The 105,236-nt window shown below is 41.7% G+C and overlaps 1 protein-coding gene across 3 annotated transcripts; it reads right to left on the bottom strand.

The window, feature by feature from the left end:
• Positions 1-2,012: 2,012 nt before the first annotated feature.
• On the bottom strand, positions 2,013-64,615 carry LOC146658756 (nuclear factor of activated T-cells, cytoplasmic 1-like). 3 transcript variants are annotated; one of them, XM_085422483.1, is made up of 10 exons: positions 63,999-64,613; positions 59,126-60,224; positions 56,994-57,153; positions 46,356-46,558; positions 41,843-42,015; positions 40,749-40,889; positions 31,708-31,763; positions 29,568-29,700; positions 20,750-21,403; positions 2,013-3,454 (listed from the first exon to the last, which is right to left on the bottom strand). In XM_085422483.1, the coding sequence occupies exons 1-10, from the start codon at positions 64,117-64,119 to the stop codon at positions 3,399-3,401; spliced, it is 2,796 nt and encodes a 931-aa protein (XP_085278609.1). In that variant the 5' UTR covers positions 64,120-64,613; the 3' UTR covers positions 2,013-3,398. The 3 variants fall into 3 exon arrangements, with proteins under 3 accessions (XP_085278609.1, XP_085278610.1, XP_085278612.1); XM_085422484.1 differs by lacking the exon at positions 63,999-64,613 and adding an exon at positions 62,016-62,171; XM_085422486.1 differs by lacking the exon at positions 20,750-21,403 and having other exon boundaries at positions 63,999-64,615.
• Positions 64,616-105,236: the final 40,621 nt, after the last annotated feature.

The following is a 105,236-nucleotide window of genomic DNA, read 5'->3' as shown; positions in this document are numbered from 1 at the left end:
CACACATATACAGATTTGCAATAGATGGAAATGGAATTGCAATTTTTGCAGATTATTCACTGTATGATCACAACCTTAATTCGATTTCTAATTGATGACAGAGTGATAGCACATTCTGTTTTATTGCCCTTTTATTGTTGTGTTAACCCAAAAAAGACTCTTGTGCTTTAAGACTACTGACTGCGAGTGGTGGCAGACTTGGTTTTGAAGCAACCATTTCAAAATCAACCAAGTTTGTAATGAATTTGTTCATGCCACAGCCTCCAACCACTCTTTTCCATAGTGTGACTGTCGCATAAAACTCTGACCTTTGAGGTCAGCGAATGGACATGAATGCACATGAATCCTTTATGTGTCTGGCAGGAGAGATAGCAGCTTCTTGCAAGAAATCAGATCAGAGGAAATCAGATCATAAGCTAAACCCAAGGAAGCCTTTTAACTACCTACAAAAGTGTCTACCAGCTCTTCTAAGAGTGATGAGCAAACACATTGTGAAATAAACTGTGTTCAACACATACACTCTCTTTCCCCACGACATTTATCAATTACACATGCTGGCAAATTAGATTTGGTTGCCCTTGGGCTGATTGCGTCTCCTTGCTTCTGGGCTTTTTGCTAAGCTATGCCATGCTTATATGTACAGTGTTTATTAAAAACGAAACAACTTTTGAGTAAATGTTTAATTTAATTAGGTGCTTATTTCGGCTGTAAATTCTTTATGCTGTGAATTGTTGATTTCCACATCATACATTCAAAGCTTTTCGTGTTTCTATACTTCTAAACAAAAATTTAACCGATAAGAAAAGATTCTAAAGCTGGGTTTGTCCATTGATATTTCACTTTTATGGACCACTGCTTCGGCTTTGGAAACCATAGCCCGGAGTCATTGCGCCACTGTGTCAAAGGGTATGGCGCTGCGAGAGGAAGACTAAGGTAAGAAGGACAGGGTGCCAGGAAAAAGGGGCGTGACTGTATCTGTAAATAGTGGCTCTATTTTGGGCTTACCTCGGTCAAACAGGGGAGCACCGCCTAGGCCTGCCTTCTGTTACTATGGGGATGGGCGCTTCATAACTTTGCTGAACGGAAAAAGTCTGGAGGACTGGCAGGTGGTACACAGGAGCGTGGCACAGATCCCATGACGAGGAGCTGGTTCGCTTCTAACTACCCACCGCTAACAATACTCACTGGAAAACACGCATGTCTCTGCTTGTACTTGGCATATCAGCAGCTTGTTGCATTTTATCCTGCAGTGTTGTACTGTGCAGTGTAGCTGGCAAAGAGAAAACTTGCAAGATCTGAATTTCAAAATCAGTGTTAGAATGCACAGTTTTTCCTCTCACGGACGTCCAGTGATTTAATTGCTGGGCTGGTGCTTTGCTAGTCTTACAAAATTTAGAAAGAAATTTTTAAAAGAAAATCATTTTTGAATGTTTTAATTACTTCTTTATTCAATTCAAACAGGTTAAAGGAAATAGGGACGCTACTACTCAACACAATGCTTTTCTTTTTTTTTTTTTTTACTTTATTATCAAATATTTGTTAACTTTTTTTTTTTCAACAATCAACTTACTCACTTACAAATATAACACTGGGACATTTGTTACTTATGGTCACCAATATGCCATTTATTAGGTCATTTTTGAGAACACATTAAATGTACTTAAAACACATTTCATTTTTTTTCATAAATATTTAATATTAAAGAGAAATATATTTCACCTTGTGCCTACACAGAAAAGCATTAGAGAGTTGCAACAATTTTGTAGCCAAGAAAGGTAGTAAGGCACAAAATACAAACCTTATTGATAGAGTTTAGTCATGCTATTATAATATATGTTGAAAAATGTATTAGGAAAGCTATCCTGGAAGCTACTATCAGCTAAATGATCCCCAACATCAGTACAGTGTACATGCTCCAAAAGACAGACGACATGGAAAAGACTGCGTTTATGTGAAGAGTTGACAGAAGCGCGTTTATGACACTACAGTGGAAATCAGTCTACAATATTTGGTCTGGAGGCAAGAAAATCGGCTCTGTGTTTACGGTAAAGTGCATGTCTTTTTTTTTCGTATGATGGAACCATCCTATGCTAAAGTCTCAGTCAGAGAAAAAAAAAAAACTTTGACAATAATTTCACCAAAGATAAAATCCTTTGGTCTACTCAGATCAATTATTGCCAGCTGTAAGTAACAGTCCTGTTAGCTCCTCAGTGAAATCACCTAGATGATGAGGAAAACTGAGCCCGTGGTATAGATTATCCCTGTGCCTATTTACATGCAAACCTGCAGAGCAACAAGTAACAGACAAATCTATAAAAGTATTCCCCTTTAAATCCAGCAGGTACATTTACCTTTGTTCAACAATCTCTCAGCTGGGAAAGAATAAAACTGATACCTGCCTTATTAAGCTCCTGTAAACCAGGAATTTTGATAGGATATGTACTTTAAAAAAATCCTCTGATTGTCCTTGCATCATTATGTCATGATCTGGGTGGAAAACTGGAAGACCAGGAAAGGATGATGAGGAAATAGGCACCAAGGTGAAAAAGTAAAGGTGAAGGGTAGCAGAAATGCTACAAAATCATATCAGGGAAAGACAGGGGAGGGGGCGGGGGGATAACAAACTGCATGATATGAGCATAAGGCATACATATTTTCAAATACATGTTTATACAAAAGAATATCATACATAAAATTCCGTATAAATGAACAAAGATAATAAGGAAGCAGGCAAAACAAAATTCGAATCAGTTGACATGCTTCCTATAGATGTTCCAGCCTTTTTGTTTCCCTGTAAACAAATAATTGAAATAATACAAAAAAAAGTCATAGAAAACTTCAGTCGGGTTTTTACACTGAACCGTTTGCATTTGCCTGACTGCTGCTGCTGCTTGCTGTCAATAGCACTGCTGTAAGGCACCGAGTTGGTTGATGCGGACTGACTGTGCAGACAAATGAACCAAAGTGATGAAGCTTGACACTTATTGTCCCATTAGCTTGTCCATGCATTAACGTACAGATCACACTCGAAATGAAGATTGTCATTTGTTAACGACAGAAAATAACTCAGTCTCTTTGAGTTGTTTGGTCCACTAAACATCAGCTGCGAATTAAGGCAAGTGTAATCGTATACTTTGCCCCTGATATATCACTTCCCTTTTTTCGTTTCTGTAAATATAACATTCACCTGTTTATTCAAATGGAGCTTGCCAGTGATTGTCAATGTGAGCCTGCAGAGAGTCTGAGACTGAAGAGGAGCGGGTGGCATCGTTAGTTAGGTGGGAGATCCTGGTCAAACTTTTATTCTTTATAATCTGGATCTCTGGCTGTTTTTGTCCTCGTTTGTTGATGCTGCTTTTGGACGTGTATGTGCTGCTGCTGCAGGAGACTCAAATGGTCTATGCGTGAGTGTGCACCGAGATGCTGGAGAGGTCGTTCCTGATGATCTCATTAACTGTGGAAACAAAAGAGAAAGAGGAGATCTTTATTAACTGCTGCCATTTAATGACACGCTAAAGCATTATTACATTTCATGAAAATACTGGCCTTGAAGGGTTGTTTGTTTGAACACTGACAAAGGTTGGAGTCAGAGCCCCAGAACCTCAGGGGACCAGATGCTCCAGTCAGATTTCAAGTAATATTCAAGAGCTATACTTACTTTTCATGGTTAATACATATCTTTTTAAATGTCTCATATATCTTTGATGGGGCTTTCTGAAGGTAAATCCCTGAAGAAATCACCTAGGCTAAATAAATAGGTTTATTTTCTAGGGCATGACTCATTTTATAGAGTGAAGATCAGGGGATATTGGCTTTTGCGGCTTTTGAAGTCTCCAAGTGCAGTAGTTGATCACTTTTGTTTTTATTCATTTCTGCCACAAAAAAGAAAAAAGACCCAACAACAACAACTACTACAAAGCTCAATTACAAGACAGTGACCCACTCGGGTTGTATCACCTAATCTCGACAGATCCTAGCGCCATAAACAGTTTTGAGATCTTTATTATTTCAATTCTGTGCTTGTATATCAAACATTTCCAAATTATTATGTTAAGTCAAAGTACCATGGTTAGGAACAAGTAATGTCTAAATGTATAAAGAAAAAAAACATACATTTCACAGAAAATATGGGAGTTCATACTTTCATATTTTTTAAGGTTAGCCTGGTATATAATCTGCTAACGTCTGATTTCAGTATCACTTCATGACTCAGCTGCATCCTGCATACAATTCCCGCTGTTTGCCCTGCAAGCCACTTTGCAACGCCCTCCGCCCCAAATCTGTGACCTGTCTGTTGCCTTGGATACCTGCTCTGTTATGATGGAAGGACAGAGCCATAGTGTCAAATATAAATTACACGTGTTGGCAAATCCTCTTTTGGCTGAAGTCTTCCTAGCTACTCTAATGTTTTCTTATTAGCGAACTCTTTAAACTTTAAACATGACAACATCTCAGACAGCAACACTACACTGCATACTTGACATCAGGACATCATGGACATCAGAAGCCACAGTCCAAACATATCAATGTCATTAACAACTCATTTCGGCTCCATGCGAATATCCCTGTTTTTAGTCATCGTCTTGTGTTTCCTGCACCAGTTCCTGTGCCCGCGCTTTTCCCACAGTCGGGCAGACAGAGATCAGTCCCCTGCCTTTATCTTCTCTGTGTTCTTTGGCAAAACAGAGGGAAGTGACTGAGAAGATGGCGAGGACCCTGAGACCTGTTGCTCGACAAAAACAAGAAGCCTCATAGTCACAGAGCTCGCCTTGATAAGACAGGCCGATGCAGTCTGAGTCTGCTGGAACCACCATCGGAGCCGAGACAGGAAGTCCACCCACTTTGAAGTTCAGAGTGGGCCCGCGTTTGTTATCACTGCATACTGTTTGGTGAATTATGAAGCATCAGCATAGATCAAGATAAAAACAAAACTGAGAAAAACTTATTTGGAGCTCCTTTTGTACTATATCATTTAACTGCTGCTTGATTTCAGTTAAGTGTGATGTTGATGGCTGAGGTGCTAATAAAAAAATGTTTTGCTGAACTGATCCATGCAGAACAAATGGCAGAACCACCAAGGAAAGAAGGCTGAAGACATAAATAATGTTTGATTTAAAAGACACACAAGCTCTACAATAATAGCTGTCCTTGTTTTATGTATGCAAACGCCCACCTTTTCACACACACAAACAAGCATGCACACACACACACACACACACACACACACACACACACACACACACACACACACACACACACACACACACACACACACACACACACACACACACACAAGTTGGTTGGGACTCCCCTCCCTGAACAGGAGGAACTCCCATTGGAAAAACTCAACCTGTGCCAACAGTGTTGGCTGTTTTCAACCCTGTTCCGCTCCGGGCTAAACAAGCATTTACATGCTGTGGTTATTTTTAGATCCACCATTGCAGGACACGAAGGAAGTGCAAGCACATGTATGCACAACGAAATGATCACAGAGAGGTGAGAAAACATCGCCAGCTAGTTCTTAAGAAGAGGTGGGAAAACCCGACGGTTCAGCAGCAGAAATATATCATTCATATTTCTGAGATTAAAAGTGGTGGCTTCTTTTTCTTGATTTCAGTCACTGTTCAAAAAAAGAAAAAGAAAAAAATCGTGACGTCTCTTCCTCCCACATATTAACTGCAGTGTTATTTTGATGCCCTTTATCAACTAATACTTTCCATTGGCAAGCACAAAGATGTTCCATTCTGAAGAAATAGTGACAGAGAAAAGAAAGGTAAAACACTGGCCCATGTGTTTCATTTATGTACTCTGTCAGCAACGTGAGAATTTTAGAAGCAGGATGTGGCCAACTGTTGCACCACAAGACAACACCAAGATGCTATTTATAGCATCTTAATACTCATGTCACTATTTAGTTGTGACAAGTTCTGGGAAACAAAGACCTTTTAAAGAAAACTCACAGGTAATGTTTTTGAGAGAACCAAAGGTCTCGCATGTCACGCATCTTTTAAAAAAACAAAATTAGTTGAAATGATCCAGTTTTAGCTAAAGACTTTTATTTTTACTTTTCTGTCCTGAGCTTATGTATCTTTTTTTTTTTGAGAAAAAATGAACCAGAAAGAATTATCTCTCTGTTTTTCCTTTAATACATTTTTGACTCTGTCTTACCGTCCTTGAGGTGACTAGATAACCACAAATATGCAGCAGTGGGGAAGCTCGTCAAGCATTCGGAGGAACATTTAGTTCTAAATGAAATTTGGCTTAAAAAAATCTTCTGTTGCACAACGTGGGCTGGCAAGTGTGGATTATAAGATTTCTTCAGCAAACCTTGTAAATCTAAGTGTAACCTTTGAAAAAGATTGCCAGAGGGCTATTTTTCCACTTTCGTGATCGCTATATGCTATTGTTAAAAAGAAGATTCCATGTAATGTTACAATAACGAAAGCAAAGTGGCCTGGCTTCCCTCTCAACAGCACTGGAAACTTTTTTTTTTTCTTTTTTTCAGTTGCCCAGGTTAATAATGGAAAGCTGGGAGGATACCCTCTCGTGAATAAACAAAAACAGTGGAAAACTGAGCTCCAAATATTCCCCTGCTGAAAAAAAAGAACGAGGGAAACAAAAAACACGTGCCCTGCTAGGCTTAGTTAAACAGAGTGGCATCCTTTATTAAGCTTCCCTGCCAACGCAATCGGCAAACCGCAGCCTGGACCTGTCAGGACCTATACTCCAGACTGGGTGGCTGGGAGATCTATTTCAGGCAGGTGTGAGAGTGACACAAAAATATGACTGCACTTTACTGTGATGCCAGCCAAGGTGAACAGCTCTATGGACAATTCACCTTTGTGAGGGCCTGCCAGTGTGTCTTGGCAGGGAAAGTGGCTAATTGCTAAATCCCTGCCTCCATTGGGTGTGACTCCGGGCTGAATAAACGTTGACCTCGCTAAAATAACCAGTCTGTATCAACTGTTGTGGAAGATGTTTTTCAACCTGCTAGAAGGCGGTAATGGAGGCAGCTCTAGTATACATCCTGAATATACCGGCGTATGCAAATTTAACATGACTGCTGTCGGTACTTGCAGCTTTTAGAATAACAAATTGACCACGCCTTAAATCACACAAAGGTTCTCTAACTAGGCGTATTATTTCCAAAATTAACATTATATTGTATTAAATTAGACTTAATTTGTGTAATTTGTGATTAAGACCGTAAACTCATCAGGAGAGTGTTTGCTGGACTTCTTTTTGCAACCAGAAAGGTCATTAGAATGAATACAAGTTTAGGTCACACTGATTTGCTTTACTTTTCAGAACAGAGGCTACATGTACTATTTTATCTACATATAAAGACACAATAAATGAAGAAAAAGTAAAGCTGGTCTGTAGTTATGTTTTACTTTCATCTTTAAAGAATCCAATCCAATGGCTTAGGTAGCAAAAACATCATATTCACTCTGCTGCTGATGTAATTTGGAGGGTACAGTATATACAAGCACTGATATAGCGACAGCATAGTTGCTATACCTCACTGTTACTTACTTACAAATTGGCTTCTTTTTATCCAGTAATACAAGCACGCCTGATATGACTTCATTTGGCTTTTCTAAGAGTTCAGTGTGAACCTGAACTGCACTGGGGATTTAGTTAGCATTGTTATGGGATAGTGCTGTGCACTGGGGTTCGATAACAGCCGGGCTTCCTTAGAGAACAGAGGATGCCCTGTGGTCTGGAGAGATGCGGAGCCTCGAGGCCTGAGAGCCTCTTGGAGGTTCCTGCTGTCGAAACACGATCCCCTGTAGTCAAATCAGGCCTGACTGGCAAACACCTGACAGCGAGAGAGAGCAAGAGACTTCACCTCACCCCGGCCTCCGTACGTGACCTCCGTACTTAAGGTTGCAACAACAGGTTCCTGGCAGTGACTTCTGCTCTGCCGCTCGAAGTCTCTTGATACTGAAGAAGTGGAGGGCACCTTCCTGAACTCCCCTTACTTTCACGACACGTGCTAGCTGCATCTGTGTTAGGGTCAAGGACCTTCACACTGTAGCGAAGGTGATTGTTTCCTGTGCTTGCTCGTACCTCCTGTAGTACCACATCGGGTTTTGTGAGAGAGAAGAGGAAGTTTCCTTCTATTGTGGCCCCGAGACTCTCGGCAGCACGTGAGGAAGTTTGCCTGAGTCACACAAGTTCTTTCATGTAAACACACAAAAATCGAATCGCCACCCAATCTGTACACTACCTCGGAGTGAGTAAAAGGAGACTAGCTGCGAGGAGGACTCACAGTTAAACCTCATCTGACCTTGTACTTTCATGTGAAATTGATTTGGTGGGGAAGCCGAACTAAAGCTCAAACTTGCCGGAGAGAGACAATTGAATTTCCTGGTACATATTACTTTTGTTTCCCCACTATATCAAATCTTCTCTCGGCCTCAGCAGAAACACTTAATGGACAATTTGCTGCCTCCCACACACAGCTCGAGCGGCTGGACGGAGAGGCACTGACACAGCGTCACTTATCTTGTGCTAATCACCAGCAGTGTCAAAAATAGGGAGGAGGGGGGGGTGAAAGGTCGGAGCGCACACGCGCATAAAATGACACAGACAGAGAATTCAGCATGGAGTAAGTGAAAGAGAGCGAGCGAAACCGAGGGAGACGCGATCCTTATTCCCACAGATAAACACAAATAGAAAGAGACAAAGCGTTCCGCTCATGCTTCATCGTGATAAAGTGCTTCATAAATTCATCTGAGCCTTGCAGGTAGACAGCTTCTAATCCATTGCAGGGATCCCTTTGGGCCTAATGATGTGATGATATGTACAGACAGTATATTTCATCCCCACAGTTAGGCTGATCTGTGAAGCCCCAGGCTTTCCCATGTGGAATCGCTCAGTCTCCTCAGCTGACAGAGGAGTTGGAGAGAAGAATAAAAAGGGGGTGGGGGGGGTGGGGGGTGTTTAAGACAGAGCCGAGTTTACCCTGAGAACTGAGGTTTTTTTACAGCTGCCCTGCAACAGCTGCAGAGCACCGATGTGTGGTGATCTCCTCACACTGCTGAGGTGAACAGCGATCCCACGAAATTCACTTCATTGATTTTGGACGTGGAGTCATGGCTAGAGATAATCATGAGAGAAATAATAGATGAGGAGCGTAATGGTAGGTGACACATGCCTAACCCTAAAAGTCTTATTTCTGTCTCTCCCACTTTACTATTTTTAGTTTGATTTAATTTTCTCCCCCCCCCCCCAACAAGATTGCTGCGCTATTCAGCTGCCAAAGAGTGGATTAAGAGTAAGCAAGCTATAGACAGGCATTTCTGACCAACAGTTCACCTCTCAGTCTGCGTGTGAGTGCTGCCAGCAGACACGAGGAGCCTTGATGATGTAAAAATAGTGCAAAAGGTCTGTGTCAATTCTTTTGCTGTTAAAAAGCACTATTATCTTATTACGTTGTCAGTGTGTTCCCATTTAGAGAAAAGCTACTCTGTTGTTTAGGGATCAGGTCTCTGCGGTGCATGTTTTTCTGAGACTACAATACATTTAAATAGACAGATTTACCAATTTTGTCATAGTGTGTTGTATGCTTAAATCATTTCAATACAAAAGTATTAAATCTTGTGCTGTTTTTTGTTTGTTTCAGTTTACCCCCTGGCTTCATGTGCACCCACTTCCACATTGTCCCATCCCTGAATGAATCTACTGAATCACTACTGATGAGATTGAATTAGAAGGAGTAAATTAGCTTTCAATTTTTTTAAAATTTTTTTAGTGCCACAAAAAAAAAAGAAATAAAGTATAGAGTGTAAACAGTAAGTGCTCTGATGTCACTGAACAGATTTCCAATCAATATGTCTGCTGCTGTTTTTAGACAAGGACTCCTGGCTCAGTTGGATGAGAGAGCTGGAGCAGCCTTGAGAAATAATGATGACATACTCTCTGCACCTCATGTGGAGAGACAAAGTGGAGCTGGGCTCTAATCTCCACCTGAGTCTCCGATGCGCCTCTCCCTTCAGAGCGCATGCTTTATGGCTCTCTGTAGTCAGACGAATCGGAAGAGTTCAGGGTTGCCTGCCTCAGCCCACAGTCACCGAAAAGTATCCAAAATTTACTAGAGAGGCTGGAGAACAATGAAACAGCAGCATACCAAATTAGAACCCTAAAGACAACAACTTTTACTGAAAGCCCCACCACTGATATGCTTATTTTGGCCGCCGCGGCGCAGAACCTTTGTCTTTGATCTTGCTTGGTGTGCTCTGCCGCTCTCTATCTCACCTCACTCTGTCTCTCTCTTTGTGAGCCTTTCACTTCCCTCCTCCTCCTCTCATTTCCTCCCAGGCCCAGGAGGCCCTGGGTGTACTCGCTTGAGGTCGCTCTCTGGGGAGGATGAGGGGGAGGTGTTTACATGGTTGGAGCTACTCTCTGGTGCCCTCATCACTGACTTCTCTGAATTTGGCGTGTGAGGCGTTACGAGTGCGTCACGAGGAATAACAGTCTTTGTCCGGCGTTATAGTTCACGAGCATTTTACACTTTTTAAGAAGGATAAAAAAGGATGCTGCAGTACGAGCCGCACTAGTCGATTGACAGGTGATGTCGCCGAGTGCGGCGCAGATGCTCGAATGTTTAGCACAAAAAGTGCTTTCTGTTATTTTGATTGCACGGGTCCGCTTGATTGCGTTAAATTGCCTTTAAAAAAAAGTTACCGTGGAAGAATACCACAACAAAACACAGCAATCAAAGTGTTTATCAAACAAAAGCAAACATAAAAGCAACACGCTAAAGAGCTTCTGTGTGTACAGATCATGTGAAATCAAAAGCTCTGTTTCACGCAACTAGCAGAGCATGAATGCATAAAGCAAACACCAAAGCCTGAAAAAAATAGCACCAAACCGAGCAAAACTCGCACATCTCAGCAGCTGAGATATGAAAGGAGACAGATTAAAACCCTTTGCATGGCTCATTACCAATGGGTTTATGGTAAAATAACTCGGCCATCTGATAAACTCGCCGTGATTGATTTGGAATTAGAAACGTATGCTCCCGCCGCAGACGGCTCGGGATTTCACCGCTTTCTTTCTTTTTTTTTTGAATTATGGAACGGAGTCTAAAAATATGAGCATATTGAAACAATCATACTTCAAGTAGGCTGCAGTCGTTTGGGTGAGAATTTGGCAGTGCACCTACATATATTACAATTTACAACTGCATTTGTAGTGGGCTTCTTTAAATCACCTGTTGCCTGTCAGCTGAAATGTGGGATTTCAGACTTGTTTTCTTCTGTTTATATATAAATTATATTCTCTGTGTCCAAAAAGGCTTACCTCACTGCGAGCTTTATTGTTTGCTATTCATCATAGATGGATGGCTGGTTTTGGTGTAGCAGCAAGTCATGGTCTTAAGTTAACCTGTCTCTTTAGACATCCATGAAAACGCATTAGCTTTTGGCATGCTAAAGTTGGACATTTGTTGTCAACCCCAGCGTCTTATTGTTTGTTTTGGCTTGAACGCTCTGATGAAAACAACATTTGCACTTATCTAGGATCTTGCTGAGCTGGATGGCAGGTTTGCGTAGAGAGATAAGGCACTGAAAAGTATACTAAGCTAACTAAATCTTAAAAAGCTTCTGCTGCTCACGGGAACATGGCCTCTCTCTTTCAGCATCCCCGTGGCGCTCTAGTGATCTCTACTGAAGCTGAGAGTTATCTGATTAACACCCTGTCTGTTCACCCCAACTATTGCCCCTGTAGCTTTAAAGCCTATACTCAAGAGGACACAGAGGGCGAGGCCCTCCTTGGGGCACATCATGGATTTATTCGCTGGAAGGTAGAGAGAGCCAATTGTGGCCAAATATTCTCTTATCTCCTTTCCAACACCCTTGACCTCGCTTTGATTTTCATAGACAAGCGTACATCCATCTGGAGACTGTATAGCTGTCAAGAAACCCAGACTGTCTCAGAGCTGAAGGTGAAGACAGCTACACTTTCGCAGACAGTGGGTGAAACGGAAACATTGTTGGCCACCTGTAAATCACAGACGCACATCTTCACCTGCTTCTGTTCGCGGTGTTTAATATCTTACAAACTCAACAGTTGGTGGTGAGAGAACCTTCCACTTGAATAACTTAAAAGAAACGAGAGCCTGCGCTGCTACTCCATCCTACAGTAAATCTAACTGATCTAATTAAAGTGTACGTGATGTTTTCATTCACATAGAGCTTAGACACAGAGCTTTCCAAGTCCAGCTCCCCGCAGATTCGTCATGGCTGATTTACTACATGAGCAGAAAGAATTAGTTTGTCCTCTAGTAGTAGGAACTGTGGGGTCTATCAGAAAAGTATGTTTGCAGTTTTTAGGGCTGAAAAATAATAGCATCGCTCTCTAGCAGGAGACTCTTTGTAAAGTATTGTAGATAATGGCTTTAATAGTGGTTAATAAAAAATTTACCAATGCCAATTTACCAGTTTTTTTTTCTTCCGCACACCCCAAAAGTTAAAGATTAATAGCTTATAACCTACAAGACATTAGTAAATGACCTATAAATAATTAATGAAGTCATTAGTTACACACTGTATGAAGGGTAAATTATTAAAAAGTCTCACTAATACATTTCTATAGTAACGCTTCATTGAAACTTTCTCTCTTCACCATCACTAACGAGCAGATTACGTTTTCAGAGCCCAAAGTGTAACTGTAGGCAGAATTTTCTTTTCTTTGAATCTTGAAAGAATCTTGAATCTTGAATTTCTTCGAAGTGAAATGAAGAATTTGCACGGCTGACAACCAGTGTTGGGGTTAATGTTTTCCAAGCATTACTGAAAACTTTACGTTTTTCAGTAACGCAGCAATATAATGCACAAAAGACATAAAGGAACTTTCTTTTTTTTCTTCTTGCACTCTAAAATCAGCTGATTTCAATTCATTTGCAGTAGGAGGAAAATGTTGGATTGGTTTGCAACCTTTTAGGACTGGCAATATGGGCATTATTTTTAATGCCCGAAACGGTAAAATACAAACTGTATCTATGACAGAAACAACTGCATTATACTGCTAACACAACTTTGGCTTGTTGCAAGCACCTGCACAGACACCATTGTGCTAACACAAAGCTAGCAAAGAATCCAGAGGGACGATAAAGAACTTAATTTCTGTGTCTTTACAGTAGTAATTGTCTTTTGTTATATAATCTTTCAATACCACAAAGCTTAATAAAATGCTTCACTAAAATCCACAGTAAAGGGTTTTCTTACGCTTTTGGAAATAAGTAATCAAAGGATTTTTCTTTACGTTACCATGTTGCTTTGGGCTCAGCTGAGTACAATCTGAGAATTGGGGGGCCAGTTGAGGTGTAAAACCTCCATGGGTCATATGTCAATAGCAGGACACTCACAGTTCAGCGGTTACGATCATCTCCTCCAATGAAAGAAACCCATTCACCCACTGCTCTCTGCAAGTGGTCGCTGCTGGGGCAGGAAGAAAATGTGATCTTTCACTTTGGTTGTGTTTTTCTTTCTTTGACTTTCAGTGTCTTGGTTATAACAGCTTTAGCTGTGAAAAGAGCTCATAGTGTCCATCTGTTTGCGTGTGTGTGTGTAAAGAACAGGGGCGATGGAAGCCAGGGAAAATCACCAAGATTACATGCTACTTTCTTCCACCTCAGATTTTCCCCTCTTTCTCCATCTCTGTCTGTGTCTCTGTCTACTTTATTTCTATGGTTGACCTGCTTCTCCACATGCTCGCTGAATATTCCTGGATGTGAGGGGATGATGAGCATCTCCTGGCCTAAAAAATCTGAAACTTCTGATAAACTCCTCATGAGTACAGGAGCGCGCTAAGAAAAAAAGAAGAAAAAAGAAGAAGAATGAAATTATGTGCGTCTGTTCCTCTCGGTTAAGTGATACGAACATTCTGAAAAGGCTTTCACTTATTTAAGGGTTCATTATGTTCACTGTTACATTTTACACAAGCCTGCCTATATTTACAGTGATTTGTCATTAAACTTAGTAAAAGGGAAGGATATGCTCATTTGGCTTATATTCTTTTATGTGTTACTGCTCTCTCCTTTCAAAGTTTAAATCTTTATCTCCCACCCTCTTATAAATTCTGTCTTGATGCTCCTTCTCCGTCCTCGTGTTTTGTCTTTTTGACTATCTCCCCCACGTTCTGCTTTCTGAAGCATTTGTGCATAGAGGAGACAGTGTACTCTGCCAACTGTTGCAAAACCCAACGGCTTTCCCCATCCCACCCGCCTGGAACAAACCTCTCTGTTGACATCCGTCGCTAAAGGATACAATTTCACTGACATAACAAATTTCAGATGGGAAGCTGTTATTAAGTGGTCTGGGAAGGAGACCTGCTCCTGTTTACTGATGCCGCAGGTATTTATATCCCCTAAATACATATGCTAGGAGCAAGCATCTCACTGTGGTTACTACTCTACGTTCAAATTTAAGATCCTCGGGCAAGACCCTCTCTAAGCTCCTGGACAGCAGCCCAGGAGTTGTTCCTGACCCCTGACCTCCCTGTTAAAAGACTAAAACAAACAAAAAAAAGCTTGCTTTTAAATCAGTTGTGCTTCTTGGGTGTTTGTATGGACTGTATGAGTTTTCCATGTGCTCATATTATTTAATGCCAGGAGGAAATATCCAAGATTCAGGGCAAATTTATGGTTTCTGTGACTGCGCAGCATTTGTGGTGTTCAGAGTAAGACTCACTATCTCCACAGAGGAACAGTGTTTTAAGGTTGGTGATGAATTATTGTGGACTGGACAAAATGTTTATGTCATAAAAAAACAAAATACCAGTCGACTCACCGAGATCACTGAGGAGGCTTGAGTTGTGCAACTGGCATGAACCCGCCTTTCCCCACGGATGATGTATACTGAAACAGCCTTGAGTGTCATAAAATGTCAGCTAGAAAATGAACAGATAAAAGCTTGGACGCAGCTGAATTCACAGCTTAAATGCAGCCTTCAGAGCTTTATGGAGGAAGGAGACTTGCTCGGAAATCATCCAGTCAGAGCCGTCAACCACACTGACATTTGTCATGTTACGATTCAGTAATGAGAGTGTCTGGCATGAGGTGGTAGCTCTATGATCACAGATATACACAGGAAGATCCCAAGCCAAGCCACAGGCCCTGTCTCAGTCCTGACCTGCTGTGATCCGTGTGGCTCGGTGGCTTTTCAGCACGTGTTTCCTAAACCTCAGAATGTGAGCCACATAAACCGAGCCTCTAAACGGCTGTGTCAGGAGAAACTATAAGAAATACATGACATACGGTGAACTGGAATAATATAGCCTTAATGAACAGACTCAGATGAGTCTGGAGAAGGATGCATCTAGTGCGCCATGTGGCTTTACTCTGCTATATTTGATTGCATGCTTCGCCGAAGTCCGTTTTCCTATTGATGCCAGGTAATATGCTTCCACAGAAGGCCACACAGTGCGCGACGAAGAAAAAATAAGACACCGTTCTTTACGGTAGCAGTTCTGCGTCACGCACTTCTGATATTTGGCAAAAGAAACGCGAAACCCATTCAAAACCAGAATCAAAGTCTTTCATCTAAATGTGTCCGTGTGTAGATCCCAGACACAAAAGAAACCCAATTTGTTTAGATAATTTAGCTGCACATTTTCAGCAGACGCATTCTTTCTCGGTGACTGTGGATATTATGACGGAGCGACTGAAACCAGACCAGATCCTCTGGCTCAGCTGCAAGGGTTTGGGGTGCACACACACACACACACACACACACACACACACACACACACACACACACACACACATTAAAGCCAACCTGTTGCGGTAATAAATGGATCGAATTCGTACAGATTCGTCTTGCTGCATCTATCAGAACTATAATAATATTCCCAATGGATTTACAAAGAGCTTAAAATCAAAGCACAAATAAGGTAACCCCATTGCCACTGTCATATGTAACCACTTGGATCCAATCATTTGCTAAACTGCGAGCAATCTTGGGCAATAGGGTCTGTAATTGAGTGGGTTTCAAAATGTGTTACAAAAAATCTATTATGATCACAACCAGGAATCTACATGCTCTTATGTTCAGCCAGCGGGACAGACATAAAAGAGATGTAAAAGGAAACAGAGCTAAGGTAATCTAGAGGACTTCCACTCAAGTGCAAATGTATTTTTCTTCAGCAAGGACACCACTGAATTCCCTGGGTCCCATTAATGTACCTCCATTTTAACTCCTACACATCAGATTGTAAATCAGCATGTTTAACCACACTGTTATGTGCTTTATGAGAATTACTTCATGTATCCAGCTGTGTGCTGCGACAGGGTCTAAAGATTATTATTATTAGTAGTATTATTACTATTGTTTTTTATTTTTTATCACCAGCATGCTATCATCTTTTCCAGTGCTACTAAAATAACTACAATTAACAAGCTCATGGGATCAAGCAAAGCATTTACTTACACTTACACAGCTCATACCACAAGTTGATCTTCATATTTACCGAACAGCATATTCTCTAAAGTGCTTAGTAAGGCCTGTAGTATCTGATAATGGGCAATAAGAGCCAAAGCTGCTCAATTCACAGAGTAAAAATAATGGTTTTTAATCTTAATGAGAAGAAATTGAAGCTAATCTATTGCTGATCCCAGATGTGTAGTTGTTGATCCATAGCTTTGATGGTCTTAAAGGCCAAGCCAAGAGTGCACCCACCTATTAATTTTTCCCATGACTGTAAAACTTCTGCAGCAAGCCCAAACTTTTACTTATACTTCACCACGTCAAGGGCTGCCAGGAAAACGGGATTCCTAATATGAGAAGGCAGCAATAACAATAACAGTAAAATATCCACATCCTCTTTGTGGCCATAAATAATAAAAAAGCCATCACGCGTTTTCTTGTACCCGTCAATATCACTATGTGTAGAAGGAGACTATGTTCTAGGCATTGCACTTAACCACAAGACAGCCTTTCTTTCTGTATACTATTAGCTGAAGCTTGACCTGCTCCCAAAAGGCCAGCGGGTCAGAGGTGGAGTGGTGTGAAAGCACACGATGTCACTTACAGTGCTTCCACATCTAAGCCGAGTCGACCAACTAATAGCGAAAAAACACGCACGCACGTATACTATACTAATGCTGTCTAAACATACAGGAGTAGCCCTGCTTTAGTGAGTCCCATTAGGCACTTCAACCCCCAAATCTTGCAGTCTTCTGCCCCCCCCACCCCAATGAAGCCTTGCGGCACACTCCAATGTTAGCGACTCAGCATGTTTTCAGCGCAGTGAGGACGCACGCTCAATCATCATTAGGGGTTTTGCGGAGTCCTGGGGTCTGGGCACCTTGCCAGGATGTGTAAAAGTTTCCATGAAGAATGCTTTGAGTTGCCTTCAGAAGCACTGGTGGTGGACAGAGATCCTCGGGAAGGCTAGAATTCCGCTTTTGTTGCTGGGGGTTGGGAGTTGGGCAGCGAAGGAAGGAGGAAAGAAGGATCAACAACAATTCTGTTTTCAGTTAGTAAAAAGCACACTAGCTTTGAATTGAGGAGGAAGCAATCGCAATCCCCCCCCCCAACGCTCCCATCTAAAAAACTACCTTGCAACACAAGGAAACCAGAGCACATATGTCAAATGTCAGAAATCAGCAGAGGCTGGTTTGCACTCTGTGTTTTTCTTATTTTAGGGAATAAGGGCCCTCTGTTTCCCAGAGAGGCAGGTGGTAGAAATCTGGCTCTCTGATTAACAGTAGTTCCTTTGCTGCGTGCTGCATTCAGTTACATTTCATGATATCACCCATCACAGCAGCAGCTAATGAGACAGGACACACGGCAGCAGCCTCATAGGCCCTGAATGCCTCACACTGCCAACACATCGCCTCTGCTCTACTCTACTCTACTCGCAACCACAGCAAAATACCTATAAACAGCAGGAACAGGTTTCCAAGGCAAGAAAAATAAGTCTCAGAATAGTAGCTTAGGTTTGTGTAACCCGTGTTTTTCATATGTAGACCAAGATATGTCACAGGAAGCGGTGTCACCAGAAGTGCGCCTTAAAATATATGACAAAAACATGCTGTCATTAAAGCTTTTTTTCTTTTTTTCTTTTTTGGCTTAATTAGTTCAGCTAACAAGACAAACGTAATCCTTCAGACCGAGTTATTCATAAAATTCTATTTGTGTACCCACTGATCTCATTTGACTGCCATTTTTCTAGCTCATAAAGTACAGATAGCGGGCTGCGAGTAAGTACGAAATGTCTGAAATCTTTGCTTTTACAAGAGCCCCACTATGAGTTGTTTACCACAGTGAGTCAACAATGCAACAAGGCGTAGTCGCCTAGCAGAAGGGTGTTTCAGCCTCTTCTCGCCTCCATTCCCTAAACCACGCTGATATTTGGCCTTAATTCCAGGTAGGAGAAGTGAGGCTGTAAGCGGGTGAGAGCCAACATGCCACTGAGTGAAAATGGGAGCTCCAACGGTGATCTGACTGCCAACTGGAGTCTTCCCATAAAACCTCATTGCAGAAAAAACAAAAAAGAACCATCATATCATGGCTCACACTGAAGTTAGTAAAGCTTCTATCGCAGCAGAGGGAAGAGTTCAGCACTTTACAATGGAGACTGTGTCTACGGCAGTTAGGGGTGTTTACATCTCAGACCCCCTCCCTGCTAACCCAGCTCCTTACGGTACAGTAGCTCACCGTTGATAAGTTGAGTGATTTCTCAGGGGCTGTGTAAAACCTGGGCCCAGCCAGAGAGACACATTTCCTCTGGCTGATGAGAGTCGGGAGGCCTCAGTGTTAGGGCGTGGGAGGTGCACTGCTCTTGGGGAAGATCAAGTGTGCTCCTGCCGACTCCAAATCACGGCCTCCCCAACTGCTTGGGAGGAACGCTTTTTCTTCATGGCCGGTGTTAAATCACCGCTGCCGCGGTGAGGTCATCTGCTAGTCTTCTTTCTTTAATTGAGCTTGCTAACACACGGCTGTAATGCGTACAGACGGGGGAGTGAGACGCCGGGTTGAGCTGCCTTCCGATCCTATTTATTTTAGCTCAGGGCTCATTTGAGGGGTTTTGGATAGGGTCGGGCCTTGGAGCAGCAGATGCCTTGGCAGTATGCTGTTACCACCGCACACTTACCAGGACTCCAAGAGTTTACCACAGATGCTTGCACAGACGTTAGGTGATGTAAACGGCAGCACGCTGAGGTTTTCAAGGGGCTGCCTCACTGTCTTTGGTCAATCAATACACATTCCTGTGCGTCCCTAATGTAGCTATAATCGCAGGCTGAATACATTTGGCCACCGGGTCGGAGGAAGACTGAGCTTGCTAAAGTGACAGAGGATGGAGTAGCGGGGAAGAGAAACAAGGTTACTTGGATGAGCACTGCCACGTCGGTTGGTGTAAAAGGACCCGTTTGGCAACCGTAGTAGAAAACTCAAAATAAAGCTATCGTTTTACATTATTCAATTAATGCCCACGTGAACGCTTCTGCTGCCGTAATTATTGAAAGCAACAAGAAAGGATTCAGCTTACATCTCCAGACAGTCCAGATTTGTATGAATTCAAAGAGGAAAAAGTCTAAAAGATTTATTTACTTTTGTTGTTTTTTTTAGAGGAAAGAGAAAGTTTCAAATCAGTTTATAGAGCTGATAAGGGGCAGACATCCCTCCTGTGTCTGTATTGTCTGTTTATGAGATAATGACTAACGGGACTCATCAAGACTGACAGATATGCTGACAACTGCTTTTCAACTCAATTACAGTTCCACAGCAAAACTCCCCAGGTCCCCTCATGCCTATCACCCCTGTACTCCCAGAGCTGTTGAGTGAATGCGTATGAGCTCATACACACACATGCAACAACATTAGTTTACTGAACAAAAGGTGCACAGGAAGGGTGATATTCCTGAGTTCAATGCGGTGGCGCCTCCCTCCCCTCTCCACCACCTCTAGTAGTTTGCAGGCAGATTTTAACAGGTCAAGCTGGCTGGATGCCAGGGATGTGCTCTATGGATATATATCATAACAGCAAGTGGAGCTTCTGCTAACACAGATAACAGGTTGCTGCCCTTAGAGACACAATGTGCAATGGACACAGGAGGCAATAAACCCAACCATATGGTCTCTTGGGTGTGACTGGTTTCATTGCTAGAGGGAGACTGGTGACCCCACAGTCTCCCCTGATGACGACAGCTGCATGGTGTGGACTCCGTGGGGAAATGACGGGAAAACAAAGCCTCTGCCTCCTGCGTCCCAGCATCCCTCCCAGATATTTGGGGGTGGCGATGAGGAGGGGGTGGGCCGGCTCAGGAAACCCCTACCCATTGTTTTGCTTCCTTCATTAGTCGTTGTGTCAACAGTTTGGATCGCTACGCGTGTGCCACTGTTTTTGTTCGGCTGCACCCCGGCTGACCCCAGTGCTGTGATGTTTTGACAGATTGTTTCAAAATCCCATCAAGGCAATTTACCCTTTGAAAGTCAAGCGGCCATTCGGACAACATAAGCTGGCCGGCACATTAAAACCAAAAGCAAATAAATCCGCTGGGCCTAAAATTAAACAAATCTGACGTAAATATGCTGCCAGAATTTTTTTCAGGAAATACTCTGAGGTGCAATAGGGTGCGGCCGTGCGTGAGGGCTTGCAGATAAGAAAAAGCTGTTAAATAAATGTGATGTGTTGCCCAAACAGCCAATTTTGGCACGGACAGTGATCTCATAAAGAGAAACGTATAACTTTATTTAGTTATTATTCTGGATAATGTGCATACACTGCAGGAACTCACCGTCATCTAGGTACATCTGGTCCAGTTCCTGGGGCTCCTGCTTGACGGTGATGGCCATCGAAGGTGGGCTGGCATCCTCAGGTAGCAAGCTTGGTGACCTCCCTCCAGCTTGGGCTGAGCCAACTGGGCTGTAGGCCTGAACGAATGGGCTCTCCGCAGGCCCAACTGGAGTGGAAGGGTGGGACGCTGGGGAAGATGAGGGGCTGCTGTTGGTATAGATAGGGTGGTAGTTATGGCGTCCTGGGCTGTTGAGGTGGTTGGGGCTACCCTGGGAGTGGAGCAACCCTAGAGAAGAGTTGTTATCTGGCGAAGATGGGTGGGCGAGATTAGGGTGGCCAGGGTTGTCCTGAATAGGGGGCGCTACCATGGGTCCCGGTGGTGCTGCTGCGTGGGTGGGGCTGTTGGGGAGGCACTTGCTGAATGCCACAGGAGACAGGTCATGAAGGGTGGGGCTTGAACTGGGGGGTGACGATGGCATGGCAGCATGGCGAGGTGGGCACGAAGGGTAGCCCCCAACCAGGCAGGCTTCAGGGTCAGCCACAGGCATGATGGGAGTGAGTCTTGGCTGGCTGTAGTAAGGAGTGGAATGCATGGAGAGCCCCACGGTACCCAGAGAATCATATTCATCGTGGGGTTCTGTCTTTATGATCGGCACTGATGGGGGAAAGTAGAAAGAAAGAAAGAAAGAAAGGAGAGGTTATAAAACGTGCAGGGAATCCACGTGGCGCAGTGAGCGTATGACTGAGGCTGAGTAAAGCATCGAGCAGGCAGAACTGCGCCTGTGATACCCTTTATAATCCAAACAAACAACCACCAGTGGATCTGGGCTCAGCGTCAACTTGGCAGAGTCCTCTAACAGAGAAATCCTTACGCCTCCTCTTTTGCCACCCATCTTTACCACACCGTGAAAAAAAGCAAAAGAATAGGGAGGAAAGAAAAATGGATGAGTCATCAGTGTGGAAAGCCACAGCTGGCTCTAATAATGAATAGGACCTATTTTCTTTGGACTCTCCTCCAGCTCTGATATCCAATAAAAGTACTTTAAAGCAGTGGAGTGCTGCTGCTGTTGCTGCTGCTCTGGACCCCCAGGTTTCCTCCACACTCCAGAAGTAATTGTTTCTCTCAGGACCAAAAGGATAGTGGTGGTGGTGGGGTGGGGGAGGGGAGGGGAGGGGGGGGGGGGGTGAAAAAAAGGAGATGATTTGATTTTGATTAGGCTGCCTGAGCTGCTTAAGAGGTTGCAGAGCTGTGCCTGTGGTTTCAGGAGCTTCAGACCTCAGCTAATGCAGAGAGTGCAGTGACCCCATTTGATCATCCTGCCTGCTCCCATCTAACTTGTTATCCAGTGCAGACTGTCTGCGTTGTTTCCTGATTACTTCTGACTGACAGGTATCACATACTTCCTCTTCACTGTCAAGAAAGGTTTTCTATTAATTGAAAATTTCAATCACAATCCGAAGCCTTCATAAACAGCGGCGTGTTTATGGACCGGGTTGAGTGACGGAGAGGGATCCATATTAACAAGCTCACTGCTGAGTTATTATATAAGTACACATGCACAGGCTGTGCCAGCACAAAAGTAATAGGCCCGTGTTAAGATACCCAAATGCACAGCAAAGGCTTCTGAGTCACAATGGACATACTGTTTATTCCTAGCAATTGTTAAAATGTGTTAATGGGTGTGGTGACTGTTTGGTGCCAGCCATTAAAAGTTTTTGGCTAAATGTACTTCGTAGTGACATTTACTTGAAGCTGTCAATATGAATAAGATGTCTGTGTGTATGATTTTTGTACATAATAGAACCTTTCTCTGACAGAAAAAAAGGCAAATTGTCCCTTACTGTGTCAAAAAAAAAGACATCTAGGTATGTGAGAGTTTGGTCTGAAAAGGCACCAAACGCGTCTGTAGCCTCCGGGGTGCCGAGCTACAGAGCAGCGATAACGTGGCAGGGAACACATTTACGTCAGCCTTGTCTGCTTTCAGAGCCCAGAGACCAGGCTTGGTGTCTGGGGCAGCACGGTGAGGCGAGTCCCATGATGCACAGGCCTCCTCTCCATGGCCTGGGGAATAACAAGTGAGTCACATGCTCACACAACATCCACAGTTACTTCCCTCCAGATTGCCTTTGTCTCCTGTGCCTTTTTCTCTGGTGTGAATGGACAGAAGTGTGCCAAGGAGCTGAGGGTGTGATATCAGAGTGGAAATGTCATAAAATGAGACCATTTTCATATTTTAGCTTGGGGTCCCGATCTGCATTGCTGCCTCTAATTTGAAACACATTTAACCTTCTGCCTTATGAAATCAGTCAAAAAAACAAAAGTCCTGTTAAATATTTAAAGAACATCGCGCTTAACGGATCCTGAAAACTGATATCTTGTTTCAAATGTCTCCTTGCAAAAGTTAAATGAAAAAAATAAAATAATTACAATATATGAAAGTTGCATACGTCCAGAGTAATTTATTGCATGTACAGATGCCTTTCACCAAAGATTGCTGTCATTATTTAAGTATCTGAGCACATGTGACATATACAGCAATTGCAACCTCGCTGTCTTCTATTCTTGGATTATGACATTGACCAGCTGCCAGAAAGAGTGTTTTTACAGCTTTATCTTTTCATCCTATTAGACATTTTTACGAAATTGTGTCATAATTAGTGTATAAAGTCTGGCGTTATAGCCCAACATGTGTTTTGTAAGCTCACCGTGACCTTGACCTTTTAAAACCAAGTTCTAATCAAGTTGTCCTTGAATCCACATTTGGGCCTGGTGCAACGCCATTCCTCATTTCGCATTCAGCATAATGGGACGGCTGTTTGACATGTTTGACTTATGTAGGAAAAGGCTGTTCATTAAGAGTAAAGGAAATTCTAAGCATTGTTTTTTACATTAAGCAAAACCTCCACCTGCCTGTTCTCCAAAGTTGCAAACATTTTCTCCAAAATTCATACTCCTCCCTCCTCGATTTATAAACAGACGTGTTTCCTCCAGCTTGGTCCATCTCTATGTCTCATTTCAACTTTATATGAGAACTGAGAAAACAGATTCACTGGGACCAGTGCAACTTCAGCTGGCTTCTATTTCCTCCCAACCTGTGGGTTATGGCCCACAGACTGTTGATGCTCCGCACATGGTTTTCTCTCCATTTCTGGCAGTTTTCCCTTCTGTCTGCTTGTATTGAACTGATCAGGAATGATCTAGGTATTTTACTGAGCACTTGTTTCCTCTGATGGGAATAGGGACAGTGATGTGTGTCTGTATCTGTTTATTTCATTAAAAAAAGCAAGCAAGGCTTATGTGAGCTTTATAAAACACTTTCTAAAGAAGAGCATCTGTACTTCTGGACGAATTCAAGAGGTATTTTAGGTTCTAACACTCTTTTCAACTGGTAAAATATGATACTATTATGCCACTGTGAAAAACATTTTAAGAAATTCTGGACACACCTCATACTATCGGCATGAATCTCCCGTGACATTTAACATGGAGCAGGTGGTAGTTCATTAACTCAAAGGTACCTCATGCACCATGTCCCACTGTGTAGGCAATCTGGACACACAGCATACCGTGGGCTTTGGTATACTGTAGGTTAGTGTAAAAACACCCAAAGCTGCAGACCTGACAGAAACAGTTCAGTCATTGTCCAGATTTTTTTTTCTTTAGAAAAACATGACTGTGCAAATATTTACAACAAAAGATCAACGTGTGGCTCATTAACTTTTCCTGTATGTGTCACAGAACATGTTTCTGGCTCTACCCTCTCCAGCTCCAACCACAGACTGATGCAGTGATGGTGGGAGAGAGTAGGCAGCCATTTGCGTTAAGAATAGAACTTGATATTACAGAGGAATCTCCAAACGGCCTGTAAAAATAAAGGGGTTCCGAGAAGTTCTTCGCCCGAGCTTTGGTCACTGCCAGCATTTTTTTAGCATTTGTTGTTTAATGTGGTTGGTGAAAACTGTTTCTTGTTTCAAGAGCAACACGTCACATCTCTACACACGCAAGAATTATTGGACGGGAGCTCGGAAAAGGGAAGCTCATTCTGGGAACCAGACGACAGTTGTTCTGCATGTACATCTCATCATCACAGACAGGCACTTAGGCTTCAACCGCAAATGCTGCTGATGGTATATTTAAACAATAGCAGTCTTCTCGACTCATCGGCTAAATGCACCTATACCTCATAATCAGTTCATCCCAATGGAGAAACATTTTTTCCATAACTGGTATAACTCTTTTTTTTCTAAAGATTCTAAAAAATAATCTTTATTTTGTTCTGTAAAGGGAAAGGTCAAGTTCTTGTATTCACTTGGACACAGGCGGGGGTTGCTTTGTGTATATCATAGACTGCATATAAAATATAGCTATCTGGTCTTTAAGTCTAACGTCATTAGCTATGTCTGGGCCCAAACACTGCTGCAGGTCTCCAAGTCAAACGATCACTGCAGCATTACTGAGAGTTGAAAAACTGTCTAAATTCTTTCATCTGTAATAAAATGATCAGTGTGGCTGCTCTACCAGGTGTAACAATTAAGTTTAACATCCAGGCATCCATGAAGAAGTTTAACGGAGTTAGAAGTTAGCAGGGAGTTAGCTCGCTAGCTTCCATCTAAATATAATATACCATGTTCAGACTGAGGGATTTCTGAAACAAATTAAGACGTACAGCTCTGCTATCACTTCCAACATAAATGAAGACAGAAAACTAAACAGCAGTGAGTTTTGTAGGGTTACTGAAGTTGGGCTAGCTGGTATATAATGATGTGCTACGTGATCGCTAGCAACACATCTATGTTAGCATAATATAAACAGTAAAGCTGGAGGATGAACGCTAACAAACGGAGGACTTTTTTCCACTCAATAAAAGTTTAGGTGAGGGTTCCCGATGGTTAGGTGCAAATACAATCTCATGGCAGGATGCTGTAAACGGATCAAACTTCAGTCAGGAAAACAACTTAGATAATCCATCCACAATACGAGGTTAGTCATTAATATACTGCTGCATGGGCTGAGCTGTAATTACATTGTAAGGTTTAAAAAACTCAGCTTTAAATTGAAGAGTGGTAACAAAAACCGAGAGAGGCCGACAGTGATCACTGACTGTTTTTAGGGGCTTGTTGAGATTAAATAGAACAAGATACAAAGCATTAAAACATGATAAAAGCACAACAGCCTTATTAAACGCAGAGTAGTTTGGGCCCGGAAGCAGGATTCATCACGTCATCACTTAAAGACCGGATAGCCTTTTGATGTAAAACATGACTATATTTGGACTAGTAGTTTGGTTGTTGAATTATCAACTAATACTATGAAGTTTGGTTATCAAGGGTGTCTCCTGAGATAACTTCTAACTGCAAGCATATAAATAATATACTGAAATTTTACTCACCAAAACTGGAACGCAGACTTCTTAGATATGCCGTTGATGCAATTGTGTGCACAGAAAGTCATATGAGCGACACCACAATCAGGACAGAGAAGTCCAGTTTAGCCTAGCAGACAGCTAAGAGTCCAGCTAGCAGCAGCCAAATGTCAGTCACAGTTGTCCCAAATAATGAAACTTTAAGCCTTAACATAATGTGATACATAAATTTTATATAATAATAACAGATTTGATTTATATAGCGTTTTTCAAGGCACCCAAAGCGCTTTACAATACCATTCACTCTCGCATTCACACACTGGTGGAGGCAAGCTACAGTTGTAGCCACAGCTGCCCTGGGGCAGACTGACAGAAGCGAGGCTGCCATATCGCGCCTTCGGCCCCTGTGGCCAACACCAGTAGGCGGGAGGGTAAAGTGTCTTGCCCAAGGACACAACGACCAGGAGCCACGTTTGCCCGTATAGTCAGAAATGAGGAATTAGACATACAGACCAAAACAGTTTTTGCACTATTTCTGCTAAAATTTAAGTCTATTGGTATTACCGACCCATCAGGTTGCGGCAGACAGCCGCCCCTCCCTGAGCCTGGTTCTGCTGGAGGTTTCTTCCTGTTAAAAGTGAGTTTTTCCTTTCCACTGTCACCAAAGTGCTTGCTCATAGGGGGTCATATGATTGCTGGGTTTCTCTCTGTATGTATTATTGTAGGGCCTATCTTACAATATAAAGCACCTTGAGGCAACTGTTGTGACTATGACTGTGTTGTGTTGTGATTTGGCGCTGTATAACTATATTGAATTGAATTGAACTGAATTATTACCTTCCTTAGCAGCCAGCCTAAAGGAACTGCAGTATTTGGCACTTCCTCTAACAGTTTCCTGCTTTGTATACACAATTTACCTCTTCCTCACTTACATAGAGCATGTCCATTTTTTTGCACTATATTAGCATGGCAATGTCTCAAAATTCCACAGCATCCATCTATTGCTATCTTTCCACTGCATCTGACGGGCCTAATATAAACTTCTTAATTAACAACAGAGGCAGTGAACATACAGATCTGCTGAAATAATGATGCCTGTTGAAATAATATGTCTGGTGTACTTGCGGGGCAAAATATAGCAAACAGTTTGTTTGTTTTATTATCCCCCCCCTCCAGATGTGTTTTGTTCTTCAAATGCAGGTATCAATGTTTAGCCGCAGTATTGCCAACCACATATGCATTAGTGTCAAAGAATAACAAGATGGTCACATGACCTGAATGGAAAATAAAGGTGGTTTTCACTAGCATCTGGGTCCCAGAGAGTGTTTGCTTCATCCTTCCGCTGTTTTAAACAAGTTGGGCTATTTTAAGGTTTTGGTTTGCTTTTTATAGATGAACAGACAGCAGAGTGTGAAAGAAATGTTCTTTCTAAACAACGTCAGAGACCACAACTGTGCTTGAAGTGGGACATAGGGCCGGAAGAGTCTTTTCATACGAGCGAGCAAAAAAAAGAAGTAGTAAAAAAAGTGTCGACAGCAATGTGTGTCTATGCGTGTGTGTGGGTGTTCTCCTCCGCAGCCCACCCCGAGTACATGGCCGCAGTGTTGGTTGTTTCACTCACTGTTGACACACACACACTGAAACCCTCAAAAGCAAACAGCTTCACTAGGGTTTCCTCATTCTCTGCTGCAGTATTGAAACTGTGAAACTATTGCAGTCATCATCACTGTGCACAGTCTGTGATAATTAGAACAATTTTAACATTGTGGTCAAAAAAATAAAACCAAAGTTTTTACCAGGTAGATCACAACTATGGAACTCAAGCTCTGTGTTCTGCTTCACCTGCTATCTCCCAACAGAGTCTCTGTTTTTCATATGATCAGCTGTACTTTTTTAATGCGTATGCTGTATCTGAAAATAGAACTCAAAACCCTTGTCGTGGTCGCTTTGGCTGTAACACTTGTAAGTTAATTAAACTTCTTTGACAAGACATGGGCCCCGCTTGTGTGGTCCACGCTGTACTTGTGGTTTATTTGGCAGCAAAGGAAAGAACACAACAAGCCATCTTTTAATTAGAGCTGCGTGCACGCTCAGAGAACTGACTTTGAGATGCGCCGTGGATGTTGAAAAGCCTTTGCATCTCCTTTTCTCTCTGTCTCTTTCTATATGAAACGGATGAGCAGCTATATATGGCCACAGTTTGTCTTGTCCCACACTTGTCCGGTTACCCACAATGCACTTGTTCATCATATTATCAGGCATCTCCAAATAGGGCTGTGCTCTATTTGTTCTCAGAGCCTCATCCAAAATCCTGATCACTTATCTCCCGAGGCCATAAATGCATCTGCTGATAATCTAAATGTCACATCTTATTAACAGCTCTGGTCTTTAAACACATTGCTTGCCTGCTATCCCAGAAGCATTAGACCCATTAGGCTCTGATCAATGAAAACAAGATACCACTGTTTTGATCTAATGGATTTCGCTGGTTATCACAAGGGGAATGCGTGCCTTGTAAAAGCACGGTTACTGGTTAGAATTCCAAAACCGACTCGAGCAAATGAGCTGCAGCATTTGCTAAGTCTGCCTTCAGCAACTACTGTTTAAAGAGGCAGAAGAGTTCTCCGGTGTCTTGAAAAGCTCTTAACTGCGTCGGTGCCGCTTCTCAGCAGACCAACAAGCAAAGGACTTACTATGGCACCATATTTGGAAAGCTGCGGCTTGAAAGAGCAAACCGGCGCAATAAAATAATGCTATTCTCGTGGGATGCTTGAAAGCGATACTGAAGATGATATTTCACCTGTGCCTACTGTGAAGAGCAAATAGCTCGCAATGTAATTTCGAGGCTGAACTTTTTAACTCTTAACAATACATTCTTCAAATTCCAACGTGAAAGCCATCTATAAACACTGAGGCTTGTGATAAACACACACACACACACACACAGACAGAGGTATTTCTGGGTTTTCAGGTTGCTACATGAATGATATGGCAAAGCAATGGCTGGCTGTGTGTGTGTGTGTGTGCGTGGATGTTTTTTTGTCAATTCATAAGTGTGCTGGAAGAGAATGTGTGGGGCCGGGTGTGAAAGTCAGGTCGCTGGGAGATTGACTCCTCTACATCAACAGTGCTCGGAGGCTCTGTCACTCAGTAGGTGCACCTCATGGCTGGGGAACGTGCTGTCACTGCAGAATAAACACACTTCACACCTCCTGCACTCGCTCAGAGGCTTCAGCCAAGTGCTGCCACTTACAACGTCAAAAACATTCACAAAAAAAAGGGGGGGCTACAAATTTCACGTAGCACTTTAACGGCTGAGGTAAAATAGGACGAATGGCTGTCAAGATGTGAAAAGGCACACAGTTGCAATAAAGAACGCAAAGCGTGCAGCTTGTGCAAAGCATAGGAGTGTTGCAGTGTCACTGGTAATAGAAAGGGTGGGTGGATGATTATTACCATTTGGAGGAAGGTAGGTAAAGCGCTGGGACTGGCTCCTCTTCCTCTTGCCGTTGCAGACGTAGAAGTTAACCTGCACCGAGCTGGATATTCTCTGGTTTCTATATGGCGGGATCTCCACAACAAGAGCGTTCTAAAACAGAAATATGATATGATAATAAAAACTCAGGTGTGAGACGTCATTTTGATTTTCACACTTCCTCTTAAATAACCAACTTCTTTTTAGTACTTTGTGGTTTGTAGTTTAAACTTTTTATTTCTTGCTTTGTCTCAAATTTAGGCTGAGGCGTTTTTGCATCTTTGGAAAGCTTGGGATCACCATGATATTTTCAAAGGAAGTTCTGCAAATTCAAAAGACTGGAAAGACTACACAGCATGGGTTTATAATGACTGTACACCTGTGGGAATTAAGAGGTTAATCAACAGCTATGTTTGTTTTGCAGTTGGCCAGTATTCAGGATACTGTTTCCAAGAGGCTGGACTGGGAGCAGGTCTAAATGAGCACGTCTGGACTGTGTAGATGCAGCACGAGAGCTCAAGAGGTTGGTCCAGTGCCTGTGTTTGTCTCTGAGGAAAACCCAGGAGCTTTAGCATCGTCCCTGTACTGCACGAGAGGAGGGAGGCAGCCAGCTTATTTGTTTGTACAGCCGTGCCTTTGCTGGCTTGCCTGCTCGCCTCCTCTGCATCGATACACCACAGCAAGTCTGTATGGATATGAACTTGCAAATATATTGAGAACATTGCAAAAAAAAATGATCCCGGGGCAGCTGTGACTCTCCTCTAGATCTAAACAGGCTCAGAGTGAGGCACACTTGAAGGAAGGTGGGAGGGACGGGTTGGTGGGGGGAAGTCGGAGGTGAGCTCAGCACCAGTCTACCCTCCAGATAATGATAAAGAAAAACATGCAGGTGGCAGACTTTAGGGTGTTAAGTGCGTGCGCGCCGCTTTCCCTCGCTTCCCAACCCCGTGAAAGTTAGCACACTCTCGATGGCAATAAAAACACAGTCGAGCAGGCAGTCAGACTGGAGCACTTTAGAGTAGTCTAGTCGCAGCTGGCATAAGAAGAGGGCCTGTTCTCGCTCGCTGTCTCTAAGTAATTGTTTATTAGATTTACAAACACACTGTAAGATTTGTGTTTTATCAATGCTGACTGCTAATTTTCCAGCATCCGGGACTCTAGCCATCACGCATCAGCCGGCCCTGCGGAGCAATTAGACACCACACTCCATATTTGTCCTACTGATGCAACCGAGTCATTTACCCAAGCGAAACAGCAGCGGCAAGCCAACGACAAACATCCCGACTTGCAGACTTTAGTTGGGGATAGTTAACTATGTGCGAGTGTAAATCACCTCAGTTAGTTTACAGTGGGTTGACACAGTTGATGAAAAGAATCGTCATTTCAAAACATACTGTCATCCTGCACACGCAAACAGGTTCTGTTCTTGACTCTGTCCACAGTAAAAAGCAGGCCTAATGAACCTTGATGAAATCTTAATTAAGTCCAGAGCTCAGGCAGCTCCCTGTGACACATAGAAAAACATTTGCCTCATTCCCTCTGTTGACGATTCCCTTTTCGCTTGCTTCTACATTAACAGTCCGACTGAGCGTCAGTTAAACGAGTACACTGGTTTATTTTCTCATTACCACCCTCATGAAAGGCAGCAGGTAGGGTGCGATTTGCACTTGGCTGCACGGTCTCAACGTAGATGAAGTGTTTGAGCCCAATTCAGCAAACCTCACAGTGAACTAAACGTCTGGCTATGCTAGGAGGATTGTGTGTGTGTGTGTGTGTGTGTGTGTGTGTGTGTGTGTGTGTGTGTGTGTGTGTGTGTGTGTGTGTGTGTGTGTAACCCATACATGTGTATCTTCATGGATTAGATGCAAAAACAACATGACAGCCTGCGTCTAATTACTTCCAAGAGGATAAGGAGATTTTGTGAAAATTCCATTCAGGATTGCATCGGCTAAACATCATTGTCTATGTTGCAATTTGTAATAACTTAGCAAAGGTTACATCATTACAGGGGACAGATGAGGAAAAGACAGAGAGAGGAAAAGGAGAAAAAGTCTCACGGGAAGGTGGGACTGGAGACGGCACGAGCATTTCAAATAAATCATGCTGGTAAGGTGCACTCACTGATTTGATGGAGTCCTTGTCAACTTTGGCTTCCGTCTCCCAAAGATGATGCCCATCTGTTTTGCAAAAAGACAAATGCATTATTTAGCGGAGGCCCTTACAAACTGCATCAACATATAGATGAGATGGACCTCATTTGGAGTGTGGCTACAGACTTTTGGATTTGGGGAAAAAAAACATCACGGTTTCGACAGAAATTGAATAAAGAAATTCTGTTCTCTCAAGTTCTTGTTGATATGTGCTGTTTTGGATCTTTTTATTTCATCAGTTTCATTTTCACACTGCCAAAGTCATCTCATTCAAACGTTTTTGTCACTATTCTTTCCTATAATAGACCTGCTCCTGTTCTCTCTAGTGTTTTTTCACTCCCCCTTTCAGGCTGTCTGTCACGCACCCTCCTCTTTGACATCTCTAAAATTAGAAACATCCTGTGTCACAGTGATGCTGAAAAGCTAGTTTATGCATGCATCACTTCTAGGCTGGACTATTCTAATTCATTATTATCAGGCTGTCCTAAAAGCTCCCAGAATAGCCTTCAGTTGATCCAGAACTCTGACTGGGACTAAAAAAGAGTTCTGGATCACATATTTCTCCCATGTTGGCTCCCCGTTAAGCCCAGAATTGAATTTAAAATTCAATGACATGCAAGGTCTTGAATAATAAGGGAACATAAACAGAGCACTTGATTGTTGTGTTGGGGTTTCTTTCTAATACTGTAGAGTCTTTACGGTATAATAAAAAGCATCGTGAGACAATTGAAACTCGACCTGATCCAGGTTGTTCAGGACATCAACTCCAAAATCTCCATCGATCACCTGCTTATTCTACTCTAGCTACACCAGTTTCAATGCACTTTGACTCTATTAAGTTGCTTCTAGTCGAATTTTTCAGATTTTATTATTTAATTATGAACTAAATATTTCCCTCTTCTTTCAGATGAGCTCCTTAGTGAATTGACAATTTATTAACTTTCATTTCTTAAAAACAATTTCAACAATTTTTGCAGCTCCAATGTAAGAATGTGTTGCTTATCTAAGTCTGAAGTGAAGACTTTAAGGTTTTGGACCAAAGCACAAAAAAAGGGGAAGCCGCTTTGGTATAGCCACGAGCCGGGTTGTGTTTGTTCTCTAACGTTCGACAAGGAATGCATCCTCTCTTTTCTTCATCTGTCTCTGTAAAGTTCTGCACTATTTCTGTCCCTTGATTAGATTTTTTTTCTTTTTCTATTTTGCTCCCCCTACTTCTTTTCCTCTCTTCCCCGCCCTTCTTCTCTTCTTGTTGTGGTGAGGTTTCCCCTCGCTGCCTCGCAATAAAAGGCCTGTGTGCCGCTGCAGCTGTTGGGAGCCTGCAGAAGCTCAGTTCACATTCTTTGCGTCCTCTTTGTGATTTCACGCCGCACCTTTGTGAACAGACGCTCTGGGCTCTGTTACGGCAATCAACACCAACCACACTGCAATTTTTCGCCTTCTTTTTTCAGCAGAAACCATGAGTCATTACTGCTGTCATGAATGACAGTGACACAGAACAGCTTTTGTTTCAGTGGCACACCAGGTGACTCAACTGTATGGATGGGTAGTGTGGCAGTGCTACTATATGTTAACAGGCGCAAGTAGGAGTTTGCAGATTAAACAGAGAACTAGAGTTGCAGCGTCAGGCGCAGGAAGCTATCAGATAAGATAATCAGAGACAGTTTCCACATAAACGACAGCAAAAGCCCAGCAGCTCTGGAAGATGTAAAACCCTTGTTTTTTCCCCCAAAGCATTATGTTTTTCACATCATGCACAGAGCGAGAGAATAAAGGATTCCAGTCACGGCTGGCTTATTATTGGTGAGATGTGGTAGTGGGGGCGGGTGGTCAGCTTTATTATTCAGAGAGTGAACATCAGTAGATATATCTTTCCAAAATGGCCATATTAAAACATGGGGGGAAGAGAAAAACAGACGGTGGAGAGATCAGATAAGGGTTTTTTTGTATTTGAAATGGGTGGAAATAAAAGTTGCATATGGAGAAATGTACCTCACTGCAATGGAGATGAAGTGCATGACTTGGGGAATAGCAGTAGCCAGGGGGCACAGTGTGTGATCCTGTGCATGTGGCAGATGATTGAGGTACATGAAAGAATGAGGCAAAGGTAATGCAGTGTAGTTGTTCAGAGTATGGAAGGGCGATTAGAGCAAGCACAGGCTCAGGGAAGGTCAGAGAAAAGGGGAGAGACAGAGGCAGACAGAGATGAGCGTTCCTCATGTTACGTCTAGGGGAACCAAGAGGGAATCTCACCCGCCTCCGCTCTGGGAGACACTCCAAGAGGGAAACCTTAGACTCCGACGTCAACCCCAGCCTCCACTAGTAAACATGTTTTTCAAACTTTTCTCTCTGCCTCCCTCTTGATCTTTTTTTTGTCTCACCTTTGGTAGCTCTAAATCAGTTTGTTCTGTCAAACTTTTTTCAAATCACACTGCATCGTATGAAGCAAAGCTAAGAGTTTGATGGAATTGGGATGGGGCCACCTGTGGCATGCTGTTTGGGTGATAACCACAGGACTTTCCATTCTCTCCATCTTCCCTGCAACATCTGCAAAACGCTTCTGTTCCTGACAACACCTCCTCTTTCAAGCAAAGTCCACCCACGCGTAATGCACGCACACCGATGCACACATATGCACACATGCAACCACAGCATCCTTTACCTTTGTTCTGGCCTTCAACTTGAATTATAACAGGGGAAGCACAAAAACAATAAGTGGCATATAAGAGCTGTGTCTGGAGAGCTCTAGGTACGGCATAATCTTGCCTTGGTCAAACAAAGAAGTGAATGAACACATGCATGCACATGGACAAATGGAAGCACGCTTATTTTTAGACTTTGTGCTCAAATGTTAACCAGGCAGCTTTTCTATATATGACTCACTCTTGCAAATCTGGTCCACAAAGACTAGCACTGCACAACCAGGACAACATGTTCATTCATCAGGCAGCTAGACAGCACGTAGGGCGAGGCCTCTTCGAGTCATTTCTTCTTCAGTTCCTGACAACAAACAATATCGTGTACCTGCCTGGTGACAACCTGGCAACAGAGCTGCTGTTGTAAAAAACCTCATAAAGTCCAAACCTTTCATTTGTGTTATTTCTAGTTTTATATACTATAGTCCTTCTTTTGTTACTACCTACCCAAGTTAAGAACCCTAGATAGCTGAGTAACAGTGTATCTGACCTCCCAATGAACTCACAGGTTTTAGCATTTGAGCGTTTTCTTTTTTCCTTTTTTAAATTTAACTTTTTTTTTTTACAGTGACAGCCAAAGGTGATTTTTTTTTCCTTCCAAAAAGCATTGTGTAGTGCAAAACAGCTTCCACTGACCAAGTTCACTTCAGGATTTTTGAGAATGGAAACTATGAATCACGCGCTTAAATGCGGAGGTTGTCTTGTGAAACAACCCAGACATATTCTGCAGCTACGTCTCTTTTCCAGAGAAGATTATTTTAGAGTATTTATATCTCTTTCCTGTTTACCTATGTCAAGTTTATTTTCCATTTTATTGTGTCTCCATTGCCACCTTGAATGAAAATGCTTCAGTAATTTTATGCACATTTTTCACGGCATTCGCCTTGTTGCCCAATGAGGCGCAAAGCCAAAAAAGCCCAAAAGGGATTCCACCATGACTGATCCCAGCTGCGTTTCCCGTCTGGAGCGACTGGATTCTGCCAATCTAAGACCTGGTGAAATTGGAGAAATGTGGGTCTGCTTCAGATCGAGGGGCTTCCGTATAAATTACGACTTGACAGTAGATTTATGATGGGTTTATAGCCAGGAAGTGAGTTATTCTCGGTGTATAACAGGGAAAGCGTGAGCCGACGTGACCTGGGGTTGTAGCCTGAGGAGGATGGCGGTCAGCGGAGTGAAATTTTATGCTTCTTTTTAAGAGTCCAGCTGTGTGGCGCTGAGTTTGAAAATGATCTGAAGACTCAGAATGACGGTGGGAGGATCATCTGCACTTGTACATTTGGATAGTATTTGTAGAGTGGATAGCATTAGAAAGACATCAAAGCTTGCTGCTCTTAATGGTGTGTTGCATGTTATTTCACAGCCTAGCGAGAGTCACAGCGAGAACCGCACTTAGAAACTGAGCGAATGGTGAAAAAGAATGCAGGTAGATGATCATTTGATATATCAGAGCAGGGTCGCTCCAACAGCTTGCAGCCAAATCGGTCATAAAGACCCATGTAGTGAGCCACATTTCATTAAGGTATATCACTATTGTAATCAACTGGAGGGATATTAAGATGTTTCCCTAACAAAAATGGCCATCTTTCCACAGTTCGAGAGACTCTTCTGGCAATTACATGTTCAAACATGTCTAAAGAGAAGTGTAGAGGCCACAGGACAATGTAAACATTTTTCTGCTATCACACAACTGGGTCCTTTGATGTATAGATGTTCTCAAAGCCACTGCACAAATATAGCTTTAAACTGCGGATAAGAAACTTCCATTTCACACATTCCTCATGATGCTCTTCTAGCAAGGTGCTTGAGAGCTTAAACCAGCGGTCCCCAACCCCCGGGCCTCGGACCGGTACCGGTCGGTGAGTCGTTTGGTACCGGGCCGCGAAAGTTGAGGCTCAGGTGTGAAATGTATGGTTTTCAGGGTTTTTATCGGTTTTCAGTGTTATTTTGTTATCGTTTTTATCGTTAACTCGGTTTTCCTGGGTCTTTTCACGTGTGTTATGAATAAATCTTCTTTTTTTCGGTACCGGTACTAGTTTTATTTTGTTGCATTTATCTGTGACACCTTAAAGGCCGGTCCGTGAAAATATTGTCAGGCATAAACCGGTCCGTGGCGCAAAAAAGGTTGGAGACCGCTGGCTTAAACCATTCTAGCAGTGATAAATAATTACTGATTTTGAAATTGAGGGCAGTATACCATCCTAATGAGACAGTAAGATCCCAAATCTCATGCCTGAAGCAGGGGTGGAGGTTGGTCTTATCGTGCCAAAGTGCCAGAACTATGAGCCAGTATGAGCCATGAAGGTTATTCTAGCCTGAAGCCAAAGGACAGTCTAGACATACTGCTACAAGTACAATACATCGACCAGTTTGTCTGGTGTTTAAACTTGCCCAGGGTGGAAGAGTTCAGCCAAGTATAAACAGTGCATGAATGAACTCTTAGCAGTTCAGGTCATAGCCTTCTTCAAACTATGAAGGTATGAATATCCAAACATTTCAGTCCGATGCTGAGGAGCTTTTACACATGAGGAATATTAGCTCGAGCTTACTGTAGTAGATCATGTTGTTCTAAAGTTACAGATTATGCTAGAGCTAAGGAAGCCTCTCTCCAGCCTGAGGCAGAGGTAGAGAGGACCAGACTTCTCCCTGCTGCAGACCAAGCTGCATGGTGCTGCTGAGCTCCAGGCAACGCTCCAGTCCTACCAGATGTAAAAACTATCCGGCTCACCAGGGAATTCCCTTACCTCCCCTCTGAGTCAGAGTGTAGGCTTTCCCCAGCTTGCTCTCTCTCCCTCTCTCTCTCTGTTTGTCTGTCTGTGCCTCTATTTTCCCTGCCTTTAGCACTCATTCCATCCATGGAAAGCAGGGCAAGCCAGAACACACATTGCAATAGGTGCGCCAGGTATGTCTTCCTAATCCAATGCCAAAAGAGCGGTTTGGGTATACCAAAAACACAGACACAAAACGCAATACTAATAACAGAAAACTGAAGCAAAGTCAACAATGCAAAAAAGATGGAAAGTTTCACAAATGCCCATATTGTGGTTCTGGGAAAGGCACTACTCTGTGCTGAGCAGAGAGCAAAAATGACATAGATTGTTATTATTATTACTATCAACAAAATTACTCTTGAAAGGAGTTTTTAAACTGCAACAGAAGACGAGCACCTATGTTCCTACAGTCTGAATATCTTGCACTATCTGATGGAGCAAAACCATACATACAAACCTTTCGCTGGGGGCGTGTGGAAAGTGATCTGTGGTCTTCGAGTCCACTTTGGACCATAACATCTGATCATTTCTATGCGCCAATATCTCAAGAGTTCTACGGAAGCCCCGCCCATTTCTGCACCTCCTATTCCTCTCCCCCCTCTCTACTGTCTAAGGGGTCTTGTCTTTTCCGATTCACCTCTTCTACAGGGAATCCTTTGTGGATGACTCACTGCAAACACTTCCTACCGAACAACGCAAACAGGCCCGCAGGCTAGCAGCCGCAGCGGGTACACAACAACAAACACACACACACATACTGTACACACGTGAATGCACCGGTTTGCATCAGTTATCCTGTGGGTGATGAAGTGGAGCAGTGGGGATGGACATGGCATCTAAAAAGTAGAAGTAATTATTTTTCAAGGTGCATTAAGGTTTCCCGCAGTGGCAACAGCTATGAGCTCTGCTCATTTGATACTGCGGATGTCTCACGGGGGGACAGACAGACAATCAAAACAACAGAGAAGGAGAGGAAGGTTAAAGTCGACAAACAGAGCGGCGCTATGTTTTAAGAGTACATGTGGGTCTGATTTATTTATTTATGCTGTTGTACGAAACAATCATTTGCTCTTAGATGTATTACTGTGTATTCACGGCATAATATTTTGCTCCTTGTACAGAAGATAATGCCAGTGGCCACATGTGCCAATGATTTTCTAAAGACTACTGGATGTCTGTGTGTCACTGGTGTCCTCATTTAACCACAAACTGCAAACAGCAAATCTCTCAAATGTTGATGGCATCCCCTAACAGAGCTCTGTAATTAATTGATATCTGTCTTTGTTGCGTTGGTGTTTTAGACAATTCAAAAACATCTGCGTGTATGCCAAAAACAGCTACAGCCTGCACAAAACCCCCCCACAACAAATGGAAACAGTTAGAGAAGTAGATGTATTTATGATTTATAGCTCATTTGTGCTAATAGGCTTTTGTGCTTTGTGTGATCTGCCCCCTCACTCCACTTGGAGGATTTTGACTGTATACAGTTATTCACACAAGTTGGATTGGTACTCCTAAAGCAGCCTGTTGCTCCTTAGGATTTGTGGAATTTTCTTGAAGGTGTTTATTGGAGTCAATTTTGGAGAGTGAGCAGCCGTCCTGACCTCTGATGGCAGCAACAGTAATGGCTGTCACCACTGAGGCAAAATCAGTGATTGGTGTTGTGCCACACAAAGGCCTTGGCTGTACGTACGCATGACTGTGTAATTATTGCGGCGCGATGCTCTGTATTTCATGGATGCATTTAGTCATGAACTTTTCCAGAGGAAAATAAAACCAAAGTTATAGAATAATTCTGTAATACAATTATATTTTTATTGGTTTCTTTTTTCCTCATCCCAGTTTGGCCCTTCTAAATCAACAATCGGAGAAATCCTGAAGTCTAAAACTTCACGAAACAGCAGGATTCTCTGATTAAAATGCCAAAGGACAATCTTTTGCAGTATATTTAAGACATAAGTATTTTTCCGTGCTCATAGTTGCTCGTCCATAGTTGCCATTAGTGAGTGATGTGCGTGTTCCTGCTTGCGCACGTGTGTTTAGGGTGTGTAGGTCTTTCTGTAATGGGCTTTTTGACTTAGGAGACCCTGGAAATGGTGGGTCATTAAAGTTCACATAAAAGCAGACTAAGTAGTAGACAGACAACCTCCCTTTCGATCTCCCTCTCTCTCTCTTTCTCCCTTCTGGACACCACAGAGACGGAAAACAAACCACCGAGATGTCAATGGCAGCCACGAGCCCGGAGATCCCGCTAGCGTAGAGCTCCGCAGCTCCTAATGTCTTTAGCGGGTATCGGGGATAGAGGTGAGAAAAAATGAGGGATGAGGGAGAACAGAGGAAAAGAAGGAAACGGAATATCAAGGTAAAGAGAGTGGGGAAAGAACGGAAATACTACCAAGAAGGCAAAAGGTGTGCATGTATGGGCTTTCCTCTTCAAGGGATCCCCCACACCCCTCCATGACTAAATAAAACCAGGAGAAGGGATACCCCAAATTACCAAGTTCATCCACCTCTCCTTAACCCATTGCTGCTTCCTCCTTAAGCCCTTAGGTCCTTAAGAGTAGACCATTCAAACAAGCTAGGGGCAAGTAGGGAGAGATCCATGCAGTGAAGAGTAACAAAATCTTTCTTCCTTCCAATTTTGAGACTGAATTTTATTTTTATAACCTTTTTGAGGAAAATAAGTAAATAAAGGATTCACTTTTTATTTCTGCGTTCACTGACCACTTGCTAACTTTTACGGCAGAAGTGTGAAGTGTTTTGGAAAGTGTGGATTAACTGTGATAATCTTCAGCAATTTTGAAATTCATGGTTAATGAACTGGAAGACACAATTATCTCATTCTCACAACTTTGTTTATGTTGCTCCCTTGTCTTAGTTTGTGTGTTGCTCAGCAGCAGCAGCGGCAGCAGTCACGTCGTGCTTCAGCTGACTTCAGAGCTACTACTGCGCTTGACCTTTGTTTTGATTTATTGGGTGCAATCAAGGAAATGATCACAATCATTATTCAAACTGAAAACCTGATCACTAGTGTTTCTACTTTCACAACCCACCCACACAGGGGAGAAACATATGGCCAAAAAGTTTAGACCAAAAAAAAAGAAAAAGAAAAAGAAAGAAATTGTTTCCGACAGCCGGCCAGGGTGAGCGTCTGGCAGAACAGGGCGGAAGAAAGAGTGACGGAAAGCAAGCGAGCGAAAGGGTTAACTGTCGAAAGCAGGGGGAGTCAGGGAGGTACGGATAGCGAGGGAAAGAGGGAAAGTGAGAGAAAGAGACGTTGCACATGCCCTGGTTGTGATTCATTCCTTAACTTGTGGCGAGCGCCGCTGAACAGGCAATGGAAACTTCAGCAAATGTAAATACGCTTTGGTTAAAAATATAGTGGCCTAATGCACACCACATGTGGCTCGCTGGCAAGTCTTGCTCTATTTTGACGGGAGAAGAGACTAAGAAAATGCAACTGATGAGAGTGGGGGAGAAAGAAAAGAAAGGGGTATTAAAAAGGGAAATTGAAATGCGGTAAACATGGCCCGGTGACTGCATCTTACCCTGGGCCTTCTCCACGAATACCACCTTGGACTCGGGCAGGAAGTTGAGTCCGTTTAGAAGTATCATTTTGCCTCCCGTGGCAGGGCAACTGTCCATACTTTGCTTCTCGACCAAGGGAAGCTCTTGAGCCGAACGCTGGGCTGTTGAAAGAGACACACAAACACAGGTTTCAAAATGGTGCGCAAGATTACACTAATACACCGCCTGATCCCCAACTACCCCGGGAAGCACAAGCCCAGCTCACAGCCAGTAAAACAGCAGTTCTTGGTTAGGGAAACAGGCTTATCAACTTTATTATGATGATTTCATGACCCCCTAGCTAAGAGGTTTGCAGCCAACAGCTGCTCTTTAAATGACATTGAAAAAAAGGCGCACAAATGATCAAAACAATATTTTCATGGTTGTTATGGCCAACCACCTGCCTCTGCTTTGCATGAAGTGATGCCAGCAAGTCACCTCTGACCTGTAGAATTCGGTCACCACATTCACAGCCGTATAGATATACAGTATCACCTTGCATCTGTGGATCTTATTTATAAATCTGTGCTTTAAATAACTTTAAACTTCACATTTAAATATGATGCACCAACTCAGATTAACCTCCACTTTGGACCATAAACTACAACGCAAGCTCTGTCTCACAATCTGAGTCTAACTGGCTTCCTTGGGCGCAAATAACATCACACCCCTCATACACAAATGAATGACAAAGAGAACAGAGGTTTCTTTCAATGTGCTCACTCAACCGTGCCAAAAAGTGGGGCTGGCAAACGACCTTTGTGAAACCTGCGCTAATGGGGTAGTGTTACCAAAATAACTTGTGCATTCAGTCGTAAAATGTGAATTTAAGATAGATAGCACGTGTGTTTGGCATCGTGCACAATGCATCTATTGCTTTGGCAAAGACCTTTGATCAAATAAAGCTTATTGGGTGCAGATGCACTGAATTTGCTCCAGTAGGCAATAAAATAGTAGCTCACTTTATTGGACTACAACAATAGATGCCACCTGAGTGCAAAGCCAACAGAAAAGACATGCCAGGTTTTGTGTTTATTTCTGTGCGTGTGTTTGTCTGTGTGTGTGTAAGACTTACAGCATTCAATGGGGTTCGAAGTGGCCTGTAGGGACACGGTCCTGCCATTGGGTTGGTTGATGTGCACGCGAAACACAAGCCTCACACGTGTGTTTTTACGTCCGATGTCCGTTTCCCCTTTGCGAAGCTCAATGTCTGAATTACGCAGCTTCAGGATTCCCGCACAATCAATTCTAGAACGGAGAAAAGCACACGCACAATTGAAGACTATATCCCCGAGACAACATTACACAGGCAAAGGTGACGGAAAGGTGAAGTTCACTGTTTACTTTTTCCAAGCCAGAACAATTTCTATTACAACATTTCAAGAAAGCACCAATTTCTTTCTCTTCTGTTCCACACCCTGAGTCACAGAGGGTAGCTTTCAACGGGATGCAAAAGCATGGAAAAGTGCGACCAAGGGTTGAAACAGGAGCCTATCTGATTTACTCTTGGCTGTGAAATCGAAAATAGCTGCTACGCATCGGGACCAGCAGTGAAGTCCCCACTGGTGTTACAGATCATGCACTGGAAGTTTATCGGAGCATGACCGTGTCATTATTAATCCAGCATGTCATCAAAGGAAAAGTTGGACATTAATGAGTTTGCATCACGGTTTTAAATGGCCAGAGTGGTCCAAGTATTCAGAGAAATCTGGACTGAGCGCACCATGGCTTACCAGTATCACACACGTTCTGTAGGAGTACACCGAGCCTGCCTTGTCCGTTCACACCATTTCACTTCATGAGTTTTGGGTTTAAAACTGCTGTTAATCATTGCCACATGTGCTAATAGCCCCCTTTTTAAGCTGTCTCTCTTTATTTATTTCATTTCACAATTTGGGAGGTAAAGGTGTAGAGTTTCTTTCCCTTTTCTTGGTGGAAAAAGGGCATTCATTCGCAGGCATGGCCTTTCATAAATTTACATAAAACTAGTGTGGCTGGTAAAAAGTGAGCGAATACAGATGGGATATGGTTTGGCATTTAAATTATTTTACATGGTAGCTTTTTGGGAGCGATTCCTGGAACATGGTAAATGTCAGGTTTTATACCAATCCATTTTTCCCTTGACTTTGGTTTGTACAATTCAAAGAAAAGAAAAATAACAGATACAGTCATGCTGACTACCCGCTCCTTATCAGCACTGAAAAACGAGCAACATAAAGGATTGGTGTTTTGGTGTTCTAACTATCTTGCACTTTAACATAACATATGATGACAATTTGGCACTATCAGAAACTTAGGATGCCGTATGTCTGCTAACCAACCTATGGAAATCTAGATGAAATGATCGACTGACACTGAGGAAAAAGAAGATAACGAACCCAAACATATTAGACAGAGTTAAAATATGTTAAACCAAATCTTTTGGATTTTAAACAAACCCTTGTGGCAGTAGAAACCTTGTTTCTATGAAAAATCCTGCAGTGGTTGCAGATAGCATGGTAGGAAAGAGCGGAGGGACTGCAGGTATTAGTCATAGCCTACAATTCCACAGGGATTATCAACATACAAACTTGATGTTTTGCCCAAATTTACTAGATCCACATCTGCAACTAGGTCAAGATGTAGTGACAGCAAAAAATAAATAAAAAAGCTGTAGCATACGACCTAAATCAGTTTCAAGCTCATCAAACTATTCAGTGAGCCCTTATCTACCAGCGACTGGGATGTTAAACGCACCATTTTCATCAGGAGAAAAACACTGCATTATAGAATTAAAGGCGATCACTCAAATGAACCATTCCCTTTTAGCAGACAAGATGACCAAATGACAGCATATGAAAACCACCACAGATCCACTCAGCATACGAGTCAAGGTTTCACAGCTTTCTACTAATATGCCACCAGTCTGTGGTTTTAAACAAGAGCAAGATGATGGGCATAATAAAGTTACTCTAGTCATAACCGTCATCCTCTTATGAATGCTTTCTCGCTTATTAGGTTATAGTAGTTAGAATCTGCAGAGGTGGTTGGTGTGCTTGAAGATAAAACATCTTAGAAGCGGAAAGGGAAAAAAAACAGATTGAAGCTTTCTGAAAGTTTGACTGCAGTTCTTGAGTGTCTGCATCCCACACAAATGATAGCTGGCGTGTGCACAGCGAGATGGATTCTGCATTATCAAGGCAACTTTTTAACAGCTTGGTGGAGAGAGAAAGTTAAAGACTTTTCTCCATCTTTCACTGTTTAGATAGTCAGGAAGAAATACAAAACGTTAACTCCTCTTCTTGTGCGCTGACGATAAAAAGAGAGAAAAAAAAAAACTTCCTCTTGAATGTTTGGTTTGGTATAAAATCATAGCCTAGGGGACACATTAAGCAAAACAGGCCAACAGTATGCTTTAATATGCTACAATATGAAGGATATTGAGGTATTGTTGGAAATGATATTGTAATGTAATACAAATGTTAAAATCATCTACACTTCGCCAAAGAAGGCCACTGTCCAGTCAGGAAACTCTCATGTCCCATAAATCTTCATGATCCCCAACATTTATACAAACATGAACCTGTGTCATAGAGATGCATCACCTATATGCTTTTCATTTAAAAACACATACGCACTTAAAGTCTAAATGGTGACGAATAAACAGTAAGAGGTAATTGCCTTATGTAACCTGTGCTAAGATACAGTAGCTTTACCAACAACACACAGCTCTGGGCCACAGTCCAATAAATTCACTGCTGCCTAGTCTAAACGGAGCCCCAGGACAGGAGCTACTGCCTGGATACACTGCAGAGCAGAGCCGTTGGCTTACTGAAAGTCTAGAGGGAGGAAGACAGAACCCGAGCCTGACTTTTCAGCCCTAGAAAACAGATGCTCTGCTCCTTTAGATGGAGCAAGTTTACATGTAAAACTACATCAAAAACATCGATTTTTTAATGCTATGAATAAATAGGTGATTAGTTTTTTTTTGTTTCATTCAGTGCTTCTTCTATGCTGAGTTAAGCTGTAAATTTGGTCCACCTGCAGCACAGAATTTTAGACAGTGGTCCCCGTTTTTATGTTAATCAGTACAGATGGTAGAAGTTACCTGCAGTAAACTGTTTAAACATGCCTTGCTCGTATCATCCAGCAGCTCGGTGACAAAGACTTAATCCTGGTCTCCACTGTAAGTCCGAATCACTAAACCCTCTCTTACTTTATTTTGACTTGACTCTGAAACATGTTTCACACTATTTTGGGTTTGAAACTTTTGATCAGATGTGATGAATCATCATCATGCCACCATGCTAAAGCAAACAACTTTCTATTATTTACCAATGTTAGATTAGGCCTATCTTTTCCCCTTCAGTGTCAAGATTAGTTCTTTATCCATCTTTTTTATTTTTTATTTAACAGCCTCCAGACTTTCTCTAGAAATCCTGTGTTGCCCCAAAACCTCGTGGACTTAGTAGGCAAGTACAGCAAAACTTTGTCCTTGAGTCTGAACATTGAGGTCAGACACTTATGACACTTTTTGTCATTTAAAAAAAGCTATTTGCTCTTTATCTCTTGGCTACACTGTTTATGTGACATATGTGATATGTGACACATGAAATTATGTATGTCCAGTTTAATTTCATAAAAATAAACCATTTTATGAACTTTTTACGGTATAAAATGACTAAAATATAAGATGACCGGCCTAACTTAAACTTTACAGAGCAGATCTACGAGTTTCATTCATTAAAGTGAAAGACTACTGTTGCGCCAGCTGCTTCACGAATGACACTGACATAGCTCTGTTTCAGAAGTTTCTGTTTGGTTATGGTGCAGTAGACGGCCACTGCTGTCCAGCAAATGATGATGTCGATTTTTCAGAAGACTTTCTGACCCATTAGAAAAACACAGGTGTGCATAAAGTGGCTTCCATGATGGTTGGATCCATTTTGTTGTTTTTTTGTTTTGTTTTTTCATTGTGCACGCCAGCCAGCTGGTCAAGGAACAATTGAAAATACAAAACTAACAATACAAAATACATTTCTAATTTTAAATTTGCTTATTTTAGTAGTAATCAGTTGACATTGCTAAATTGGTATCAGAATTGGCAGTTATGGTCTTAATACAAACAGGCCAATAAAGTTATTGTTTGCTTTGGGTACTGCAGGCTACATGAATGTGACTAATTGCCCTCCAAGCCCAAATCATTCTTTTCACCAGACTTGTTAGTTCAGTTGGGATGTTCTAACTCGCCTCATATATTTGTCTCGGTGGAATATGTTGACCAAGCCAAGTGTAACGGGACCGCATTATTCTGGTGGATCACGGCACTCCAAGTGCAAGCCTCAAACTGGCCATATTCACACTGGGCCGAATTAAAGCACCCATGAACTCGGCGCTTGCTTTTTCTTTAACGTTTGTGCATCTCTTGGGGTAAAAGCATGGAACTCAAATTTGAAGGCCTGTTTTGAAGTGAAAGCTCAAGAATATTTATCAATAAGCATTCTCATCCTATAGAGACATAACAAAGAGAAAGGTGCAGAAAGAAAGAGATTGTGCACATTTCTGCTTGTGTTTTGAAGTTAATGGAAGAAAGCGTGGATAGCACTCACATAGCTCTCATGTTATTCTCAGGCAGCAGAGGGATCTCCAGAATTTTGGTGTTGGATTGCATGACTTCATGGCTGGCGGTGGAGACGGTTTTGCCCGTGATGCGGTGGACCTGGTAGAAGGCATGTGGTCGCAGGAGGCGGTCGTCTGCGGTCCCTATGAACAGCTGCAGGGTGAGCGGCTCGCTTTCCATGTAGCCATAAAGCTGGCAAGAGAACAAAGAGACCCAGGTAAGAGGCAACATCAGGTTTTAAGACCTCCATCTCAGGCAACCCCTCATTTAGGAAATCGAGACTGGACGCACATTAGCAACTGTTAAAGGAACCTTTATTGATAGCTTTGACCAGGCAGAAGAGCTGTGAACATGAGCTCTTTTTCATTGTTTGTTTTTTTCTGGTTGGATTGGAGGCTCTCTCTCAGTGGTCTGCTGTTCTTTTCTACATTCCTTTAGGAAGAGAAATCAAAAGATTTTTTATTGTTTCTGGGTGTTTGAGCAGGAAACACAGAGACAAAGACTGATAAAAGTTTCACAGCTGATACTTAAGGAGATGACTGGGAAAATGTTTCCAGTATAACGGAGGGCATCAAATAGATGAAATCAAAACTCAAACTCTTACTTAAACTGTTCAAAATAAATAAATAAACAGTACAAATCAATGGTTTTTCTGTGATGATTATCAACACACAGTTAGCTATTAAACTTATTAAAACTTTACGCCTGAATGCTCATGAAGCAGGGAGTGCAGACGTGCTCCAGCCCCTTTACCTTTGGGCAGTTATGAACATGCATTATGATTTCCATTAAAGAGCGCAGACTGTGTCCCACTGTGATGAAAGAGACTCCTGTATCAGAACCACCACTTCAAACAACTACCACTTCCTCTAGCAGCCTGCCATTAGCCGCTACTGCTTAGCTAATAAAAAGATCAAATCTTCAAAAAAAGGAAAAATAATCCATGCCTGTGCACACTGTTGAATTTGGGTTCAAATGTACTTCAAATATAAACTGTAACTGCCAATTTAAATTCAATGTCCCAGTATAATTTTCTGTCTGTGTCTAAAGTAACATCATTCGATCATTTAACCAAGTGTGTAATGGCTAGGGGTGCAACGATACACAAAATTCACGGTTCGATACTTTGGTGTCACGGTTCGATATTTTTTCGATACAAAAAAAATGTTCATGCCTTTTTAATTTGTCATTTATTAAAATTATAAATATATATTTTAACACAAAAGTACAGTTTTTAAATTTAACCCTAACCCTTGTGCGTGTTGTTTTTTAGCTCGTCATATCGCAGCCACAGAAATTCTTTTGTCCATGAAACCATAAAGCTGCACTTTCTTTTTGCCTTATAGTCTGATTTGTCATAACTTCTCCGTTTTGTGGTAAGCTTTTCTTTGGCTGTCACTTCTTCACCCTGACCTGTCTTATTTGGCTCAGCAGAACTAAAATATATATCTGTCTGTGAAGGTTCTCAATCATCCAGGTCATCGTAGTGAAATATATATCCTGCCGCACTCACATAAGCTCAGCGATTCTCTGCGCGATCAACCTCTCACATGTTTAAGCTGCGGGAGATTTCACTTGTCATGTTTGCATAGTAAGCTAACAATTAATAAGACGATGTCAGAGGAATTGGTGCACAAATTATCATCACTCACAGATCAGTGCTGTCGCTCTCTATACACAGTTCGCGCGATTGCAAAGTGAAAGCAAAAAAACAAGCGCAAATTCAAACACGATTTCAATATGTCACATATTGACAGTGGCTCACTGATGCCAATGACATAATTACCCAGCTACATTTCTGAAAGAATGCAAAAGCATTGACATATATTTTTCCTTCCTACAATAGCCCGACAGGCAGGGCAGAGATAGCCCCGGGACGTCGGGCTAGCGATATTGCGAGCCCTGTATCTGATTGAGGAATCACTCATCTTTGGAAAAGAGAGTTTATTACAGAGAAATGTCTCTTTCCAAAATAAAAGCTATACTATCCGCTTCTTCTGGGCTATATTCTCAGCAGCATATTAAACATATCAGGTCTCTATAAGGAGAATCCTGTGCTAACAGCTGTCTAAATGACTCGGCTAAAGTTTGTAGCATGCATGCTTGTTGTTTTTGTCTTTGCACTAGGATGATGTCGGTGTAAATGTGCAGTCATATTCGTTGTGTTCCCACTAGTGCTTTCAGGTTAATCTCGTTGAAATAACCTTAACGCCACAACACGGCAAATCTCCGTTAACGAGCTACCCTATACAGAGGGGCTAGACGGCCAACACGTTAACGAGCTAACTGCGCTAACACACTAGCTCCCACCCATGTAATTGAGCATTGCATGGCACATCCAACATACTATTTTACTTTAGTCCATGACTCGCTTACCTTCAGGGTCATACGTCACATGAAAACCAAAATAATTCCAAACGCCAGATCTGAATGAGGGTGGGGAGGTCCACTTCTGTCTCGCTAGCTTGCCCTGCGCTCTTCCTTCTGACCATGCTGTCTGTGTTGAGTGCTCAGTGAATCTGCGTTCGACTACTCCGCCTAGGCTGCACTCTCGAGCCTAGGCGGAGTAGTCAAATGCAGATCCACTGAGCGCTCAACACAGACAGCATCGTCAGAAGGAAAGTTGATAAAATAAATTACAAATTTTGTATTGTTCTTTTTTTTTTCTCCCCTTTGGTTTTCTTTCTTTCTCTCCCCCTCTTTCTTTCATTCTTTCCCCCTGTCCTATCCCACAGTCATGTCTGTCCCGTTTGCAACTGAAAATAAAATAAATTCATAATTATAATAAAGGTCAATCAAATGGACCAATATGATGATCCACTTAAAATAAATCCTCTTGGCATCTTTCTTGGCCTCAAGACAACAATTCTGATGGCTATAGATCCAAACGGGACACAAAAAAAAAAAAAAAAAATTTGAAAAAATTTTTTTTTGAAAAAAATTGTATTGTTCGATACATATGCGTACCAAACCGAAAGCACTGTATCGAACGGTTCAATATCGATACGAATATCGTTGCACCCCTAGTAATGGCTCAAAAACATCCAAATGCAGGGAATGCTTTAAATTCCAAGATGTGGTGAAGGGCAACTGATACTTTGTGAATGATTTCTTTGTGAATGATTTCTGACCAGAATAATCCACTAACCAAGTTATTTCTAGCGAGTCTTAACACCAAAGACCTCCCAGGATATAGTTTCTCTTTGTAATGCAAATTGTTCCTATGGCTTAGAAATCTCTCCAAACCTAAACACTATCAAGAAGCCGCTGAATCCATCTGGTATACATAAAACCCCAAAAAGCCTAACTTCTGATCGGGTGGACCTCCACAGATCCACCCAGGTGGCTACTTGACCGCATGTGACGTTTACTGTGAGGGATCAGTTACTTAAGACCAAGGCTCAACAAGCCATGACCATCTGAAAAATCCCATAAATTGGTCAATTACCCCAGCGCACCGCTTCAGACCAATTTTGTTTGAGCTCCATCCGAGTGAAAACAGTGGTAACGTCAAATGGAATAAAAGACCCCTGTTGTTTATCTAACAGACTGAGTCATACAATGAAATGAAGACCACATGTAACCTATGACATAATCTGATTAATGGGTTTATAATTACCTTTGAGAGGGCAGGCAGGAATTGGGGGGGTGGGGGTGTAAAGAAGAGCAAGACTGGTATAAGACTGGAAAGTTATTCTGAACCTGATTGGGTGTCTGTGGAAATTAGTACCACAGTGTCATCGACACCTAAGGCCTTTGATTTGAGAGCAGATTTGTCTGGATACAGTATCAAAAGTCATTTGGTCTCATAATAACGACAAGGATTAAATGGCCTTGGTCGGCACTTGATGACAGCTCTGCTGGATGCAAGACAAGGCAGAGGATGTGCTCTTTGTGGTCTCTGTTACACAATTTTCATTATTAATTATCTTGAATAGGAATAGAATATGACCAGTCACGGGAATAGATTATATATCCATATGCTTCAATAACCTAAGCACCGGTGGTTATCTGGCTTGGTCTTTGATTCAGATATCGAGGGAGTGCGGAGGGAGTGGTAAGACTAAGGCTGTCATTCATCTCCAGTTCCAACCATCATATTTTTTCTCTTGAGCTCCCCATAGTGTCTCTAGCAGCTGTCTTGACCTGGAGCTAGTCACACATGCTAGTCATCAGTGAGTTAGGCCGAGGTCAGGAGCTTCTTGAAGTCTTGGCATCTCAAGGGACCACTTCATCTATAGAGTGATCTCACCGGCAGACGCTGTTCCCTTGTTATATTTTACTTATGGTGTCACCAGAAGTAATTATCCATAGCCACACATGCTACCAGTTACGGGCGCATTGAATCAGAGGAGGGCCACGGTGGAGCATGAGGTACAAATCTGAAACATCGGAGCGTTAAATTGCATGACGTTGCCTTGTGATTTAATAAAACGCTGGCAGTTGCACTACAAACCCGTGTCATCTGCGGCAATGGACTTCTTTGGATTTCTCTTTGACCTCCAAAACATTACCTCAGCCGCCACGTGGCGAGGGCCACAAAAGAAGCGGGAGGTAGAGGAGGTTCTCGCTCCTCTCATCCTGCTGTAGCGCACGGCAATGGCGGCGGCATCCTCGCTCAAAAGGAGGATGTGATTAATGAGGTCAGGTAGTCCTCGTGGTGACGCTGCTCTTCCCAGCAGCAAACGAAGGCAGCGTGATCCCCCCTGAGCGACCTCACTCAATTCCTTTACCATATGTGCTCCCCTGACCCTCTCGCTACAGTCTCCCCCCATCCCACTCCTTCACCTCTGCTAAACTCCTGCGATGCTCCCTCAACTGCACGCCACACGCACAGTGAAAAATTCACTTCTTCATTTTATTCTCAAAGTGGGAATTAAGACAGGGGGAGTCAAGACTGTGTAGACAGAACTTAAACACCTGCGACCTCAGCTTTGCATTTGTGTCTGACGCTGTCTGTGAGAGAGACACTAATTTTGACCAGATGAGCTTCTTCTTGCTGTAAAATATGGCCCATCGGGCTGAACGCTCACTACATGTTTATTTTGAGATCATTCACTGAAACCAGTCTTACATTGAGGCAGTTGTTCCCGGTGCCAGCTTTTGCCATTGTGTCAGCTTGTTGTATGAACCTATTTCTGAGAGCTGACGCTCAAGTAAAACATCGCGACCATGGCAGCTGAGGCATTAACTGCATAATAGTGTGCAGCTGTATTGTCTAGGTCAGTTGTGATGATAAATAGAGAAGAGGACGGCACATTCTGGGTGCTCACCGCCATTCAACTCCCATCTGCCTTTGGGTCTTCTCAGCTCCATCAGCAATACAGAAAGCTTTAGTCCTTGGGAGACAGCCCCAGTTTATTTCTTTTCTTTCTTCCCCCCCATTTTCTTATTTGCTTCACTCAATGAAAGTCACATGTGATCAAATAGCGACAGAGGGTGTTTTTATTCCAATAAATATAATGTATTTTTCACAGTGGATTTTATCCTTCAGCTTCTTTAGTAAAAGTGACATTCTTAATGCTGCTGCAACCATTCAAAGTGGGGATTTGAACATTTAAAGTTTAATAATGACTTGGTGGTAAATTAGATTTGTCTGGCCTGGCTAGAAATTGAGTGTGAATACACTTCACAGGCCCCGCAGTGAAGGCTGCCTTCTATCCCTCTGCGGTGATTTCATCACCGCCTGGAGAAATGTCATGACTCGTAGAAGTCCACGTGGCGCAGAGAATCGGGGGGGAGAGGGAGAAGACAACTGGAAGCAGCAGAGGAGGGGTTGAGGGGGGAGGAGAACTACAACAGCAGATGCAGGCTTTTTCCCATTATCACGCTCTCCTCTCTGTCAAGTGCTGACACACTCGCACCAGCCAGCCTTTGCTGTACCCAATTAGACGTACACTCATCCACGCTGTCTCTCCTTCCAGACTTTACTCCATCGCCCCCCTGACCCTCTAATGTCTCCCGTGTCTCATATTGAATGCATAACGCAACATATGCAATCCTTTAATGTGCACTGTTTCCATGGCTTCACATGCTGCAACTTTTATAAGCAACCAAACAGCTATATCCTTTAAAGTTTTTATTTTCTTTACTAATACTTTGAGTATTGAGGGTGTAGCTTTGAGCACAGGCCCATGTCTAGACTACTAAAGGTCCAAATTTTATGTCAAATAACATTGTTTTAAATTTTGATTTTATCAGCCATTCATAAGACCCATCATTAAAGCCTACAGAAAATTTGTGCAGGATGAAGCATAGATCACTGCTATGCCCCTAAGTAGCCAGATTACCCACTCTTATCTTACCTCATAAATCTGCGGTTTGGTTGTCACCTCAAACCAGTGAAAACGATGTACACATAACCTCAACTTTTTCCACTTGTTATTAACTTGTAATTAGTGGCAGCCCAATACCAGTGTAAGGGAAACCCCGCAGATGGAGAACCACAATTTGAGAGTGGCATAAATGCCCCTTTGGGCAGCAAATAATAGCCTTGACTAAGCTCTAACAGCACTACAGGGTACACCAATCCTTTTGAATATCAAACATAAGGCGGCGGTAGATTTAATGAGCAATTAGCAGCTACAGTATGGAGTGCTGTAGATCAGGGTGTTCTTCTTTCGAGACATTACGCAGCCAGCAAGGACCAGATCCCAAGGTGAAACCGCACATGCGAAAAACCCGAGCACGTGTTTGCTTAAGTCTTTCATGTCATCATGGCGGAAATATACTGCAAATTTGATGTGCATTACATAAAGTTGCAGAGGAAGAGAGATGAGTATTAAGTCACGCACACGTTAATAAGGATGATGGCCACATCCTGAAATTACACATGTGTGTTACTGCTTTAAACTTAATGAGAAAGTGCATGTATGTGTGTGGGGGGTGAAAGCCTTACAGGCCAGTGATTATCCTATATGAATTAGCCATAAGCAATTCTGCTCTGTGTGCTGCAGGACAGGTTAAATTCTTCACAGGTGTTGTTTGCTGTTACCAAGGGCCTGGCGGATGTCTGTTTTCCTGTCTGTGGTTGAACTTGAAAGCTGTTGCAACATCTTGATCTGAACTCATGTTAGATCGGTCACTCTATTGTCAATGAAAACTTTACAATTGCAGTTGTCTTTTTTAAATGGTCTGCTCAGTTAAAAGAAGAAACAAACAACCAAATAAATCAGTGTTGCGGTTATATTTTAAGTAAAGGTAGACCAGGTTGTTGGTTTTTCCTGAGCACGGCATCAGACATTAAACACAGCTGTGGTAAAGCAAGGGGGAGAGTCTGGAAGAGTGTGAGAGGAACTGTTAGAGTACCCTAGATCCCCTTAATGGTGTTGTGGTCTGATGCAGTAAGTAAAGTGGAAAAGCAGCAGCGGGGGTCACAGAGTGGACCGGTGATGAGAGAGGGGGTTAAAAGGCTGGAGATGCAGAGGAGAGGAGGTAGGGTTAGTGTCTGACTTGAGAATAGATGACCTTGATTTGGAATGGAAATTGATGAGACGAGTTGGTGCAAATGGTGAAAGGCTAGGGAGTCATGGTAAGCCAGGGTTTTCATTGGCGTATGACTGGAGCAAAGACCTTCCATTCTCTGTGCAACCACCCATCACATAAACACCTTTGTGTGTCAAGGAAAAACAAGACAGCAGTAAATGTGCACATGAGCGCCTTGGTTTCACTGTATATTAGCCACTCTCTACGGAGTACTTTGTCAGTGTGGAATCTGTGTATCCCTGTATGTTTTTCATCATCTTGCTGTTTTCTCTTTTCTTTTTTTGGGGTGGGGGGTTCATCCAGAACTGCTTTCCAACACACATGTCACGATTGCTCATAGCACGTGTGTCTGATTATCCATGACCTAAAAAAACAATAGAGTTGTAGATGGCTGGGTTTTAACCGAGGTAGGCCTGCTGGTGTGGATTTGGGAGATGGTTGAAGGATGAACGGTTCACAGGGAGTGACATCCTCGGGCCCACCAGGGAGGCAGAGAGGCACCGGTGCATGGAAAGAGGAGGTGGCCTCTGATGGGTACTGACTCCCGTGCACCACTGTCATGCTTAGCCAACCTCAGGGCTACTCAGGTCCTAATCAGCAGGATACAGAGCATCTCTTGGGGCAGGCAAGCCAAGCCACAGCTGCCTGGTGACTCCCTCTGCCCCTTCTCTTTCCTTCTCTCCAGTCTCAAGAATCATGAAGAACACACACACACACACACACACACACACACACACACACACACACACACACACACACACACACACACACACACACACACACACACACACACACACACACACTGCCTTAGCTTCTTCCTACACTCGTGCCCTTGTGTCATTATTGACTCATTCTCCTTGACTGCACTTCACCCATCCAGTGCCTGCCACTCATTACCTCAGGGCACTGGGGACTACACCACGCGCCCTATCCTCCGAGATTGTAACAACACAATTTCTTCACATCACCACAACAAAGACAAAGGGAGTGCCTAGGAGTGAAAAAGTCAGGTTTTCAAAAAAACAAACAAAAAAAACACCACATTTTTCTTCTATCCTTTACCCTCCAGCATGTACACATGATTGCCTAATCCTCATAGATTCATCTTCCTGCCAACTGCCATGCTCGGAGTGGTTTCCACTGTTATGAAACCCTCAAGATATCCCAATTGACTGCACAGGCAATATCGGGGTCATAAATCACTCCTCACCAAGAAAAGAAAATGTGAGGTATGTGAGCAAGCAAGCAGGTGTGATGGAAAAGCATCTGTCATCGTATTTTCATATAATATTTGGTCAGGGCGCTCAGCGAGGGTTGGGAATATCCTCAGAATGTTGGCGCTAAATGGGCGATTTTAAATAACAGAATCAAATCATGAGCGTGAATATTGACAGGGCCACGTGTAAAGACACTCAGGAGTGTTATTTATGAGTTCCTATTCGGCCCCCGAGAGAGAGAGCAAGTCAGAAATTGACGTGACCTAAAATCAAAACGAGCCTGAGTCTGCTGGGCCTCTTACTGTAGCACAGTGAACTGTGAGGGGTAAAGTGTTGATTCACCTGCATGTTGATATTCAAAGGCTTGTAAAGAAGGGGAATAATTACCTGTATTTACAGAAAAAACCTGCAGGTTGACAGGCGTCTTTATAACACAACTTTGGCCAACAGCTGTCAAATGCATTTGACATTGTGCAGACCAGGGTGTGCTGACAACATCTATTTACAAAATAGCTGCGGCGCTAACAACATTTAAAGCTAAGGATGGACCACCAATTAAACTTTATAGTTCCAGGAACTTTTTGTGTGTGTTTTTTTAGGCTTGCAGAGTCTAGCTGCATGGAAAGCAGGCTATCTGCCATCTAAAACCATTCAATCCCTTCTCTGACAGAGCCAGCAAATATTCATATAGTTAGTAGGATAGATACAGTTTAAATGCAAATAAGCTGCTTCAAAGACAAGTTTACCTTAAGGACATGCACACACGACTAAATCCCCACCTTGTGTAAACTGAGATGTCAGCACAGCGTGATGACAGCGGAGCTGAGAAAGGAGCTCTGTGCTGTGCCGCTGGTGAGACTGACGTGTGCTCCTTAAGTGTTTGCCAAATACAATAGCGAGGGGCGACGCTTCTCCTCCAGTCAGCATGCACTGCTGCTGGTCAGAGTGACTTATTACAGCAGCAGATTCACTGTCAGCTTTAGGGAACAATTAAAAACGCAGCATACAAGAAAATGCTGAGATATACCGCCTGCAGTGTGCAAGTGCTGCACAGCTGCTGTCAGAAGTTACAAGAAAGGCCTGCATTTTTTTAAGCTAGCTGACTAGTTAGACAAATTTAATTTTTATTTTTTTTTATCTCTGTGCATGTGGTTTGTGTGTAGAATAGAGTGACCTCATCTGTAATGCCATTTTATAATCTTTGGTTGTGTAATGACATATAAAATGATCTGTAAGTGCAGAAGCTCCATCCATCTGCTCTTCAAAGCAGCAAATGGGAGGTAAGAGAGCTCAAAAGCAGAGGGAAGTTAGCTAAAACAGCTTGATTCATATACTGAGTAAACTGGGGGGCCGTACCAGGGTTCACTGCCTGTGAATCTTGCAAATCCATTTTAGTAGTGGCTAGAGCTGAAAGTCATCATAATAGATCCATTTTAATCTTAACAGATAGAGGCACTGTGCTCAAATCACACTCATTATTCCAATATTTGGAATCTGATTTGCCAAAAACAGCATTAAAAGATTACTGTAGCTAATCATTTCTGGATGGTTTGAGCAGCAGTCGCATACAGTAGTTTGTATTTAAACACAGTCTAACCAACCAAATCTGATTTCGTCGAGAGAGAAAAAAAAAAAAAGCAAACGAACATCAACGTTGTGACTAATGAAAGAAATGTCAGGGCTGTGTTGACTTTGCTCTGTGACTACATGCTGTCATAAAATAAGCAACAGCCAGACGTTCATGTCACCAGATTGGCGTTGGATAGAAAACTGCTGTTAATCAGCATGCACTTGTTACCTCTCATGCTGTAATGACAGCAAATTATTGCACAGTCTAAAACTACAAAGCTAACTTTGTCTCTGGGTAAATGCAAAAGTGCACAGCAGCAGCATTTGTTGTTTGAACATTAGTGCTGGCAGCATACCTGTACCACAGGGTGTCCTCCAGACAAGGCCTTCACGGCTCCTCGGCTCCCCTCAGTCTCATAATGGGCCCTGTGGTGGGACTTTGGCTGCACTTCTATCTGTAGGTTGTAAGGGCCGGAGCAGGATGGAAGCTGCCAGTCAAGTGCTGGCAAAGATGGGCTGTAATTACATGACACATTGATTGTTATTAGGTGAGAATAACACTATGTATCATTCCCACCTTTCAACAGGATAGTGAATTCACATTTACACGGTCCAAAGATTTTGCCTTTCTGGGCTAAAACCCCCAGTGTCTGGCTTTTTCTTTCCTGAAAGAACAGTGAGTTATACGTTTCCACTTTGCTTGGAACAAATAAATGAAGACATATGGCAAATGATTGTCTTTTTATGTACATTCTGTTTTCTCTATTTTGGTTTTCATCTAATTTGCCAAAGTATGAACTACCATTTTTTTTTTTCCTCCAAGGATCCAGAAGTCTGAATCTAAACTAAACTTGCTTTAAATTAGCCTGAAATTGGGACACTTTGTTGTAATCCAACTGGCTTGAGCCCTCTCCATTTCATCATGGTCTCTAATCTAATCAATTGAAGTCATCCCCCGACTGCGTGTAATTCCTTGGGTCTGGGTAATAATTAGTGGCCCCCGCTTTCCCCCTTTGTTTTTTCTTTCTTTTTGTGAAAAATAAATGAGAGACAAATGTGCCCCGGTTAGAGCGCGGCATGTTTTGCATTATGGTGTGGCAGGTGGAAAAAGACGCAGCGAGTTAAGAAAGTGACAGTGGGAGGAAAGACAGTTCTGGGGCACAAAAACAAATCTCTCACTGCCTGGCAGTCAGGCAGCTTTTTTAACACACACACACACACACACACACACACACACACACACACACACACACACACACACACACACACACACACACACACACACACACACACACACACACACACATATGTATATGTATATATATATATGTATGTATATATAATTCAATTTTAAATTGATAACTGTAAAATTCTAAAATACAAAAAGCTGGTGTTGAAGACAATGGTGTTATGGAACAAGGTCAGCCACACACCTTGCCTGGGAGCATGATATCTCTTTCTCAGAGCTACAGCTGGCCTCCTTCAACATCATTGTTCTCCTGATGGGGAGTCAAAGCTTCCCATGTGAACACCGTGGAGATATCTAAACCAAAACAAACATGTGCAAGACAATATTTCTCTTTGCCGGATGCCTGGTAAACGCAAACCCCTGACCTGAAGAGTGGCTCGACTGAAACCAATCTCTGGCATCTTTGTGGAACTTGCGGGCTGTTTGTTGACCCAAAATGAACTGATTTCCCCCCGCAGGACTTTATCTGCCTATTCAGTGCATGACATCACTTTAGCTACACAGAGAAAAGATGGGCCGATGGCGCGACAAACCAGTGGAGCGCGCCGGCTGATTAACTCACAGGCTGCTTCCCCTTCAGCCAGCCCTGTCACCATTGCTTCCTGTTGCTCAGTATCTTAATCAAACACTTGATTTCCGACAGGAAAGTGTGTTATTGGCTTAAGGGGGGGGGGGAAAATGCCACAAGGGAGCAAAAAGAAAAAAAACCCCGCTTTGCTCAATTGACAAAAATCAATACTATTGTTCAGTGCAAGAGTCTATTTGTCTGAGTGTGTGCATGTGTGACTGTATTCGTTGTTATATTTGTGTGAGGGTTGCGATGGCAACGGCGGCACATGCATGCTGGGCAACTCCTCAATGTGAAATACGATTTATGAAATAGTTCTGATCTTCAAAGGGAACTCCTTTGGAAGTGAAGGGCATGTAAATTGGAATCTCTGCCTTTTGAAGATTGAAAACTAAAACCATCTTGTCCTCACAATAAATAAAAAACATTATAAATGTGGGGAAAAAGAGAATAATGGAGAAATGGAATTGATGAAATGTGATGAATTGTAATATGTAGAAAATCCTGACCCTCAGACCAAGCGTTAGGATCATAATTCTGTCTTAAGCAGAGACACATAGACAATTTTCTTTTGGCTAAATTGCTGGCTATTTCAATTTCTGAACATTTAGACTGTACTTGATAGAGAATTACTAAATTTATTTGAGACAGCAGGAGCTGGTTCAGCCTACCTGAGGTAAGGCTTGGGTTTAGACCAGGAGTATGGGTGCTGAGGCACATCCAGGAACCCCCCACAGTAGCTCTCCTTCTTGAGGGCCAGGCGGGAGGGGTAGTCCTCGTGGCAGAGCTCTCCATCAGGACCAAGCTCCTCGCCTCCAGGTTCCACCTTCAGACTCATGGAGGCTGAGTGGTCCAGCATCGTCTTCCGCGTCTTGACTGGGATTCCCTCCCCCATGTCTACCACCCCATCTGTGGTTAGAGCATTGATTGCAGCCACGATGGCAGAGTTGGTGTACTGGTTGGTGTTGGCAAGCCAGTTATCATCCGTAACGCTGACCCTGGGGGAGCCATGTGGAGAGGGTGTCGCTGACTGGTTGGGTGAGCAGGGCGTTTGATGGTAGGAGGTGCCGTTGAAGCTGTACTTTCTCTTCCCCATGCTACCACCGCTGCCTCCACCGCCTCCACCACCTCCACTGTAGGAAGGGGAGTTTGGTCTAGAGCCACGAGGTTGTGCCGGCCAGCCTTCCTCAGCCACGGCTCCAATTTGAGGGGAGGTGGATGGTGAATTGTGAGGGGACCCTGCGGGGCCACTGGCATGTGGGCATGACAGAAGCATGGATGATCCTCGGGGAGAAACACAGGGGGACTGCCAGGGGGAGTTCTGCGGGGAGTTGTCGTAGTTATAGAACCCTGACTCATAGGATGACGCCTCAGAGTTGCAGCTGCGTGACGAAATGCTGCTGGCAGGGCTGAGGCAGCTGGGATCACGGTACCCCTCTGCATTGGGGAGCGTCAGTGTGACAATGTTGACCCCCCGTTTGACAATGTGGTCCTCACTGCTGCTCTCTTCAACCTCATCCTCAGGGTACTGGCTGTAGGCAGTGATCTCAATGCGGGGGCTTTCCAGGGCTGGAGCACCATTGGGTCTCAAGCTGTGCGGCAGATAATAACCTGATGCTGCATGATTGTCACTGCTGTATCCCGTCTGGTGGCAAGAGGAAACTGAGATGACTGGACTGGACTGTAAGGTATGGTACTGAGTGGCCAGACAGGGGCTGCCCATACCCAGAGGAAGGGACAGGCTGACGTTTGGTGTGTAGCTGTATGCATCTGAAAAAATAAGAAGTATATTTAAGAAACAGAGAATCACAAATATGTGTTACTTTCCAGAGCAAAGTTCAGAATGTAAAAAAATGATATTCCCATACAACTAAATTGCATTTTTAAAACAAGCATAGCATTAGTTCTGGCAGGCCTTGGAGTGAAGCTCAGTGGTCTCAAAGCCAAACAGCCCATATCAGAGGATAGCTAAGTTAATTCCCATCTTATTGGGAAATCTCAAATAGAACATGTTATTTAAACTACCTCATCTTGCATAAAGTCGCAGCTGCCTGTGGAGTCACTTTGCAAAGCCACCTCTGCCTCAGCCCCTCCATTTCAGTCTATACAATCTAATTCTGATGTATTCATGCTCCCTCTCAGTTGTGTCTGTCCCTGCTGCTGTTGTCACTGTTGTTTCTCCCAGAGGTTTCTTCCTCTAAAGAGGGAGTTTTTTTTTCCCACTGTCGCCGAGTGCTTGCTCAAAGGAGTTTGTCTGATTGTTGGCATTTCTCTTTATTATTACAGAGTCTTTACTTTATGATATTAAAAGCTTTGAGGTGACTGTTGTTTTGATTTGGTGCTATACAAATAAAATTGAATTGAATTTGTCATGTTTTGCTATGTTAACCAGTCTTCTGAAATACCACAGGGATAAATGCAAAACTTCTTGGTAAAAAATAAACTGAGAAAACACGTTGAAGAAAAAAATTTATTTGTGAAACACACTATGACTAAACATAATTTTGGAGAACACTATAGCCTAACTGCGAGGGAATGTAATTTCTAGAACTGGTCACATTTAAGAACTCTGGTCACATTTAAGAACAATACCCCTACACAAATCTCTCCAGTATGTTTTTCAGATTCTGACTAGCCCACTTCTTTATAAACATCTGGAGAAGCTTAGCAATCATCTCAAAGCGGTTACTGTATGAGGCTGCTGTGTAGTCGCAAGTCGAGCAACCACTCTGTTTGTTTGATCAGTTCATCTAAGGCTTTATTTGGCACACCCTGCTGTCATATGTACTCTACAGGAATTCCTCCAGCAGCACTGATGGATGCTTTATTTGATTGATTGCATCACTCACTGAGTGAATTAGGCCCTCCCCTGTGGAAAACTGACAGCACTCTCGCATCGCTCTGAGCATGTGATTAAGTCAAGGAGAGTTTGCTTTTGCGCTACACACAGATACACCACCGGTACACACATAAACAGAGGACAAGTGCAGGCAGGTACACAAGGAAATCACGTCCAGTGCAACAATATAGAGCCCAGATAGCTTGGAAGGCAGGCATGCCTCTTCAGTTAGCCTTGACACGGGTGGCTGCTGTGTCAACAGTTGTAAACCTCACGCCTGCCTTTTATTGATAACGTCAATGAGGGTAAAAATAGCTACAGAAATAAAACCATTCAGTCTGAAACCCAGCAAAGGGCATTCCCCTCTCTGAACCATTCGATATTTGTTAACCACAATACTGCGTATCACATGAAATGACAGATCTGTCACACAACATAAAATATGTGGGTAGGCAAGGTAAAATTAGCTTATGAGAGTCTATTTTCAGAGGTAGTAACACTACGTGCGCAGGACATGTATTCCAGGAGATGCGCATGTATTGTGACAGAAACCCAAACTAAATTGAAGTCGTCCTTTTGAAAACTATAAGAGACACTTATTCACTAAACCTACAGACTTGGAAAAGTTACTTTTTATACGGGGTTAGAAGAGGCTAAATGTCAAACCCCTTTAGAGCCTACTTCACAGAATTACAATGTCATAATAGCAGATCAGTACGCACCTTTCTCCCCTTCCTTCTGGACACTTTGGCTGTACTCAAAAATGTAGTTGAAATCAAACTCTTGCTCTTCATGCTGAAAACTCATTTCTGCACCACTCATCGTAGTCTTTCAAAGTAAGGGCGAGTGAGCATTCAGCTCAGTCTTCGCCGATGCTCTTTTTCTCTGGTTTGAACAGATGATAATCTCCTGCCCACTCTAGCCCTTGTGACACACCTCCTCAGTTCAGGCCTGACTGACTTTGCTTACAGTTGCGGCTGTTTTTTTTCCCCCCTTCCTTTTGAATGTGTGTGATCAGTGCACTGCGCTGCAGCACACTTCACTTCTTCTAACACCCACTCAAACACACTAGGGCTTTCACTCTTGTTTGCTGCATGATCTTGAAACTTGGCTTTTCCGGGTGACACGCATCACAACTGCCGAATAACAAAATTGGGAAAGCAGATCAGATTTTGTTGGGGTGAAGCGAGTAAAAGAGAAATCAAAATGAGTCACTAACAAGAGGCAGTGCCTCCCCGGTTGTTTGCAATGTGATGAAAATGCAGTGCAAGCAGATTTAATTTGAAAACACAAATTATAGCGTGCTCTCTTTGCACTCCCCAATTTTTTTCCAATTATGCTATTGTGATCAAAACACATTCTCTCCCTACAACCAAACTAGTCTGACTAAAGAATGGACGGGTTTATCCGCAGGCATTGTGGTCTAGGCTGGGCTAAGAGTGACGGGACCTCATAGAGAGATAGGTGGTCGCCCACAAAAGTCATCTGCAGCCTCTGGAACTAAGAACTCTGGGGCCACTTATCGCACATGGCTGAGTATGCGCTATGGCAGAACACCAGCATGGTCTCTGTGTGTGTGTTTGTGTGTGTCTGTGTGCTTGCGTTTGAGTGTCTGTATGTCTGAGTTTATGTGTGACACTAAAGCAGCCCTCGCCACATTGCTGGAGCTGTGTGTGGTTAAGCACGTCTCCTTGTCAAGCAAGCTACCCCAGCATCCCTGCATGCACAGATCACAGTGCTCCCTCTTACTCACAAACACATGTATATACACGCACATCTGTTACAAATTATAAAGCTTAGTATCAAGGGACTGAACTGAATAATAATACCGCCTGCACCCGTCCCTCTCTAACCTCAGAGACAAAATTAAATTCCTGAAATCCACCAAAAGCCAGTGATATCACCACTATGAATTAAGGCTATAAGTGACTTGTGATCAGATTTTGCCCTCTCACTCTGAATCACAAAGCTATAAATAGAGAGTTTGCTTTTGATTGCATGGGAAAGTAAATAATATTTAGCAGCCTCTGGGCTATCTGACCCTGAACTTTAACATCTCACTTGGCTCATTTGGAGAAAAATTTCAATTTTTTATTTATTTATTCATTTTAAAAAAGGAAGTAAAGTAGAGAAATTGACATGAAGATCTTAACAAAGACTGCAGGTGACAGCAACAGTGTAACCCCCATCATATTTCACTGCACATAATGAGAAGCACCTGCAAAGATAGCTGGAGACACCTAATGGTGTGTATGTAAACTGAGCTTATCTGCTTCTTGTGTATTACTTGCGTGTTATTTTGTGCGTTGTTTTTTTAAAATAGAACAAGGGGAGGTAAATCGTGACACCATCAAAAAGGCCAAAACGTTTCTTTAGAATTTGATATTTTTAGCTTGTTATAATTAAACATATTTACCAAAACAAACGCTTAGACAATAATTTAAGACGTCTATAAATTTGCAAACGTAAAATATGAGGGTATAATGCAGTGACAGCTCTCAGTAATCTTATCTCACAGAAGGATTAACCCCGAGTTTGCCCTGATGCGCTCTCCATTTTTGCATTAACTGCAGCACCTGGTGTCAATACATCTTTAAATAAAAAAAAAAAAAAAACAGCTAAAGCGAGGTAATACATATGTATACATATATGTATGTATATAGGGGTACAGTGCTGGTGATGCGCAGTCATGTAGGGTTCTTTACCTTCTTCTGCAGACTTCATATCGGCGGCGAGAGAAGTAAGTAACTGGAGTCCTCGCTCCTTGCCGGTTGCTGCTCCAAAGCTGAACTTGGAAGTGACGCTCAGGCAAAAGGTATCCTGCATTCAACAAGCGATGCGCAACTTTCACCGGCTGCGAGGCTGTAATGTGCAACGAGAGTATTCAAAACACCACTGATTCTCTAGACAAACCACTAAACAGGAGCATATTTCGCAAAAAGACTCGTTGGAAATCGAGTGTACAACTTTGAACCACACGGCGATGGACTGCGCACCAAAGGAAACGGGAACAGCGGGTTAGGAGAGGCGCGCAGGTACGGCTGCTAAAGGTGAGTTTTGCTCTCTTCGACCCAATGAAGGTTTTAAAGAATGTCCACAGGTCTGTGACGCAGAGCGGTTTGTCGGAGGGGCCGGCTCCGGTGCTTTTAAAGTTGGAAAACACCCTCCGTCCTCCCGTCAGTGCGCCGCCCATTGAGGGTTGACGCTGCCGGCTTCTGCAACCTCCTGGACCGCCTGATGATGTCTTTCATCCTGGGATCCCAGCGGAGGAGGTGGGAGGTGTGTGTGTGTGTGTGTTTGTGTGCCTGTGTGTGCTTGTGTGTGTGTGTGTGTGTGTGTGTGTGTGTGCGTGCGTGAGAGAGAGAGAGTGAAAGAGACTGAAAGCCCACACACAAGGTTAACGTTAAGTCAACAAGAGGTCCGTTCTTCACATTTTTATGATAAAATTAGCCAACAAAACAATCGCAGCGAGTATTCATTTCCTTCAGCTGCTGGAGGCTCAGATTGTTTTCGAGGGATTTCAGAAGTTTTCTTCTTCTTACTTAAATCCCACTGTAGCCCCTCTTATCAGCAAACCACATTGGGTAGTTCTCCACTGTTATCTGTCATGACGACACACAGTCTTTGTCCCATGTTTTTCTATGGATAAACTTGCTTTACTTGTGAGATGTTACCTAAGTTTGGGTAGTGGAGTTGATGGGTGTATCCTCAACAGTTCATATTGTATATATATTCATATGATTATTATGGCCTTTCCCATTTACATTGGCAGTCAAGTTATTTTGATCATTAGAACATTTACTTAATATCCATTTTCTTCTTAAAAAAAAAATAATAAAAACAATATCACATCATTTTCAAAAAAATGTTTGCCAAAATCTTGTTTAATCTAAGTGTAATCTGTTGCATGTTGCTTATATTATTTAAATGTATGTTGTAATTTTGTTATTTTCTTGTCATTCTTTGAAAGTCCTAACCAGTTCCTACAGGTATTTACGTGACAGCACAGTGGAACAATGATGTAACAACCAGTGAGAGGTTTTTTCTTACAACAACGGAGAAATAAATAACTTTTTGTTACCTAATTATTTAAAATTACTTTCTGTGTCAAATTAAATCCAAGTGGTAATAGCAGTGTTCAGGTTTGATGCAGGTGCCCTAGGAAAATCTACGTATTTCTCAGTAACCTGGTCACTGCTTAGTAGTCATTGTTTAAAAAATACATATTTTTAAATTTTTTTATTATAATTTTCCACATAGATAAATATTATAGTGCACCATATTACTTTAAATTACATTCTTCCGAAATTATTACTCATTTTATAGGTACTGTATTTCATAGATGCTATGCTGAGAAGAACCATGTGGTAAATGTTGGGACATTTTTTATATAAAAACTACCAGAACTTAGCAAAGCAATTTACAGAGAGTTTACTGGGTAAATCACCGCTCATTAAAAAGCAGTGAAAGTTTTGTATTTAAATCACCACCATTATATCACAGAATTCAGCAACATCAATGACGTTGTTGCTGAATTCTGTCACAGACTTTAGGTCAGTTATCTCTGACTTCCATGTCTTCTTAATCTCTAGTAATCAGGGGTTGCATTTAAATGAAATAATAGCCAGCAGAATTTCACTCTGGACACTACACGGGTATTTGTTCCAAAACTCACAACAATTGACTTTGTAAGCACAACCCAGGTGTCCAGTTCAGTGTCTCTAATCATCTAAGATGAAAGATGATGATGTCTTAGAGAAAGCTGGCAGATACAACCACCTGTTTGTCAAAGCAGTCACAAACTTAATTATGTATAACTTTAAAGCTTAAGCCTTAGACATTTCAATGTAAGCATCTAATCAATTGTAAAGACAAGGAGTGCATATAGGATAGTGATATCACTGTGTGTTGGTGCCATGGGCATGTTTAGCAATGCCTTGGATGAACTCTCCTCTAAGGTTTCTTTACTGATGGAGCAGGAAAAGCATGTTTTCCACTGTGTTTGTTGCATGTTTGACTCTGTTGGTTTGTCTTCTTGTCCGTCAGCAACGTTGTGCAAAAGCAACCGAACAGAATTCCATGAAACCTGATGAAGAGGTGGCACGTGGCAAAGGAAGAACCCATTAAATTTTAGTGAGACTCCAGATCAATTTCTATAAAACAGACAGGGCATTGGTCTTGGCATGAGGATGCACTCTACAAGAGTCTCTCTAGCTCCTTTTGAATTAGGTCCAGTTTTTTTTTTTTTTTAAAGACTCTGAAACTGAAATGTAGCTGGCAAGCTTGAGGATGATCACACATAATCAGAAGCAGACTGTCTTTTGGGAGCAGGCAGGCATGGTGTGTGGACGCGGGGGGGTGGGGGGTGGCATGTGTAAGCAGTCTGCACGAGGGGAAAGTAATAGTACGCTCTGTTTTCTTTGCCTGCAGTAGCTCTCTGGCGTCAGCTGTGGCTTGGCTGATGAGCATGTGTGAGCTCAAAGATGAAAAAGAAGAATCACATAGTTCGGGAGACGAATTATGATACAAACCAGCGGTAGGAACAAAAAAAAGGAGCTGCATAACTGATTGGCACTGTCAGTGGCATGGAGCTACGCAAGTTGTTGAACAGCTTTAAAGCGACTGTGGTGGGGCACAGTTCAGTGGCAGTCAACAGGCTTATCTTGATGGATTCCATGATACTGAGTGAAGTGTCATTAACTGCAGTCTGTCAACAATAGTCAGAGTTAGTCAGAACATCAATAGTGACAGACAATATAGCCTTCGGGTTATTAGGCAGTCTATAAATCATGGTAAAAATCTCATGAATCTCATCATGTGTGCATTTATAGTAACTATACCTAATTATAAGTAACTTTCACTTTTTGGTAAATACTATTTCATGAGTTTGACTGTGTCTCTCTCAGCAGTGTAACCGATGCCCAGATTTACAGTTTTTTCTGAATGCTTAAACCCTAACTGTGATTCCTGTAGCACAATCTCTAAAACTATTCAGACTTATAGCAAAACCACTCACTGAGTTTGCAAAACTAAAAGCACAAAAACTGCTTTGCACTCAGTTTGCAATTTTGTAACACACACTTTGCAAAACTGTAGGCACAATTCACTGCACAACACTCAATTACCAAATTTCCAACACACTCCTAGCAAAAGTATACACATGTATGGCTATCATTAACACTAACTTGCCAACTGTCTGGCACACTTTCACATGTGAAAACTTTTTTAGATAATTAGTTCACTTTGCAATCAGCCTAAGCACTATAATACAGGTAAGCTGTGTGTGCGGAGTACAATGGAGGGAGCAGAAAGAGTGAGAAGTAGAGGAGGCCGAGGAAGAGGACGTGGAGGTGAAGAAGTAGGATGAAGAGGACGACAAGGACAAGGAGGAGCAAGAGGAAGACGAGGAGGAGGGAGAGGAAGATGAGGAGGGGGGAGAGGAAGGGTAGGAAGAGTAAGAAATAGAATTGCTGATGACATCAGAGCTACAATAGTGGACCATGTCATCAACCGTGGAATGACCCTGAGGGTAGCTGGCCAACGGGTCCAGCCTAACTCGAGCCGCTACACTGTAGCAAGTACCATAGGGACATCTTGAAATGAGAATCGGTTAGTACAGTCACTTCGCACAAAGATTTGTAGCACTGCCATATGCCAATGAGAAACACACCAATACCATTGATGTAAAAATACTGAAATTGTTACTTTACAGAATTGCTAGATGACCAGATGCTGGGGGCAGAGGAAGCATGTTCACTGCAGACCAAGTAACCCATATAGTCATTATGGCGATTGCAAATAATCCTATACTTGGAAATAAACACTTGTGTTTGTTTTGATGTACTTGAAGTTTGGATCCCTCTATGCTTATGGATCTATGACAGAAGTATGAGCTCAAACTGACATACAGTGGGGCAAAAAAGTATTTAGTCAGCCACCGATTGTGCAAGTTCCCCCACCTAAAATGATGACAGAGGTCAGTAATTTGCACCAGAGGTACACTTCAACTGTGAGAGACAGAATGTGAAAAAAAAATCCATGAATCCACATGGTAGGATTTGTAAAGAATTTATTCGTAAATCAGGGTGGAAAATAAGTATTTGGTCAATAACAAAAATACAACTCAATACTTTGTAACATAACCTTTGTTGGCAATAACAGAGGTCAAACGTTTACTATAGGTCTTTACCAGGTTTGCACACACAGTAGCTGGTATTTTGGCCCATTCCTCCATGCAGATCTTCTCGAGAGCAGTGATGTTTTGGGGCTGTCGCCGAGCAACGCGGACTTTCAACTCCCGCCACAGATTTTCTATGGGGTTGAGGTCTGGAGACTGGCTAGGCCACTCCAGGACTTTCAAATGCTTCTTACGGAGCCACTCCTTTGTTGCCCGGGCGGTGTGTTTTGGATCATTGTCATGTTGGAAGACCCAGCCTCGTTTCATCTTCAAAGTTCTCACTGATGGAAGGAGGTTTTGGCTCAAAATCTCACGATACATGGCCCCATTCATTCTGTCCTTAACACGGATCAGTCGTCCTGTCCCCTTGGCAGAAAAACAGCCCCATAGCATGATGTTTCCACCCCCATGCTTCACAGTAGGTATGGTGTTCTTGGGATGCAACTCAGTATTCTTCTTCCTCCAAACACGACGAGTTGAGTTTATACCAAAAAGTTCTACTTTGGTTTCATCTGACCACATGACATTCTCCCAATCCTCTGCTGTATCATCCATGTGCTCTCTGGCAAACTTCAGACGGGCCTGGACATGCGCTGGCTTCAGCAGCGGAACACGTCTGGCACTGCGGGATTTGATTCCCTGCCGTTGTAGTGTGTTACTGATGGTGACCTTTGTTACTTTGGTCCCAGCTCTCTGCAGGTCATTCACCAGGTCCCCCCGTGTGGTTCTGGGATCTTTGCTCACCGTTCTCATGATCATTTTGACCCCACGGGATGAGATCTTGCGTGGAGCCCCAGATCGAGGGAGATTATCAGTGGTCTTGTATGTCTTCCATTTTCTGATGATTGCTCCCACAGTTGATTTTTTCACACCAAGCTGCTTGCCTATTGTAGATTCACTCTTCCCAGTCTGGTGCAGGTCTACAATACTTTTCCTGGTGTCCTTCGAAAGCTCTTTGGTCTTGGCCATGGCGGAGTTTGGAGTCTGACTGTTTGAGGCTGTGGACAGGTGTCTTTTATACAGATGATGAGTTCAAACAGGTGCCATTCATACAGGTAACAAGTGGGGGACAGAAAACCTTCTTACAGAAGACGTTACAGGTCTGTGAGAGCCAGAGATTTTCCTTGTTTGAGGTGACCAAATACTTATTTTCCACCCTGATTTACGAATAAATTCTTTACAAATCCTACCATGTGGATTCATGGATTTTTTTTTTTTCACATTCTGTCTCTCATAGTTGAAGTGTACCTCTGGTGCAAATTACTGACCTCTGTCATCATTTTACAGTTTTTTCTGAATGCTTAAACCCTAACTGTGATTCCTGTAGCACAATCTCTAAAACTATTCAGACTTATAGCAAAACCACTCACTGAGTTTGCAAAACTAAAAGCACAAAAACTGCTTTGCACTCAGTTTGCAATTTTGTAACACACACTTTGCAAAACTGTAGGCACAATTCACTGCACAACACTCAATTACCAAATTTCCAACACACTCCTAGCAAAAGTATACACATGTATGGCTATCATTAACACTAATTTGCCAACTGTCTGGCACACTTTCACATGTGAAAACTTTTTTAGATAATCAGTTCACTTTGCAATCAGCCTAAGCACTATAATACAGGTAAGCTGTGTGTGCGGAGTACAATGGAGGGAGCAGAAAGAGTGAGAAGTAGAGGAGGCCGAGGAAGAGGACGTGGAGGTGAAGAAGTAGGATGAAGAGGACGACAAGGACAAGGAGGAGCAAGAGGAAGACGAGGAAGGGGGAGAGGAAGATGAGGAGGGGGGAGAGGAAGGGTAGGAAGAGTAAGAAATAGAATTGCTGATGACATCAGAGCTACAATAGTGGACCATGTCATCAACCGTGGAATGACCCTGAGGGTAGCTGGCCAACGGGTCCAGCCTAACTCGAGCCGCTACACTGTAGCAAGCACCATAAGGACATCTTGAAATGAGAATCGGTTAGTACAGTCACTTCGCACAAAGATTTGTAGCACTGCCATATGCCAATGAGAAACACACCAATACCATTGATGTAAAAATACTGAAATTGTTACTTTACAGAGTTGCTAGATGACCAGATGCTGGGGGCAGAGGAAGCATGTTCACTGCAGACCAAGTAACCCATATAGTCATTATGGCGATTGCAAATAATCCTATACTTGGAAATAAACACTTGTGTTTGTTTTGATGTGTTTGAATAAACACCAGTACTTGAAGTTTGGATCCCTCTATGCTTATGGATCTATGACAGAAGTATGAGCTCAAACTGACATAGCCTACCTTGTGCACAGAGAAAGCAAAAGCCAGATGTGTTTTGTATTCATACCATCAGTGTGCAGTTGGCGCATTGTGTGCTTAGTAGATGATGGCTTGTGTGTACTGTTTGATACGGAAACACCATTTTTACGAAGGTGTGAAGAGTTAATCTAGCTGTGTTCGCTTTTGCAAGAGAACTACAATGTTTTGATTATTGGGTGACAGGTTTTCTTATTTGTGTGAAGAGTTTTGCAAAATTAGCCAATAGTTACAAAAAATGTGCTTAAGCAATCAGAAAAAACTGTAAGTACCCACTAGAGTTTAAGCATAAATGAGGTCAGATCTTTATATCATAAAGATCTATATTTGTTCTCTGTTCACTTGCCAAAATAAACCCTGTGGTTCTGCTTATTTTTCAACAGAAGCTCAAATCCATATTTGTCACTGGGCTAAATAAGTTTGCAGAGTGTTTAAACTTTGTCTATTAATGCTACCATGTCAAAAAAGGAGTACTCAATCTAGAAAACATTTGAAGAAGTTGCCTTCACTTTGCATTTTTTTTGGAAAAGTACGATTATACATTATAGAGTTCATACATCTGGCCCTGCGACACTGCACGCACTGAGCAGCCGCAACAGGTCTGCAGAGAGCATTAGAGAAAAAGCACATCTTGCGCTCAGATTTATGAGTGGCCTGCGCCTCGCTCGTGTATTTCATAGAAAATGACAATTTCTTGTGTCCTTGTAAACACACAGATGCTGCTTTTTACATTTGCACAAACTGACTTGTTGCCAGTGTATTTTGTTTTGCTTTTTCCTCCATTAAAAAAAGAAATAAATCAAAGGTATCAAGATCAGGAGCGTTCAGTGCAGGGTACAAATTCCACTCCTGTTTCCTCCTGGTTTCTTGTGTTTGCTCAAGCTTCGGTGTGGCACAGAACTGTAAAGAGCCGGAGCCTATTTGTCGGTGCTGCTGCTGATATAATAAATGACATGAGTGGCTTTTGTAGCCGAGTTCTCTACGTAATGCCAGCTGCTATAATGTTTACTACTAGTGGTTTGGCCCAGGAGTCAGGCTACATCTCGGCATGTTGAGAATACTTTTTTTTTCTTAGAACTCGCCATAAAAGATTTACACTTAAAAGACAGACCAAAAGTTAACAGGTATAAATAAACTCATCCGAGGCTTTCCAAGCGCTGGGCTTAGCCTTGTCATATTTTTTTGTCTAGACATCAGGGATGCTACCACTGGGGGAAAAAGGGGGAGCCTGAAGCAGATGTTAATATGGACGTAGACACTAATAAGATGCATAAACTCAGAAAATTGTTGCTTTTCTGGGTGAATCTTTGTGATACACAAAACTCAAGGCTACAAACCCAAGCACTTCCCTCGTAGCTGCACAGTTAATCCTCTCCTTTTACAACGTATAATTCATGTTTGACATATCCGGAGAAATGTGCACACTGGCATTTTGAGTTCCCTACACTATTATTAAGTATTTTCTACGTTTTTCTATGAGCCATAACTTGAATCGGGCTGCTTTTAATAGCCGTAAATGCTCATTTGTGTGCGCTGTGTTGATACAAGTTTATTACTCAGCCGTAATAAACTGCAGCATGAGTGGCAGTTACCACATTCGCAGACATGGTTACCAGTCATCTCTTGATTTTTTCTTTCTTTGTCTAACATGAATGAGTATGCTGTTAAATGAAGAAGTCTGTGGTTAATGAAGCCCAATTTGTGAATGGCTGCGGTCAGTTCCATACTTTGTTATGAGCACACATACACAAATCGTACGCACTTCCCCACTTCTCCTTTTCCTTTGATAGTACATACACCCATGGAAATGCATAGTTGTGCACTCATAAAGGAGAACTGCTTGGAGCTATCTTAGGCATGTCTGGACACCGCTGTATGTTTAGCTGCTTTTTCCCCCCCCCAGAGATTCCCCTTATGAACAGGAAGTAGCATAAATGTCTGGCTTGTAAGCCAAAGAAGCAAGGCTGTCATTGTCACAAGGCCATTGACTAAGTTTGAGTGTTTGTAGAAAATCAGGAAGAAGCAGTGCGAGGCCGGCACTTTATCACTTTGTTTACTTGCTATTCTGGACAAAGATCTTTATAGCCATATGTCTCTGCTACCATTGTTGCTGTGCTATCATAAGTGGGATTAATACACCACTTAAAATGATTGCTACCTACTTAGTGCTGCACATCTTGCAAGTCAATTTATGAGACTATATTGCTTTTAAGAAAAGACAACAGAAACTCCAATGGGAAGGGGGGGAATTTTTAAACTATGATAATGTTCTTCTTCTTTGTTATTGTCTAGATTGAATGTGGCTCTATGGGGCTGAAATATGTGAACTGTGTTTTTCTAGCTAATGATCTATTACTGCGCTCCGTCAGTGCTGTTTTCTCTGCGACTGCTTTTGCTGACGGTGAAAGTTGTGATAAGAGCCCCGCCACGGGTACTGTATCTTACCCACATGTGTGGCTAATTCAAAACCTGTGGCCAATAACAGTTTCTATAGGTCAAAGGCGCACGGCCTATGAGACAATTTTCCTACACAGATAATAACACAGGCAAGACATCTGACGAGAGCCATATTGTCAGTTTCAAACAAAACAGTATGATGCAAGCGCTGCCTTTTTTTTAATTTTACTTTTTCTATCCTCAACCAAAATGTGTATCCATTCAGTTTTGTTGCAATCCCAGTAATGGTTATGGGATTATGAGGGCGGATGGTTTCATTTTTCTAGCCTATGACTGTCACATCGAGGACCATTACCGTGATTTAAACACAAGCGTATATGCCAAGGCCATTTTTACTGCAGGGCTCTCCAACTTGGCTGCTCTACATTAAAACACATTTATACAGTCCAGCACAGCCAGGGTTCTGGTTGTACGAAAGGGTCACTCACAAATCTGAGTTTGATCTCGGTGCGTCTTGAATCATCCTGTCGACTAAATGCTGAGAGATGATTTGTCACAGGCAGTCACTGTTTCCATTGTTATTCTATTTAACTTGAAGATGACAGGAGAAGATTTTTTTATGCGACACATTGATCATTCTAATTGCATGCATGTTTGGAATCAACAAAGAAAAATGAGTACTCTGCAAATGTGGGCAGTATTGAATAAATGCAAGCAATAAAAAAAAAATCATTGCACTCATTTCTTTTTTTCCGCTCCTTTTCATATGCTGATTGCCACTATTTGATGGATAATTCATTAAACCTGAGACTGCATGATGCTGCATTTGTAAGTCAGGATCAGTCATTGTTCCCACTGCCAGAGATGCTTTGTTACCGTCCCTACAAAATTTGGGATGACAATTCTGGAACACTGATAGGACAGAAATTAGATCATACCACGCAACTCATCCGAAAAGGTTTTTTGGAAAAATGCATGAGAAGACATCGCCCTCATCCTTCCATTAATTATGAAGTGCATGAAGCCAGGTGAGCCAGACTGTAGAGGATTTATTTTGGCTTTATCTAACTACGCCTCTATTTAAATAACATTATTGGAGGTCACTTTGTCAAGCCAAGAATTAGTGTAACATTTATAAGAACACAAATAGTTTTTGTTGTTTTTTAACTTTTATGTTGATAGACTGGCATCCTTTATTTCCAGGTTTAATGCTAGGCTAAACAGCCTAGCAGCTATAGTAAATGTGAAGGAATGCATAGATTTTTAATTTTTAACAGTATTTTCATATGTTTTACAGCTTTTCCTGTTAATGAAGCCTGCCCAGCCTCATTGCCTTTCATATTGCATTAAAGTAATTAACTAACAGATAAACAAATTAAGGATAGAAAAGCTACTGTTTTTCCAAATATTAATCAACTGACTGTAAAAAAAAATACCCCCAACAAAAATCTAATTAAAAAAATCTTTATAGTAAATTAACAAAACATTAAATTTTATAATTACAGAGCAGTCTGTAATTTCACAAATGTATCATATTGTTTCACTGGTTCGGCCCATTTAAGATCACTTAACATCAACTTTGTCTGTATGTGGCCCTCTATGTAAAATGACCTTGACATCCCTGGTCTATACAGTATCTTTCTCTTGTACATTTCACTGCTATTATTTCCAACACAGAGGTGAACATGGTCATTATTTGTTTCTCTAATCATTTCCGCCTAGGAACTCGGGACAGTGTTGGGAGAGGTCAGACTGCTGTCAGAGGTTGCCCTTTGTCACATACACTGCAGGACATAGTCAGTATGAGCCTGACCAATGGCTGTAGGCTACTTTGTTTGGCTTGTGTGATGGTGATCACCAGTTAGGGCATGCAAGGGACAGGACGCTCACTCACTGTAAATTCTCCAGGCCTGGTCAAGTCCTGGAGAATTTTACACAGCCTCTTGTTTCTTATTAGGTTGCAGATTTTTTGTGATCTTCCAAAAAATCACTGGTATTAATAACGTGATGGACATGAAATCCTAAGAAACTCTCAGACTTTGGCATCAACAGGCCAATGTCAAGCCAGTTTACTCATTGAGTCTAACAGCGTACATGCTAACTATCAGGAGAACAATACAGTTGACCTTTAATGCATATTCAGAGGTATGAATGAAAGAGGCTTTCGTGCACAGACCCAGAGAAAGCGTGACACGGATCACCTCCACTGCTGTTTCTGTGATTCTGTGATCTGTCCTTGGCGTTGGTATTGACATGTCATAAAAAGATTAAAAATAGCTAGATCCTGGCTTACAGTGCTGCAGCAAGTCACAACCTTGTTCCAAGATCGGACGACTGTCATTCTAACTCTGAGAGTCAAGAAAAATAACTCCTGCTGGGCACTTACAGTGAGGGGGTGAACTGAAATACCAACCTTGTCTTCTTCCTATATTTTTTTCTCTCCTTTTCCTGTCTCTAGTCAGTGCCCTTCCTTTTTGATGGGATCCCCTCTTCTGTTTCCTGCTGTTTTTGTTAGTTGCTTAGAGACCAGAGCAGCTGTCCAGTTTGAGAGGAGTTTTTTTCTTTTTACTGGTGTGATTTGAGAGGTTAGAAGGTTACAAGGTCAGCAGATAGATGTTGAAGATAGATGCTGAGGGAATCTGAATAACATTATTCATTTCGGAGTATGGTTGATGTATTCCTACATACTCTGATTTCCTCTACACCTGTGTCTCACTGCTTTAAAACTGCATAAGTTAGTGTATCTGCATTAAAATGGGTGAAATTACCTTGAAAGTGACTCGAAAAGTAGTCAATCTTGTAATGAAACCAATGTGAACTTATAACCTAACTCTGTAGAGCCCCTCAGTTCCTTACTTTGTTTCAGCTCATTGCTTTGCGACCTGCTACACTGCCATTTTGGGTCAGTCTTACTACTCTCATCAGCTTTATTTACAGCCACCACAAACACCTGTTGTCACCTGCAGCCTGCAAACACCTGCAAATCTGATAAGCCCACCATATGCAGCCTGTCCTGCACAAAACACAAAGCCCAGACATCATCTCTGAAAAGTTTTCATGCCTCCAAAACAATCCACAAGACCTAGTTAGCTTCTTTATGATAGTGTAAGAAAATTTACCATAACCATTATAACTGACTGTTTTAGTAATAATCCTTTTGCCTTCAGTAATCTTTGCTCAGCATGTACCTGCTGTGGCCATAAGCATTGTATCATAAAGGCTATTTCAGGCTATTCAGTTTACATGCTAAAACATCTTTGTATACTGGGTGCAGTATAAGCTTTTTTATTTTATTTTGTATCTTTATTTTTGAATGTAGAAAGTTCATCTTGACCGAGCACACATAGCTTTTCATCCTCCATCAATGTATTTTTATGCAGTTGTTTATGTGGATCAGGCGGTAGAGCAGGTCATTTATTAGTCAGAAGGTTGGTGGTTCGATGTCTCCAATCTGGGCGCCAAAGGATTCTTGGGCAAGATACTGAACTCCGAGTTGCTCCTGATGCACTCATCGGAATGTGAAAGTTAGATAGGAAACACTTGGATGTGGAAAAAAAGTGTTTGTTTGAATGAATCAAAGCTGATTTCTCAAGTAGAGTAGAAAAGCGCTATACCAGCCATTTACCATTCATTTGAATTGTCTTTAACTTGAATCCAAGTTTTGGCTTCTTACAAAGTCCCCTCTCTCATTGTTGCTTATTTTTCCTTTGACAAACTTTTATTACACTGTAACTTGTTGATAAACTGATGTAAACTGCCGCTTGTTGATAAACAAAATTCACATTAGAAATTTCACAGAAACCTCTTTCAACCATTAATAATTGTACACAGAGTCTCAGCTAAGTTCTGTTAACAATGCAGTGTGATTCACACTTTACTATTAGTCAGCCATCTCTTTGATTCACCCCCATCTGGCTGTGATATGAGTGGGCCTCATGTGTCACATGAGGAATAGGCTACATAGTGTGATGTTTAAGTGCTGGAGGAGTTCAGCGAGGCTTGACCTTCACGAGCCCCACATGATGGCACTGGTAGATGTCAAGTTTAGAAATCAGGTCTTTGTTCTCCTTTTAACTCTCCTTACAAGGTTTAACAGCAACCACAGACACATTTAAAAGTACGTGTACAATGTGCATGACACAAGCCAGATTAGAATGTGTGCATCCGGATGAAAAACTCATCAGGTCAGAATGACTCATGGGTGGCTGAATAACCACGAACATATTCACAGACACATCAACTGCAAATGGGGGGAAAAAAACTTTGTCTTCCCTGTCAGTCGATTGTTTTTTCACCATTAAAAGTACTTTGATTAAACCCGACCTAAAAAAAAGTGCCTAACTCAGGGAGAAAATGTGTTGTGGGTCGTTCTGAAGTCATTCCCTTTCCAACCTGCAGCCTCAAGTGTCTCCCAGGTTTCAGGGAACTTGATCTGGTAGTTTGTTTTTCACTTGAATGCTGCAGTGGTATTCCTGACCTCAGACAGTGATCCCAATCAGAAGGAATACCCTGATGCTGCAGTTTGGGCCCTTTTTTTTTTTCTGAAACCAAATAGTATAATCGTGTAATGAGGGATCCCTCTCCAGGAAACATAGTCAAGTAGGAAAACTGGCTGCTGTTCCTGCTGATAACTTGCATGGGTTACTATAAAAGCACAATTTCAGTAAGTAATAGTTTCACTTTACAAATTACCGAAGGATCTGGGATTAATTTTTTGGTTTTTAGTTGTGGGTGCCAAGGTTACAGTCATATTTGCTTTACCCACAGTACAAATCAGCATTTTGAGTTAGAACAATGTCAGACTCTTTTTCTTTTTCTTTTATGTTTCCAAGTTACTCGAAATAGGATGATTCATGAACTCCAGTCCTTTTCCAACAAGTAAAGACTGACCAGTGTCTGAAAAATCAAAAAAAATGGATGTGGTTGTGTGGTTGTTGTCTAATATGCTTTCATCTTAAATTCAAGGGTTTTAACTAAAGCATTGCATTAGCTGCTTAGGAATCACAGCCATTTTAAACATACTGCCCCGATTTCAGAGACTCAAAGTTGATTGGATAAACTAAAGTAATTTTAAATATAAGGATTGTTTTTAATGTTTGGATAAAAATCGGCAGCACGGTGGCACGGTGGTTAGCACTGTGGCCGCACAGCAAGAAGGTCCTGAGTTCAATTCCAACATCAGGCCGGGGTCTTTCTGTGTGGAGTTTGCGTGGGTTCCCTCCGGGTACTCCGGCTTCCTCCCACCGTCCAAAGACATGCAGCTTGGGGGGGATAGGTTAATTCGAAAATCCAAATTGCCATTAGGTGTGAATGTGCGAGTGAATGTGAGCGTGAATGGTTGTCTGTCCCTGTGTGTTAGCCCTGCGACAGACTGGCGACCTGTCCAGGGTGCACCCCGCCTCTCGCCCTATGACAGCTGGGATAGGCCCCAGCAACCCTGAGAAGCAGAAGCGAATGGATGGATGGATGGATAGATGGATAAAAATCCCTTGCAGTCAATAATTACCTGAAGTCTAGAACCCGTGGACAGCGCTAAATGCTATGCCTTTTCTCATAGGATGTGCTGCTAGGCCTTTATGCAGCCAACTACAGTTGCTGCTTGTTTCTGCGTCTCTCTGCATCCAGTTTTGCATTTAATAAAAGCTCCTGTCTTGGGCTGCGATCAGGTGGCAATTGAAAAATATTCCAATCCTTTGAAACTCTTGAGTTGCCTTTGCAGTATGCATTGGCTCATTATTGATCTTGTGTTTGAAGCACTAGCTGATCAGTTTTCATTTAGTTTAGTTTAGTTTTACCAAGGAAAGACATTTCTCATCTTTGGTGGTGATTTTTGTGCAGTGCCAGTGCATTTATTCTTTATGAGAACCTACCAGATTGGTGATTTAGTCACCAAAGGTTTTGCTGTCTTTGTGAGAGGTTTATGGTTTTTCCATCTAATGATGGCCTCCCTCTTTTGGACATCTTTTTGGACCTCATATTGAGAGTTTTGATGAACAGCTACCAAATGCAAGTTCAACACCAGACCTTTTATCTGCTTAATTTGTCGTGGAATTACAAAGGTAAATACCTCCACTGGCCATGAAACCTCTTGTCAGTTAATTCTCCATATATTTTTGAGCATCTGAAAATCAGACGCTATGGCAGTAACTCCTGAACAGATAATGCAGTATTTTTGCAAAACCCCTTGAATAACAGCTAAAAGCCTATACTCCAGTCAGATCATTGTCCAAATACATATTGGCTTAACTTTACAAAACCATTAAAGAAAACCTAAGTGAATGAATTCACATTTCCATGCTTTTTCAAGAGGTTACTCCTACGCGGTGCAAGTAAAAGTAAATCCAGGACTAGCTTTGACTGGACTGACTGTCAACACACAGAGCAGGATTCCATGGTCACCTTCCTTGTGTTGGGCGTTTCTTTATTGACACTGACATCCAGAAATTTTGTGATCTTATTAAGGTAACTCAATGCATGCTAAAGTGTTTTCTAAGAGGGCATGGCTACACCTGTCATTTGTGTTTACTTAGAGATCACCAATTATAAAGCTCGGGGCTTTTTAAATTATCCAAAGTATTAGTGAGTTCATGAGGTTCAGTTAGAGACAGCATATTTTTTTCTGCACATGTGGATAAAAGCCTTGCATGTAGTATAATTTTCACCAGAGCATATGCTGAAATGTGTTACTGTATAGATGCATAATGGTTTTTTGTTATTATGACACATTCCCACCAGTAAAAGAATTGAGATTGTGAAATCCCGCATGGTGTCGGTACTGGCAACAAGAGGCAGTGTTACTCAGCAGCTCCCATGTGTCACAACTGGTATGGCTTCTGAGAAACCGTCTGGATCCATAATCATCCTCCAGTAAAAGGAGATCCGCAAAGGAAAAATCCACAATCATGCTGAGAAATGGACATAAACACAAGCAAATGCTACCAACATACGAACTGATGTACGCCACACATGTACACGCACTCACACCTGTGCACACACGTCAAGGAAAGTTTGTTGCCAAATATAATGGGTCTTTCTTCTTTTGCAGTAATGGCTGCATGTGTAAACACATCTGGACAATATAATTTCACACATCATCACCACCACCCCCTCCCTTTCCTTCTGCTCCATAAGAAAATAAAGCCCAGGTCTTGTCAGAGGGAATCCCTGGTAGCCCGTCTGAGAATACACATTCCCTTTTGGCCCCCTCTGACATAATTCTCTTCCAACAGTCTGAAACCGCCTTGACCCACCGTCTAGAGTGACTCAGTTCCTCGGATTCCCGCACTTCCCAGAAGCCTTTGCCAGGCCACAAGTGAGGAGACCTCCAGACAAATGAGGTTTCCCACTTTTTCAATCGGTCGGGCTCTAGACTGGTCTCACATCGGAACACATTAGTATTATGTCTGGGTTCACTTGTGGGCTTTAAAGAACTCCAAGATCCTTACGGTGGAAAATGAGCCCTGAAAGTATTTACATGTCGTCCCATGAACCAGATCTGTGTCCTAACTTCACATTAGGTACAGAGCGCAGACTGGCTGCTACAGTGGCAGACAGGCAAACTTGTGAAGTATAGAGGTTGCTATACCTACCATATGGTTACATAAGTTGCTTTGACTGGTCAGTAAGACTAGAAAAGCTCTTCATAATGCGAGTACACATTACATGATGCAGCTGCTGAAGTTCCATACAGAACAGGTAGCTTCACTTCGGATGATCATTGTAGGCAAATGAAACATGGCTGATACAAGCCTGTTAGAACTATTCATTACCACTTATTCATAGAAATGAGTTACCATCTTATCGAAAGGCTTGTCTTTCATTCCTTTTGTAGGTTTTGCTTGAAGGTTTCAGTGCGATTACTAATGAGAGACATTCATTGTACCAGTTTTGGGAAGCTGTCTCTCAGTTTGATTAAAAGACAAAACTCAAGGCTCAGCATTTTCAAAATGAATCCTATAGGTATTAATTTTCTTCTTTTCCAACGGCAGAAATTCTGTTCGGAATCTTTAAAAATAGCACACACACAATTACGGAAAAAGTAACTGATTAAATCAAACAGTTGTGGATTTTGATGTCTGCCGAACTTCTGAAGTCGCTCACATTTTCAATCAGCAGGGAAAATCTTGTCAAACCAAACCACGTAATTTTTTATTCGTGCGAATCTTTCAGATTTTCTGTTTAGATAACAGTTATAGTACAGCAAGTTAAACCAGCTGTAGACTAGTTGAATTCACTGTCTAAAGTCTATAGACAGGCAGCACAGTGGTTAGCACTGTTGCTGACCAGCAAGAAGGTCCTGAGTTCAATTCCACCATCAGTTTGGGGTTTGCATGGGTAGTCCGGCTTCCGCCCGCAGTCCAAAGACATGCAGTTAGTGGGGATAGGTTAATTGGTCAATCTACTTTTGCCCGTGAGCGTGAATGGTTGTCTGTCTCTATGTGTTAGCCCTGAGACAGACTGGCGACCTGTCCAGGGTGTACCCTGTCTCTCACCCTATGACAGCTGGGATAAGCTCCACCCCCGTGACCCTGAAGAGGATAAGTGGAAGCAAATGGGGATGGGAAGTCTACAGACAGTTGGTTTGTGTCATTAGCAGCTCAAAATCTCAAAATACATGAGCCTAACAAACATATCTTCTTGAAATCACTTGGTGACTGGTGCAGTAAATATACATTTGTGCTTAAAGACAGTTATATGAACAAAGGCATTTATACAGTACACAAGAAGTTCTTCTCGGCAGTTTGAGACAGGTGATGGTGAATTGTTCCACTGATAAAACCTGACATTGTATGAGTCTTACAAAATGTGAGATTAGTCTATATTAGACAAAGAAGAAAAAGAACGACAAGAAGCAGCACCAACTTACTTGTGTGCAAAACACTAACTATTAATATTATTGTTGTTGTTGTTATTGATTTGGTTTTTTTTATTATTGAACTGAATGGAATTGAAATAAATGGAATTGTGGTTATAGTGACACTGGTTTGTGTGTTATTGCTGCCATCTGCTGGGTTACTGATATATTATACCATTATTTTATCACACACATAAATGTATTTGTTTAAAAAAAACAAACACACACACACACACACACACACACACACACACACACACACACACACACACACACACACACACACACTCTCAAAAAACTACTGAAAAAACATTATAAAAATAACATCACAGAACACAGTCCCATTTCTTATTCCTTTAAGTACCTGCAGGAATATTAAAAAAAATATGACAAGAAGAAGCATTTGAGCATTGTGAGTCTTTGTGTGTATGTGCTGTTTTTAAAGGTTTACCATAAACCAGAACCAAATGACTTTGTTAGTCATGGGAGTGCATGTTGCATAGAAAGAAGTGAAAAAGGGCGCAGTGTCTTGCGCCATCTAGTGGAGAAAGTGTTCCTTATTATCTGTCACTTTAATACCAAGTGAAATGAGTCTGAATTAGAATTAAAGTTAGCATTTCCTAACCAAAGAAAACATTCCTCCTAGGTTAAGCGCTTCTCATTTCAAATCTGTTTATTATGGCTGCAGAAGCTCTCGGGGTGAATCAAGCTAAAATGTCACTATTACTACACTTGGACTCCTCTTATATAAAAAGCACCTGCCTCCTCAGACACAGTGAACTGAATTTCTTGGCTGCAAAAACTCTCCAGTCCTCTTCTTTCTGCTCTGCTCCCAGGTGTTGTTCTCAGGGACCGGTCCCATTGGATATGCAGCAGTATGGCACATTCCACAGACGCAGCGTGTGTGAAATAAGAGAAACGTGATAGTGATTGAAATTCAAATATTTTGCTCATATTTCCTGCACTGCCATTTATGTGTTTTAATTAAAAGCAGACATAGTGATGTCATGCATGGAAAGGGAGAGGAGGAGCAGGTCTGCCTTTCAGGCTTGTGTATGTCACATTGCACAACTGCCAAAATATCACATAACTCACTATAGAAAAAAAAGGATGTGTGGTACTTATGCAGATGTAAGGTGAGCTAACCAACTGAGAAAATACCTAGAAAGGTAACAGAAAGGACAGGCGCTTTACAACTACAGCTCTCATAGAATTGTGTTGCGTTGCTATTGTTAGCACCTATCATGCTGAATGCAGACTGAACTAATCCAATCGAATCATTAGCGCTTGCTTTCAGTGAAAGCTGCCTTTTCATCAGTTAAATATTGTGTGTCTATTCAAGTTCAACTCATGCCGCTGTCAGGTCTGTTTGCTTCTGAATGACGACCCTCACAGGGCACCAGATTGGTCTCTTGTGAAGCAACACTAACTGATAATGAGCATCCATGTCCATCAGCTACTGGTCTGATACATGACTAATAAACATGCAGCAGGCTGTGTGGGGCTATTTAAAGGCCCAGAAACGGAGGCGTTGAAGAGAAGAGGGTCTTTTTCTTGTCCTGGTGTCAGACTGTGTCAGCCACGTCGGCAGCATTCATTAGCATGGGTCAGATCAGCCCTGTCAAACATGTGATGGCATACACACGTACGAGCACATCAGAGCACACACGCACGCACACGGAGACACACAGAATATATGCGAATGCAAATTTACACATGACTGCTGCTTTGCTGCCATCATGTGGAAATGGCATGACACATCTTCCTCATAGGTGAGATGAGATGAGATGAGATGGATGAGATGCTGATGGATCCAAATAAAACACTGCATTTACAGACTTGCGATTACTGTGGTCTATGTAAGTGCCTTAGCTTTAAAATGTGCAATTAAGTCTTTTGTATTTTTTTTATTGGCTTTGTAAAAAGGTATGCAGAATAAAAATGAGAATTTGGTCACATATTGTGAATTGTGACCCCACTGACTCAGAACAACAACAAGTTTATTTTGTTGCATTTGATTTTTTTGTACATTTTTGTAAACTACAATCAATTCTGCGTTCTATACTGTATGAAGGAAAAGCCCTACTATAAATATTATTGCAGTTGCAGCATAACCAGAACATCCTAAGATGATCATATAGCAAATTTGCTAAATGTAGAAAAATGTAGTGGGATGAATGCAGCTAACAAGCACCCACGATTCTTGAGATGTATAGTTACACATGATGAAAAGTAAACAATCACAGTGCGAGTAAGACTGTGAAATTTCAGCTAAGGCCCGAACACTCTCTGACTGAAGAAAGGTCAAGAAGAAATTATTCTTGAATATAATCAGCACGTTTAACATTTTAATTGTAAATTGTAGTCTTGAGGGTATCATTTATCACCATGGTGTATTTGTATTATTTCTTTATTTTAACAGAAAACACATTTATATGTAAATTATGTCTAAATAACATTTTCAAATTAATTATTTTGCATGATGATAGGTTGTCAGGTTTGGGGTGTAATACTTAATTTAAAACAAGAAAAAACATAAAAATCAACCTTATTCATTTATTTATTTACTTATCTTAAGGAAATGACTAAATGTCAGGTTCGCTTTGATTTGGGTGGTTTATTAATGCTATGAACATAACAGAGAGCAAAGAATTGTATTATTTTTTTCCCTTCATGCTTTGAGGAGATATGAATATATGAGCCCACAGGGTGTCATTAGTGCTGGCCTGTAAATATAGTCACATGTAAACAAAGACTATCTATTCAGGGGTTTTATTAACAGGAAGAAAATAACAAATATAAAGTTAAAGGTGGTGAAATGTGTTTTATTTTGAGGCCATTCAAATACTAATCCTACGCCATTTTTCATTCTCTCTTTACAGTTTGTCAAAAGCCAATAAAATCAACACCGCGGGCACAGCATGCATCAACACACAGTAATTTACCACAATGATTAACAATGACAAACCACGAAGGGATATTACTTTGAACTGTTCATCATTTGTGCCGTTGTCATAATTATGACATATAGTCTGTACTCACTCCAGGGAAAGTAGTCTAATCAACCTAATGTATAATAGTGTAATTAAATCAACCTGCCCTGGGCTCATATTGATTCGCTAATATGGCCGATACAATATGACTGTTATGACCTGCTGCTCTCAGACAGCCATCCATATATGTTAGTCCAGCAATAATTGGCACAGTTGAATTAGACTGTAATGTACAGAGCAGCCCGATAATGATGTAGAGAGTCATATGCGCACATATGGACATGTTGTCATACATACAGTAATTAAATGGATCAAACAGGGACCGCTGCCAATGCATCACCTGTATTTAACATCACAAAAGAAAACAATAATTACTGCACTCCTGCACAGTGTGTAATTTCATCCTGAGATCTCAATGTACAGTGATGCTAAAAACTCATAATCCTTTTAGCAGCTTATTAAATGCACGCTTACTGGAAGTGCGCTGGGAAATGCCTGCAGGGGCGTGACAGTGTTGTTTGCCTCATGGGAAAAATATCACAGATTTATGTGATTAATTTTTTTTTTTTTTATGTTTTCAGAGTGTGTTTAATTCACTTAAATATGTGGGGAAAATAAATCAGTTTTGTTACAAACACTGATGCAGAAACAAAACAAAACACAGCGCAGATAGAAAAGAGATGTTACACATGTACTTTACCCCACTGGTGACTTTGCTATAGCCAGTTATTAAGGCTAAGAAACACTGAAGCTCTTATTTTACACACAAACACATTGTTTACTGTTACAGATATTCACGGAACAAAACAATAGTCCTTATTTTGTGTGTCTCTGACTGGATTTGGAGTGAGGGGATGATTGTGCCGGGGAATTCAACAGCTGCTCTGTGGCCTCCTGTTGCAATAATAACAGATACAGAGATGGAACGACTTGGTTATATGTCGGAAAAGAAGACACTCCACTCATCAGCTGGAATATTTGATGACCATATTTTAGCGTAAAGTTTCATAGCGAGTCAGCTAAACATAAATAAGTCATCGAATGAATATACATGCAGTGAAGGAATTTTTTTAAATACAAATTCAATTTTTATATATCCTATATTCATATATTTAGTTGAGACTGAATATATGAATATATAAATTGAACAACCTTACGGTTGTTCAATTTTTAGGCTGTGGATTTTCTCACTGCTGCCTCTTTGTATTCCCTGACCATAAGCATGTGTTTTGAATTTAGCACAGTCGCAATATTTACACTGCTTACAGTAAAAGCTGATTGAGTGAGGATTTGGTTTATGTTTAATTTTGCATGTCTAAATTTGAAGCTGTTACGTAAAACTCCCTCCCTGTCGTTCTCTAAATCAGGCAGTCTACTCTGTTGTGTCATTTAATTAAATCAATTCCTTATACAGTAATTTAAAACTATAATAAAATCTAATCAGGATGTATCATGTTTATCTTGACCTACAGATGATTTGAAACCAAATGGCAGAGAATGTATCTCCATGTGTTTAAGAAACGCATACACAGGCATACACACACAGACAAGGGGATGATGGTCCTCAGCTGGGATGATACTTCTGAGCAGCGTAGCCTCGCTCTTGTTTTACACAATAGCCTCTCACAACTGTACAAGAGCCCCTCTGTGTGGTGAACGCAGCACTCTCCCTCATCACTGAGAGAATGAGCAGGAGTGCTTGTGTGTGTGCGTGTGTGTGTTGTGTAGAATGAGAGCGAAAAAAATCTAAGACAGACGGAGAGCAAAAGTGACAAGAGGTAGACCTCCAGCTTCTCCTCCCCTCTTTCTCTCTCCTGTGTCTCCTCAATATGAGGTCACCAGCATGCGTTCTGACATCCAGCACAGTGGAGTGCTTATTCATGTATTCCAACCTAATCCCTAAATGATTCAATCTGTAACATGATTAACCGTGGAGCAATTTAGAAATAATCTGTTAGCATTCAGAACTAACACAGCAGCCTTAATCATTATGGGAAGTAAAGGAGGGGGCCGTGCCGCATTCATGACGTCACTTTTCCTTCTCTTTCTGTTTTTTTGAGCAGCACTAAATCTTTATGGGACCGGACCCCAGAGAGGTCACAGCTGGGGTCAAATGTCAAACTGCAATTGATGTCACAATGCTCACATGGCTATGTCTGATGCATGATTAGTTAGATATGTACATTTAGATAATGTGCTTGTCTCCTAATCTATTAGGAGCAGCTCTGCTCTTCACCCTAGGACCCTAATGCACTGCAATGTATTTATGGTCAATAATTAAAAGGGAAAAGCATGCATTAAAACCAGTCTCTACTTAACAGATCTTAACTAATGAGATTAGGATAATGAATAGGCCACTTTACCAGCTTGGCCCGGTACAGTGGTCATTTCGCTGACAGCTGCTGAATATGACAAGGTTAGCATCATAAGCCTTTTCTTGCCGCGGGGGTTTAAGGCATGGATTATTGCCCCAGGAACAGCGAAAAAGAGGCCAGTCTATTTGTATAAATGCATTAATCCAGGAAAAAAACACTCATTTGTTTTTGGGATTTCATAATTCTATGAAAAATGAGTGGCATTTTGTTTTGCAAGCGGAATCATCTGGGAATGACCTTGCATTTTACAAGCTGCACCAGAAAAACTTGGTTTATGGACAAAACTTTTCAAACGTGATGCATGACGGAGACAAAAAGTGAGAACAGGACAGCCGCAGAACTCAAAGTCAGTGCACATTCCACTCGCTCAGCGCTCCATCTTAGTCCCGATTTCCTTGCAGCAGGTCTTGAAGAGACAAATGAGAGAAACAGCACAGAGTCATAAATACGATCCGACTTCATCGCTACCTGTTTCCGGCAGCCTTTTCTGCTGCAGCTAGAGCGCCTGCAGTGCGCGCACAACATCAGCTGTGAATCATTCAGTAACACGAAAGGTTAATTTTCAATTTGCACAGTGAAGGGTTGCCATTACATTTTGACCTGCAAATTGTATCTGCCCTTTAATACCCTATCATTTCATTTTGGGGTCCCTTTGTAGTTTGAACTGGAACTGGCTATATTTGGTATTGGCCATCTGTTTATTATTTAGCTGGTTCTTGGATGTGCAGCCTGACTGCATTAGGGAGAGAGAGAGAGACGGGTAGCAGGAGAACAGCACTACCTGGCCCTGGTAGGGTCTTTTACCGGTCTCCCTGGACCCATTAAAATCCTGTTAACTTTGATAATCCCTGGCAACAACTTGGCCTCTGTGGGCCACTGAACAGGACAGGAATACTTTAAAGTGCCACTGTTTAAGAGGTCATAACATCTTGTAAAGCTGTGTGTAGTGGCCGAGGGTCTCTGAGAGAACACACAAAGGGCAGGTTGTCAAGTACCAAATATGATTTAACATAATCTTTGCAGCTGGCAAAGTCTTTTTCCAAGTGATTGTAAGACAGTGTTTTGAGTTGTCACATTTCTTTCATTAGGTTCATTTAAGTTCTGTTACTTAAAGCGTGATGCTGTCCCAGTTCAAAACTTTACTCTGTTATTATTTGATGATGTGTACAGTAGTCTTATTTTCCCCCAAAATGTTCTTTTTGAGAATTGTTGGGTCTCTCAAAGCTGAGGGATCTGCTGAAACATGAGTAGGGGGAATGATCTATAAACTGTCTTATTTATCTTTCTCACTGGAGAGTCACATTGAAACGTAGTATGTCAGCTATGAAAGCAACTTGTCAAATTACTTTACCTTTGGAACTTACCCCAGCTTTGACAAGGGCAGTTGAACTACTCTAAATCCTACAAACAAACAAAAGACAGCAAAGAAGCTGTTAGATGTTGAACTGCCAAGGGACTACATGAATTAGCACATTAAATGTGGGGTAATTACCAAAGCAATCTATTACTTTACTCACAACCACATTAGTACGTATTATTAAGAAATGTGTCTCTGCTCCAAAGTGGTCACAGCATAGGTAGTGCTACTACTTTTGGTGTCCAACATCAGAGGCAGAATCACCTGGTTTCCGCTCATGTCCGATCTGTGTGTTTAGAGGACGACTAAGCTGAACACTGACAGCTCACAACTCTGCAGCTGACACAGACAGAAACTGAGCAAAGACACTTATGCCAGTTTGATCCATTTAATTTTTTGACTTGTGATTGCTTCATATTCATAAAAACTACTAGACTAGACACAATGACAAAAGACAGTTTAGCAGGATTCAAGCAAGACTGCAACACTGGTTCATTGTTCAAATGTTACAAACGACCGTAAGCTATCTCACAGACAACTAATCTCTTGTGTAGTGAAAATAATAATAACTTTACATTACTAACCAGTCCTGTTGTTTTCTAGTGAGGATAGTTGTGTGTCATTCTCAGTGTCATTTTTTCAAAACTATAGAATTTATTTGTGTGTTTTCCCGAAGAACAATCTCTCGTACTCAGACAAATAATGACAGAAGCCGTTTGTGGCATTGTGACGGACAATTCCTCCAGTCTGTCAAAATCTTAACCAACCTTGTGCATCTGAGCACACTTTTGGAAAGGAGGATGGAAAGGATAACCTTGTGGTAGTTGTGTTGCCTGTCTTGTGTTTTTTTATATTTGACACTCTTCACCTCACATTGTCCAAATATTAGTTCAGTCATTTCCCTTACCTTAAGAAATTATTTTTGTTTAATGATGGCCCTTTTCTGATCTTTTAACTTTGCAAATATTGTCCTCAGTTGTCACATAGCTTAGGCCTAGCTATATTTTTAATGTTGAAACTACATTTCCTTAAGTGTTCACTTTAAGCCTTAAAAAAAAAAACATCAAGCCCTCTATAGAGACTTTAACATGATCAATTTGGAGCCTATCCTAGCTGTCACAGACAGGTCACCAATCTGACACCGGGCTAAACCACTGTTCACTCACACAATTGTCTAATGTTGCTAACTACAAGTGTTTGGAGTGTAGGCGAAACCTGGAGAGAGCACGTATGGTGGGGTTGAACTCAGGACCTTCTTTTGGTGAGGCAAGAGTGCTAACCACCGCACCACTATGCAGCCCTAAGGTTGTGTTGTGCCAGTGCGAAATGGGATTTTGTGTGAAAAACTATTGTTGGTATTTACAATGAGAGTACTTTGACAAGACTATGTGTGAAGGCGATTGCAGTTTTGAATGGTCTCCAAATAAACATTTCTTTTTCATTGCAAATGAAATTCAAAAATTTTCAGAACTTGCCATGTAAGGTATACACATTCAAAAAACAGGCTGAAAAAAAAGAAGTCGACATCAAGCCATGATGAGCTGGTTCTGATGTTTCTAAACAAGAAAAGGTAAGAATTGAAGATTCTGGGTTCATCCAAGTCTCACCAGTTTAACAAAGCTGGGACCACATCTGAGGGGTAAGAGAAATGTCTGAGGTAAAGTATTATTATTTCGCTATTTCTATTATTGTATATTCAGCACCGCATTTTGACTTAAAGCTTAAACTTATTGCCAAAGTAGTCTGATTGGTCAGATCTGTTTATTCAGATCAGAAAAATCGAGCTTGATTCAAAAAAATGCTGCGAATTCTTCCAGTGAAATTAGACGTGAATGGCTGACTTAAGAATAGGTGAGTCCGAAAAATAGTTTTTACGAAATATTCACACAGAATTTTGGACATCTGGTGTGTAAAGGCCTTTAGAGGTGTGACCTGAGAGATTTTTGCAACTGACCATGTTCTCGAGGTGCAAAATATGCGGAAGAGAAAATTTAAATCAAGCACAAAAACGTTTTTGCTAACGCTTGCCAATCCCAATTTACTGCAAAAAAAAAAAAAAAAAGCATGTACTATTTTTTTGCACATGATATTGAAAAGATATTGACTGCACCTAATTTTGGAAATCACCAGTAAAACTAACCATGCCTATGAACGCTAGGGATTGTGCTCACACCTATTGTACCATAATTAGTAAATCTGGCTAGCTAAATCTAGCTAGCATTGGTTAGCTGTGGTTAGCTAGTTCTGGCCTCAAACAGCAAAGGCCATGAAGTCAAACTTGAGGCTTCAGAATGTTACCTACTGTCTAATCTCACTAGACAAATAAACCATGTCACCCCACTAAAAAAAACACAATCTTTATTTAACTAAAAAAAGCTAAAAGAAAATAAACTGTCATGTTGCAGAAGAAAAAGGACTCATGACAGGTTTCATTGTCTTCCAAATAAGATTAAATATAAATGGCAGCTAGTGGCATGGCTTCACTTGGGATGTTTTCTAAATGACTGAAGTCTTCAGTGAGAATAACTCAGTTTGGTTAAGCAGAGTAACCATAGCAAATGTCTGTGCTGATGCTGAAGCTGGCCCTAACAGGTGTTCTGAGGGCTCCAGCATTAACACCAACACCTGGCCTGGAGCCCCAGAGACCACATGCTGCACAACACGATTAGTTAGCTATGTGGATCACAGATACACAGAGCTAAAACTGGCTGCTGCCACTTCACAGAGAGTGAGAGACCTATAAAAGAATAGCACCCCACCCCCCTTTTTTCATTCTCCTGATAACATTTTATCACTTGCTTTCAAAGGCTTTAGGGATATTTTAAAGCGATCCAGACATTCTGAGACAGGAACAACTTTGTGAGAGTAATTTCTCCTCTCTGTGTATGAAAATTTAAATTCCTCCCTTCTCAATGGGAAGCAGAGGTTGAAACGAGCCAGAAACCACCAGCATGTGCAGAGAAATTCCCTTCTGGTGGTGATTACCAAGCGGGGGTAACTGGAAGTGAGGGGGTGGGTGGGGGTATAATGAGTGCCATAGTGGCACTGCCCTCTATCTAGAGAGAGCCTCAATGGCCTGCGGTCAAAATTATCAGCATCCTTTCATGATCATCTACTGTATTGCAGCACTGATATTGCAAGGAGCAAAACAAGGATGCTTCAACTTTTTTAAGTGACTGTGAGTATGCTTTATCCACAGAGAGCCATTCAGCATTCCTCTGTAAAATGGCATCCTAAAAAAATAGCTCTCTTGTGCAGCACACTGCTTTGATGCCTAAAGTGAGCTTAGACTCTGATTTGTATCAAAACATCTAAAGCCATTAAACATAAAACATAGAATCTGGTTTCTAATCTTTCCACTGTGTAACTTGTATGTCAAAAACAAGAAAGGACTCAGTTTAGTCAGTATTAAATCAAATGTATGGGTTAATTAAAGAGGGCTTTAGGGTCAGGACAATAATGACTTATGCCATTGACGACAATTCACTTGTTTCAAATACATCGACAAAAAGACATGATTAGTTGAACCTGACTAAGCAGTTGTCTCAAGGCTTTATTGGCAGGACTGGGCTTGGGATTTTTCATTTTGGAACCACAGCAAATGATGGGTTTTCACCCTGTCACTGCTTAGAGTTTTGTTTTGATTTTTTGACACATGCAGTTTCAATTTCAGGGCTTTTCAAGCAATCCTTTTTTTTACTTCTGTTTCTTTTCCATTCTGTTCTTCAAGCCTACATATTGCATAAAGCAAGCCCTCTCCGTCTCCAAAGTGAAAAATGATCCATTGATTAGACTGCTCAGTCATTAAAGGGCATACCCAAGCACTGGGCAATGACCATATGTGGTCAAAGGTCACCAAAGGGCCCTGCTCATAGCAAGGGCTTCCTCCTAGAGGGCACAGAAACTCCCTTTATGATCCTTCATTACATTAAAGGTTAACCTCAGTCCTTTTTTTCCTACCACTGGGGTGAAGAGACCTAACAAGCACCTTTGTTCAGCATGAAGAAACAGTCGTTAACAAAGGAACAGGAAGAAGGTGTGAAAGAGAGCCGGTCTTGGAGAGAGAGAAATGGGATGAGACAAGAAATGAGGGAAGGATGAGGAAAGGGAGAGGATGAAAGAATGAAACCTATATGTGGAGGAAGATTTCCTGAGTGTCACTGCAGCCCCGATTCCTCCCCACTACTTCTCCCAGAAAATTAAATATTGATCAATCTCACAGGCCTACTAACAATGAAGGAGATAAAGAAGAGTATTAAAGGAAATAAATAAATATACACTTGTATCACCTGTCCAAGCTGTGCAGACGGGGGAGGTTGAGGAAGTGTAGCAGGGATAGGGGGGGGGATAGGTTTCTGTTTAGGGAGGGGTTGGGGGGTGAAGGGGGGTGATTTCCAAGCCTGGGAAATGCAGGCCCATCCATCAGCCACACCCTGCACATGGGAAAGGTTTGGCGGGGAAGGTCTATTCTCTGGCAGACACAAGGATAGGGTCTTCTTTATCGTGCCTCTTCCTTGACAGTGAGCAAACATGCCCTCATCTCTGATCGGCTTTATCGGTAAAGCTTCTGAGGCTGCGCAGCCTTTTAAATAATTAACAAGGAGTACATTTCTATAGCTCTCCCGATGAGGGATCTGCATGCAGAGGTGTCCTTTGAAACTAGGCCTTTTAGAAGAGGTAACTAATGCAGTCGCGTAGTTTCAGCCGCAGAATAAAATACACAACTTGGACATCAGCAAAATTCCAGTCTGTTTTATTAAAACATCTGTCAATAGTGTTACAAATGTTTTAAAGTTGTTTAAAAGAGTGTAAAAGTGGTGTTAAATCATATTCCTACATTTAAAGCTGCAAGTCAGAGTCACAACCTCACATTAGAACACTAACATCTCAAAACAAAACAGAAATAGGTACATCTGCCACATTATCTGTGCACTGCATAGGTTCAGATCCATGTTTCATACAGTCATTCAGGCCTGGGACATGTTACATAGAGTCTCTGGACTCTTTAACATCAAGAATAATACTTGAGTGTATCAGAAAAGAGCTGCCCTTGCACAAATGTTCCTGTACTTGCAATGAAAGTCACCCATTAACTGTTAATTCTTCTGTTTTGACAGTTTGACTTAGTTTTATTTAGGCTATACTGATTTTTTTTTAATGCATTTATATCCTCAGCATCCTCACTGTGTCCCAGGGCCATGATTTACAAAAGCTCAGGCTTTTCCTCTCCTGCTTCACAAAGCACACGTTTGAGTGCCTCCATGTTGGAAAAGTAAGTATGAGGAATCTGGCAGATGCACAGGGAAACTTGCTGGCGGCATGAGGTGGGGCCTGAGTAGCATATTCATAAATTCATGCACGTCAAGTAGGCAGAGGTGTAGAGTAAGATGTAAAGTAATTGTATCGTGGAATAAAAACACATTTTTTCAAGTGTCATTTTGATGAATAGAGATAAGGTGTTAGGGATTCAATGTGTAACATATTTCATGGCATGCTGCTGTTTGTTGAAAACCAGCTGTCTTCAAAATGTAAACTTTTCATGACTTTGAAATAAAATGCACGGCAACACGTAGATATATTTTCCTTTGAGCATATATTGTGTATAAAATGTTAGTTTCTGTATTTTTAATAGCTTGTTTTGCTAAAATCTGTTGCAGTCAGGTTAGGTTCAAACTTCAAAAAAATCTCCTCAGCTTAAATCTTTTTTTTTTAACATACGAACAGTTATGCTTTACTTTCACTTTATCCGCTAGTGATCTGAACAGACTGAAAGCATAAAAATCATATTGACAAACCCATAATGCTTTCTATCTAAATTCGAACCCTCTTTTTAACCTCCGAGTGCAATTTCTATCCCAAAGTACACGAGTCAAACACTGGACTAAACCAAGTTTATGGGCTTCAATCTCTGCTATTGATTGTCAGTGTATTTAATAAGATAAACATCACCAATCATCACAAACATGGCGCTCCCGGTAAGGATTTTTAAAACCAGTTTATATGGCAGTGTCAGGGGAAGCTCTTATGGCTGTGAGTGATCCAAGCCAAAGCCCATTTTGCTTCGCTGAATAATGAACTGTTTGCATTTAACCCCCTCCCACGCGGCATCAACAGTCCTCCAAGCGGCTACGCGATGCGGGTCCTTAAACAAATTATGACAGGAGATCTTCCTCTCCGATCAACCTTTGCTGACCTCTTATATTGCAGATATTTATTTCTCCTGATAACACTGTGCCTACACTGCCAATTGTGCGTGTGTGTAAGTGTTAGTAAATTCTAGAGAGGAGGCAGTCAGGCAGCTGGTCATAAACGCCAGCGCTATAGGATTTCCACATAAAGAAAAGAATTGCAACAGCCTCTCTATACCCCCCCCCATGCCCCTGTTCCACCCCTCTTCTTCCTCTACTGTGAGACCCCCACCAAACCTCCCGCTACCGTTCCACTGATGATCCGGAGAGATGTTATCGCTCCATTTAAGAAAGGAACAAACAAGATTATACTGTAAGTTATCCTCGATTATGGCTACAAATCTGGTGCTGGAGCGAGGGCGCTGGGGGAGGGTGGGCAAGTGAAAGATGATAAAGTAAACTGAGTTGCTTTTCTGTTCCTCTCAGTCCATCTCCTTTTATCCGCCACGCAAGCAGATTTATGGGATAAAGGAGAAGAGGCTTTTGTGGATAGTATATCTTTCAAAAACAGTTAGGCCTTCTAGGAGGAGAAGAAGAAAAAACGTGACAATGATACATGTTTTCAGCAGCTCGCGCCTGTCTCTGTCTTATTGTGAGCGCGTATATGTGTGTCTGACTATGACATAATCCCTCACACAGAGTCAACACCATGGTGAGTATTTCCTAAATAAACGTAACCTGACTGACAGGTGGGAGAAAGAAATGGAATAAAATTATCAGGCCTTCAGACTGTGATTTGAAAGGCCTCTGTAAAGGCGCCCTGTCTGTCGAGCCGCAGCGCGTTCCCACATCTTCGGGCGACACGCGCTTTACATCTGCGCCGCCTGGCATTCTGACTGCGGCTCATCACGAGAACGACAGAGCAGAAAAAAAACCCCACACACGACACCTAGAAGTCTATTCATGTCATACAGTAGACCGAGGGGGCTTTTCCCCCCCGTCTCCTCTGCAGCTACAACCATCAATTTAGCTCTGTGGTGGCCAGTCAGCCCCTCTCTGTCCCAGCTGTGTTTGACACTATTTATCTGCTCTAGTGAAGCAGATCATTTTTGATTATTAACCTCCCACCCCACCCAAAAAAGAAAAGCTCCCGAAAAAGGTTAAGACACAAAATGACAACCTCACACGACTGCCACCCGGGCAATCAAACACTTGACTGTTACAGCTGCCGAGCCACTCCATCAAATGTTTCTTTTAAAGCAAACACACACAGACCCACACAAGCGCACGCACACATACTCCAAGGCTTTCTTTCTCGCCCTATCCCTCAATATGTTTTCACCCCAGCCTTTTCAACTCACCCCCTTTCCATTTGACTCCCTTTCCATCTCCATTGCTTTCTTGCTATCTTTTCATCTGTCTTTCAATCTTATCTTTGTCTTCTCTCTCCCCTCTCTGTCTTAAACGCCCCCCACCCCTTACGTCACCCTCCCTCTTCATCTCTCAGTCCATGTGTGCACCCTGCCCATTAAATTACAGTCCTCTCTAATAAAAGGTTGAACTTTCTTTACCCACTCATGTGGATGAAGAATCTGCCAGTTTCCTGCTGTTCAAATTCCTGCCTCAGAATATTGAACACACACACACACACACACACACACACACACACACACACACACACACACACACACACACACACACACACACACACACACACACACACGAAGAACAGCAAGAACAGAGAATATCCTGCTTGTGCCTCATCCTTAATATTCATCCTTCTCACTTAAGGTGTCACAGATGCTAACGTAAAAATACAAAGACGGGCATGCACGCATGCGAACTGATCACACATTTGTCACACACACCCCCACCGCTGTTTCAAACCTGTCTCTCTGACATCTTCATTCTATACACACCGGTGCCATTATGCCTGCCCATCCAATAAATTAAACCCATTTACTCTTCTGAATTATGTTATGTTTATTGATGCTCGTATAATTTAATTTCACACAAATTCCATTAAAGATTATGCTCTCTGTCACAGAGCGCCGCTTCCAGGAGAGGGGAATCTAATCGGGTTATAATGGATCTGAGACATGCATTACAGTTGGGACACACACACACACACTACACACACAGAGCACACTTCCACGCGCACAATTGTCATCTTAATAATGCAGAGTCAAGCAAACAGATCAATGATCACTGTGAAGATGCTGTCAAACCGCACTAAGTGACAGGAAGCTTTCAGAGCTCACTATCAAAAGGAAGTCATCTCAGGGGGATTATACTGTCTTCTAGCCCTGTGGGGAATAAAATATATCGCCTCAGGCGTAAAGCTGTATCAATATTTGTTCATACACAATACTAGATTAAAGGATGTGGACATCAAACACCCGGTTTAAACTTCCAGTAAAACAGGTTCATAATAAACCTCACTAATACTTACATGAAATTCCATTAAAGTCACATTTTTATTTCTGCATACTGGAATCGCAGTCATATTGGTTATAAGCCATAATATTAATGAAAAGGATTATTTCTAAACACTTTCCAATTATGTCTTAGAGAAATGCCTCTTTCTTATCAAATGTACGATTATGTGGGATATTATGTCTTTTAGCACTTGGACCGCTGTGGATTTGTGAAACAGATTTGCCTTCTGATTTCAGACTGGCATATGTGGACAAACATGCGTGACCAGGTGTGTAACTTATCTTATGAGTTGTTCAGACAAAGTCACAAGACAGCACCAGACGTTGTCATCAGTGCGCTGAAAATACTTCTACACTGTATATTTTTAGGCATTTCATCCCTGGAAACATGACAGTAAAGAATTAGAGTGGGAATACTGTGTAATAGAGGGTGGGGCATAACATGAAGCACAGGTCCTCATAGTGGATATACTGGGACTGTTTAACCCTGAGCCACTCTGTGTTTTGTCTGATTACTCATAGATGGGAAAAATGTGACCCATCCATGAGAAATGTGACCTGAACCTGACAAGTACTGACAACGGGTGGAGTGCAGGACATTTGTTGGTTTAAATCTTCAGGTGTCAGCTGGATTCAGATTTGGGGTAATTAAAGTGTTGCATGTGACAGTGTGACAGCCACATTTGCAGCCATGCAGTTACAAAGTGTATAATCTCCTGCACCAGCATTTATCAACAGCACTTAATTTTTTTTTTTTTGTACACACATTGCATGCAAACACATAAAAAGCAATGCACAGTCTTTTATTTCACAGAACGTGTTAATGTTTGGCATTTGTTTAAGATGCATTAGCTCTATTTGCAGTGCGCACATTGAATCACTCTTTGTATATTCAATACTGCTAAATTACTTTATAATTGCATTCATTTCCCAAGATGGGTCTTGGAATTCAGCACTCCTAAATACAGGAAGTCCAAATTAAAATGTACCAAATGTTGCCAAATCATGGAAGAAGGACTTGTTTTAAATGCACTGTATAATCATTTGACATTTGGTAAGATATTTAGTTAGAATGGATTTATAGTTTTGGTAACTTAACCTAATTATTGTTATTTTTTCCTTTTTGTTAGTTAATTTGTTAGTTTGTTTGTCCTGTATGTCTATGTTGATCTGACTGGTCAGTATTTAAATTCCCCTTTAAGCTCTGTTCAGTTTAGTTTATGCTGTTAGTTTGCTGTGTTACTTTTGGTGTTAACTTATGATCAAGCCTCATGTGATTTACCTCTTTTATGAACACAGAACTTAATGTATACTTTTTAGTAAATTGCAAATACAAACATTGTTTACCTGTAATCCCCGTGCCTTGTTGGTCAATGGGAAACTGGAGAGTCCGAGTGTAATCACTGCAGTGCATTAGCCTGGCATTTTAATGGACAGAAATGGAAGAAATAAACTCAACTTTTTATCAGTGGACGCTCTTAAATCCTGAGTGTATACTGAAAGCATTGCTTGCGAGAGTTGATAAACCTAACTAACCATGTAGACACTACAATGCTAATCTGACGAACTGTACAGCACAAATCTTTTCATCAGAGACACAGTCAAACTGTTGTACTGCTATAACCTGATATTTGGAAAAGGGTTACATACCAACACTTTTTTACACTTTTGAGAGCTGAAGCTAGCTTCTTTTTTTAAAGTAATATCTTTTAACAATGCCAAGTTTTCACTGAAGTCATTTCTTGTTTGCTGTGACCTAAAATGTAGGTCCCTCATCCTTTATTAGAGAACAAACCACTGATCCCCATCATGCGACAATTAAAACTGAATAATAACTGCAATTAGGAGCCGGTTGACAATTCTGGCCTCCTGGAGCGTCGCGTCAGCAGCTCATGAGTCATTGCCCCAAACCATAATCTTCCACAACACTTCATGATTTGCCTTTCTTTGTATTTGCCAGTGAGTAAGAGCTTAGTCAGAAAGATGAACAAAAAGGGTTTATCGTGGTATTAGTCAGTATCCTTTAGTGGGAAATAATTAGACATTTTTGGCAGACTCTTGCGTTAACTTTCTATACAGAAAAAATGTGTAATCTCCCATTTAGGTTGTTTTTTTTGATAAACGAGTTTTGTTTTTGTTTTTCTTTTACTTAGTTTAGGAAGTTACAGTAAAGCACTGCCATCAATCAGTTTGTGTAGAAAGTATTTGTGTGCCTAGGTCCATTTTTCTGATGCTTACACTTCCCTTGTAAAGTGACAGGCTTATTAAGAATAAGTTTATCCTACATCTCCCAATAAGCCATTTGTAAGGCTTGAGGTGGATTTTATCAAGGGCCTGTAATAAGAGGCATGTAGCCTAGGTCCACTGTGGCTTTGTCTTCATTTACCTGCCTGTACATGTGTTGTATTCAGGATTAATTTGCTGCTTTGATGTATTAAAAAGAGCCAGAGGATTTCCAGTGGCATGCTCCCCAAGGTGGACGCCTTTAAAAGGAGCTTTTTCTTCATTCCAGCACTTAGGTTTATTACAGATCCCCAGACTGTCCAATTTTAAAGAAATATGCCTCCAAAATAGCAGGATAATTGTTTTTACTTTTTCCTGCAAAGCAAAATCAAACAAGGCAACCCAGTTATTTTATGAAACCTGAACAGTGGTGGTGCATGACAGAGAGGTTAGAGTTTTGTGGGGTTTTTTGTTTTTTAGTTGACCGATGGAAGCTGTTTTTAGAAGAGAACATAATCACACTTTACTGCTCCATCTCCACAAACATCATTGTCTAACATTGCATGCAAGCCTGTCAAATATTGTGGTTTGCGAAGCCCTATCATGAAAATTATATTTGCAATTATTGTCTGTCATTGCAATAACAGATGCTAGGATGACTAAACAAGCAGCAATCCAAACATTCACTTATCTGTGTACATCTCTCGCAAAAAAGTTTACACAATTTCAAAACAAAAACAAGAGCAGTAACATCCATAAACCCAAATGTGATGACACATCAAACCATACACCAAACAGAACTATTCTGTCATACACTTCCTGTTGTTTTATTTGTCCAGTTTCTGTGTTTATAAGAAGCAGACACAAAGACGAGAGGAGCTGTAGAGTTTCAGACAATATGTGGACACATCGGAACCGAAAGTAAGCATCCATAAGTTTGTCTGTTCTTTGTACCTCTTTTCCCCCTCCAGAACTGTGTAATATTAAGCGACAAATCCATTAACAAGAAATCCATGCTTTCAAAGCACCATCTGTCTTCATATTAGTCTTGCACCTTATATTCTCACCCTCCCCAATAAAGGTGAAACAGTCCAATTTGCTAATGCAGTTCTTTTTCCTTCCTCCAGGAGCTGAAAATTGTGCATGACTTCTTTTAATGCTTCTGTGTGAACATACTGTATGTTCACTTAAACACATATTGTATACACTTTGATATGCAGCTCCTACCAATACTGACTTAGCCTTAAAAGGAAAACAAATCTCCCTGAGCAGGTTACATCTTGTAATATGTTATAATTTACTTTGATGATAGCATGTTTCTTCACCCTGCTGTGCTAACAAGTTGCACTGAGCCGTGGGTTTCACATGTGGGTGCAGTGAGCAATAGTGCTGATGATAGTGGAACAACAGTTTTTGGTCTTTTTCCCCATCTTGTTTTCTGACACTAAATGCACATCACATGTACAGGGCGTTCCAGTCAACTATAGTTAAAGGACAATTTCTGTGTAGTTGACTGATCTGTAATAAACTCTTTGCTTTAATTCCAGGAGTATGAGCTAAGATGGCTAAGATGTCTATATGCTAAAAAAAAATTAAAAAAAATAGGATAGTACACACAAAAAATTTAAAGACATTTTATTTTCTATTAAGAAGACCAAAGGCACTACCATTTGTTATATTATAATTTTAGTTTTACTTTAGCGTGTTTATTTTGAAGTATCTTAAAGTTCTCATTACCATGCTTGAATATTGGGCAATCGGTAGTAAGCAGCGTACTCCGTGTCAGGCTGTAGCAATGAAATGCCAAAGAATTGAAGGAGTCAAAAGAAACACATGAAGCCTAAACAAAAATGTAGCGATAGCTGCTAACAGATGCTCTCAGACATGTGAAGGTAAGTTAGCTTAAAATAGAAGCAGAGCTCAAGAAGTAAGAGAAAGTAGCTTGATTCATGTTGTGTTTATAGTGTAAACATAGTGCAGTTCATGATTGTTACATTTTTCTGTGAACATGAAACTGCAACTAGCAAATGTTAGCTTGCAGGCTTCGCTTACTTACTCCATAGCTAAATTAGCCAGAGCTGTTAGCATTGTGACATATCTGCTTTGCCTTACTTTGCTGACAGTGTTCATTGTTGTTGTTAAATTCTATAAAAGTGGCTCCACTTGAGATTTTTGTATCTTAATAATGTGATTTCATGTCTGTGGATGGCTGTGCGTTTGTCCTTTTCATCTTAGTACGGGTATGCTGAAGAAGGTAGAAATATTTTAATATTTAGTAACCAGATATTTGCAACAGACATAAACATGTCACACTGTCCTTTTAGTTATAAGTTTCACCTAGATGTGGTTCACCTAGAACACACTGATAATGTTCAGCCGTATACAGTCTTTCATCTGTTTTTGTCACATTATCACAATTTGTCTAACTTTAAAAAAAAAATAAAAAATCTAATGATTACTTGAAAGAGCAGTTTGACAGACATCCTTATTACTTTTATCTGAGTGGATTTTTACCTGAGTATTATTTCACCTTGTACCTTTATCTGAGAGGTAAGGTGTAAAGGTAAGTTAAATAGTAAGTCTTATAAGCATAGAGTGCTATTTTTCCCCTGAATCTTGGCACTCTATACTTCTATTATAAACCACTGATGATGCTGTTAATAATAATCCCCACAAGTGAAATGGAAACTTTGATCAAAAACCAAAATATAAGTTTGTATAAACGTTCCACCTGGTCACCTATAACTTTTATAGATTTTGTTTTAACAACTGTTTAGTTCGTCTGCCGCAGCAGTCAGTGTCAAACCTCCTAGCATGATCTCACCGAACAGATGTTATGTGTTGACATGCGTGTCCACGTGCCTTGCGTTATGCTTTACGCACAACTGAATGCACAAGCGCATTGCTATGGTAACTTCATTCATCTGCAAATCTCACTGGAAACGTATTTGCCTCCACCCTTCACCCACCACCACCACCACCGCCACCAATACCATCCCAATCAAACCTAATTATACCATATTGCTTTTCTTGTTCAACAATAAGGAAGGTTGCTGGGGGTGTGTGAGAGGGAGAGATTTAATGTAATTATTGAGACACTTCTTTCTGTGCTCGCCGTGGCAAGAGTGAGATGCGCCGTGATGGACGCTGCTTGTCAAAATGCCTATTGATGAAGCGCAAAAACCCAATTTGCAGTCATAAGGCAACTACCTTCCAATTATGTTAGTGCCAGAGCATTCCTCAAGCCCAGCAACTCCAATCCTTCTCTCTTTTCTGAGTGGCTAGACCATTGCCCTTGGCAGACAGGTACCAAATGGGCTGCTCTCTGCATGCTGCCTTTAATGTTTTATTGATTTGCTTAGCATACGCCCCGATTCAACTCACATACTCCAACACTATTGCCCTTTGTACTCACAGCCTGACCTGCCCCACATGAAAATTACGTTATTGAAATATGTTAAATGTGTCACCCCCCTCTTGGTGAGAAAATATCTCACCTATTGATGGATCTTTCAGGGGCTAGCAGATTGGTAATATTAGATCCCCACCTCCTTAATGACTTCTATTACTACGATTCCATCACCCTCTCAACCAATCAATCATATGAACTAGGTAGCATATCAAAGCCATGAATAAAATCAAAAGGGGTTTAGAAGATATATTTTCCAATTTTTATGTTAGATACAGCAAGAAGTATGAATAGCTGTGGAGATGGCGCGCTCAGGAGTTAATCTGCTGAAAGAAAGAATAAAACATTTGAAGTGGGAATTGTGAAATCACTTACCAAAGAAAAATGTCAGCTTGCACAACAGCAAAACACGCTACCACAATAAGTATTCAATCGTTCCATCCTACTTAATAAGAGAGCTTAAAATAATCGTTCATATGACCACTGGGCATCCAGTTACCTTGATCTAAAGATTGTATCAGTGAGCATCACAGATGTTTCTTTCAAGATCCCATTTTAAGTAGGAAAAATTATTAAATCTAACTTTTCTTTTGACCTGTGAGTCAAAAGGCATACAATAAGGCTACGACTTTACACCCGATAGCAGAAGATGCTTGCATGCATGGGAAAGTGTGCATGTCTGTGTGCCTGTATGCATCCAGGCTCACTCAGTAATGATGAATATGTGTCTGCCATGTCCTCAGACTCCCCAAGCAGAGGAAGGGACCCTCAGACAGAATACACAACAGGGACAGAGACAGCTTATTCCCAGACAATGTCAATAGCTCAAGGGTAAAATCATTTGTCACAGCAGCGAAATCCCTCTAAATGTATACATTTATTATTGTCGTGCTTTAATTGATCGCAGGGCGCCAAGAGAAATACCAAGGGTCTGTAATACTCGCCTATCTCATTTACAAATCACACTTTGCAAGGCTTCAAGGACATGTGCGGCTCCTCTAAGACAAAGAGGGAAGAAGTATGTGGTTCTAACCCCAGCTATAGTCAGGTTACACGTTAATTTGGCTGTACCTTACAAAGCGGAGCACACGGGCAGAAGGTTATGAAAATATTTGTAGTCCTTCATACTTGTGCAAATTTTTGTCCATTTCTGTAAACAGTTAAATTAAAATTAACCCAGTCTTCTTCCTGTTACTTTCCTGTGAAGAGATTTTACTTCATACCAAAGATGCAAAGCTGCTGAGTAGAGAAAATTCACATTTAAATGGTGAAATTGGTTCTGGGTTAAGTAGTTTTAAGAATTACTTGAATTACTCTGTAAGTTAGAATGAATTTAAAAAAATACTTAAATTACAAAAAACAGTGTTTTTCCCGAAATGTGTAGAGAAAAAACAGACAACAGAAGCGCCTGCAGCTCAGGAGGTAGGTGGTTTGAAAAGCTGGTGGTTTGATTTCTGACTGCTCCAGTCTACGTAGGCTCCAGTCTAAGTATCCTTGGACAAGATACTGAAACCCCAACTGCACCCAGTCCAATAGGCTGATGAAAAGAGAATTTCCCAATGCTATAAAATTGCACTTAATTCCTTTCAATATGTGTAAGACATCTATATTGATGTATTTTTATTGGGGTGCGGGGGGGGGGGGGGGGGGGGGGGAATTGTGATTGCCCAATCACTAATCAGCTGGTGTGTTGTTACTTCTCATCCCAGGTTCCCACAGTTATTAGGGCGACTTCCTGGCAAGCATAAGGGCCCATTGTAAGACTCTTCCATCAATCCTTCCAGCGCTGCAGGGGTTAACAGTGCTAATTTTATATGATCAATTATCACCACTGTGCTGTTTCTATATTTGTCCATGTAGTCAGATGCATATGGATTTATATGCACACGTGCACATATCATGTACTCTGTTTCCCCCCTGGGACCACCCAGGTACAAGAAATAATTACTTCAACAACTCTGGGTTACATCAACATCCTCAACCTGTGTGTTTCATACTGTAACCCCCAGCAAATATTATGTCATCCACTTTTCTGCATGTCCTGATTTATGACTGGGGACTCTATCCTCGTAACAGCAGCTCAGCAGCAAACGTGGCCGTGTGTTTGGAGTCATTTCAGCTCACAGCTTTTCAGCTTCTTTCACTCCTCTTGCGGTCGAAGAAATTATTGTCATATCTAAACATGGGTGCAATTATCTCTCCCATTTGGCTGCGTTGGTAATGTCAGCATAAAGCAATAATGTGTCTGACATTCAATGCGTATAACAACATCTGTTCATGAGCCATGTAGCA

This window comes from Rhamphochromis longiceps, linkage group LG11 (assembly GCF_057381845.1).
Source record: "Rhamphochromis longiceps isolate RC_006_pf linkage group LG11, R_longiceps_female_GT1.1, whole genome shotgun sequence".
Classification (NCBI taxonomy): Eukaryota; Metazoa; Chordata; class Actinopteri; order Cichliformes; family Cichlidae; genus Rhamphochromis; species Rhamphochromis longiceps.
Note: the sequence above shows the minus strand (reverse complement) of the source record. Positions and strands in the feature narration are given on the sequence as shown.

Coding starts and splice junctions, on each gene's coding strand:
- LOC146658756 (XM_085422483.1), bottom strand. CDS start 64,119: ATGCAGGATACCTTTTGCCTGAGCGTCACTTCCAAGTTCAGCTTTGGA. Junction 42,016..46,355: donor GAGAATAACATGAGAGCTAT/GTGAGTGCTATC, acceptor TCTCCGTTCTAG/AATTGATTGTGCGGGAATCC. Junction 3,455..20,749: donor CCAGATGTACCTAGATGACG/GTGAGTTCCTGC, acceptor TTGTTTCCACAG/TTAATGAGATCATCAGGAAC.